Here is a 102567-nt window from a genome sequence, read left to right on the forward strand (position 1 = left end):
CCAAATAAGCCTCTTACATCTTCGAGGAAAAACACGGGACTTAACACATCGGACGCATCCACTTCGGCACTTTCTTCACTTCATTTTATCTTGAAACAAGGTGAAATTTTATCACTTACTTACTGGAGATTTTCAGATCCAGAGGCGCAAAGAAGATTTGCAATTTCTTTCGTAATTTTGAACCTCTAAATTTCAGTCGCAATAAACTAATTATGCATCAGGAACTCAAAAAGCAATAGAGGATCTGGAACTCGCATCCCCTAGCTGGCAAACGTTCTGCAATTGTTCGCTGCAGGAGAAAGACAGCCGAAGTATGCTCTTTTGCAGTTTTGGAGCTCATTATTTCCATAGCTACTATAGAGTTACTTCAAACCTAGGGCGTCTAGAATCAGTTCCGATGAGGACAAATAACAGCCTACGTGTTCCTGGAAGCTACGAAAACTTCTCCGCCGTTTCTAGATTTTGAAGTCGCATAGGTAGGCAACAACGAACTGAGGGTTTCCCTCTCGGAAAACACCCAAACAAAAACTCTGCTCATCTCGGTCTCTTCCACGCATTTCTGTATCAGGCAGCTTCTTTGGGGTTCGCAGTGAAAAGTGCCCAAACAGGCTTGCCACTCGCTAAACATTACGAGAGATAAGCGTGACAACGGAAGTGCAGCTGTTTAATTTGCAAAAGAAGGAAGAGCTGGAGTTCCACCGACGTTGGCCCAACGCGATCTAATCTCTAATTTTCCCCTTGTTAGTTGCACTTCGGTGTGTTCGAGAAGTAGAGCGAGTAAAAACTGCCCAAGTTTGGGAACAACTCAAAGCCCATTAGTAGAAAATGGCACAAGTCAAGCTCGGCCTTGAGAAATTTTCAGTTCTGCGTTCCAGACTTCATAAAAGACACAAATAGTCGACTAATAAGCAGTTACTAAATTTGCTACTCATTAGCGACTCCCTCCGACAACTACAGAATGTGACTGAATGATGTACAATACGGTTACCAACATCTGCCCCGAAATCCGCTTCGTTGCAAACAGTCGGAATCCTTGGGTGTGGGCAAAATTAGATCATAAAAATAGAAAAGGTAGAAAGTAAATGAGCCACTAATTCCAATTATACTTCCAGAATTTAGTTTGGACAAATATGTGGCCTGAAAGCAACAGAACATTCGCCAATCTTCGTTAATTACTTCCACACCTCCGTAATCCTGCCATCTGCATGTCCCACGTACACATCTACGTGGAACAAAAGGACATTTGTAGGGTTCGCGCTTGTTTCCAAGAATTGGACAAGATTATCGAGGTTTCCAGGGCAAGAGCGAACTGATCTATAGTCGGGTCAAAACGACATGAAGCACGGGCATTTGCGCAAGCGGCTGCGCTCGAAGCGGAGCGGTGGAGCGTAGCGGTTGGGATCGTGTAAGGATCCTCGCTGCCGCCAACCACCTCTGCAGTTCGCCATAGTCCCATCTCGATTTCAACCACAGTCTTCACCGCGCCCCTTCAGGACGCGGCCGCTTACGCAACGGTCCGTGCTTCATGTCGTTTTGACCCAACTATACAAAGTTGTCGGTTGCGTCGGATACGGCAAATGGAAGCTGCTTAAGGATGAGCTTTACCCTCTAGTGTCACTAGTACTGGCATGAAATGCGAGAGCAATAGATTGGAGACAGTGGACCACAGATCTTCCGCGTCTAAGCAACATGTGATTAGAGAATCTGTGATCACTTAGACTCTTCCCCGACTTGGCCAATCGCCTCTTGGTTGCAGTTTGTTGTAAATTTGTTAGCTATCCTCGCGATTTGATTAAAAGCATCACTCCACGAATCTGGGGTGGTAAGAGTTCCAGGCGGGTAATGGCTATACGGGGTCGTAGATTTTGGGGAGGAGAGTGATTCCGTTCATCTCTTTCTGTATCAGTGTAAACGGACGACTGTTTCTTACGACGGCTTCCGTTGCAATGCGCAACCATTGCGCCTCGCCCCCCGGGATTCGTCTGAATTTGTTTTCGACGAATCGCAGGCAGGAGGGCGCAGGCGAGCTGGAATAAAGGCCGTCGTAAGAAACAGCGTTCCGGGGTACGTCCGTTTATACCGATACAGGGAAGGATGAACGGACCACTCTCTTCCCCACAATCTACGACCCCGTATAACCATTACCCGTTTGGAACCTACCCCCACTGCGTTGCAAGTTTCCTGAATGGAAAATGCACCATGGTGGAAATAAATCTGTTTCCGTTAAAGGCATCACCCCACGAATCTGAGGTGGTGCAGATTTCAGGTGGAGTGTTCGTATACGGGATGGGAGACTACGGAGAGGGAGGTGATTCCGTCCATTTCTTGCTAATTGCCGTAAAAAACGGCCCGGAAGATGAGGCACCACACAAGACTGGCGCGCTCCAGTCGAACTTCTTGTACAAAATGGTGCACCAAAACGAGTGAAGCCGTATCTTCCGGGCCGTTTTTTACGGCAATTAAGAAGAAATGGACGGAATCACCTCCCTCTCCGTAGTCTCCCATCCTGTATACGAATACTCCACCTGAAATCTGCACCAACTCAGATTCACGGGGTGATGCCTTTAATACATTGATCAAGGGGCGTAATTATATCCGTGTGGATTTGGAGAGTAATAGCGGAACTGGATAGGTTCCAAATTCTTCATGATGATATGACCTACTGTGCAATAAATTTCCTGGCAGATAGAGCAAGTTGCGAACTGATGCTTATTATGCATATATAGTAAGGTCAAAACGACATGAAGCACGTACGCAATTGCGTACGCAGCCTCCTTCGACGCGCTTCGGTGGAGCGTAGCGGCTAGGAGCGTGGTGAAACCCTAGCTGGCACTACCCATCGCTGCAGTTTGCGACGGTCCCAACTCGGTCGCAACTGCTGCCTCCACCGCGTCCTTTCGAGCGCGTACGCAAATGCACCGCAGCTACACTCGTGATTCATGTCGTATTGACCCGACTATAGTTGGGTCAAGACGACATGAAGCACGGACCGTTGCGTAAGCGGCCGTTCTCGGGAGCGGTGCGGTGAAGACAGCGGTTGGAATCGAGGTGGGACTATGGCGATACTAATCTACCCCTTGTTGTGAAAGATAATGATTGTTGTTTGTGAGTTTTGTTTTAGTGTAAAAAGAATAAAGGATGAAGTGTCTGGCGTTAATCAATCCGTTTGGGATGCGTCCCCACGTTCACTTCAATTCAGAATCGTTTTGAGGTTTCCGAACGTGTAACTGGCCTAAATAATGGCTTGCGGTGGCTAGCCGATGTGTCAAGTCAGTGCTTTTATCCTCCTGATGAGCACTAGGGCGGATTCGAACCTCCGATCGATCGTGCAGGAAGCGGAACCTCTAACCGCTACATTAAACATGATGTTCGCCAGCCGTCGCAGCTGCTGGTGCCGAACTCTTGACCCTGTACCCATGTACCGTACGGAATGAAAACTAAGACTTCAGTAGCTCCAAAAGGAATTAAGTCCCAGACTTTTTTTAAATTTATTCCAGCCCCAGTCCGAAACAATTTGGTTTAAAAAAAATTTTTTTCAAAAAAAAATTTTTTTTTTTTCGGCGAGATTTTTTTTGTGGTTTTTTTGTGGGGGGGGAGTTTTTTTTTTTTTTTTTGGGGGAGGGGGGGGTTTTTATTTTCATCAAAAAAAAAAAACACCCAGCATGGAGGTTTTAAATTTTTTCCCCAATTTTTTTTCTTTTTTGCTGAAATTACACACAGCCAAATAAACCGTCTTCACAGGATGTTGTCATAATAAGTTAGGCGCACCAACGCCCTCTAAGGAATCAGTAATGCACTGACGCCCTTGGGTAGCTGAGATCTTTGGGCTAATCATAAATATCTGTTTATGCGAGTTGTTCCTGATTGTTTGCACCGTGATAGAAGAAATTCTATTGTCTCAACCCTGATCGGTCGGCACAATCATCGTGTCGATAGTGTCACTGTTCTTAAGGTCAAAATCCGAAGCTCATAAACTAATCATAAATATCTGTTTATGATTGTTTCAATATAGTGTTTCAAACTTCTTCAGGAACAGTATATTTTGTAAGATTATTTCATTATTACAAGGCGAAACAAAAGAAACCAATATCATAGGCTATGTAAGCACCACAAAAACAGGATCAGAATTGTGTTTAACAACTAGTCGTTTCAGAGTAACCATTAGTTCTTATTTTCAGTTTCATACTCCTTAAGGTAGACACGTTTCGGTGGAAGTTCAGTTATAAACTCTTCCGGTTTCCTTTTACCGGCTCCAAATGTAACAACCGCAATGTAACCCTGAAAACACAGCTTGCATAAGTTATAATCATATTCTTGACAAATAAGTAAAAGTACATAACCGTGATTACCTGATTTTCTGGTGCAGTCCTCACAAGATCAGGATTTGAAAGTAAACGATCGTTCACCTGGGACAACTTTCATGGAGGACTAATCCGAGATCTCCCCTTTAGCAGCAGAACAACTCACTTCAGCTAAAACACCTCGAACACCAGCTCTTACGATGATTTCCTTTCCATTTTCGCATCGTATCGTGCATAATCTCGTATTTTTCTGCAGATGTAGGCCTCCCTAGAATACGTTGTTCTGTCAGCATTTTATCTGATTTTTTTTTTGAACTTATTTATGGACGCTGAACTCTTCTTTCAAACGCCATTCTGTATAGGATGATCTAGGAACAAACGCCCAACAAAAATTCAGGAGACAATACTTTCAGGATCTGGTTGGCGGCATTCTAAACAGGAGATTCCGTTTCCTAATTCCAACTTAACAATTAACAGGACTGACGTACTTCGTGGTGTAGCCTAGAAATCGTTTTAAGAAAGTCACCTAGTTGTGCGTTCGAATGATTAGGTAACGATCTGGTCACTGTTCCTTACTCTTGAACACATACTTTTTTTCCTTTTCCAACGACTACATGGTCCGCTCGCGATAATCCTGATTTTTTAGTGTTCGCAAAATCTACTTCTGTGACTTCACTGTTTAGCTCCTGGAAGTAAAGGAACTGAAACTACTGAGAACCGTACAGGGTCAATGACAAGTAAATATGAGCACAACCCACTTGCCGCAGAACCACTACGCAGACTCCACTGGGATGATGTAAATAAGCAATATTATCGTATTCCTCACAAGCGTAGCGTTTGTACGCTCGATCAACACTAGAGAGGTACGAAATCGGCATCTGTGAGACGGCATTTTATGAACTATACAAGCAAAGGAACTCCTACCCGGTTCTATAAGTAAGCGACATTTCGTATTTGTGTCATAAGAACACAGAAACTAAACTAAATTTTATTAGTTTCTTTGCGAGAACAAGAGAATAGGCACTCTGATGATTCTAACATACTTCTGGGAAAGAACAACGTATGTCCTCAAACTGACTGAACAAACTGACCGTTCAAACAAATGAGAATAGATTTGAACATAGCCCTGTAGATTTTCTTTCCAAGACTAGACAATATAGCACAATGGAGCCGTAGTTATCACAGTGAGAATCTTCACATGAAACCACTGTATTCGCTGTATACAATAATATAATGTATCACATTATTGCGCATGAATTTGCAGCCGTAGAGATGTCTTCAACTTTCGGTAATCCGGTAGACTCATCAACAGACCAACCTATAACATTGTTACTTAGGTCTATATGCCTCGGAACTCGGAAATTTGAGTTGGTATGAAAACCAAGAAGAACTTACCTGCAGGAAGCTCCCCTGTCAACTCTTTTGGAGGATAACCATAAGTCTGTAGTTCTACTAAAAGTTTTCCGAGATTTTCGAAATTTGATATGTCGGCAGGTTCGCTGTTCTAAAAGAAGACCGGTATTTTTTTTTTGCAAATGTTACTTTAAATGAATGAACGCACAAAATTCGGCAAACCACCGTTTGTCGCCTGCGCGGCGTTAGCAGGCTCGTCTGGTTGGTTCTCAAATTCGTGGCAGATCTTACCAAGGACCTAGGTTAGAACCATCAGTTGCAAAAGTGGAGGAGTTGTTGCTGCATACCAAACAAGTTGAAAAAAAGAAAAAGTATGTTGTTATTGTGGTAAAACAAGTTAATAGGTTCTGAGAAACTCTATACGACAGCAAAAAAAGCATTGTTCTAAAACGGGGCCTTGCGGATGGAAACGCAAGTTCAAAAAAAAATTGAAATTTTTTTGAAGTTGCGGGAATTTTGGGGGAAAACAAATTCTAAGTTCAAAAAAGATTCAACTGAAAATTGGAGAAAAATAGGTCCAGCAATAGCAAAACCATTACCAAACGAATTCAAATATATTTAAAAGAAATATATTGCAAGATTTCATGCCAAGAAACTATTATTAAAATAACATGATCAATAGCTGTGAAGAGTCTTTATAAAAAGTACTTCAAGGTAGATAGAAATAGAAATGTTGAATAGGTCAAACAAAAAGAAGTGAGAAAAAGAAACTAAAAGGAGCAACGAACTTCATATTGTTTTTCATAACGTTTTCGAGTATCGTTATCCAACGATGCGCCATGTTCCTTGAAAAACGCTGGATAGTTGTCGTGAATTTCCTTCAGCGGAGGATACATGACAGTTTTTGATGCAAGCGTCTAAAACACTTCTAATGCAGAAGATGAACACCTTTTAAGAAAGGAAAATCCCGGTCCCCAGGAATCTTGGGATTCATGTCATTGCTTTCAAGGATATCATCGACAGCTAAGAATATAAAAGAATAATATAAATATATAATATAAAAGAATATACAAGAATAAAACAACAATAAATGCGAATAATACATATATTGAGACCTGCAAGATCATGGCCATAAAAGGTTCCATCGGTGATCCAGGAGCTTTCAACATGTCAAGGCCGGCGACAAAGTCTTCTTGAGAAGATGCACTCGCAATCTAGAAGTAGTAACTGAAGAAATATATTTTGTTGAAAATCACTAGAACGATAACGTTAGCGCCCTTATTCGTAACAGTAACAAGAACCACCACAAGTTAAAACATTGACGACCAAACGGTTTTTTGCCTGCCGTATATTTTTTGCGCGCCGAATGACCAACTGCATCGTCGGACAATGCTCCGAAAATGAACAACGAATACCACTAAATATCTGATAACTCCTCACAAAGTATTTTTTAAATGTTTTTATGCTAGCATCGTCGGACAATGCTCCGAAAATGAACAACGAATACCACTAAATATCTGATAACTCCTCACAAAGTATTTTTTAAATGTTTTTATGCTAGCATCGTCGGACGTTGTCCCACGCAAAAAAAAGTGACTGCATTAACCCTTTATCGACAACGTCCGATGCAGGACAATGGGTTAGTGCAGTCATGACATAATATCGTCAACAGTGCACTCTCCTTCTTTGGGTCATTTTAGCCTAACGGCTCCACCCTAGAAGGGTGATTCCATACAAGTTTCTTATCAGTGCGTGTTTACTGCCTGAAAACCCACAACTTTGGTGGTGACCTGTTCAATGCTATTTTCCACAGAATGAGATATGAGAACAAAATTCTCACAGAAACTACCGAACGATGTTGGATTTGCAGTAAGGACAACCTACCGAACACTCTCTTTGAAGCAGATTCAAGAAACAATGAGATATTGTAAAATATTGTTCCTCAGACATAGATACACTAGAGGTTGTAGAGGATTTTGAAAAGGCAATGTCATAACGATGTAAATGAAGATAAAAAGAATTAGTTTCATTACGTAATTTGCGAGATATAAATGGCTGGCTGAAGTACCCGATGAGAAGCTGTCCGCATATGATAATCATTCGCGATCAAGACACTGATTCGACAAAGGCGAAGTGTAGCAGCATATGCTAAACAGAGCCGCCACCTCATGAACGTCATAGCTACTACTTGAGAGTACACCATGCTTTACCCACCCCATTTCTTCGCAGCTGTTGTATCAGTCGCTATTATTATAAAAGAGATAAAGAGGAAACAAAACACTAATCTTAAAAACAGTTCCCAACCATAAATTTGGCAATGAATCTTCTACAACAACAATAAAGGCATACCTTCCCACTACTCTCCATCAATGCTTTCATGGCATCAATCATGTCCTTTGCTTCTTTTTCGCTTTCACCTGCTTGTTGACCTGAGACTTCCGCTTGTCGCAAAGCTTCCTAGGGTGATCTTGAGATGTTGAAAAAGGCTTCAGATCATAAAAGGGAAAGAACTGTCGAGAAGAGCCATGATTGAATACCTCTTGTACTTTCACCATTTGTTGTAACATAGCTTGGAAATCCCCTGCTGCTTTCTGTGCAGCAGCTTGGTCTTGCACAGCCATGATCTCATCAAGCTCATCATCGGTAGTTCGAGGACGTCTTAACAAAAACTTGCATACGTACTGCAAACGCTACTCTCGTTGGATTGTGCTTCCCAATTAGGATCAACTGGTGAAACAACATCAATCAAGAAAACATAAATAATTGGCTCAGATCAAAGACAGAAAATAGTAATTTTTGTTGAAATAAAGCAAAATTGATAAGCAACGCCATCACCTACTTGACGTCGGATGTTTTCAACCGGGCGACCGCAACGCGGCCCGCTTTAACACTGCCGTTTCTCTGTCTTACACGCACTTCCTCTCTCCTTGCTCCAACCGATGGCGCATCGCTGTTATTCAACTAGACACATCCGGCGCCTGTTACACCAGCTAAAACTCAAAACCCTGTTGAAATATCACCCACCGTGTGCTTTGTGTGTGTGTGGGAGTTTTTGCTTTGTTAAACGCATTAATCCTTCTATGCAACCGCATTGGCTTACCAAATCCCAACTACATAAACCACTTCTAAAACTACACATCAGCTAAAGTAAGGTCAAAACGACCTGAAGCACGGTGCGGTTGCGTATGCGGTGGATCTTAGCGATTAAAATTAAGGAAGAATCCTTGCTAACACTATTCTTCGCTTCAATTCCCACGGTTCCACCACGATCCCAACCGGTTTCTCCGCCCTGCCGCTACGAGCGCAGCCAGTTACGCAACTACACCGTGCTTCATCTCGTTATGACCTACTACATGTATTAAGAGATGAGTGACGATAAGACATCACTCCTAAACGTGCTTTCTCGCGAAATGCCGGGAGCGCCGGAGTGTGGAGGAGGTCGAACTACATTCGCATCGGCGGACACTCCGAAAGAACGGTCAGAAGTTCGCCGTCTTGGTGCTGCTTGTCTCCGACGGACCTATAGTGGGCAAGAATCACGAGATTCCCTTCACCCTCAACTATCAACTCCGACTTTGAGTTGGAAATCGGCGCGTCTAATCGTCGACTCCAAATTGCACTATAAATCAAGCCGGTTTGGTTGCAGTGTATCCACGAACTTTTTTTTTACGAAACCAGTAAAGGCTTATGTGATGTTAGTGTTAAGTGAGCGTATTGCATACATAGCGCATACTCCCCAACTTTTCGCAGGCAGTCGCCCTCCACTGAGCAAGCACAAATGTTAACACGCAATCAGAACACCACTTTATTTTGACCAGTAACAAAGAGAGATGCAGCACATACTCGGTGAATCCTTTAAGGGCATCGTCCAGCAGTTCACTCAAGCCTTCAGCGTCTTTAACATCTTTTTTAGAAGGTCCCTCATCTTTGTCAGCCATCTGGAGGTTCAAATATACATATTATAGAAAGCTGTATGTCTAAAACAAGATATCAGAGGGGTACTTAGGATCAAACTATGCTGGAAAGTAAGGCCATAATGTTTCTGCAGCGAGAAAATATCGAAGACAGCAAGAATCGCTGAGAAGAGACAAACGTCTGAACACTCTTTAAATCATAAAGTAATCATGAAGAAAAGTAATCATAGATGTTCACAATGCTAAGACGAAATTTTGATAGATCTAATGCACCCGATTCACACAAATTATGATAGTGCAAACAAACAAAGACAAATCTGCATAGTACATAATCTAATGTCCTTCAGATGCCGTTGATTAAAAGATCAAATATAGTCGAGCTCTCGATGTATACTAACCTCTAAAGAAGGGAAAATGAGGGAACAAATTCTGTACAAAGACCGCATCGGGAGACTTTTGCGGCGGAAGAAGGGCAGGTTTAACAGTTTCTTGCTTGAAAGGTCACATCCACGCAACGACCCACCAGTCAAAAGAAAAGAAGAGAAATTAGGCGGCGATCAATAAGTCCTCCCAACTTGTGGCCTCCGCCACTCTTGTTGATACGAGCGCGACATGAGCGGTGATAGCGCGAATGTCCTCTTCTTTCACTGACTCTTCCTCTCTGTGCAAACAAGACTAACTGCTACAAATAAGACTGCTAGGACAACTCTGCGACTACTCGAACTGTGGAGTAATTTATTCCACGTGGCAGCTCTGACTTGTCGCTTCTGCAAGATGTAACTCATAATTTACACCGAAAGGAAGATGCTCCGATAGTCTAATCGAATCAGCTCTCCACAATTAAACTGTTTTGAAAGACATTGGACGAAATCAATTCTTGTTGAGAAAATAAGGACTTCCTCTTTCTTTATGCCTATAGCCAATCCTGTTTATGGTCATATCAAAGCTCACTTCCAAGAACAACTTTTCTAACGAAAAGTGTTCTCATACGTGCAAGAAGATGTGTAGGATTATAGATCTCCTTTTCATCCGTTAATCTTTATTTGTTCCAGGGTAACATGAGCTATTATGAACAATGCGAAATGTACTTTTCCTTACCACACACGAGTAAAACCGTTTTCAGCCTTCTTTGATCGATCCCTTTTGAAGCAGTTAAGTTTTGAACCAGATGGTGAAGTCAATTAAGTGTACCGATAGATTCGCGCACTTCGACGAGGAGCAACAACGAGACACAGAACAAGGTTGAAAGTTGACTGAAAGGATGCAGATTTCTCGCGTGGGCGATGAGGGAATACAGTCGAGTACAAAAGTACAAGAAAACCCGTGCAGCTGCATGACCACCTAGAGTGCAGCGTTTAGGTTCGAGGAGGAAACTCTAGAAAGCAGAACTCATGGATCCAGCTCGCGATAGTCCCAGCACGATCAAAACCGCTGGCTCCAACACGCGGCTTGGAGCGCAGCTATACGCTTTCGCAATTGCACTAGAGTTTCAGGTATGGCCCAACTATATCTCTCATATTGCAGAAGATCATGTCGAAATCCTTCCGTCATTTCGACTACTTATCAATCTAATCCATCAGCCGGAATTATCTGTTGGAGCGCTACCGTAGATTATTGCGGCACTGCGTTACTCGTATTAATCGTTACTGCCCTTGCGCTTACCAATTTACGATTTAGATCATTCTATAAATAACAACTGATTTATCTCAAACAGTCATTGCGGCAATTATGCTCGGCTTATGAGGCGATTCAGGTAAGTTTTCAACTAATCCAATCTTAATCATAGCGAAGAAGTTTGACAAGAAAATTATTGATTTTTGATATCCATCAATGCATTCAAGACCGGAGATATGCAAAATAACTTTGTTCACATCGTATAGAAGCAAGAGAAATCTGAAACTTCAACAGGGCTCTCACCACTGTATAACAATTGCAAAATCAACAAAAAAAGAAAACAGTAACAAAAAGAAGTAATTTTGAAAAGGATGGCACTCACGAGGAAAACAAGCTTGAACATATAAAACAACAATCACACTATACCCCAGATTTCTTCTATACCACTTGTAACTTTCGCACACGTCAACGCAGCACTTAGTGGGTAATTACTTATTTTCACGTTTTGGTCGGTGTAATCAGTCACGATCTAAAATAAAGTTGGCAGTTCAGTTGGCATCATTGCTGGCAATACGTGAAATAAGTTAACTCAGCATATAGACATCTAAGGAGTAACGATAATAAGTTCTCTCAAACTAGAGGTGCATAGGCGTACCTTTCCCCTGGCAATTCCCCCTATCGCAACAACGAGGGGCGCTTCGTCCTCCGGCGATATGAGTTTGTTTGGCAAAATCAACTCCTCTGTATTGAATGACATCAGCAATTTCCTGCTTCCGACAGGTAGATAGTTTGAGACGGGATTTTTGATCACCTCAAGAAAAACAATATAATAAACAACAGGAAAAGAATCTATCCGGTGACCGTGATAGACTCAAGTGACAATTCATTGTTTATTCGGGGACTGGTTCAATGTTGAACTATCTAACATCTAACAAGTAAGAAATAGTTTCATTTCTCCGCCTGAACGACAAAACGAAATATGAGCAAGGTGAGATTTACTGTATAAGCAAACACTAATTTGCTCTAAAAAGGGAATAAAAGAAAAAAACAACATTTCAAGTGCCTGTATGAAATGAATGGCACTGATGTAGCAGCTGCTAAGAAGCTCGGCTGTGAGTGCAAAATGGTTCGAAACCAAATCTGGAGGCAACCTTGCCTTTCATCCCTTAGATGTCGATGAATTGTTACCACAATTATCTTGGAAGATAAAAACGCTGACTTGATACATATTCTAGCTCCCACAGGTGATTGTAAAATATACACGCTCAAAAACATCAAACGATTCCGAATTGAAGTCGAGCGCGTAGTTTCCATAAGAAATGATCAACACAGTGCACTTCATCTTTTGCCCAATTTACTTGGAATGAAAGGTAACCAACTGACAAATCTTCACAGTGAAGGTGCAAATGTAGGTATTTTTCGCCTACTTCAGTCTTATAAGTTCCAAATGTGGGAAGCACAGTGGACTCTACTCTTTCTGCATGTTGCCGCATTTCGCTTTAACAAAACAAATGTTCTTATTGTCGCCACCTTACGACATCTCGTTTGCTTTTACAGTCTATCTGGATTTGTGTCAAACCCGTCAATTAACATTGAAAGATAGCAGTTCTAGCACGAAAGACTTGAATTGCATGACACGTGACAATGGAAAAACTGCTACTGTTTTTTTCGTCGCTGAGATTCAGCCAGATTTCGCTGCAAACAGAAAAGTCCATGTACTCGTTTTCTCAGGAAAAGATAATGTTATTCGTTAGGTATACGCGTGACAATCAGATAAAAATGTTAGTATACACAGGGGTTACGTAAGGTTCTGTCGAATTACAGGGTAATATGACAGATTTTACAAGTATGGCGTCAACTTACCGTTAGTAATTTTTGAGAGCTGTCTGCAGCGCGTACGACCAATTTGTGTAGAAGTTGAACTGAATCGATAGATAAAAATGTTACTTTTCATGAAAAGGTCAGCAAAAGAAGAACGAGTACAACTGAAACTCACCCATAAGTCCACAAAATCGATCAAATGTCCTCGGAATGCGGCATTGCGGACTGACTTGCACAAGTACACTTTTGTTGGTGCGGAAAAAAACTTGCAGTTGACCAGCTCTATTCAATGGGCTATCTAGCAAATTCAGTAGGCACTAGAAACAAATAGATTCGGATAACACAATGAAAATAATAAAAAAAACTTTCACCTGGTGCAGAATGTCAGGACGGTATTCGGCGGGATCTTTCTTGTTCTTTCGCAAGAAGTTAGCGTGTTTGTCACTACATAGAATAACATAGTCCTTGCCAATCTAAGCCTCAAAGATTTGAGTTACATGAAAAATAAATAATAGAAGGTAACAAGAGAAAAGAGTAAGAATAAGAACAAACCTTGGCGGATTCGAGGCTACAACCTTCGAGAACGACATAAAGGACTCTTTTTTGTTCGATAAACTCATCCGTTTTCATTCTTTTTGCACCTGGAGGAGCAACAGTATCGTACTCTTCTGACATATCAGCAAAAGGAGTAGTTTTCTAAAAAAAAAAGGAATAGTAAAGAAAGCAAACGAAGAATTTAAAAAAAGCATGCAGACGAGCTCTGAAAACGATGTGAGTTTCGGTCTAAGACTCACATAAGAAACGACGAAATTAGAAATACGTTGGCTTCCTCATAATAAAAGTTTGACAAAAAGTGAATCTAACTACTTATCAAATTATATGACCCCATTATTATGCCTTTCTATTTTGATCTAAAACACTTTTTCGGTATCACAGAGAGGACACCAATTCCAGAAGCGCAGAATGTTTCGTTATTTCACCACAATGTCAAAAACGGCCCCAGAGACATAGAAAAACTAGTCAGAAATAGAGTGGCTACCTAAATTCTTCTTAACTTTATCTGATCTTCACTTAATGAAATACATCCCTCCCATCCGCTCAAGTAGTAAAAAAGGAGAAGAAAATGGAGCGCGAACAAATCTTCATAACTAACAAGCTCGCTCCAGGGTAAAGATAGAGCTCTACTGTCAAAACAGTATTAGGGCGCACTATTAAACTAATTTATTTCCTTCGTACAATCTCGCTCATTCTGTTTAGATGATAGCACAGCGAGGTCTTGAAAATAAAGATGCAAATCAATGTGGGGTCATACAGAAGGGCATCACGTTAACCAGATATAATTTCCTCAAGAAGATTCACTTCTATAGATCACTGTAGATCATACTTCTTACTTTGTCCAGATGTTGCCTTTCTTTCCAGCATTGGTCCTCGAAGATGGGCCTTCAGCAAAAGTATATAGTATGTACATATATATATATATATATATATATATATATATATATATATAGAACAAAAACCGAAGAAGATCGTGGTCCAAGCGCGATGAGCCGACACAGACGATCGACCGTCAAGCCGGATTACCAGCCGAGAAGGTTTTGCTGAGTGTTTGGTGGGATTGGAAGGGAATCGTCCATTAAGAGTTCCCATCGGGTCAATACTCATTTCGGACCTCTACTGTCAACATATACCAGATTGAAGCAGGCGATCGACCAGATGTGGCGAGAATTTCCCTGTAGGAAATGTGTTGTTTCGCATCAAGATAATACCAGGCCGCACACACTTTTTAACTATTTACGCGTCAGAAGCTCAAGGAGCTTGGAAGGGTGGTCTCCCGCACCGCGCTGTCCAGATCTTACAGCAAGGGACAGCAGCACATATTTGATATAAATCATTTAGTTCCAATTATCATGACATATAATAACGGGCTTATTCTGTCACGTGTGTGTGTGTGTTTGTTTGCTTGTTTGTGTCACGGAATTCGAAAAAGGGAGGCGACGGGTCCCACGGCATCGGGTTGGCGCTCCGGCGCCAGATAGCCATGATATGAGGTGGAACGGGTCCACCGGCGTTTTTTGTGCGCTGGCGCCAGATAGCTATAAAAGGGGGTATCATCGACCCCGATGATAGATAAGGGGCGTGGTATAAAGTACCGTTCGCTGTTATGGTTATTTTCGCAGATAACGACTTGTGCCGTCCAAGAGTGCGGCAGACAACGCTCTGTCCACCCTTTCATTTGGATCGCATTGCCGTCAACTGTTCTGCTCACCTGTATTCATACAATAAAGACATTTCACTGAACCACCGCTTTTGGTCTGTTCAATTAGGGTGGTAAAATCCCTAAGTCTCTAGTCACCCACTAACATAGTCTGGTGCATCGGCTAAAACAAGCCAACACTCCCGCGTCAAAGAGTAACATCTTTGAGGCTAGAAGAAGAGACTCGCTCATTAATAAAGAGCATACAGGTCCAACCAAAGATCTAGAATCAATTGATTCCGTTTTTGGGAACGCTCCCGTACAAAGTACCTAGAGCTAAATCTGAAATAAATCAGAGTAACTCACTGCAGTTCTGAGTAATTTCTCCCGTACGCAAAGTACTTGGAGCTAAATCTCTGAAATAAATCAGAGTGACTCACATCAATTGTGAGTAATCTCGCTCCCGTACACAGTATTTGGAGCTAAATCTCTGACTAACCACAGCGGAGTTAATTTTGGAAAGAACTTGCAAAAAAACTTCATTTCCATAAAACACCAATTGTGCTGAGCGCATCAACGCTCAAAAATTTAGTCTCCAGGTATAAGGAGTACACAACAAAGGCTAATTATCCTACAGTAGACGAAGAGAGCTACGAATAATGTAGGTAGGCAATTACGCTCTTAATGAGCGGTATCAGGCAGCTTAGAGAAGGCAGAGAAAATCTGCAAAAATTGAACAATAAAGTAAGGGACGAGTACAAAACTGTAAAAATAAATCGGAGAAAAAGATTTGATGCTCGAAATAAAGCAAATTGAAGATGAATCTCAACTGCAAATAGCTGTAGCAGAGGCTAATGACCTCATATTCATGTTAACTGCACGATTAAACGAAAACAGTTGCATTTTGGACAGAATGAGTGCAAAACTCGGGTACACCACCCGCAGTACAAGTGGTGAAAACCAAAATTCAGATGAGGTAGAAACCCAAAACACACAAAATGATTATGGAGAACGAAATAGCAACCATAATGAGAGTGAACCGAGCACTTCACAATCAGGATTGCCAAATTCAGTCGACTCGGTACAGAATCAAACGGAACAATTCCGTTATCGATCGATAAAACATCCCCAGGCATCTCTACCGAAATTTCACGAAGATGCCATAGAAGGCATAAAACTGATTCCAGAAAACTACGACTGGATCATAAAAACATTGCAGGAAACATCATGATATATAATAACGAGCTTATAGTCCGTGTGTGTGTGTGTGGGTGTGTGGGTGTATGTGTGTGTGTGTGTGTGTGTGTGTGTGTGTGTGTGTGTGTGTGTGTGTGTGTGTGGTGTGTGTGGTGTGTGGTGTGTGTGTGTGTGTGTGTGTGTGGGTGTGTGGGTGTGTGTGCGGTGTGTGCGGTGTGTGTGTGTGTGTGGGTGTGTGGGTGTATGTGTGTGTCACGCTCTTCTTATAAAGAGTGTACAATGTTCACGGGTGAAGGACTGGTCGTTTTCCAAATTTTTCGATGCAATCAACTCCTTAGTTCTGACGCAAGGATGATGGGAAAGTTGTATTCAAACTAATATTCGACCACTTAAAAATTGGAATCCTGAAAGCTTTGAATAAACCTGTTAGTTCTAGGCTAGAATTCTTTTTGAATGGAAGAGCGAATCCTACCAGCGAGGTGTTAAAAATCTATCTTTTTAGGATGTAGTTGCAATCTAGAAAAGAATAAAGGACTAATTTACACGGCACTTAGATGATATGTCATCAATAGCAAATGAAAGACTAGTGATCGAAATTATTGGCATTGGTTAACCCTTGAATCCTTGGATACATCAACCCTATCGGCTTCAGTCCCAAACGTTCATTAATGGATTGCGAGAAGATTTTTGACTTACTTAACTTAAAGGCAGCTTATCACATGATTGGCGTAGTGTGTAAACTTGATGACATACGTAGAGGTCTATACGTAGTACGAATATGAGTGTGGCCACGCCTTCCCTAATCATCCTGAAAAACGCGTTGGAAACGGATTCGTTCCTAAGAGGTAGATTAGAGCTCGCCGCGTTATAAGGTGCCAGTCTCTTCAGCCTATTTGTTGTTTTTACTTGAATGAGCTGCTGAGGAGATCTCACTGGTTTTCCACCGCTCGCACGAAGATGCGATGCGTGCAGAAGTGCGGCGCGTCTCAACTTGCTTTATAGGAGCGAACGCCATTTTTCACGTTGTTTTTTTTTTCGTAGTACGATGAGAGGAAATTGAGAGGGGCCACACCCGTACTCTTAATCTACACCCCGAACTCTACGTTTTCCATCAAGTGTCCACCTTACGTCAATTTCATGATACGCTGCCTTCAAAACCTCCTTAGGCCGGCCGAACCATTTATCCCTTCGATGTCGATAAACGTTGGTACATTGTGTCTACAATGACAAAAAATTGATCCGGTACATCGGCTGACCCCGCGGGACACCGTATTTGACACACACACGCGTCCATAAATCTGAGACAATTCTAAACTGAAGTCGCGGTTTTTCTTAACATTGGAAATCTTATCCTTTTTATTTAAAATTATTTTCTCAGAAAAAAATCGAACCAAAACTAAACCATTCATGGATTCATGGATTCTCCTGAAGCTCTCCTGTGCTTACGAGAATCCTCCAGCTGTCTGCAACGTGACCTGATCCAATAGGCGGGATGGTATTATCGTCTGATGCGGTTGCGCGCATCTTCACCGAAGTGTGTCGTAGCTGAACACAATTCTGTCCAAGCCTTCTCGATCTACCACGAGAGCTCGGACGGAATCCATCCATTCGCCACTGCTCCATATCCTGCGGGATTTGGCGTATCGCATGCGTGACTGTTGACACCGAATAACCAGAGTACCTCAACTCGACAATGTCCGCCACTACAACGAAACGACACGGAGAGTTTTTACCAAAGGTTCCACACACCCACGCTTTTGACATATTTGGGTTTGACTTTGGCGGCGTGCTGGACGACACCACCTTTTTTTAACTTCGTTATATAACTATGCAAGTACTGCAGTTCGTATTTGCCCAGGGCGTGTGCCCAAATGTCCAAAGCACAAGCTGGGCCACTGCGGGCAGGCAGCATTCACACTCGTTGACTCGCAGGCTCCAGTGGAATATAAATTATTGTTAATCAGTAATTCACGTAGTTTGTCCATAATACAGAACCACTTTGCGCCACTTATTATGTTGAGGTCTGGAAATTAGTAAGAAATTAAATGAAACAGTTTCTGGAATTTTTTGTTATGACAGAGAGCATTGTGTTAGTCTGCTGCTCGTAGCCTTCCAAATGGACATAAGCAAGCTCACCATGAAGATGAAAGGATAATTCTTAAGTTATAGTCACTTGTGGAAGGGTGTGCCTTCATTAAAAGCAATCACTACACCAAGTTTTTAGGTAGCATGAATACTTACATGTAAAAACCTTCGAATAAACTCTTGGATTTCCTTTCACGTGTGTCATTGAAGTTTAGTAATTAGCAACATGCTATAACCACAACTGGTGTCGGAACTTCGCCAATCGTAAAACAAAAATGACTACTTTCTAACTCACATACAGCTAACTACAGCATCGAAAGGGAGGATGGAGAACGTCATTCTACTAAATAGGCATAGATACAGTTTGATACTAGATACAGTATACTCAGATTTCTTCGACAGCCCGTCCACTTGCCTAATCACCATCTGAAGGAAGATGGACATGTCATTCCAGAGGTCCTACCTTCCGAAGTCCGACCGCACCTCAAATGACGTTCGTCAACGAGATCAAACTTAGAATGTACATAATGAAGATCCGATTCAAAGCCATTCTCTCGTGAGAATCGATTCTAACGACAATACTAAAAAAGACCAAGTAGTGCTCATGACTGCCGAAACAAATATGTGAAATAGTAAAACAGGCCAATATGGACGAGTTCTAATATCTTTGATACTGGTGCACAGAGAACTATAATAAAGGAACGTAGAGCAAAACGTGCTTCCAAGACAAAAACAGAAGTATGCATCATGTCTGGGATTGGTGGCCATACTGAGAAATTTAGAAAATTTAAAAATTTAGAAATTTCTCTGTTCCATTGAAAATCTCTACAGTTTTTGCAAAAGTGATTCATTTAACCTTTCAAACAAAACCCGTGTCAACTAACTGTTTCCGTTCAGCATATCTTTTAGAACAAAACAAAAAGTTCCTTCAATATAACGATATTTGTTTGTCCAATCCAGGATTGAGAGTTGAACACCAAAATCCACAAATTCTGATTGGATTAGATAGATATCACTACGAATTTGTAATGAACAAAACTAGAACAAGGTTGCCATCGGGATTGACTGTATGTTGCCAGAACATTAGTAGGTCCAACTCTTCACGGTCACAGTACAAGTGCAGTAAATTTAGCTAACGAAAGGATTACTCATAGTCCTACGCTCGTTCTGAAGCCAAGTGAAGCGAATATACTTAAGATGTTTTCCGAATTGGATGGATTAGGAGTTTCTATAATGAATTTTCGAATGACGAAAAGACATTTGAGCATACAACAGCACGGTATTGCTGGTTCTCCATTGCTTAGGAACCTTGCACTTCGACAGATAACGAGTGAAGAGCCTCGCCAGTGTGTTAATGAGAACTGGTAGCTTCTTCAAATGTTTAGACTTCATTCTGTTGGGACCGTGTTCGCGTGAGTTAGGACTGCTGACGATAAATGGGATTTTATACCCGAGAAAAGAAACGGTGGTTCAGTGGAAATTTCTATCAAATGAAGCAATGAAGACACAGAAAAACTGCCGTCCTGTTCCAGCTAATACAAAAGCAACATGACAGACAAGCGCCCTGTGTCCTTGCCATATAGTCGGCAAGGACAACAAACATTACAAATTATCAATTATCGTGTTCCGATATCGGAACAATGCTACGACACAATGATCAATAGAATTTAGATCTACAGACTACGTAACAAAGAGTGTCGTATTTGTTCGATTCTTCTTCCTATCCCGGAGAATCCCGGAGTGGAATCGAAAACTTGCTTTGAGTTGACGAGTGGAAGGAGAGCTTGCAGCTGGGTGTAGTAGGAGGTTGAGTAGGGCAGGACCATTAGTTCTGACGACGTTTGTAAGGAACGCCAGGTCGAACGTGGCTGCAGCACAAAAGCGTGTTATGCTCTAACCGGCAATGCAAGCAATTGACGTCGCAGTCGTCTCTGCCATGTTTCTCGATTCAACGCTCGCATAGAGCAAGTTTGGCTTACCTGCCGACTTCTGGCGACAGCGTCTGGGAATCTGCTGTGTATAGGGTGTGGAGACTCCTATGATCTTTGCGTGCATCGTTCCGATGAATAAATAGGTGGTTCAGTGAATTTTTATCACCACAACCAGACGACCAGTCGGGAGCAACCAAGGCGAAGTATAACTAACACACATCAATGAAGAGCTACCACGCCCCTAACTACTTGAGTAGCAGTGAGGTCACCATAAGTGACCTTCATCGGTATGATGATATGATACAGCTACAATAAGCGATAGCTGAAGCAAACGACCTAACATTCATGCTAACAGCGCGCCTTGATGAAACAAAAAATATGCGCGAAAATATAGAAATCAAAGTACGATACATGTCCTTAAAAGCCCAAAGTGACGATAACGTCAACAATGAAGAAAATGAAGAAGGGGATGGCGAAGTTGATAACACAAACGAAAACTGTGTGCGGGACATTATAATACCATTTTGCTTGCAGGACCCATAAAATTCAGCATCCACGTCAAATAGTGGCACAGCGAAAAGGACGCTGAGGTCAATAAAACTTCCACAAGCCACACTACCAAAATTTTACGGGAATTCTGACGACTTCCTAGAATACTCGACTATTTTTGAAGCCTTTGTCCATAACAGTGAAGAAATGAACGTTATTGAAAAGATACTCCTACTCAAAAAAAGTCTAAAAGGAAGAAGACAAACTGCCATTAAAGGCATAAAGCACATTCCTGAAAACTACAATTGGTTGATCAAGACTTTACAAGAGAATTACTACAATCACCAGTCCAACAGATCAAAAATAGTTTTGAAAAAAATTCGTCAGCATGAGAATGGCGAACGATTGCGCAGACAGCTGCTCTGCAACATTTGATCAAATCAGAATGCTGACCAACCAAATGATTTCTGCAAGATATGATGTAGGGAAGACCTACGACCCAATGTGATGCGAAACAATCTTATCCAAATTCCCTTAAGACATCATAAAATCTGTCAATCACAATACCGGCAAACACAGAGATCGGTACAGAAGGCTACGTCAAGAGCAGACTTGACCACAAACATATCAACAAGGTCATCCCATCAAAGAGCAATCATGACAATTCCCGGCCAATGCACCAAATGTGTAGGGTTTGCGGAGACTCTTGGGATCTTTGCCCGCATCGTTCTGAATAAATAGGTGGTACAGTGAATGTTTACTGCCACAGCCAGACGACTACTCGTGAACAACCAAGGCGAAGTATATCGAATATATATAATAAAAATATTATACAATTTATATATATATATATATATATATATATTCATATTAAGAGCTACTATAAGCGGACCACGCCCATAACTACTTGAGTAGTAGTGAGGTCACCATAAGTGACCATCATCGGTGTGATGATATGTTGCACCTAGCACCGTGCCGCGATTTTGTTCCAGTGTGCAAAAGACACATAGAGATCGTGGCTCCGAACGGCTGAGAAGTTCTAAGCAGGCGGATCCAACTGACGGAGAATATTGTCCTGACTACTCTCTAGGCGGTGAGCAAGCGCACGAATTGCAGCAGAAATGGAGGCGAAGGGAGGTGTTATGTCCACTTCGACGAGAAAGTCTTCCATATTGGCCATAGATAATGATCCCAAACCATCGTTGTTTTTATGGTTACTGCTGGGTAAGCACCCTGTTCCTATCTCGGAACATAATAACTTCCTATGTTTATGTCACCATACTGTCCCCTCCTTGTCGGACCATATGGCAAGGAGGTGGCCCGCTCGTACGTTATGATGCTTTTGTATAAGCCGGAGCAGGCCAGCAGTTTCTTGGGAGTCGAATGTGACTTTCGGCTAATCAACTGCATGACCTCGTTAGTGTCATTATGCCGCAAGAAAGCGCAACTTGGTATCGCAAAACTGCTTGCATCGCAAAATACCCACAAATCTGTTTTTGAGGTGTGAATGTTGCGCACTTCTGCATCTGAGGTGTGAAGATTTCGCACATTTGTGAGCTTTGTCCTCGGAATGCTGATACTCGCAAAATTGATCTCCTTACGGATGTAGTTCCATCGATAACAGTCATATCTGGACTAACATAGTCATTCCACTTATTTTGCCATAGATTCCACACTGCGAAAGATTTCTCGCATTAGCAATTTCAACTTGATAAACAATGGCGCAGTTGGACCTATAAGGTCGTAAACAGAATTTATTATACTAACCACATCTCGCTTAGTAAATGATTTTTTAACGGAAGATCTACCTTCACGTTAAACTCATCAGTTTATGTTATATTTAACACCTAAAAATTTGATATCACCAGAAAGTGACCTGTCTTTCTCATTAATTCCTTCATTTACTATCTCAGAATTTGATACGCATTCTCGTAGGTTCATAGCAATTTCTTTGGAATGATTTTTGAATTCTACATCTTTTCCAAAGCTTCCTGCTCACTTGCGGCTGCCAATAAAATATTCTCAATATGAATGTTTCATGCTATTTCATGCAAATGTGATGTATTCCTTGCATTTGAGTAAGCAAGAATTGCCATATTCAATATAATGGGAGATGCGGTAATGTCGAATGGTAAACGGTTAAATCTGTAAACAACTATGCATGCCTTTGCCGGCATACGACTGATGCCTTTAACCCAAAGGTCTTTGTACTCGTTTACGATTCTGATCTGAGCGAATGCAGCTTCGATATCGCATTTTAATATAAACTTGCTGATTCGACTGCGAATAAGGATATAGTGAAATTCATCAACGAAAGATTCACCGCTGTGGATTACATCATTTAATGAGAGTTTACATCTTTGTTTCGAGGATGCATCAAATACGATTCTGAAAGTTTTCGTTTTTGAAGGTGTCCACACGCCAGAGTGTGGGATATAATAGATGCTAGCCGTGTTTTTGAATGGTTCATGTACTTCTTCGATTATGGAAACTGAGATAATCATTCAATATTTTGCTGTAGCACGACCTTTGCTTTTTGTTGGTGGCCAGCTATCTCTGTAAGGACTTGAGCCTACGGTGTACCATCGCGTACTTATCGGATATATCGATTACGTTGTTCTTAAGAGAAAAGGCTGCAACCACAAAATCATCCTCAAATGATTTAGTTTTAGAGTATTTTTCAGAATATTCAAATGTCTTTTCGTCATTCGAAAATTCATTATAGAAACTCCCAATCCATCCAATTCGAAAAACATCTTAAGTATATTCGCTTCACTTGGCTTCAGAACGAGCGTAGGACTATGAGTAATCCTTTCGTTAGCTAGATTTACTGCACTTGTACTGTGACCGTGAAGAGTTGGACCTACTAATGTTCTGGCAACATGCAGTCAATCCCGATGGCAACCTTGTTCTAGTGTTGTTCATTACAAATTCGTAGTGGTATCTATCTAATCCAATCAGAATTTGTGGATTTTGGTGTTCAACTCTCAATCCTGGATTGGACAAACAAATATCGTTATATTGAAGGAACTTTTTGTCTTGTTCTAAAAGATATGCTGAACGGAAACAGTTAGTTGTCACGGGTTTTGTTTGAAAGGTTAAATGAATCACTTTTGCAAAAACTGTAGAGATTTTCAATGGAACAGAAACGTTCTAAATTTCTCAGTATGGCCACCAATCCCAGACATGATGCATACTTCTGCTTTTGTATTGGAAGCACGTTTTGCTCTACGTTCCTTTATCATAGTTTTCTGTGCACCAGTATCAAAAATATAAGAACTCGTCCATATTGGCCTGTTTTACTATTTCACATATTCGTTTTGGCAGTCATGAGCACTACTTGGTCTTTTTTAGTATTGTCGTTAGAATCGACTCTCACGAGAGAATGGCTTTGAATCGGATCTTCATTATGTACATTCTAAGTTTGATCTCGTTGACGAACGTCATTTGAGGTGCGGTCGGACTTCGGAAGGTAGGACCTCTGGAATGACATGTCCATCTTCCTTCAGATGGTGATAAGGCAAGTGGACGGGCTGTCGAAGAAATCTGAGTATACTGTGTCTAGTATCAGACTGTATCTATGCCTATTTAGTAGAATGACTTCTCCATCCTCCCTTTCGATGCTGTAGTTAGTTGTATCTGAGTTAGAAAGTAGTCATTTTTGTTTTACGATTGGCGAAGTTCCGACACCAGTTGTGGTTATAGCATGTTGCTAATTACTAAACTACAATGACACACGTGAAAGGAAATTCAAGAGTTTATTCGAAGGTTTTTACATGTAAGTATTCATGCTATCTAAAAACTTGGTGTAGTGATTGCTTTTAATGAAGGCACACCCTTCCACAAGTGACTATAACTTAAGAATTATCCTTTCACCTTCATGGTTAGCTTGCTTATGTCCATTTGGAAGGCTACGAGCAGCAGACTAACATAATGCTTTCTGTCATAACAAAAAATTCCAGAAACTGTTTCATTTAATTTCTTACTAATTTCCAGACCTCAACATAATAAGTGGCGCAAAGTGGTCCTGTATTATGGACAAACTACGTGAATTACTGACTAACAATAATTTATATTCCACTGGAGCCTGCGAGTCAACGAGTGTGAATGCTGCCTGCCCGCAGTGGCCCAGCTTGTGCTTTGGACATTTGGGCACACGCCCTGTGGCAAATACGAACTGCAAAACGACTGCAGTACTTGCATAGTTATATAACGAAGTTAAAAAAAGGTGGTGTCGTCCAGCACGCCGCCAAAGTCAAACCCAAATATGTCAAAAGCGTGGGTGTGTGGAACCTTTGGTAAAAACTCTCCGTGTCGTTTCGTTGTAGTGGCGGACATTGTCGAGTTGAGGTACTCTGGTTATTCGGTGTCAACAGTCACGCATGCGATACGCCAAATCCCGCAGGATGTGGAGCAGTGGCGAACGGATGGATTCCGTCCGAGCTCTCGTGGTAGATCGAGAAGGCTTGGACAGAATTGTGTTCAGCTACGACACACTTCGGTGAAGATGCGCGCAACCGCATCAGACGATAATACCATCCCGCCTATTGGATCAGGTCACGTTGCAGACAGCTGGAGGATTCTCGTAAGCACAGGAGAGCTTCAGGAGAATCCATGAATCCATGAATGGTTTAGTTTTGGTTCGATTTTTTTCTGAGAAAATAATTTTAAATAAAAAGGATAAGATTTCCAATGTTAAAAAAAACCGCGACTTCAGTTTAGAATTGTCTCAGATTTATGGACGCGTGTGTGTGTCAAATACGGGGTCCCGCGGGGTCAGCCGATGTACCGGATCAATTTTTTGTCATTGTAGACACAATGTACCAACGTTTATCGACTTCGAAGGGATAAATGGTTCGGCCGGCCTAAGGAGGTTTTGAAGGCAGCGTATCATGAAATTGACGTAAGGTGGACACTTGATGGAAAACGTAGAGTTCGGGGTGTAGATTAAGAGTACGGGTGTGGCCCCTCTCAATTTCCTCTCATCGTACTACGAAAAAAAAAACAACGTGAAAAATGGCGTTCGCTCCTATAAAGCAAGTTGAGACGCGCCGCACTTCTGCACGCATCGCATCTTCGTGCGAGCGGTGGAAAACCAGTGAGATCTCCTCAGCAGCTCATTCAAGTAAAAACAACAAATAGGCTGAAGAGACTGGCACCTTATAACGCGGCGAGCTCTAATCTACCTCTTAGGAACGAATCCGTTTCCAACGCGTTTTTCAGGATGATTAGGGAAGGCGTGGCCACACTCATATTCGTACTACGTATAGACCTCTACGTATGTCATCAAGTTTACACACTACGCCAATCATGTGATAAGCTGCCTTTAAGTTAAGTAAGTCAAAAATCTTCTCGCAATCCATTAATGAACGTTTGGGACTGAAGCCGATAGGGTTGATGTATCCAAGGATTCAAGGGTTAACCAATGCCAATAATTTCGATCACTAGTCTTTCATTTGCTATTGATGACATATCATCTAAGTGCCGTGTAAATTAGTCCTTTATTCTTTTCTAGATTGCAACTACATCCTAAAAAGATAGATTTTTAACACCTCGCTGGTAGGATTCGCTCTTCCATTCAAAAAGAATTCTAGCCTAGAACTAACAGGTTTATTCAAAGCTTTCAGGATTCCAATTTTTAAGTGGTCGAATATTAGTTTGAATACAACTTTCCCATCATCCTTGCGTCAGAACTAAGGAGTTGATTGCATCGAAAAATTTGGAAAACGACCAGTCCTTCACCCGTGAACATTGTACACTCCTTATAAGAAGAGTGTTGTATGGCCGATTTCTACATTTATTACTGCCAAAAAGGTGATACATTTATACGTTTCAGCTAATTCCACTTCCTCTCTTCTATAATGATTCACATCCCACTTTCAATTCCATTTATGGTCCGATCAAAACAATCTAAAGCCTGGTACCATTGCGTACGCAGTTTTACTCGGGGTGAGATCCTTACTCTTCTCTCTAGTCTGATTGCAGCAAACGAGCGTCCACCTACATCACGGCCTATCGTGCTACTCCCGGCACAGCCCGTTACGCAACGGCATCATGCTTCCGTTTTCACCTGACTATTTTTTATGAGATGTGGTAGACCTATTCTACTTAGGAGTTATCAGAGGCTTTTCTTTTTTCGCTCTTCAAGAAATATCAAGGGACAATAGTCAGAATGGAGAAAAAATCCATACTGTCTTTCAGCACATCTATTCTTGTTTCAGATTTTAAGGCTTAAGTGAGCCATTATTCGAAACTCAGCTTCTCCTAGACAATGTTGATTCAGCGGGACTACAGTAAATAATTAACGGCAATATAAGGACGCGTCAGAAATTATAAGTTCTTCATCAAAAACACAAACTATGACAATAGTAAATAATTACAAAATTACAAATAACAAAAATAAAACACAAACTTTCGATAACACGCATCCTTTACGGGAGAATTAAAGGTATACTGATGGTTTCAAAACTACTCATTACTTCTGAGTCATCCTAGTGCGTCACTGCCACTGACATAGTCACTAGAACAAAGTTTGTTGCATTAACAACCCGGAATGAAACAAGCAATGTAATTGGAACTGGAATTCCTTGAATTTTTCGTGTAAATCCTAGCAAACTCATTGGATTAGCTAAATGCCTTTTTCATAATTATCCAGTAGAGTAGCATACTCTCAACCTAAGCAATCACCCCAACACATCTTGTTCTCCACAAAAAAAAGCTGCACGCTCTCAAATGCAGGATCCCATCCGAATGAGGCGCCGTGCCACAATGAAAATAGCCTCGACTGGATCGATTCCATGCAGTGGACGCGAGTAGCCGTAGGTGATTTTTAGCCAGGCAACGGCTTTCTTTGCGCAAACTGGACAGCGCTTGTGTTCTCTTGATATAAACAACGAGTCCATCGACCGCAGCAAATGTATCATGCAGGCTTAAAGCTATGTGAACATAGCAGAAAAAGTACAACCTGCAAGAAGAAATGATTTATCACGTTTATTAATAGATCTTCAAAATGAGAAAAAAAAACTTGGAGCTATGAACAACACAAAACGGAAAATCCACAAATCATCATGCTAAGAAAGAAAGTGTCATAAATTATGCACTCAAGCAGATAACAGGGTGTCAGTGGTGGCACCTAACATCCCCGTATTGTGGGTCGAAATTCAAGTCAGAGAAAATGAGCTGCGCTTGCACTGTTTCAGAGACATGACAATGACTGGCGAGGGTGTGAGTCCAACATTCTAACACAATAGAATATTAACATTTAGAAGCACTTGCGGTGAACGATCGACGGTCCAGATTCGTCGTACTCCTGCTTAGAGATCCACATTTGTTGGAAGGTAGACAACGAAGCAAGAATAGATCCTCCGATCCAAACAGAATATTTGCGCTCGGGTGGTGCAATGATCTTGATTTTCATCGTGCTAAAATAATATTAATAAATTCACTCTTATAAGTTAACATATCATTACGGAAATAAGTATGTGTTAAAGATCAAGTAATCCCTAGCATAAGTTCTTTATTAACCTTGGAGCAAGAGCAGTGATTTCCTTTTGCATTCGATCAGCGATTCCAGGAAACATAGAAGTACCACCAGATAACACGGTGTTGGCATACAAGTCCTAAATAGGCATTTAACGTGGATGTGGAGTAAGTCTTTGACCTCCTACTGGTTATCACTTATGTCATATTGTGTGCATGATAGTTTTCCATTGCGATGTTGTTCTCACCCCACTTATCACAGAATAATATATCTTAGTGAGAAGATTTTTGCACCTGGTTCTCTCTAGAAAAACGATAAGATCACGCAGAGAAAGCTCGTACTAACCATGAGTTCACGGTATAATTCCCGCAGATATTAGTAATGAGATTTGTACTAATTAGCATATTTGAATTATCGCCATACTTATTTCAACGGTTCAACATTGAAGATAGTAGAATTAGTTAGTATATGTCAGTTATCCGTATATGCAGCAGAGGAAATCTTGCTAACTGAAGCTAGCGAATAGTGCTACGGTGTTACGACTGAGGTTTTCATCCACCTTTCGAATGTCCACGTCACATTTCATAATAGAGTTGTAAGTAGTCTCATGAATTCCAGTAGACTCCATTCCCAAGAACGACGGTTGGAAGAGCGCTTCAGGACAACGGAATCGCTCGTTGCCGATCGTGATTACCTGTAAAATAATACATTGAAGAAAAAGCCATATGAGAAGGAACGATCGTTACCTGTCCGTCAGGAAGTTCATAACTCTTCTCGAGAGACGAAGATGAAGCAGCAGTAGCCATTTCCTGCTCGAAGTCCAGTGCAACATAGCAGAGTTTCTCCTGTAAAAAAAAGATACTGACTTGGCGATTTCCCTGAACAGTGAAGTTTGGAAGCAATATCGGACCTTGATATCCCTAACGATTTCTCTCTCTGCGGTGGTTGTGAAAGAATATCCCCTCTCTGTGAGGATTTTCATCATGTAGTCAGTGAGATCACGACCAGCCAAATCCAAACGAAGGATAGCATGAGGCAAAGCATATCCCTTGAGTACAAACAATTGAAAAAAACTCATATTCGAATTCTCCCCAACAAGCAATAGATGGAAACTACGAGAATCACGGATTCTGATTATGGACAGACAATACCTCATAAATGGGAACAGTGTGAGTGACACCATCACCAGTATCCAGCACGATGCCAGTAGTACGTCCGGAAGCATACAAGGACAATACAGCTTGGATGGCTACATACATGGCTGGCGTATTGAAAGTCTCAAACATAATCTGGAAGAGAAGGGGTATGAGCAATAGTACTCTTTTAAAAGTACTAGATTTCGAAATCGAGGGAATTTATCGCAGAATTATTTACTGCTCATTGACGATGCTAGATCTCTGAGCGAACAGATAGAGGTAAGGGTGACCTTTAAATATGAAGGTGATGACGCCCAATTAACTCTAGGTTTGCAAAGCTGTTTCATATGCCTTTTTCTGGATTCTAGCGGAATCATGCTCGTCATCGTAAACTACACCTCTTCTATCTATTTGTGCAGATGCCCCAATGCAGGAGATGTGATGATCGATTTGGTGGTACGCTGCCTTTAAAGAAACTTTGCATATATTTTCCACAATCAGAGAAAGTCTAAGAGCAACCAGGTATTGTATATCTATTAATAGTCCTTCAATAGTATTGCATTATTTTTTCTCGTAATATTAAGAATTGATGGTTAGGTACAACCGTTCGCAAAAATGCCTGCAATAAAATCATGAACTGTGAAGCGTGAAGAAAAAAACGAAAACGAGATCGCGGAAACCACACTTTTTCATAGTAAAACAAAGCCAGCTTATTTAAAACAGAATCATTTAACACAGCAGAAAAAGCGCGGTTCTAACGAGCCCGAGAAGAAACTTCAAAATATATTGAATATCTTCAAACTACTTCTTGAATAGAATTCTGGAATTATTGCAGTCTGACTAAACATATACATTGCTTCAAGCTATAGCGGAGAATTATCACATCCAAAATGGCAACGCACTTTCGGAATGCAAACTTCTTCGACAGTATGCTCAGGACGGATTCTAGCAATAACTACTAGTCCTAAAAGAAATTTCCGTAAGTGCTCTTTATTTGATGCCGCATCAGGGCGCCGCTTAATTAACTCATGTAGTGATTGTTCTGAGCCATCTGTCTCTTAGAGTCGCATGGTATCGGAAAATTTTACCGTCTTTTTCTATGGATCTCTACTTACAAAACGTTAGCCGACAAAGACTTAAAGCAAGCAATTTTCTCCCTTACTTCTTATGCCAAAGTAAAGCAAAGTAATTAATCTTTCTTTAGCTTAAGTAAAAGTAAAGACAAAGTCTTACTTATTGGTATCTCAATCATTTGTTTGTCTACAGCACCGATACCAGATATCGGGCGATTCTAAATATAATTCAACTATTGTAGAGCATCTCTAGAAAACTCCTATTACAGAACTATCGCAGAACATCTCTAGAAAGCTGTATCTAGGGAGGTCTCTGAGGGTTTAAAGAAAGATGATTTTTCTAGAATTATGTGTCATCCGCATTATTCTACATCCAGGAACTATTGCTTTATATCTTATACTTGCTGCTTGATCGTTTTGATTTGCCTCGGTGATGTTATTTACATCACCGAGGCAAATCAAAACGATCATCAAGCAGCAAGCAAAGCATCTACCCATCCTAGAAATCTCCTTTCCTGTAAAAAAAGAATGCCAGAAACCAAAAACTGAATCCGACCACGAGATTAAGATATGGATCCTTTCTTCCTGAAGAGTTTATTCATTTCAGGGTGATCTAACTATTGATTAACTTTGGAAATGAACGAGATGAAACGATATCGTCTCCCTCAGTTTCGTTTGTCGCCTATGCCCTACATAGATATAATCGGATCATCGGCAGCCCCATTGATTGCTTCGCGACAGATCGACGCATAGCAGTTACGAGGTGGTCACACAATAGAATAGCGCAAACAGAAATATTTAACCTTAACTGAATACATGGTGATAGCTTTACGAAAGAAAAAGGCTGAAATTTTGAATGATTGCTTCCATGTCCGTTGTACAAGATAAGTTTGCATCTAATTACTTCAGTAAAACAACAACACTGATGATTTGTAAAACGGGCGTGATCTAAAACGCATTTCTCAACAACAGTACGGAATTCGAGCTAGGAAAAAAATTCTTCGAACTTTCGGTTCTTTTTATCACTTGAACACCGCAACAGTTTACGACGCTCTTTATTTTGCCGAGTGACGCTCTAAACCCATAAATAGTGCTAATCGCACTAGAAGATCTGATAAGAGTAGGCAAACAACCGAGCAATTTAAATGTTTTTGAAATCAAATGGAAAAACAAGGCTATAGTTCTATTGTTGTTTACAAATGTGTAGACTGTGGGTTGACTATACCAGTGTTTTAAAGGACAAGTCCCGAAAAATCCCGTCTAGTCAACCTCCACGCACCTTGTTTGAGTATAAAAAGGAATGTACCTGGGTCATTTTCTCCCTATTTGCTTTAGGATTGAGAGGAGCTTCAGTGAGAAGAACAGGATGTTCCTCAGGAGCAACACGCAACTCATTGTAGAATGTGTGGTGCCAGATCTTCTCCATGTCATCCCAGTTTGTGACTATACCGTGTTCGATCGGGTACTTTAGAGTCAAGATACCTGAAATAAAAACGATGATCACGGAGGTTGCCAAATTTTCTACTGGTACTCCACCTCGTTTCGACTGCGCTTCATCGCCAACATAAGAATCCTTCTGGCCCATACCAACCATGACACCTTGGTGTCGCGGACGGCCTACGATGGATGGGAACACTGCTCGAGGTGCATCGTCTCCCGCGAATCCGGCCTTGCACATACCGGAGCCGTTATCGACTACAAGTGCTGCCACGTCGTCATCACACATGTTTGCCAGAGATTACTAATCGGTTGACACCTGTAAGCTTCTGATAACAACTGTAATGTGCGAGAAAGTGGAAGAAAGAAGTAATTCCACGAATGGGAACGCTTGAGGCGATCTAATAAACAATAGAAATCTGGTTTATCTCATCACAAGATGTGGGAAGTCTTCAGTTACAGCTTAGTACCAGTGCTGAATGGAACACAATATGAGAAGAACAATTCTGAGATGTTCACCATTAATACGAACGCAAAATGATCGCTGATGCCATTTTGTTCTGACGTTTCGGACAAATCCCTACGGTAAACAGATAAGCACGAGAAGCCGGACAGTTCAGTCGCACGGTATCCTAGATGACTGGAAGAGAAAGCAAAGAAACTGTTGTCGCGCAGCGGAAACTAAAAAGTGGAAGCCTCGCGTTCCTGAAAGGCTGAAGAGAGGATTGGCGGTCCAAAAGCCAAATTTAGGAAAGAGTAAACTGATGTTAGAGGAGAAATGAAACAAGCAGAAACAATCATATACACGTTGCTTTGCTGTCAACGTAAGTAGTGGGAGACTTTGCGGAACACTCCTTTCGGGGAATTTGCGTGATTGAATGGAGGCATGAGAATGTCACAGAGGGTGGGAAGAAGGAAGAAACCAATCCATACTAATACCAATAACTTCATGTTTGTCACGAAATGGTGGAACACCTTGGGAAGTGGAGGATGTTCGCGTACCGAGCCTAGACTATCTGCCACTCACATGAGGATCTCTTCATAAATCGAATCAACGAGAAGAAACAATGAAAGCTGAACTACAATTAGTGTGTAAAATAGGTGATATGAGGGAACATCACTGAGTGCGAGCAGAAACGGCGAATGAGGTCTAATCGCGAGAGCGCGGAGCGATTTGACTACCAAATCAGCGGATTTGACTGGAATAGTGAGAGTAGGCGCCAGCACTCGGCTGGGACAACGTGGAAGAGGCAGCCGGGGTGGACACTAGGAGGTCACGACCGGCCAAGCGAGTCGGGCTCGCGCCGTGGACACAACGATCGCGAGCCGCTCGCTCCGCCCCGTGTCAGCTAAATTCGGCCAGTCCGTCCATGCGCGCGCGCGCTGATTGGCTCAATTCAAACGGCTGTCTCGGCGCGAACCGTCAGAGGCGGAGTCGTAGGGGCAAAACAGACGACGGCGACGTTGTGAAACTCCCGTCGACGCGTGCATGAGTCACCGATAAGGCGAACTCGTCTCGCACCATCACCGAGGGGCACGGGAGTCCACGGGGACGGTGAGCGCGGGTGCCACCAGGACGTGGGGACCGAGCGGCCTGCCGTGTGTGCGTTTTATGAAGAGGGCTGGGTGTTGCTACTCTGACAGGTTGGAACAGTCCGAACGTGTGCGGACGTGTGAGGGCAGTTGTCTCCCTCGGAATCCGTCAAGGCTATGCGCACAAACATGTTCGACGTGTCTGGTGGTTCCCCGGCGGAATTGATGCGCTCCTGTGCAGAGAGACGATTCGCACGTATCAATAGCGGCGTTGCATCCGTTCCTCTTCTCGTCATGCTGTCGGTTAGAACAGATGGTTGTTAGTTTTTCGCTGTTCAAACAAGGTTGCTTCGATGCATTTGTTCGCATCTCCGACTATGAAGCGCTGCGGATTCCGGACGTACCGTACGGTATTAATGATTATCGTCCTTATCTGCACTAATGAACATAAATGGGAAGAAAGTACCGAAGCAGACATACATCCACCTCACACGTAGGGGAAAATGCATACTTACATGGAGTCTTGGATGAGGGCATATACAAACGTGCTCAGAATTCTGTTTCATACTGTGCGAGGCGTACGCTTTCTGAGCTCTTATGTTTAGTTTCGCGCTATAGTTGTGTACTGTTGAATAGAAAGACTGATGGATATCAGGGTTTCCGCGTCGTCAATGTTTTCGTTAAATGTCAAGAAGCGAACACAACTGACAACTGTATGACCTAGCGATTATGTTGGCGCTAGCTTTTGAATGTCTGGGTTGTTCGGTATTTAGCCTTATTAGACCCCGCTTCGAACTTAAAGTACAAGAAGAGTGCGGAAACGACACTGACTCTGCGTACGTCCAGAGAAGCACTTATTCGTCACCGTGATATGTTGTCTTATGCATAGAGAAGAATCAATAAACTTCAGAAGCATAGGTTTCACAATTTTGTAGTTGCATTGGTAGTTTCATTGCTAAATCTAACTACTAGCTGATTATACGTCCCAGCATTTGACGTGCTCCTGCCTCATCACACGACAACTGGACACAATTTTCTTCCATTTTTCGAACAAGATGCATTGCGAATTGTACTAGTCATGGTCATATTTCTTTTCATGGCTGAACTGACGGATGATTTCGTAATAAGTCCAATTAGGAAACAGCTGTTGAAGAAATCGCTGAAGAGAGGCGGCTTGTGCGAAAACGGCAAGGATATGTCTTGAGGGACTCTTCCATTGCTCTTTTTTTCAGAAGAAATAATCTCTTTCTGAAGACTATCTAAGGCAATTATGGCCAAGATATTTGACATTGTTTTGTATATTCAGAAAGAATGACATCCAAGAACCTTCGCGTTGGCTTCCGCTACTAGTTGCGTAGTAAGGATACGGGACCACGTCGCATCGTATGTGACGGCTTACGCGATGCTGCACCATACACCACAATAGACGCAAAATGGATCCTATATGCGTAGAATATTAATCTTTCCCATTCACCTCAGCACCTAGGTAGGAAGTTTCTGTCTGCTCCTCTTTTCACTTTTTTTAGGCAGTTCCCACATTTACTCGAATTCACTTGTTTTCATATTTTTGAACAATTAGGGGGAAAAACAAAGATTCCAGGTTAGAGAAAATGCCTTCTCTGTAATAACAAATAAGTGACAGAATAAGTGTTACCAACAATAATATTTAGTTTACCATATTGAGTGTCCCGCGGATAGTCTAATCATTGACCAACGCGACGCGGCCTCGTCTATTACGTTTGGTGAGCGTTAGCGGTCTACGGACTCAGCCGAACGATCGATAAAAACGCTGAACGTTGCAAGCAATCTTTGTGGCTGTTTAGTTGGGTTTCAACAGGGTTGCAGCAGCCGCAATTTTGCGCACGTAATTGGCTATCGGGAACTAGTGATAACCAAGTTCCTGTTGTTTTTTTTTGTTTTCGTTATCTTTCCTAGTTTGCTATAGTATTCATATACCTTTAGTATCCAGGAAATCGAAGTCGAAGCGGCGATAAATCAACTCTGATTCATTCCGAGGCCAGCCACATAGTGCACATGGCTGCGTATTCTTCACCTCGTCTGGATTTATGAACTGTTTTTGGTGGCGGTCGAACTTCCAACAAGGCCAGACATCGCTATCTGCTTGGTCTTCTCAGTAGAGCTATACACCGAACATTAAAAAATTTTTTATTCCCTAACGTTTAGCAACTCTTCTGTTACCCCGTTCTACTTAGAAAGAATAGATAGATTATTTTCTGTGAGTACGCTTTCTCTCTCTTGTTAAAAAAAGAAAGTCGCTGAAGCAGTGAAAAAGTGTTAACCAGTTCAGCTCACTGGATCCGGTTTAGTAGTTGTTTTGGTTACTAAGCGGGACCGATAGATGTCCCCTTTTGTTAGCATCGGAAATAGTTTATATATTAATGATGTAATATATAGTCGGCTAAAAACGACATGAAGCACGGTCCACTTGCGTAAGCCGTTGCGCTCGAAGCTGCGCGGTGTGGAGGTAGCGATTGGAATCGAGAGTGGACCATCGCGGACTGCAGCAGTGAACGGTGGTGGCAGGGGTCCTCACCCGATCCTAACCGTTATGGTAGGGTCAAAAGGATATAAAGCAAGGTGCGACTGCGTACGCGTCTTCTCGCGGCACTGCAGTGGAGCGTAGCGGTTAGGAGCATACTGGGACCCTTGTTGGCACCACCGATCGCAGCAGTTTGCGATGGTCCCACCTCGATTCCAACTGCTGCCTCCAATTCGCCGTTTACGACCACGTACGCAAATTCACTATGCTTCATGTCGTTTTGACCCGACCATACCCTCCACCGCACCGATTCGAGCGCAACCGCCTACGCAACTGCTTGCTACTGTTAATGTATGTGCTTATTACTTATTGCCGTGTTACTGTATGTGGTATTCCAAAACCGTCGAATAGACGTGGCATATGTGTGCTAGTGTGCTTACCGCTCTCGAAATAAATAACATCCCATGTCGGCCCTAACATAAACAAATCTCAAACAGCACTGCAAATTCGCTCAAAAACTATAGTGAGAAAATATGTGACTTATATCACAAATATTCGATGCATAGCTTTCGTACATATCGCTTTCATCTTTGAGGCTATACTTTAGATCGATACGTCTGTTTGCACTCTGTGCAAAGCAAGTGCAACGCACTGTGAGGTATCACTGATTAGCTGCGTAGAAGGTATTCGATTTCATGGAACATACGAGCCTTTGCATGTGCTACTATTGCTTTAAGGATATAAAAAGTAGATTTGAACCTGTTGATACAGAGACTGCTGCTTCTGGGAAGAAAATTGGAACATAACCATATAAAAAAGTGTTTGCAGCAGAATAGTACTAATATACAAAAGGTTTCCTCAAATTTCTCCGTTTTCCTACAATGGGACATATTCAAAACTTCACGTAATATCTATGCTTAGGTTTGAAGGTTGAGGAAAATAAGAACAAGGTCATACGTTGGGACTCGAACAGTACATCTGGACTTGTCGATATGGCCAGTTGAGGACATTCTCGACTGGCAGTGGAATAAACAACGCGATACGGAGACCGACGGTGCGATATCTTTGTACCGTATCTGGATTCCCAAGGCGATGTCTCCATTCACAAAAAAAAAACCGGCGGAACTTGGCGAGATTATAATGAATATGGCAGCCGTATCGTAGTTTGATTGCCATATGAACGTATTCGTCATAATTCTGTCTCTTTCTCCCCTTACCTTGAATAACATTGGTTAGTTATGTACATTTCAGCTTCGTTTAGTTTCTCTCATAAAACAGGAACCTCTGAAGCACTTATTAGTAACCAGAAGGTCAAATATAGTGCTGAGTAATAAGAATTGAGAATATGAAGCCGATCTGATCAGTGGAGGAAGTAGGGAAGCTCTTGTGCTTCTCCTGAGGAATGGGGCATCTGCTTAAACCAGTGGGGCTACGTAAACCACACGGAAGTGAGGACTGCCGATAGAACGATTTGGTCCAGCGATATTTCTATTCCTATGAGCATCAACAAACAAAAGTACAAAGGCGATAACTTTTACAAGATAATTCTTACGAAATCATCTATTCTACTCGCTTTTCTTATGTACCAAAGTAAAGATGTATGTTAATCAAAATGTGTGAGTAATACCTTGTTTTGATTCGTAAGTGTGGATAGCGAACACGAAGGTGTTCTCAAGGGAAACTTATTCCACCACCAGTAACCGAATTATTTCCAATGAAATTATATAGGATTACACTGGTTCATTCAATAATCAGATAAGGGAATTGAAAACTAGGGCTCTTCGGTCTCTTCTCAAGAAAAGTGGAAGTTAAAAACAAGCGAAAAGAAGGATCCGGCTCCACATCGAACAGGTCTAACAGCTATCCAACATTCAAACGTATTTCTTGCTTTCTTTAGTGATGCGAATAGTCTCTTTGCAGAAGCACAACTTTCAAGTGGTAGCAAGCGGAGCGCCATTTTCGGCCGTATTGTTCTTGTTCTACATATGTCTGGGGAACAAATGGTGTTATGGCGTTACGCTTTGTGGTGTTGTAGTAAACGAATTCATAATATACTCAGTGGTGTTGTCATGAATTCGAAATTCGTTCCATAAAGCAGCTGGTGCTGGTTTTCACATCTTATTCTCGTGGGTGAAGAGGAGAATTTTCAACGTAAAAATTCTCCAAAGACAAGGTCATAGATATTTGTTCAGCTAGAAGTTGTTACATCTCGAATGTCACCTATAGTATGAGGATGCTAAAGTAAGAGGTACATACGAGGAAAAAAATTCACACTTTTATTTGCAGACATTTAATTGAGTAGTTTGTGAAACTAGTTCCTATCGGCGTTCCGCTCCAGATCGTTCGGCGGATTGATGAAAATGTGAGAGGGAGAAAGTGAAAGGAAATGACCTTGTTTCGAGGATTTTTTGTAAGTTCTTTAGCTGCATATTACTGGACACTCCGTAGTTGTTACCAACCCTTTTAGCTGATAGAAGATTCAGGAAGGTTTATTGCGATTCCAGAAACGTAGCTAATCCTGTACAGTGGTCATTAATTGTAATCGCCTTCCCTAAACATCTGCTAAAAAACTAGTTCAAGGAAAGTGATTATAACTAATAAAAATATCTGCGAGAAGCAACTACCGAGGAAAAAATGATGGAAGAGATGGAGTAAAAAGGAAAAAAATGAGTCAAGGGCTTTGTACTTTAGAGCTCTACGCCTACTTCCATTCATAATGGATTGTCTTCCATGGGTTAACTCAGATCCTGACATCCTAGTAAGCATTTCAGTAATAGCAGTCTACAGCACGATTTTTTCAAGTAGCTGAGAAAGTTGCGGCATATTCTGAATGAAGTTTTTCCCTTGAATGAAAGAGAATTTCAAAAAGAATCATTGTCACGAGCGAGGAGTTTTGAAAAAAAAAAACGGGCAACGAATAATTAGAATGCAAAGAAACAAGCCTACGGTATTTAACAAATTCTCTCTTACCGATAAATCAAGTGAAATTATATTTGTAGCGCGTCGAAATCGACTCGACCTTCTTTTCCGTACTTTTCTTCGAAAGACGTTCATCATCTATCACTCTTCGTCACCAGATAACTATCTACATTCCGGTTTGCTCGTCTTTCTCAGATAAGTTGTGTGTAGTTAGAGGTACAAAGACATAAACAAAACTTGCAGCAATAGACCATTTTGCAAACTCTTTCCACTTTTTAACACTACTGTGACATTTCTCACCGAACCTCCAAATTCCTAAGTACATGCACTTCTTCAAACGAGGAAAGTCTTCCTAGAGCCTCCATAGTTAGGTACGAAACTCTTACCGTCTGTTGCGAGAAACTTGCCAGATGCTACTCGAAGTCCTGGCTGTACAACAATTTGGCGAGGTCTGCGATTGTTTACCTAAAATGTCGATACGCATGAGTCATGCGTAGGCGACGTCGAAGACCACTGATCTGATTTCGTTATCATACGTTGACTCATCGAATTCCAACTGGTGTGGAGTTACACATCAAGATGGTGCTCGAACCGTGCTTATTGGCCGCCTTTCAATAGTACAACAGGGAGAAGGAGAAGAGGCAACTAAATGGTGCTACTATCAAGTTAACGTCGAGTTCAAAGACTCAATTTTAAAATACCTCTGGAGAAAGCCTTCTGAAAGGAAGCTCTTGAGGAAGGATTTTACTGAATCCAACCACCCACAAACCCACGGCGAACTTTTAGTTTCTAAATAAGAATGAAGTCGTTTCATACCAATGGTGCTAATTACTTTCTCTTTACTAGGGACGTCAGTGATCGGTGATCGTTCCCAACTGTCAAATGCAGCGGAAAATCCATTTCTCAGGACACTTTCGGTTCTTTTTTATCGTCGGAAGTACTACTTGTGACTTGACCACTCACTTCCAGCAAACCTGTCTGAACGGTTTGGTGAAATCAAAGCATTAGTAGTTCCAGCTTTATTTTTCTTTCTACTTATCCAGTGAAACCCAGAAAGGAATCGCCAGCGAAGCGGAAGGACGACGATTTTGAAACTAGTGGCGCAAAGAAAGATGAACAAAGCTTTTGAAGATAAATGAGGGCTCCGGGAAGAAAGCTGGTAGGACGCAATTAGTACCAATATTTAACCATTTGCACTCCAGTCCAGTCAGGCACACGGAACATCAGCAATTCCAGCACTTTTTCGCTACAAATGCTATCCTAATCCTAAGTCACATACTTTATAAAGCAGGAAATACGGTTATGGCAACGCTAATTATTTGTTGTAAACACCATTACTAGCTGATTTTAGTCTGCGAAATAATAACAAAATAAATAGTTCACATTTTGAAATTTCTCAAAGTATGATATTTTTGCAAGCATTCACCCATTCGATGTTTGCTAGGACAAATACTAGAAAACTCGCATCGTTTTCCATTTTCTTGTCTGTTTTTACATAGGACACAACTTCCTTTCTTTTCTTTTCGTAATATGTGAGGTAAAAAAAAGTAGAAAGTACAGACGCAATGCAGAAAACCACAGGAACGAACGAACTTTATTTCTTATCTGGAAGTTCTGAAATAAGCTAAACAGGCGTGCCGCCGCTACGGCGACAGTGGATCCAAAGTAGATATTTCCAATGTCGCACAACAGAGTGCAAAGGGTTAATCTCCAACTTTTCGCTTACCAGCACACAGCAGTGAATTGAGTAGCGAATGCTTGTCACCTGGCTCTCTTGGCATTCTGAACTGTTGAAATCATCAGTCGACACTTTCCGAACACACTATAGCCGTGTACGTCGACCATTATGAAACAGGAGAATTAGGTAGGTACACAACAGGGGTAGCACAGCACTGGGGAAATGCCCGAGAAAATGGTACCTCAGTAAGAGCTGTACATTTCTCACTGTCCGAACATTTTGTAGAACAGCAGCAACCTGGGACAGAGAAAAACAACACAACTTTGCAGTGCGGTCAACAAGTTTTGTTTATGGGGCAATTTCGCTCAAAAGATTACGTTCGGAGCTGCGCGCTCTCTAGCCGCTCACAGGGTATTGTGCGCGTATCATTGCATGTGCACGGATAACGAAAGCTGCGAGCGAGTGGCTGCGTAACCATTGGTCTAGTTGTAATTTATATCCGATCTTAACAGTGAGAAGTATTAGAGTACGGAAGGTATGATCGAAGATACAAGTCACTGGAGTTTGCAGAAATTTCCCCTGTGGGAAAAGGATGTGTGAGCCGTAAAACAAGCGCAGCATCGAGAAGGATATACTATACTATTCAATATACTATTCAATATACTATTCAAAGGTTGAACTAATTCGCCCCTTAAGTCAGGCCAAGTGAGTCTACCTATCCGCCATCCGCCCTATCATGATGAACGAATCGAAGACTTGTGTAGCACCGTCCACAGTTATGGCGAATATGGAGGAGCGGCTTAGACGGCTGCTTGTATACCTTTGGCCTAAGGTATGCCAAACGAATAACTTTACACGAAACTAAATATGGGGTACCAGCGGATGACAAACGGAAAACATCAGCATCTGGCACCGCTGTAGAAAGAGGCTACAAAAAATCGTCTTCGCTTCTTCGGTCACAATATAAGGAGGCCAGTTGACCCCCTTGTTCTACGGAGTCTCTCAGGTTCAAGCTGGAAAAGGCCATCTGACCGAAGACGCATGTTGTGCGCTGAGGTGGTGAAAGAGGACTTGAGGACATTCGGTGTATATAGACATTTTAGGCGAGACGTTAGGCTTTGCAGAATGCGAAGCGACGAATGGATTGACTCTGTGCAAGCCTTTGCCGAAGGTCGAGAATGTTGGGCAAAGCTACGCTCAAGGGCGACACACTCTAGAAAAATTTGAAGGATTTCTTGATGGTGAGCAGTGATTGGGGCGCTACACCAGCACATGATGTTATCGCAGACAAGAAAAGGATGGTTGGCGTACGGTTACGTGGGACCTAACGTAGTCGACAGCAAATGTGTTTAGCTGGCTAGGCGTAACGCGTCTCCTGTAACTCTCTGTCTGACACACACGCTCTTCCTTCTGCCATGTGCAACGAAAGGTGCACTATGTTCAGCCCATTGAGTACATTTGACTATAATGTGCTCAATGCTATAATGCTCAAAGCTATAATGTGTTCACGTGAACCTACAAAACTGTAGTACACATACACTATATATATGCTTTGTGTTGTACACATACACTTCGGTCAAAAATCTCTGATTGCCGCATCGTGTCGTTTTGTTGTGTGCTTATTTCCAACGAATCTATCCTCAAAAAAGGACATCCACTTAAATTTGCCAGCCCTAAGCCGGCCAATCGTTCCACAGCGAAACAGTTGGAGGGGTTTGTTCTAAATATCAGCATTCAGGATTCGATAATCCATCATACATCAGATTTCCCAGACAAGAATGTGTTCCATACATGGAAGTTCCCGATAATGTTCGAACTTTGAATTTGATTAAACTCTCAAATACTTCCCGAATTCAATTCCCCACAGAAGCCTGCTCTCGACGTTCGAATCTTCGAGTGACTCGAGCAGCGTCATTCTGAATTTTCTCAACATTCTTGCCTTAACTAATGTTCGGGTAGTGGTCCAAAGTTGAAGTTGAGTTCAAGGTTTCCGCCATACAGACATCCAGCGTCCAACAAAATAACACGAAGATTGCGAATTTTGAACTCTATATCTTAGATTTTTGTTACTTGGCAGGAAACACAAGAACGCCACGTTATATAATAACGGACTCAGTCTGTCACATGTATGTATATGGATGTGTGTATGTCTGTATGATACGTGCTGTGTATGTGCGTGAAACGAAATTCCAAAACGAGAAGGAATAGGGTCCCACGGCGTCGGAGTGGTACCAGAAGCTAAAGTCAGCAGAATTATTGTGCCCAACATTGCTGAACAATTCCAAACGATTGTGTGTGAAGTAAATGAGAGATTGCGAACGGTTTTATGGCCGTGAGCTGCATGCACGTAAATGCTTACGTGATCTGACGTAGAACGTTACCACTGCGATCATCATTTTATGCTAGTTGTTGAGGAAAAAGGAAAAAAATTCAGACTTCGAACAATTTTTCCGAATTCTGGCGGTATCAAATGAATGTAGATGTAAAATCACGTCCGAGTACTATTCAAATGTAATACAGTAGCATTAAGGAAGAAAACTATATTATCGTTAATTAATTTAATCAATGTTTAATTTTCCGAAAAAGAACAAAGAAAGCGTCGTTAGAAAATCCAAATTTAATTTGACTACTTTCCATTTGTGCTGATCAGTGAAGGCCAGCGAAAAGAGCACACAGTCCAGAGGTGAGGTTCCATAACAGAGAATAATTTAATCGAACACTAGTGCATTGCTTCCAACCGAATACGATTTCAGTGATATACACAAGTTACTTCAAGTTTTTATTTGCAGGTGCTCCCCATTTTCAGTGATTCCTAATTTCTTTCTAGGCTACAATGCAAGTATTCGCATCCTACAGTTTAACTTTCAAATGCAAAAAAGAAATTCAGAAGCACCCAAACAAAAGGGCCCCATATATTCACCTACATATATCACGTCAATTATTCCCCTGTCTTTCCTAATTGAACTGCCCTTTGCAGAGGGTCTTGGGGATGAAACGACGAGATGATAATTGCTCTCCACAGAATAACGATTTCCACAGGTTGTTTGGCGGTGGAAAATGGTTCATAAGGAATTCATAAGCATTTTCACCGCATTTGCATAGGTGGCCGCGCTCGTGGCGGTTTTGATTGAGATGGGACCCTCGCTTCCTTCACTCATTTTCGTAGTCCGATTCGCCAACTCACGCAACTGTTCCGAGTCTCAGGTCGTTCTGAATCGATTATGACCTGTCTGAGAGCGAAAATTCCTACGCTATTAGCGGTAACTTGCTAGAACTCTCAGATAGGAACGCACATAAAAAATTACTGGATTTTGTTGATTTTCCATAGTCTAACCTAAAGGAAGCAGGAAGGACGTTTATAAGTGAGGATGACGCAGCAAACTCTCTTGATGTTTTTCAGAAATATGAAGTGGAAACTGCGTTCTTTTTGCACGGGTTTATCTATTACGACCTAAGCTCGCATATGCTAGCGAAGAAAATCGTCCAGAGAAAAGGTGACACCTGTCATTTGTCAGACCGCCGTGGATCCAGCGAATTTGCTGAGTGCTCAAGATTTAGAGGAGCATCGATAGATTTCGACACTTCCAGGACCAGACAGGAGGTGCACATTTTGCTCTTTCGTGGTAAAAGTGTACTTTGAAACGAGTAAGAAAGGAAGCCGTACACACTTCTCAAGAGTTTGCCCGCAACGCAATATGATGTGGCGACTACCGTTTGTTGGAGAAAAACGTGCCGGTTAACATCCTTCTGAGATACTATTCACTTCTTTTGTATCATTTGATCATATGGAAAATTGAGCAGGGTTCAGATAAGAATTTATTTCGCTAGATAAATGCGAACCACACCAAGGATAGGTCTCCTGGATAACTGGCGCGCGCTACACAATAAAAATGCTCCGCCGAGAAGGGAAAAGGCGGGAACGGGAAGGTTTCAGTTTGCTTATCTGAGTTCATTTCATTGTACCATTCGTGGTGGTTAAGTTTTTGAAACATTCGTTTTCAAAAGGTCCCAGTTGTGATGTCGAATGCAGAGTTTTCTGCGGTGTGTTCCAAACATTGTTGTTACTTCCTGTTAAGTTTTGTGACGCTGCTACCAGTTTGATATCAGTGTTGTGATACTGCATATGCTTTCAGCTTTGTAGAGTCACTGTGAGCAGGTCCAGTTACATTGCGGTTTCCTCAGCGAGCATTTGTTCCAGTTCCTATCCTGTCTCGCTTACTCATGGACTCGTTCAAACTACTTTTGCAGTGGGTTTTGTTCTTCCTTGTACGCCAGTTCATAGTTAACTCTGTATTTGTATTCTTTGAAACAAGCACTTGGACATGAAAGAGATTCAAAGTGGGTGTGCCAGATGCTTCTGAAGTATAAGATGATCTGGGATATACAATGCATAGCGGTGAATCTCTTATAATCTATGATTTGTAGTTCAAACGGCGAATTTTGTTTTCACACTAAGTTAACTTCTGTTCGTACATGCGATAGTCGTCCAAACTGAAGGGGGTCGGTCCGGTGCTCCGACCCCCTTCAGTTTTCGACGGTTGGCGGAAGGGCACCCTTCACTTTTGGATGGTTGGCGAAGAGATGCTTATCACTTGAGCTGGACCTCATCAACTAGATCCCCACCTGGGGAGGGTCCGGTTCCTCCCTATCGCACCTGTGCTTCTGTTCTATGTACAGCGAGAAAAAAAAACGAAGAATTATCGCTTAATCTTCTGCTTTTATTTACTACAGTATATTTAAAGCGTATAGTTGTACCTGAAAGAAGAGTTTTAGACTATGACATAAGGATCAAAACGGCATGACGCACGTTGCATTTGCGTACGCGCTCGAAACGGCGCGGTGAACGCAGCAGTTGGAACTGAGGTAAGATCGCAAAATGCAGCAATGGGTGCTGCCAGCATAGGTTCCAGTACACTCCTAACCGCTACGCTCCACCGCACCACCTCGAGAGGTGGCCGCGTACGCAACTGCACCGTGCTTCATGTCGTTTTGACCATGCTATACTATATATGCTGCATGAGGTCGATCTGTCTTCACACCGAGTTGTTTTCGCCTTAATTACTCATATCTTATTTACTCATATTCACTTCTCCGTAGTTGTTACCGTTCTAATACTGTCGAAAGATATTCATTTCAATGCAGCGAGTAAAACACGTTAATGAAACTTGGTGCCAATTGTATCAATATTATATAGAGTTTATATAGTCACTCGCAAAATAAATCAAAGTAATCACACAAAGTTAGGTACAAATTGACCGATGTAGTAAAAGGATTAAAAGGATTAAAACCGTAGGACAAGTCGAGTATAGAGATGGGTCGTCCACTCCGGACTCTCGTAACTCACATGAAATCAGTAAATGTGCAACTCTTTTAGTTCCACATTTGCTGATTTTATGTGAGTGTCAATACATCCCACACTTGACAACATATAAGAATGACAGTTTTTCAAAACTGTAACCAAACCTGTCAATTAAAAGCCAAATTCAAAGGTAGATTTAATGCGATCTAATAACCAAAAAAGCTCAGACTCTGTTCACATTGTTAAGTCTGCGAAATCGCGAATAACTTTGTCATAAGAGAAACAAAAGAAAATCTTAAGGTAGTTTTTTTTCTGAAGAATAAGGTTTGCTCTAAAAACAATGTTATCGGTTTTTGGAATTTTGATGGAGGAGAGTGGTGGTGGATTTTTGAGTTGTTTGGGAGGATGAAAACACTGACTTGACACATCGGCTAGTCATTGCATAGGCCACTTACATGTTCGTAAACTTCAAGCGATTCTGAATTGAAAGGCACCATACCACGAATCTGAGGTGGTGCAGATTTCAGGTGGAGTATCCGTATACGGGGCTAGAACATTCTTTGAAACTGATTTACCTCGCGCTAATCTACTTTGAGTTATTAAGTTTTATTCAAAATTACACACTTTTCGGCGCGCGAGCGAAAATTGAGATTTTGGCGAGTTATCCCATTCCAGAAAAATGAGATGACGTTTTGAGAAGTCACCCATATATTCGGATAGGGGGACTGTGGAAAGCCTCATATGCAAAATTTTACTTTTCCGAACAGTCTGGTGCTCTCAAAACTTAGTTGGGACAAATCCAAAAAAAGTCGGAAAATTTTAAATTTTTTCCATCAGAATTCCAAAAAAAACTAAAGCATCTCATGAAACATCGATGTGTCTCTTTTGTAATGCAAACATTCCTTTATAAAAAAACTACAAGTATTCCTCTGAGTAATCTTATCACGAAGTTTTTCGCTATCTCCCGGACTTAACAATGTGCACAGAATCTGAGCTTTTTTGGTTATTTAATCCTATTAAATCTACATCTGAACTGCTGAACAGTACCTTTAATTGAACCCTTCATTAAATTAATTGATCAAATATTTGATTTGGTTCTCATTAAAGTGGTTTCAAGTTTGCAGTTCTTCTGGAAAATTTTGACTCAGCGGGGTGTCGAACCTACGTAGTCCCATTGTAATATTGTAGGAACAAAATGTTGATTTTTTTTCGACGTTCCAGTGTAATTCGACCCATCTGACTCTCTTTTTTTGTCGTATTATATCCTTTAATCTGTGTTTAGAAATATTTCATAGATTCGTACAAATGTCGAGTCCCATCACCACGCTTGACCCTGCTCTGGAGGGGTGAGAGACTTGGTAGGCACTATGGCGGTTTCGAATCATGGACCATGTGGGCACATCGGACCTCCTAATTGGGCTACATCCGCTCTTACACACGAGTGTTGTAGACTAAAATTGCAGACTCCTTAGAGCTGTTTCACACCCCTATGCGACTTTCTAGCGGAGAGTGAGATGAATTCTCCTCTTCCAAACAAAGCGAAGAATGGTGATATTCCATTTTCCTGTCCACTGAACAAATTTTTCATATTCTTTCAGTTGTTCGGTCAAATACTGAGAGATCATGAAAGTACTAGTGGATTTGTTGTACTACAATTTATTTGCAGGGAGGTGATGCAGAAGCCGAGCGTTGCAGGTCTACAAATGATTTGCTCGTACGTTCATTTTTAGACTCAAATTTTAGTTCTTATTCGTTTTCATCTTTGTCAGATGTCCTTTCTGAACGACAAAGAAAAAAACTTTCAGGCAAGTTGAAGCATGGGACAATTATATGCCTGGCAAAGTTAAAGAGATGGCACACAGAGCTATTACTACGTTTGTATCGGAGGGCACTTTAGCCGCTGAAGAGGATTTGCTCCGTTTGTACAGAATATTAGTACGTTGAAAAGACTAATTCTTTTATGGGGAGCTGATGATCAACAACTTTAGGGCAAATATAGCAAGAAAATGGGGGCGGCCATGGTCTTCGAAAAACTAGACGAAACTGGTCGATTTACGCACTCACTCAAGTTCCATCTTATTTGGGCCGAAAGCTATGCAAAAACGGGCGATTTGACCAATTTCTCCAGAGTTTTAAATCTTGCGAAGAACCGACTAACTCAACTATCTACATATGAACTGGAATCAGGATTCAGGTAGTACATTAATTTTCACAAGAAACTACTCCACTGTATTGGCAATGTCTGCTGGATCTGCTCGTTAACAACAAAGGTCAATTTTTAGGGATCTCGCCGACCAGTATCTGCAAGCGGGTGATATTTTTAATGACGAGGAAGAGACCATGGCATGTTTTAACATCAAAAAGTCTGATCTGAAAGCAAAAAGATGTACGATTGTAGCTGTCTTCCGATCTTTCTTCACTGTTGCAAATGTATACATTTAGCTCGACGCCGTTCTTCCCTTGCGGTTATTGAAGCACGTGCTAAAGACACGTTCATATCTGCTGATGCCCCAAAGACTGCATCTTTTGGCCCTAACAGTATATTTGAACTGTCTTTTGTTTTCATATTATTCAGAAAATATTTTTGCCGCATAGTCTTCGAACAACTTTTGCTGTCTTAATTCTCTCACTTTGAGCTCGCACCAAATTGCGTTTCGAGTTGATCGACCGTCCCAACGATTCGTACATTGCTCCGTCTCTGGAAGAATTCAGGGCAGCCATGGTGGCTGACGAGCAGATGGCCGATGGATGTGATATTGTTGATGATGTGCCTATGGATATTACCGTCACGCAACCTGTACGTTTTGATGCTATTCTGGACATATTAGCTCGCTTTCGTAATCGACATAATTCTCCTGCCAAGTCGAACAAATTTTGAAATATGCAATCTTCGTTTGATACTTTCAGGAAACAATGATAATTCGACCACATCCGCAGAGCATTCCTGAGTCGAAAGAGGTGGGGTTTCCTGTTTTAAAAGCGACATACCACGAATTTGACGAGGTGAGGGAATCTGCGGGAAAAGCTTGATATGGGGTTGTAGATTGCGGGACCCGGAGTTGTTCCGCTCATCACTCCCTAATCAGCGTTGAAAACGGCGTGAGAACTGCTTTATTTCCTGCTAGGTACGTTGGAACGCTCCTCTATGTATACGTTTCGGTCCCCTCAGCAGCTCATTTTTTTTACTTGTGCAGGCTGGTAGGAAGACACCGCTGATCGTTGACCGATCGCACTTGGATGCGGCGCATGCACAAGGTTGGCACATTGTAACTGAAATCGTAAAAAACGTTTTTCTCGGGAACGATGAGCGGAACTACCCCGTATCCGCAACGGATATCGGATATGATATTCGTAGCTATTTATACTACGCATAGTATTAGCTGTTTAATAGGATGAGATATCTCAACTGTCATTACGAGGAATATTTGTTTTCTTATATTATTTTTTTTCAAAACTGTTAAGAACTTCAAGAAACTTTTTCTTATGGAGTTGATTGTAATAAGGAAGGGCAAAGAGTAAAAAAATATATCTTTAAGAATGACAGTCAGTCAGCCTGTGAGCATAATTCTAGCTGTTTTTAACTTCTTTGATTTTCCCTTGTCTGTTCTTTTCTTATGATTACTTTGCATCTTTTAACTGGTTACTGAAGGATTGGAACATGTTTTTTCTTCAAACATTGTCATAGTTCTCCTTTAAAAGTTATCTGTGCGGCCCTTTTCAGCATGGTAAGCGTAATAGAATATTGGAAACAGTAGTGGAATGTGATTCGGACTTCTCGAATGACGACAAGCGTAGAAGAGTCCTTTCTCCGACCATCCCCACCCGTGAAAGTGTGTTCTCCTCGCGCATGCAGAAATGTTGGTGCTCATATCTTTCGTGTTTTTTCTTATTTGATAGTCGTCATGGCCGTGATGTTGTACTGCTCAGTTTATCTAGTTCTATTAAATTCATACACACGACACTTTCCTTCTCTAATGTTTCTTTCTCGAAATAACAGTTGCACTATGTTGGAGAACGCGATGCTAAGTTACAGCATTCTGGCTTGATCATGTTCAACCTAATCTTTAGCGTCTCCACCGCCCAAGGAATCCTCTGCGGCCACTCGACCTCCATCAACATCTGAATTCCTTAGTGGCTCTTCCTTCACCGAAAAGGCGTACAGTGATATGAAGGCAATGTTTTCTGACACAGTAGTTATTAGCAAAGGTATTTTGTTCTATTGGATTTCTTTTGTCTTCATATAAGGTCTTTTCTTATCTATAAGGAGGTCTACCTGGAATTACTGATGAAACTACACTTCCGGTTGCTGCTCCAGCTGTTGAAGCTTTCGAAGTTTACGTCGACGACGATTTGTCTCAGCGCACTGTGGTGAATTCGGAAAAGTAAGCTCTATTTGTTCAATTTTCAAGTATTCTCTTTATTTCCCAGTGATACATGTTTTGGAGCTTAATTGCTTTCGTGTTAGCATCCCTCGTGAAGTCAATTTTCCGCGTCAGTCAGAGGAACGGATTCCTCTTCAGCCTATTTCAGTTCGTGCTGATAGCAAAGCTATAGGAGATGCAAAGGTATTAGGCTTTTGATTAGCAGAGGTATACAGCAAACAAAAGCTATTCAATCTGTGAACTCTATTAAGGACAAAAACGAGGAGGCAGTGGATCGCTTTGATTTACCTATGGAAAGCATGCCGCTTAAATCGAAGAAGCAGTTGTTCATTGGTTGTTATACCTTTATTTCCTAGAACATATTGCCTATTTCTACCTCTGTTGCGTGCAATCTAGCAATGGATCCTTCGTCTGAATATGCGCGTCTTTTGCTACCACTACTTTCTACTCTAAAGAACGATGATGTTGTTGATCAGCGCAGCCACTTTGCTAAGATCGTGATTGGGAAAACTTGGCAATGTTCATCATTGTTTGCTCTAGCTTGCCTTAGTAACGTCCGCTATCTCTTAGTCTTGAGAAAGTTACCACCCAAGTGTGCAACATGAAATTAATACTGAAGATGAATATGACAACTGAAAAGGGCCATAATTGTCTAAAAGTGTGAGAAAGTGACATGTTAGCTCATGACATAATAGATAGCTTTCTGCCAACTTTGTAATTTTATCCTTGTGTAGATGTTAGCTATTATTATTATTATTATTATTATTATTATTATTATTATTATTATTATTATTATTATTATTATTATTATTATTATTATTGCTATTATTGTTATCATTATTATTTACTTCTCAACTTTTTGCAGAAGACGAAGAAACAATAGCAGGAGCGAAATTCACCATGTTGGGCATTGATAAGAAGCTTGAACGTGGCATTGTAACATCTACACCTGCTCATCCGCTGACTCATCCTCCTACACACGAAGGTATGCTCTCTCGAAATATTGATGGATTTTGTTAACGACTACATTCGATGTGCGTTTGTGTCAAGGAATGCCGAAAGTGCTTTTGTTGAAGAAGAAACTTGTTTGTTTGTTAATGCTGCTCAAGTCCTTCAACGTACCTTAGGTGCTGAGGTTGTTTTCGAATATCATGAGAGATAATGGATATATTTTACTCGTAGTTCGAAGTGTCCATGAACGAGCTGGCAAGCATCGATCATGCACCCTCACCAACCTATTCAAGTGAGACCAATGAATAGCCATTAGATGCGGTAGGGAGGAGACAGACCCTCCTCAGGTGAAGGGGTCTAGCTCATTGGCTGCGGCTCAATTGATCAGGATCCCTTTGCCAACCGTCCAAAGTGAAGAGGGTCTTTTCGTCAACTATCCAAAACTGAAGAGGGTAGGAGCACAGGCTCCGACTGTCGCATCTAAGGAATGTGCTGCTGAGGGGATCAGTGCGTGTTCAACGTGTTCCAACGTGCCTCGTAGGAACAGGCGCCACACCGTTTTTTGGGGACGATTAGAGATTAGACGATTGGATTAGGACGATTTAAGTTGAATGGAGCCATGCTGGTTTTCGTAATCTACAACCCGAGCTCTACGGGTTCACTAAGGTATCCGTACTACATCAATATGATACGCTTTTGAACAACTTTTTTAGCTCAGCAGCTTTTTAGCATCAACATTTCAAAGTGATTCCTTCGTCTCATATCTTAGTACCAGTCTGAACGTCCGACTAAAGGCGGACTTCAGACTTTTTGTAGTGTTCGCTTCGCTCGCTTTCATCGATCAATAAGAAATAACAGTAGTGACTTTTTTGTAAAATTATAATTTTTTCTACCAACCCTTTCTTCAGTTATTTCCCTCAAAAATTTAGGCATAAATGGGAGATTTCATGATTTCCTTTCTAAACGCGTCGCTACTATATTTGGAGAACAATCGAACTTAATTTTACATCCATGTTTCTCTGAAACCTCCACAATTTGAAAGTATTATTCGAAGTATGAGTTTCCTTCGTTTTATGATATTAGCACAGAATGATGTGCTAAGATGAAATGAGGTGAATATCTTCATCGTAGTGATGAATATAAAACTCTACGTCAGACCACGTGAACGTGTGTTTTCTTGTATTGTATCTAATCAGCCGTTTGTATGTGTGTTTCCACTTTCTGAAGAAAGGACATTAGCAGCCTCAGGGAAATATGCTTGGAAATAGATACGCGAATGAGTTATAGAAACCCATTCTACCGTTGGGGCTCCCGCGCTTCCGAGATAGTGGGATCCGCCTCACTCCACTCTACGGCTTTCTGGCTCCGGGCACTAATACGACGCCATGGTATCCGTCTCCCTCTCTTTTTGGAATTTCGTGACTGAGACACTTACAGACGTACACACGTGAAAGAATAAGCCCGTTATTATATAGCATGATAGTTTGCAAATTTGGAAGTGTACGTTCACATAAAAGTTTATTTACCCTCACTAACGCATGACAGAAACTAACTTAGCCTATCAAAGCCAACATAGATGTTCACATAACCTTAGGCACTGGTGAAGAGGTAGAGTGCTCGCCTATCAGGTGCATGGCAACGGTTCACCACACCACCGGTGCAGAGTTTTGAATCACTATATTTTCGTGACACACACACACACACACACACACACACACACACACACACACACACACACACACACACACACACACACACACACACACACACACACACACACACACACACACACACACACACACACACACACACACACACACACACACACACACACACACACACACACACACACACACACACACACACACACACACACACACACACACACACACACACACACACACACACACACACACACACACACACACACACACACACACACACACACACACACACACACACACACACACACACACACACACACACACACACACACACACACACACCAAACACAAAACAACACAACACACACACACACACATTTTTTTTTTAAACCACATAATAATTACACACACACACACACACACACACGCACGCACACACGCACACACGCACACATAGCGATTAAATTTTCTCAGAATATGGTGGAATCGATGACAATCTGTTACGTTAGTATTCACGGTGAAATATGTTAGTTTCACGAATCGCTTGTCGCGACATCAAAGGTGTTCATTATGACACGCTGGTGCGACCAGACGATATAATGCTTTCAAAGCACAAATAAGAATAGAGAAGTTCAAGAAAGAAAAACAAAACAGCATCACAGAAGAGATCCATGCTTTATTTTAAGAAGTCCGAAAAACTTAGAAATCCCTTGATTCCTGTGCTTTAAAAGGTTAACTGGCAAGTTGCACCGTGCATTAAAAATAAGTGATTATCAATAATAGCAGTTAGGGCATTCTCCTGAACGTGCGGATAAGATCCGCGACTAACGTTCTCAAACACGAGCATCTGCGAGCAAATCTTCCTAAACTAAATAAATTAGAGACGGAAGATTGTGGTAGCGGATCTCCACGAGCCAAGCATTCTTTCGTCGGTGCTGTTTGGTTTCGTTGGACGGTTGGCCTTCATCGTCGGAGCAATATTGAAATTCTCTATTTCTGTCAAACTCCATTTAATTGTGGACAAGTCAGAACCTCAAACTCCTGTCTCTCCCTCCTTGACTGCGGAAGTCGGTCGTGAACATGCTCGAGTTCCGGGGCGCTATTTTCTACAGCGAGCTCTTTTGGAGCGCATCACCCTTGTGACCGTGCTAATCACTAAAATAACATTTAAATAACACCTGTATGGGGTGAACAATGCTCTCAATACAATTAGAGAAAAAATTTTGATGAGATGTTCTTCTCGGTAATTTTTTTCGACTTTGCCAAAATCATGATTTCGGCGGGAATCGAACTATTCATCGTCTATAATCATTGTCAATGAAGAAATTAAAAACAAATTGTGTGCAGGAAGTAGAAAATAGTGCTAAAAAACTTTTAGAATCTGTTCTGCGTTGCTGTTAGTTAATGTTTTCTTTTTTGAAAAAATGGGAAAATTCCAGCGGAGATCGAACTCTCAACCCTTCGTTTTCATTTTCTATAAATAAAATTGTGAATAGATAGTAGGAAATAGTATGAAAATGGTTCCAAGTTCGACCTTTTTTGAATCTTGGCATCATAGAGTTTGATTGTGTACTACTTTTTAAGCAGAACCACGTGACATCTGCGCTCAGGGGAAGATCAAAATCTCGGTCAGTGATAAAGGAGGAGAATTTGTAGTGATTTCAAGTGAACTGGACAGGGCATAACGAAACTTCACCTAACGGACGGTAGTCTATACCACCCTTCATCGGCACATGAATTTGGCAGACAATATCGCCGCCTGAATAGGATATGGATAGAGACCCTTCGTGCCGAATTTAGTTCAAGCAACCCAGGGGATTTCAAGGTTAGGCCTATCATTAGCAATATTGGAGGTCCCACCGACAGAATATCCTGGTTCCTTAACACTATTCTCAGCCAGCTACTCCAATACGTTCCAGCTCATCTCTCAAACACAAAAGTGTTCATAGAGCACCTCCACAAAGCGCGCCTTGATGGAGATTGTGTCATCGAATCCTTCGATGTCACTTCGCTCTACACCAACGTCTCCACCGATGCTGCACTACAAGCAACATCAGAACTGCTTCTCGAACATCAGGGGGCTCTTAACATGTATGGGTTTGCGATACAGCAAATAATGATGCTGCCAAGCGAATGTTTGAGATGTTCCGTATTTCGCTGGTCTGGGCAGTACTATAGGCAGATTAGAGGCTTGGCCATGGGACAAAGACTTGCGCCTACATTAGCCGTTGTTTTCATGTCTAAGGTGGAAAAAATACTACTGGAACACAAACCTCTATTGTACTGCGGATACATAGATGATTGTTGCATTGTATGTGCAACACAAGCTGAAATGGACATTTGCTTCGATCTCTTAAATAAACAATCCCAGTACATAAAATTCACGACGGAAAAACCTACAGACAACTGGCTACCGTTTCTCAATGTCCAGGTCCATTTGTGTAGGGGAAATTGGAAAACAATGGTATCGAAAACCAAGTTGTGAAAACATTCTGATTCACTACCAATCGGTGCATCCCTGGAGAACCAAAAAGTCAGTCATTGAAAATATGTTTAAGACAGCGGCAACGGTTTCATCTGAGGCTCAAGGGCGCATTGCCTCCATAAACATGGCTAACCACATTGCTCAGTCCAATGGGTACCCAGCAAAGGTTTCTCACTCAAATCGGAGCCATGCAACTGAGCGACGGGGTAGGTGCCACAGGGTAGAACAAACAACAAAAATCCCTTCCTGTCTTCCTTTTATTTCGGATGACATGAGTAATGCAGTGCGAGCAAGCTTACGACACGCGGGTCTGCAAGACTCATTCAGAGTAGTGGACATACCACCTGTGAACCTGAAGCAGCAGCTAGTCCGCAATCGCGCCTATGACAGACTTTGCGAGACACCTAATTGCATCGTTTGTCCGAAGGGGAGGCAGGGTGATTGTGTGGTATCGGGAGTTATCTATTTAATCACCTGTCAGTTATGTGGGGCTGAGTACATTGACGAAAAATGGTTGTAGTTCAAGGCATGAAATTTGTAGAATAGTTCTACGTGTGCAGTAAAACAACATGAATTATTTGAAGAAGAAAGAAAGAGAAGAAAAAAACATTTACACACACGAAACACATTTAGTATTGCTTTTTCAAATGCCGCTGTGTTCGGATCCAGCTTCTATGGTAGGGTCAAAAGGAATTGAAGCACGGTGCAGTTGCGTAAGCGGTTGCGCCCGAAGCGGTGCGGCGGAGCGTAGCGTTTTTAGCGCAGCCGCCTACGCAACTGCGCCGTTCTATCGTTATGACCCGACTATATGTGATATGCGTACGTCCGGATGTTTGTTTTCGAGGCGTATTGTTTGGAAAACAAAAAATTCTTCCACCATTTTCCGATCCATGCCTAAAACAAACGAGTATACGAAATCCCTAAGAATATGATTTTTGAAGGCTTATAACGGAGGCAGTATTGTGCGCTTCTTTTTTCTCTAAAATTTATTCGTACAAGTGATCAGTTGTATCTGTTTGTTGCGTTTCCCTTATTTTATTTTAATTCCAGATTTTTTTGCACCACTTAATCATGTATTGGAAGAACAAATGAAGAAAGAGCAAGATGAAGAAGAGATTTATGCTCAGTCGACATTCGTGGTAAAGTTGCACTCTATCTGGTCTCTGTAGCAAACTTTGACTTTCTTGGCATACGAGTTCAAGTGATCCAATTAGATTACATGCCAAAAAGCTGATATAATTGGTATCTGATAAGTTTTCTTCTAAAAATTTGGGTTCTTATGGTGGATCTTATTTTGAAAATCCACATCGTCTAGACACGTAATGTAATCAACTCTCCAATTCTTTCAAGGTCTAAGATCAGTTTTTGGAAGACAAAGTCCTGAAAAAAACGATCATTATAACCTATTAGTTTTACTTCATTTACTTGAGCTCATACTGTCGAAGAAATACTATACTATACTATACTATACTATACTATACAAATTTTGAGGGCCTTCTCAAAATTGCAGTTTCTACCATATACATCAAAAAGTGCGATTTTCGCAGTTTCGTCCAAACTTCTATATTATAAACTGAGAAGGTCGTTGACCGTTATTTTTTTTAAATACATTTGCTCATACTGCTAACTGGATGAATCTTTTTTTAAAACCCAACTCTGAGTTTAGAAGAGACGTTCCATTGCACCTCCGAAAACGATTACCGTTGCGCCAAAACCTTCCGTTGCCAGGCCAAGAACGGTGCAGGCTGCTGAACGTTCGATGGAATTAGCACTCGACAAAATGAAGATAGGTGATTCTCAAGAAGTAGAGCCGAACTCGGAATGCGATGTCGATCTTGAAGACCACGACAAGACTGGAGTGGGACTTGTTGAGTGCGTTCGTTGATCGCTTTGCGTTTTGCTTCTTGGGTATTGGTCTTCAAGAAATAGAGTTCTAGCGAAGCAGTCACTAGTGTGATGAATCCATGGGATAGACAACTTCGATGTGAGATCTTGAAAAAGAGCCACAAACCCTGCTACCAGCATGAGTTTGATGTCAGTCTCATCTGCTAATATTAACTTATTTATTTAACTCGTCTGTTTCAAAGCATGTCGATTTTCAGACGACGTGTCCTCGAGTTGCGCCAGGAAAATCTGTCAATTTCGGAGGAGAAGTATTTAACATAGTTGAACTTGTGGGTCAGGGAGGTTTTGCAAAAGTTTACAAATGTACAAATGAGGAGAAGAGAACGCTGGCACTCAAAGTAAGCTGTACAATTTGCGTTACTGCTTGATGTAAACAAATTCATTGATTCTTCAGTACGAAATTCCTCCTTGTCCTTGGGAAGTGTACATTTGTTCTGAAGTGAAAATGCGTATCGATCGCTCAAAACAATTCATCCTTGATAGTGTTATGGAGGTTAGTGAAAAGTCCGCTTTGGGTGTTATTTAGATATCTTCAGCGGGGGTCCTGTTCTCCAGTGGGTATTGATGAAGGGGATATTTTTCAGGTCACAGAGGCTTACGTTTTCACCAATGCATCAGTCCTGTTCAATCAGTATCATCCTCATGGCACACTCTTGGTATGTGTTGTGTTATTCTTTTCTGATCACTTCTGAATGTTTGCTTATGTTCCGTCAACGGTCTACTTCCAGTGGACCTATAGTTCTATACCGTTCTATATCTGGATCGGAGACGGATATTTTTCACAAAATATTTTATGACACAAATTACCTGATTTCAAGTTGTTTATGCAAGAAGTTACACCTCACTTCTAAAACACATTGTTTCAGGATCTCTCGAACAAATGGACTGATCCCAGTTGGTATATTGTTGCATTGATCGCCATTCAGATCGCTAAGATACTTCGTGAACTACATGCTGTTAAGATTATCCATGCAGATATCAAACCTGACAACTTTATGATTCTTGGAAAGTAAGTCTTTCACCGGCGATAATCTGTTGCCTAGTGTTGTTTTGCTTTCATCTGATTCTCTCTATCGATTTTCAGGTTGAGTGACTCTCATGAGAATATCGAGAAAATTCTCTCGACGCCAATACTGAAGTTGATAGATTGGGGTCGCGCTATTGACATGCGAGTGTTAGCAGGTCATACTTTCACAGGAAGAGCGGGTACCGAGAAATTCGATTGTTCAGAAATGCTGGTGAGACATTTCTTTGTGCATTAGAAATTTCTAACGGAAAGCTGTTGCTTTTCTTGCACTGCTGTGCTTCTCATGAAAGCCACAATAATCAGGCTGACTGAGGAAAGTTCCAAACTGTGAACTGACTAAAATTCAGGACGGGCGCCCGTGGACCTATCAGACGGACTATTTTGGCTACGTAGGCACACTGCATGTATTTATACAGGGAAAGTATGCCGAGATTGTTAAGCAGAATGGCATCTTCAAAGTGAATGGTTCCATGAAAAGGTCAGGTTTGAAAAACTTTGTTTTGCTGAAAAATAGTTCTCCGCTTCCGACTGTTAATGAATTCCAAAAAAGTGGTATGAGTTTCTCTTTCACGGCAGAAGTTTTTAGACGCTTGGCTGTTCGTGAAGTGCTGGAAGCTACGTTCATCGAGTTTTTGAACATTCCCGATTGCGAACATATGCCTAGCTGGGATGTTGTCATTCATGTAATAGTTTATCAATCATTTGAATCTTATTTTTGAATTTTGAATACTTAACATCATATTGCAGAAGATGGAAAAAGAGTTTGGCGCTAGATTCTCGCCGATGGAATGGCGTCAGGCAGTTGCACGCTTCAACTCATTTATACCATAAGTTTGCGGCTCACCTGTTTTGGTTTAAGAATGCTATTGACATTGTTGTGTTACTCGTTGTTATTTTTAATCCTGATGTAAGTGGACATAACAAGTAGCTATTTAAAAGAGTTGTTAAGAGAACGAGTAGATCTGTCCTCTTTTAACGCACGCAGCGCCTATACTGCAGTGACAGTCCTAAAATATTCTGTTAGTAGTTGCGGTCGCGGTATGGTAGAAGGATGTCGTGTAAGTGTGCCGACGTTTCGTGGTGCTTCAAAATAGTGGCTTCTCTTTTCTTCTTCAGTCTTTGGGCCAGCTTAACATTAATCATATTTGCTCACCTTTTCCTTGATTCCGCTGGTTTGTTAGTTCAACACGATGGGAAAATTATCGACTGATTCATTCCAATTTTTTTTTGCACAGTTGCACTGTTTGGTTTCACAAAGTGCGAATTTCACACTTTCTTTCCCCAGATCTTTTCTGTGCTTGGATGTGTCTGTGGTTTTTTCCCAATATCATCAATTTCTTGTACTGTTGTCGATTCGGAATCCCACATAATAAAATATTTGATGGACTGAGTAACTGCGCACTATGTAGCCGAATAATGTTGAATGGTCTCGGTGTTTGCATGATTCTCAAAACTAGGAGGATTTAGATTCACGCGTGGTTTTTTTTCATTTGTTAGCTCTGCGCGTATAGCCAATACGTTGTCGTACAGAAAATTTCATACTTCGTTTCCTCATGTTGCTGCGTTTTGAGGTTGTGCACATAGATTGGGACATTGCCACTCGTCTTGTAGATCACCATAGCTTACGACCCATGGGAGCTACTGATGAGAACCACGAATGTGGAGGCTACGAGTGCATACATACATACATACATACATACATACATACATACATACATACATACATACATACATACATACATACATACATACATACATACATACATACATACATACATACATACATACATACATACATACATACATACATACATACATACATACATACATACATACATACATACATACATACATACATACAACATACATACATACATACATACATACATACATACATACATACATACATACATACATACATACATACATACATACATACATACATACATACATACATACATACATACATACATACATACATACATACATACATACATACATACATACATACATACATACATACATACATACATACATACATACATACATACATACATACATACATACATACATACATACATACATACATACATACATACATACATACATACATACATACATACATACATACATACATACATACATACATACATACATACATACATACATACATACATACATACATACATACATACATACATACATACATACATACATACATACATACATACATACAACATACATACATACATACATACATACATACATACTACATACATACATACATACATACATACATACATACATACATACATACATACATACATACATACATACATACATACATACATACATACATACATACATACATACATACATACATACATACATACATACATACATACATACATACATACATACATACATACATACATACATACATACATACATACATACATACATACATACATACATACATACATACATACATACATACATACATACATACATACATACATACATACATACATACAACATACATACATACATACATACATACATACATACATACATACATACATACATACATACATACATACACATACATACATACATACATACATACATACAACATACATACATACATACATACATACATACATACATACATACATACATACATACATACATACATACATACATACATACATACATACATACATACAACATACATACATACATACATACATACATACATACATACATACATACATACATACATACATACATACATACATACATACATACATACATACATACATACATACATACATACATACATACATACATACATACATACATACATACATACATACATACATACATACATACATACATACATACATACATACATACATACATACATACATACATACATACATACATACATACATACATACATACATACATACATACATACATACATACATACATACATACATACATACATACATACATACATACATACATACATACATACATACATACATACATACGTACGTACGTACGTACATTTGACATACATACATACGTACATACATACATACATACGTACGTACGTACATTTGACATACAGACTAAATGAGTATGACTTAGAGATTAGTCATAAGAATCCCTAAACAGTGTCCATTGCATTGTGGACTACTGCTGCGTTTCAGTCTGATGTTGACCTGCACTATAAATGCCCTTGTTCTTCAACGGTCGTTCGAGATCGATAATTAATTGAGACCGAGAGATTAAGGTTCAATAGAATGAACGGGGACTACGAACAGACAGAGGCGAAAGGGTGCGGTTCACGAATATGGGCGTGATTATGTCCAATTCCCCACAATAATTCAGAAAAAGGGGCGTGAAGCGACCTTGGTTCCCAACGATGCAAATACTTAAAGATAGCGCATCACGAAATTGACGTGGTGCGGAAGGCGGGGGGGAACGTTGAGTTCTGATTGCAGATTACAGAAACGAACGTGCCCCTCCCAAGTCCACCTGGTCGTCCTAAAGAACGGCGTGGGAACCGATCTAGCGCCTAAGAGGCAGGTTAGATCGCTCTCTTCCTCTTAGCAGTGTATTAATTGGTTTTATTTGAATAGGCATTGATTTTCGACCGCTCAATCGTGGACGCGGCGGGTACACAAGGGTGGCGCGTTGCAACTGACTTCGTAGGCAAGCACATCGTTCTTCGACAGTTAGGGAGAATGAGAGGAGCAACACACGTTTCCGCAATTTACAGCCCAAACTTTACGTCATTGCTGGGCTTCCGTACCACGTCGATTTCGTGATTTCGTTGCTTTTTATTATAGGTAGTAGAACGATGACAACGCGTCTGCGATTGTTCTGGAAGGGAAGATTCTGATGCTTATTTGAGTTTCATTAGTTGTGGACCTTCGATGACGATCGAATCGCTGGTGTTCTATCGCGTAACAAGTTGCATTACAGAGGACACCGATGCAACCAGTGCTGTTTCTCACATCTTTTCCTGGATTAGAGGGCAAATGAGCGTGACCATCATCATGAACTGCACTGCACCTCCGTCTATTTGTGGAAAGAACCAAACACAATCAATTTTCTGATGTGCTGCTTTTAACCTAACTTGGCTTATCTTGTACTTTTAAACTTAAGCAATAAAAATAGGACTGAATCACTAGGAATTCGGAGCAAATAGTAGGATTGCGATAGTAAACAGGGAAATGACTGGTGAATTGGGAGCAGAGGAGTTCTACGTGTCTGTCTTCCTCCGCAGATCGTCCTCATCTTAGTCAGATGATGCTGAGCTGTAGGTGAGTTTATTTTTAGTTGGTTATTCGCTATGTAGATTGCTCAGTACTTTTTCCTCACAGTTGACGATCTGATGCCCTGCTTTTTCCTCTTCTTTTCTTTTTTCCTCTTTTCTCCTCTCTTTTTTTGTTCTTTTTGCCACTGTGTTCAGTGCAATTTCTTGTCACATAGTTCACTAGCTTTCTTTCTTCCTTTTAGGACAAATATTTGACGAGGTTTGAGAGTGCGGACACGCCCCCTTTAGTATTTGATACTAAAGGCATCACCCCACGAATCTGAGGTGGTGCAGATTTCAGGTGGAGTATTCTTATAAGGGATAGTAGATTATGGAGAGGAGGGTGATTCCGTCCATTTCTTTCTAATTGTCGTGAAAAACGGCCCGGAAGATGCGGCGCCGCAAAAGGCTGGCGCGCTCCAATCGAACTCCTTGTGGAAAATAGTGCGCCAGAACGCCCGAAGCCGTATCTTCCGGACCGTTTTCACGGCAATTAGGAAGAAATGGACGGAATCACCCCACTCCCCATAATCTACTATCCCCTATACGAATACTCCACCTGAAATCCGTACCACCTCAGATTCGTGGAGTGATGCCTTTAACTGTGCACCCAGCTGCACATATGTGGTTAAACAGCTGATCGCGAGAACGTCTACGATTATGAATGTGTACTTTTTGCTTACCTCGCTGCACTTCAACGTGCTATGTTTTCATTATGCTTGCGTTTCTCTTCAACTGTTGGTTTTTATTTATATTTATTAATTTTTTGACGCAAGCTGGACTTCTTAGATGGCCGCTTCACAGTTCTTTCCAGGGAGAGTTCTCTGTACGGGCTGCCTTGCGCTATTTTGTGGCGGCTATTTACTTATAGACGATTTTTGGATAAATCCTCACGCTTTCGTGTTCATCCCTCTTTCGTTCCTTTTTTCTAATGAATTGAAAGTTCCCATTTTTATACCATCTCATCGTTTTTCTTAAGATTAAAGTGTTTGGTATATTGTTAATAATAGCGAAAAAATGATATCTTAATACTTTATCTACATTTTCCATATTTCTTGGTTTCAAAGAAAAAAATCTCAATGGGTGTACGAAGTGAGTTTAAGGTCTGTGTTTTCCGTACACAAAAAAGCAAAAGCGAATTCTGTGATTTATTGATTAATATGCTAGCTACGTATGTTTTGATCCTACTTTGGCTCCCGTTTATGTCGTGTCGTCAACTAGTAATCTCTACAGTAACCTATGATGAACAGTTTTAGGTACAAATTTCTAGAAATCTGCTATCGGAACGACTTCGACCGCTATGAATAAGTTTTTTTTCCTCACAAATATTCTTTAGGTATTTGATTATTACCACATATTTGTGGAGAACTGATAAACTTTGGTTTTTTTTTAGAAAGTTACATCTTATATGATGTCGGAGAAAATTGGAATATATCTCTAAAAACTGTTTTGTGATCACAAATGTTTGTTAAGCAATGATGATTTTATCATTATTTATCACTATTTTTGTTATTATTATTTGTCATAAAATAGGAGAATGGGGAACGATTGGAGACGTCATTGTTTCTCATTGTTCATCGCGGTACTTGTCTTTTCATAGATTTTGTAGCATTCCGGAGTCCTTCGTTTTGTGAACCTTGTAGCTCTCTCTCCTTTTGACGAGGAGCAACGCGTTTCGCGAGAATAAAAAAGTCTTACAGCTCAATGTGGGGATTTCGTCTTCTTTTTGCTTTTTTTCAAACTGAATTCTCATTATCTCGGCGATAATAATGCATCGAGAAGTTGTGCTATCGAATCATAGATAGTGAAGAATTACTGGTAAGAATTTGAAATTTGAAGTGAACTATCCGAGCGAATGAGGCTAACTGTACGTGTATTGCTCGCAAGTGAACTCGGCTGAGAGTTGAAACACTCCTCTAGAACTCAGATCTCAGTTTTTCCATTCAGTCGTTCGTCCCCTCTCCTCCCCAAATCTTCATCCTAACCAAGCTTTTCATCCTTCCGAGTCGAAAAATTAGTGGCAGACTTGCAAAAGAATAAAAACGGGATAAAAACACCGGCTTGGTTCTTGGAATGGCGCTTGCAAGTTATTGTGTAGACCAAATACGCGTTCATGAGCCGTCAAAGATTCTGGATTGATGCGAAACGGTTCATCTCAAAGAGATTGGTCAACGTTGGGCACTTCATCCTTTATTTTGCCTTATATTATGTATACATATACAAACAATGCAGTGATCGTCGGCGACAATTTGTGGAAAATCCAAAATTCGTCTCACATTGCGCAGAGAGGTTGAAAAAAAGAAAGAACCAACCCATCCATAAAAAAGTATCTCAGGTAGCAACGCTGCGAAGTGAGGCTACACAGGTGAGCATCTCCGCGAGCAGTCATCAAGGTATTCGGAACTGGAAAGAAATTTTCACAAAAAAAAGAGGATCAGTCTGGTACGCGATTCAATTGAGAAGAGGTCGTAGAATGCGGCCAATTGTTGCCGGCGTTTCGGCTCTGGAAAGTGGTTGTAAAATGTATCGCATGTCCCACTAAGCTCTTCCCACTTTTTTGACCTCTTTCTCTTCTGTTGAACAGCAGAGATTTTCCAGTCAACAAGGTATTGATCAACGTAATCAGTGACCACCGTCCAACGTTGATTCTTTTAGACAGGAACTCAGGCAATTTCAAGTTTAAAAAAGTTGACGACCGTGGAAAGGAACGCAATATATCCGTGGCAGGTATTATGAAAGGGTATGGAAGGGAGTCAGCTGTCGCCTCTTTCCAGCTTCGTGGAGATCACTGTAAATATCGTGTTTAGAACTTCCGAAAAATCAACAAGAAACACCAAGATTTTCTCTAGAGATCAGTCTTAGCTGCATTGCTGGAAGTTGGACTGAATAACGGCGATCCATCCACTTGATAGAAGACATGCAGAACTCTTGGATTATTGCATTTCAGTGTGGTCGATGGTAATTTACGAAAGGGCGATGAGGTACAACTTTGTATGCTTACGTGCAACCCCAGTCATTTGAAAAATCAGACAACTCTTCCTCGTCTTTTACTTTTTTTCCTGCCTGTACACATCGAACCCGAATTCGCAATCAATCTTATAGTCGTACCTACGTTCCATGTTTCCTTTGTCAAACGCATTGATTCCAAATTTGTAAATTTCAGAATGATCTTCATGAGATTAATTCAGCAACGAATCGAATTCGTGCTCCCAGCGCCTTTCCGTGAGAAGGACGTGTGATCGCTCTACGAACACGATTAAACATTCAGGTCCCGAATGCGGTGTTGCTGCCGTACGTGTTCGCGGAGCTGCTAATCATCGTATCTGGTTTGATTCGTTTCACAAAACACCCGGTTCGGCACCTAATCGCCATTTGATCCCTTTTTGAAACACTTTCCGGCCACGATCGATTGCTGACGTCTGGCTTGATTTGACCGCACGCAAAGAAGTGATCCACCGTTCGTTGCGAACAACACCACAGAATTCTATTTCATTCTGCTTTGTTTCAACCATTTTGTGCGTTCCGATTCTTTTTTTTAAACCGATTTGATTTATTGTTTAAATTAATGCAGTTGATATTTTCGACTCCTCTTCAACAAACATTTCTGCTTCATTGGAAAGAAACCCCCGGAAACTGAAGATAATTCGACTTTATGTAATGATAAACAAACAAGAACGATAGCAAAATATTCCACCAATGATTTAAACTCGGGTTTGAGTTTTTTCCCTCACGACATCATTTTTGACTTTTAATTCGCTCCATTTATCAAATTATCCATTTGAATCAGCGTCTCCTGGCGTGGTTCTCATCTTTGATTGATTGTTGGTTGATTTCTCATTTTCTTTTTGAGAAAGCGCTCATCTGTTTTAGAAAGGTTCTTTTTTTGCAACATTTAGTCTTCCAAACTCTCTCTTTTTATGCACTGGGACTGCAAGGCGCTTGTCAATGAGCTGTAGTTCAAAAAAATTATCTATCCATGTAGAGGAATGGAAGGGAGAAATGCATAAGTAGATGCACCGTCATAAGAGTTACACCGAGTACCATCTGCTCATCTTTATTGTCTGCTGTGTACTTTATGCTCATTTAACTTTGTTAACATTTTATATATTTCATTGCTTTGAATTGCTATTTATAGTTTTTTTTACCGGTAATCACAAAAAGAAACAACCTGTCGTAAGGGGAAAAAGTGTACACGTATTCGAGGGCATTGTAAGGCAGCCAGAAATTCTTCTTTTTGAACATAAGCAGTGCCCTTGTTACTGTAACTCTATGACGCTTACTTTCAGTCTGAATAAGGGTAATTTGCTGTTTTATTGGATGATTCCCTGATAATTTCCATCCATTTCCTTGCACTGCATGGATCAGTGCACATATGTGCTATGCTTTAAGAATCGTTTTCTTCCTTCTTTCTGAGAGGTAGAGGGAATCAATATTACGCTGTAATACATGATACCTTCGTTTTTAAGCGAGCTCGTCCTACTCTTGTGAGGAACAGAAGTTTACGAAGACACTTAGTGAGGAATGCGGGAGGGCATGAAAGTGAGGAGTACGATGGGACAGATGTAGACCACTAGTGCGCAGTTTTAATTCGTCTCAGTACCTCAAAGGCTGGAATTCAGTTCATCTCTTCTATTTTTTATCACACTTCGAACTCCGCAGTGGACGAAAATGTGAGAATTGTGTATTTAAACTGACAATCTCTTTCTGTTTAAAGGAACGCGGCAATCGTGACTGTATGCTTTTCTCTCCGTTCCGAATGATTGAGTCACAATGTTTTTTCAACGTCTCGGTGACAAATCGTCTGCCACTGCGAATCTCCGGAAAAAAACGAAATGCTTGCAGGAAAATGTGACAGCGTACGTTACCTGCGAATAGGTTCGCATTGCATTGCGTGATGCGTTCTTCTATGAGTATTACCCTGAATTTTATTAGTCATAAAGTGGCATCGTACCTACAGATTGTTTCAGTGATTTTCAATCCGCTAAATCCATAAATCTCAAGTGCTAGTATAAGTTTGAATTCGCTTTTTTCCTTGAACTGATGTCAGTTAAACACCGACTGTCGGGCCTTCACTTCTCAATTTGCCCAGACCAACAAACTATTGGGAAGGGAAATTATCCCACGTTGGCTCTTCTTCTTTCAAAGGTTCGAATTAAGTATGAGTTCCTTCCGGTCACTTCCTTGACCATAGCTTGAGAAGTTCATAATTGTGAATAACAATATAGTATTAATTAATAACACTGCCGTTATGACATCTATTCCGACGACTGGCGCATTTGCGTTTGGTATTGGTTCTTTGAAACGTGAAACGTGGCTTTGCTTTCCCACACATTGAAAGCAGATCACCTCCGCTAACAATCTGCTCACGAAGGGAACAGCAAATCCAGTGATCCGACAAGAAATTCTTGGCGCTGTTTTCAGTTGTGCTTCCGACAAGACATTTGGACAGTGGGACCTTCGCTTAACTCCGTGGTCGTGCTCGAGCTTAGCCTCTGTGGTTTGCTACGATCGCTGTTCTTTAACCGTGTCGCTTTGTACGTAATCGCTTATGCGATGTTGCACCACAAATTAAATTGTTTTGACCGGATTGTAATTTAAAAACGAAACTAGTTCGAGTGCTCAAATGAGTTGATAGATTTGCTTGAAGAGTGGGAGAGGTTCGGGACTACGCATATGGCAAATGTTGCCTGTTTACGGGTGAATCTAATATGACATCCAGTCTATGTAACTGCTATAGAATGTATGTAAAGTACAAGTACTTTTGAATGTAGAGCTGTTCACTTCCCATCGCAGGAACGAAAGATGCCCGGTTTCGTGTAGCATTCTCCGCAAATAACATTTCTGTTGCAATTATTTGATTGTTTATGCACTACCTCGTTTTTTTTCCTGGACATAGGTAGATAGCCTCACGATGGGACGGCTGAGACGTGCAGAAGGATTCACGGTCCGCTTTTTTGTTGGAAATGTGGGTTTTCAGTGAAAATAGAACCCTGACATATAATTTAGTTCAAAAAATGTGTGTAGAATACTGTAACTTCGACTTATTCCTCGAATGGCTTCACCATTTTGCTGTCTATCGCTACAACAATTTCAGCAAAAACTCGACAAAATAAGTTCTCTAGCCATCCAATTCCTACTTTGAGATAAATAAATTTGATTAATCTCCTTTTGTTTCGTACAGTCTTTTTTTGAATGAAGCTTATGGTGTCATCCTAAACGATCGTTTGTATTATTGATGAATCATCGATTAGTGGTTATAATTTCGTTGAAACTGGTTATACCTCAAAAACCAGGGATGGTTCAACAGTCCTTTTGAGATAACAGAATCGTTCACAGTGGAGACATTTTTATCGTGAACGTTCCTCACTTTCTCCGATCGCAATGTTGCTCGTCTGTTGCATTTTCTTTCGACATCTTTCTCAAAACTGTCGATAATATTAGAGTTTGAGCGGATTTGCTTTACATTCCACGTCCTAGACGAAGCTGTGCAGCTCGAAAAGTTAGCCGAATAAAATATTTCGTCAAGGTGGTTACTCCTCCGTAATCAATAGAACGATCTAAAAATCGAATCGATCATTCTATTCATCTGAGTTCACACTTCGATCCTGGGAAAGAGATGTGTTTAGATTCGTTAGAAGCGGCGATAAATGTCGATTCATGTTTAGTTACATTCTTATGTCGATATCAAAAATGCCATCGACACCGACGCTCTGTGCCGACGTCAACTGATTCAGAGTTTAGTCGAACAGTTCATCCTGTGTTTTCAGTTTCTTGGAGGTCTGGGAATTAATCGTTGCTTTTCATGAGTAATTCTTGCTGCACTTTTTCTTTTGGAATGTTAGTGCTGCTCACTGAACGTTTGTATCTGAGCACCACATTAATGCCGGTCGTGTTGTGGGCTTGCGAACTGCGCTGAATTACCAGGTCTCAACGAGGGAAGTTATTTATTTTCGCACACACAAATTGGGCCATAATAAAGGAAGGTCCCTACCCCGTGCCTCCACTTCTAAATTTGGAGTTCCTTCCTGCACTTCGGTTCTGTTCGGTAACGCATCTATAGGAGTGATTCTATCTATATCATGTGATTGTTTCGAGGACATGGACCTTTCGAGTACCGCTCTTCCCTCATCTCATGTTGCTTTTAGAGCATAGATGTTCCTGCGTCTTCTAAAAACCTCTACTTCCTCTTTTTATCTGCTTTAACTACATGTTTTATTGCTTTCTTCATATTTATTTGTCCAATGTTTATTTTCACTGAAGTTTTTTTTGCAAATTAAAAGAGGATTTTGAGCAGATAAATGAATAATAATTAACAATAACAATAACAATATTATGCGGATATCATGCAATTTTTTGTGTTGTAAAAAATCAAGCGACCAAAAATCACAGGCGACTTTCGCCAAGATGTTTGCTTTGTGCAAAAATTCTTCCTTCTTGAGTACCTGGACACACGTAGCTGTGTTGAACGCATAAAATTCGGAGCGCACCACCTCCGCCTCCGCCTCCATCTACATTCGTGTGATGTTTTCCTCGAATATGAGTCATATCGTATTTGCAACTCAATCAGTGTGAGTACACGAATTCAAACAGGATTTCAAATACTCGAATGCGAGTTTCAAGTCCGTTTCTACTGTCAGGAGAATGTTACTGGGTAGAAGTAAAGTTTCTGTCGGCTCTTCCGGGTTTTTCTGCCATATCTATGCTCTTCGTTTTATTTTCTCTTTTTTTCCATTTCCTTTGCTTTGGTTTTTTCAAAGAATCTTAGACGTTCATGCTGTGCCAGTCTTACATTTTGCGTATTACAACAACTCATAAAATTTAAAGTAATTTCTTCTATCGGGTGTAAAAAGTTGTCCTGTTGGGTGATTTCTTCTCTAATCCACTTTTCTTTTTTTTATTTCACCTTCTATCGGTTTGGAGAGTTTTCTTGTTAAGTGGAGTAAGTCCTCCGAGTACTCCTGAGCCCTTTGATTTCTGTATCATACAGTATTCATTGGTATTTTATTATAAATTATGGAGTAATGACGTGATCGAATTTCGTGTTTTTGGTGTCATTCTTTGGAATTGTGTGCGAACATATAGTCGGCTCAAAACGACCTGAAACTCGGTGCAACTGCGTAGGCGGCTGCATTCGAACCGGCGCGGTGGAGGCAGTGGTGGGATCAGCCTGGGACCATCGCTAGCTTCACTTGGACTGAGGCTAGGGAGTCCCCATACATGTAAACGCTTGCTCCTCGCGCCTTTCCGGACACACACTCCGAAACTCCGATTGCACCGCGCTCTAATTCGTTTTCGCCGGACTATATCCGTGGAAAGAACGTAACGAGGAAAATTTGCCTGAGCCCTACCTTTACGCTCTACCATAGTAGATAATTCCTTACGTCCTATTTCCTCATCAACAGCAGCAGAGGTTTATACTCCATGGTGTTTTGGTTTCTGTCGAAATCGATGTGAACAAGAAACGTATGGACAATACTTCTCAACAAGAAAAAAAACCGATATGTCCTTCATTCCTACTCTCCTCTAACAGCCATTCGTTTACTCATTTTCTCCATTAGATATGTGAAAGGCCAGTACTCCAAGGAAACCAGTGCTTCGGTGCTAGAAGTCGCCGAAAGCCTGGTTATTGTGAACGCAGCAAGCATGTTCAAGCGACTCTTTGCGATTGAGGCAACGTAGAAGGAAGAGGAGGTGTGCACGAGGCCGGTGCGTCGCGCTCACCCAGTTGAACACATTCGAGGTTGACAATAGCTATATGTCACTAAATGTGAAGATGTGAAGAGAAAACGGAAACATGTAGATGGTTTGCATTATCCTAGTACTCGATCTTGAAGTTCACTCTCTGCAAATTCTCCTTAATTGAGTAGTGGCGTTTTGAAACACTAAGGCCTTCGTCATTAGTGATCATTAGTCATCATCTGATCCTTCTTCGGTTTTATCGTGGTGGCACCCATCTCTTTGTTGAACTTCGTTCACTAAAGAAGCGTTCGCCCGCCAAATTTACTCAGAAGGACTGTCTTCTCACGATTGACCCTAGATGTGTTTGCTTACATTTCTCTAAGAAAAGAAGTCTGAGAAGTAAATCGAAAGGGGAAAGCTTTTCGAGACTTCTCTTTCGATTTTCCTCTCAGTTGTGCCCGATAGTACAGCCCTATCCATGGGAAACAGTGCTTCATTTTCTTTTTCAAGAGTATTTCGCTTTTCAATTAACTGAAAGCACTTGCTATCACTGTAACCTCACAAAACTGTATGTAATTAGTAAGTAGCTCATGCTCTTTCGGAGTTTCCCTTATTCGCACGCCCCTACAATGAATCATGCTTTTCACCCTCTGTATGGAATCAAATTCATTGCTTGGGGTGCAAGATTTACGCCCACGCGCTTTTAATTATTCCTGGCGGAATTTTTGGTTCACTGTTGTTTAAAAGCAACAGCACGTAGTTAACGTTACTGGGACTTCACTGTTCATTAATGGAAGATCTATGCACTACATGTTTATATCAAAGAGATTGCGGGGAGGTTTCTTTGACACTCCATCCAAATGCGAAACTACCACTAGGATATAAGCTTAAGGTCAATTTATTGGGATTTCACTACGAATAGATAGGGGAAGGGGTGTAATTCTCGAATACGAGCGTAATTACATTCAACTCCTCTAGCACTTGATAAGAAGGCGTATGATCCTGTCTCTGCAACAATTTGACTTAAAGCGTCTTTACGGACCGATCGCAATCTGCAGCGCTTCCACGGTATTGCGGGAGAGAAGTTTCTGCTGCTTGTTTAAGTCATGTTAGTTAAGATTAAAAACGGCTAGTATGCACGTCCTTTCTGGATTAACATTCAAAAATGACCTCTACCCCTATCTATTTGTAGGGAGATCCAAGCAAAATCAATTAAGCTGCCTTAAAAGCGGGAGAGGGAGGTGCAGCAACACGTTTGCCACTTTTTTTTTCGTTATCAAACCCATTCTGAGATTTTAATGTTCCCATAAATACACAATAAAATAGCTATGTTAGTTAGAAAAAGAAATTGAGATGCCTGCGTGCGGAGTCGATAACGCTTCTTTTGTTCGTTCCCCTCAGGATGCCGTACAGCTATTCGCTTCTGACAGTGGAAGGGAATTCCTATGAGTTGTAGAGGTCGTTATCTGCCCTGCTGTTTTTTCTCGGAGTCTAATCAGCTGATTCTTTCTTGGCACGACTTTTTTCTTCCGAGTTATGAAGCTTCCTAGAGACATTTGTACGAGAGAAAATAATCGCGATGATATGTTTCTCATTTGCACGCCTTTGTCTGAGACTTTGTGTTCCTTGCAGGTGCAGGTTCTTTGACTCATTCAATTCTCTTTCAGGGTGTAACCATGCCTATCAAGGATCGGTTGGCCAGTTTAAAGGTTGGTGGTTAGGAGCAAGGTTGCGCATTCAGCTTACTGTTTCCCATTTCGAAATGAGTGACTTTCGCTAAATGGGGTGCTTCATTGTGCATTCGTGCTCCTTAGGAAGAAATGCAGTGTTTCACTGCTTACGTAATTTCATCCTATCCAAAATAGTTGGCATATTACCATACAAAGGAGTCTACAGCGCAATTCACTAATTCCAGAGGAGCAATGCGACAAAAGGTGAAGCACAAGTGATGAGCGAATTGATCATTGCGACCGAGGAAGAGGAGACAACTGAGCAAGTGAGACCTTCGCATCCGCTCGCGAAGAAAAGTCTCTGAGAATTTTCATACTAGTGCGGGATCTTTGTTAGCCTGAAATTTCGGTTTGTAAAGCTTTTCGTTTTGAATAAGGAACTCAAGCTCTATCTATTTCTCTGATGGCGGCGAGAAAACCGAAACGTCATGCTAAAAAAGCCACCATTTAAAAACCTTGCAGACACACTATGGAAAAATTAGACAGAGGTATACCGAAAATCCAAGACACAAGGACGGAAGGACGTTTGAGTTCCCCTAAGAAATTCTCCTTGCGGGAACTTGAGGTCACTGCTTTCAGTTTCTTCGACGAATAACATCTGTCAGGGAGGCTATCACAGAAATGGAAGCTGTCGCGAATCTGATCCGTCAACTGCACAACTTGCTGAAAATTTCTAACCAAACTCGCGACGTTGACAGAGGTGAGTGTTGTTGTCCATTAAAATTCGATACGGGGATCGTAAGATCCTGAAGCTCTTTTCATTCACGTTGCCCTCCTTTCCCAACTCTACCTCCGCAATAAAGAAAAGAGAAAAGCTTTAGCGGTTGTGCCAGTCCGTGATTCTGGACATCTCACATTCAGAGCGCTGAAGCCTCCAAAAAATTAATTATTTCTCCCTCCGAGAACTTCTTGCTGTGGACATGTAAGCATCACTGTGACTCGTTCCGAAAAAAGTGAAATTGCGGACGGACTCTATTCTAATCCTGGTGCATATAAAATGAGAATTGTCTTGAATTTTGCGAGCGTAATCGTCATTGCAGCGAGACTCCGCCTCCTGTATGAGAAATTATCGCAGATTATCGAAAATTTCTCGAAGGACCTGGACAGAGTAGTAGAAACAGTCAATGGTAGGCTTTTTGTTACCTGACGTGGAACTTCTTATTTCACGGATGATGTTCTGTTTAGGGTTTTATGATGAGGTTCGGCAAACATCGGACAAAAAATCAGCGTACTACCGAATGCGGAAGGACCAGGTGCGTTCCTAGTTGAGTTCTGGTGCTTTCTCGTTAACTCGAAATTCGTTCACATCCATTTCTCCATGAAGTCAAGGAAGGCGTAAACAGGTCGATTCTAAGTCACTGGAAACATAAAACGGTATAGGAGCACGGCTTGGAGATGCGACGAGTAGGCAGTAGCGAAATTCTAGTTCAGTCAAGGAGAGAAATAATGCGTGTACTGCACTCCATCACATCCCAGCATTTTTCTACAAATGAGTTTGACTGTTCGGACAGTCTCCAGGCTGCGAATAGCTATTTATTTTGATACACCCTAAGATGCGTCGTAAGTCGCTTTACCTCACTTGCACTCCAGCCAGTGTTCGATTTGCTTGAGCGGGTGCCAGTAATATTAGGTTGTTCGGATATAAACGAGACTTTCGACTCAAACTTTCAAACATCACAAAATTTTTTATAGCAAGTCTTTATTCCAAACAATATTCTCCACAACTATCAACAACGCTTCGCCATCGATCATGCAGGTTGTGGATGCCGGCTGCGAATAGCTATTTATTTTGATACACCCTAAGATGCATCGTAAGTCGCTTTACCTCACTTGCACTCCAGCCAGTGTTCGATTTGCTTGAGCTCAAAGAATTTGGTTGGCTGTGAGTCGAAGTATGATGCGGTCCAAGATCGGACTTCCTCGATATTGTTGAACTTTTTCTCCGACAATCCGTGATGCATCGATCGAAATAGATGGTCGTCCGAAGGAGCCAAGTCCGGACTACACGGCGGATGCGGCAAAACTTCCCAGCCCAACTCTTCGATTTTTTTTCGATTTACGGACAACTTTATTTTCATCACTCAGCTTATGAGGAACCCATTTGCCGCACCGATTTGTCTTCCCGATTGTATAGAAATGGTCGCCAATTGTCGAATTCGAACATCCGAACTCTAGGGCAAGTTTTCTTGTAGTTTGTGTCGGACCAGACTCGATCGCCTTTTTCAGTAATTCGTCGTCTACCACTTGAGGACGACGTCGGTGTTCTTCGTCTTCTAAGCTCTCATTTCCATTTTCAAAGCGTTGAAACCATTTGTAGCATTGACTTCGCGAAATCACATCTTCAATAAAATAAAAATTAAAAAATAGATTAAAAAATAAATAAAAAATAAATAAAAAATTTTTATTTTTATGAAATAAAAAATTTTTATGAAATAAAAAATATTACAGAAATCAAAAATAAACAAGAATGGGAGTAAATTATACAGGAAAACGCCAGGAACAAAATGGAACCAAAACTGTCCAAATTGCTGTTCGAAATTCGTAAAGTTTCGAAAGTCTCGTTTTATCCGAACAACCTAATACTTCCACTTGTCCCGTTTACATGTGTGAGTTGCGTTTTTTCGGAGCTGAACATACCTTATAGTGAGTGAATAAATAAATGAATGAATGGATGAATGAATAGATGTATGAATGAATGGAAGATCAACAACAGACTGTGTTCACATTTCGATTCTCTTCCGCATTGAAATACTGGAAGCACTCTAAGTGGAAATCTGAAATCTTTGAGTTTTTCTGTTTCTGGGACCCAGTCGCTTTGGTTTCTGGTGCCTGTCGCTTAGTACCAATTGTCCGTCATGTGTTCGGGTCAGCTGAATTCATTCTCCTTGACAGATGCGGCAGCGAGCCTCATCTGCGATTGCTGACGTAGCGCAGAACGTCGAATCTCCTCGTTCCGAGAACGGGCTGTTCCTAGGACCATCTAGAACATTCACTGTTACATCTTCATGATAGATCACTTCCAATGAAGTGATCTATCACGAAGATGTAACAATTCCCTCCCTTTTCAGTAAGGCTTGCAGAGGTGAAAGAAGGAGGAACGGTGCTGTCAAAGAAGCCGTGATATTCCTGGATATTTTCACTACACCTTCGATACTCTATGTGCTCTTCAAGACATTCGTTTTCTCCTGCTCCAATTGTTTATGATGTGTTCATTTCTCCCCTGTATATTTACGGAGAGTAGACTATTCATTAAGTTGCTGTAGTTCTCCGTTCAAAAAATATTGGAAAAAATGAATTCCTCTCAACCCACGACATTTATTGGATCGGTGTTTAAGGCGCGGGGAAAGGCGACAGATAAATTTGGCACTGGGCTCTTCCCACACAGGCAACCGCATTAGTTTCAGCTGTCTCCTTCTCAAAAAAATTCGAAAACGAATGATATCGAACAGACATTTTTTTGTCCACCTGACAAGGCATTTCAAAGACCTAAGGAAGCAAGTTTCAGTAGAATTAGAAACTATTCTAGTACCATCTTATAGAGTGAGGAATTCGCTGTGAACCTGTTACATTCTGCTAACATTTCTCACTTCTAATTGCATTCTTGAAATTTGGAACGAAAATCACGATTCTTCCAGCTTGTTTATATGTCGTACGCGGCTTTCTTCTGTGCTATGCAAGTGCAGCAGTAGCATCTTCTGCTTCGCTGTTCTTGTGTGCGTTTTGAAACGATGTGTATCTAGCAAGTCGTGCTGAATCCTTCTCTAGACCCTTCTTTCCTGCATATCTGTCCTTCATCTAGCGTTCTTCGTATCGTATTCGTAAGATCACATAAAGACCGAAAAAGGATAGTCTCTACTTCCTTTTACAGTATGCTGAGTAGCGGTTGCTGTTACAGGTATTTATAATGAGTTCCTGGAAAGTCCTCCTGCAATGGGAGTCCCTTACGCGAGATTCTTCTCCTTGAATTTGCCAGTTTTTGGAGTGCCATATCAAGATTTTTTTAGCCGAGCGTGGTTGATTAAGGCAAAATTAGCGTTTGCTTTTTCTTCAAAAAAAAATTAGGAATAGAGAAAAATTCGGAACGCTTTGTTTCTGCAAGTTTGCAACTTCTCTGTGAAAATGGGTGACGTCTACCCAAATTCAAGAATTAGAGCTCTCAGGGACATGAAAGACATCAGTTTATCCAACTTCGCTGCTTTTCTACACTTTATCAGAGACGTAATGAAATGACGAGACGTGATCTGCATTTCACTACTTGTGTAAACCGCTTCACTGGTTAGCTTAGCTACTTACCCAATTTACACTATTTAATTTCGTTAGTTCTGTGGATGAGAAGAGTTGTGTCTTCAGCCAAACTAATGTCTTTGTGGACCTGAGACCTCTGGTTCTGGAGTTGTCGATAATTGGGAACTGCGCCCCGAGCACCATCTGCTGGTGCAGTGAACTCGACAACGATACGCTGAAATCTTCCTGAAAAGCTGCGTTGAACTCAGAGCGAACTAATTTGTTGAGGAAGGATCTTGAGAGTGGAAGAGTTAGAAGAGGAAGCGAGTTTAGGCTTTGTTGAGAAAGGCACTTTGATATGTCCTTCTTCCAACAACCTCTACCTTCGAGGTGATATGATGCGGAATCCATCTTTTCCAGACTGCAAGCCTTAAGGAGTCAGTGCACTCATTGATCCTCCGATTTCGTAATGAAGAAGTCCCTTTCGAGCAGGAAACTCGGCCGGCGACTGAAAAACATCTAAGTGCGTAAGCTGGTAATGCAGTTTTTGTATAATGACAGCGTTCCTAACGAGTAGTTCGGAATTCTATGTTTGCCTGAATTCGACAGGCTAAGTATTACTTTTAGATTCATGCAAGAAGTCTTTTCCAGGGGAGTTCAATATGAAGCCCAATGTAGGAGTTGGTTTGGAAACGTTGCAAGTGCCTCAAGGAGTATGTTTAAACGGTTATGTTACCCTTTGAAGGTGTTCTGCAGCTAGAGCTCTTATTCCGTACACCGATGATTTTTGGGATATTTTGCAATCGGTGACCAAGGTCAGCAAATTTTAGAACCTCGCCACACTTTTGTGATCAAATTTTCGCATTTATTTGATCGAATCTTAGTGGTAGAGTCGGGTGAAAACGATATGAACCTGGGTGCAGTTGTGTACGCAGCTGTGCTCAAAGCGGCGCGGCTGCGATCGATATGGGACCATCGCGAACTGCAGCGAAGAACGGCGGTAACAAGTGTTCCCTTCGATCTGTCTGTATTACTCACAGCTAGCAGCTGTCGCCGAACGCATTCAACCGAACTGACGCAACGCGTCCATTACAGATGTGGGGAGCCCTTGCTCCTTGCTTCACGTGCTAAACAATGATGCAGGTTCTGGCTGCGTTGAAAGGCTCCACGAAGCAAAAGTGGCTGCCTTTGCGGCGGTTGCATTGCGTCAGTCCGGTTGTCCGGTTGGGTCTCCGGTATTCCTTTTAGAGATATGCTTTAGGATGGAGTTGACAACGATCACGACCCTTCTAGTCGACGGCTCAGTCGTGGAGTGGAGATTAGCGACGTGGAGAAGGGCAATGGTGCCGAATTGATGACCGTTACGGTTTTGCAGTCTCTCATGTCCATGCTATCGTCCATTTAGCATGTTGTTCGGTGCAAATGAACGCTATTCCATTTCGAATGATTTCAGGCGAACGGAATTACGGCACCAACCTTAGAATGCACGGAAATCGATGAAGAAGTGAGATTTGGCGCGGTGGACTCTGAAATGTGCTAAGAACTCGAATTTCAGGATGACAAGAGTGCAGAAAAGGCGGCGTTGCTCGAAATCAAACAGAGGAACGAGGAGCTGCAGCTTCTTGAGGAGGCTGTGTCAAAGGTGAACGCAATGCACGAACATCTCAACTTCCTCGTGCACACCCAGGTCCGCTTTTTGAACGTCGCAAAAGTGAACCAGTATCTCCTCGTTCCTTTACAGAATCCAATTATGGATCGAATTGACACCAATATCAGCAGTGCGGTCGAGTACACCACGAAAGTGATGAACGACACTAAACAGGCTGTGGATCTCAGTGATGAGGCTAGACAGGTAAATTTAGTTGAATGTAGGAGCCGATATTGCTAGAATTCGTAAATGTCGGGAGAGAAGAGATGAAACAAAAAACAGCTAGTGGGCCTACCGCAATTGATTCCGAGAAAGAATGACTCTGTAAAGAGAAGAAAAAATAAAATAGTAAAAATAATTGATAAGTCTTTCCGTATTTCTATACAAGACCAAAAATTGTCGTTGAATATCTGCTAAAATGCATACGACAATATTCGATCTTACAAAATGAAGACATTTATCGTATTTGAGCCGTACAATCTCTTATTTCTCTTCACTTTGCCCAACGGTTGTGCTTGTAGGAATTTATGAGGGCTTCAAATAGTCATTTTTTCGAGAGCAGAATTCGTGCGAGCTAAAGATTTTGAGTGCTTCTGACGGCTGGAATTCCCTAACTTATGAGAAAAGTTTTCTCTGTGATACTTGCTTGCTAATTATGCGCAACTCTTAATACCTACCCCGGTAGAGAGATTTCAATCTCAAAATTCCCATGCCCCCTCCCCCCCCCAAAAAAAAAAAAAAAAAAAAGTTCCATTCACTAAACCAGTCTGAATGTCCGGCTAAAGCTGGACTTCAGACTTCTTGTGGTGTTCTCTTCGATCGCCTTCACTGATCAATTAATCAAAATTAATCAAAAACCAATGGTAGTGACATTTTCCGTAAAATCAGAATTTTTTCTAACAGCATTTTCTTCTTTCTTTTTTTTTTACTATGAATGAAGGCGAAAAATTTCGTTTTCTTTCTAAACGCGTCAGTTCTACATTTTGAGCATATTCATGCTTCAGCTTCAAACACTCCTTCGGTTCCTATATAATATAGACACAATCTTAAAGCATTACTCGAAGAATGGGTGTTCTCCCTGTTTTCCTCAACAGCTACCAAAAAATGATATTTAGCATAAGTTCACGTGAACGACATCATTGTACTGATAAAGATAACGTTCCTCATCAGGTTATGTGAACTGTTGGCTACTATTCAAGCAGCCGGTTTCATTCGTGCTTCCAGTTTCTGAGGAAGACATAATACCAAGCGGAGGTAAACGTGCGAGGAAACAGACGCACGGAGGAATCACTGAGGTGAAAACAACGCGCGCAGTAGCCACGGGTATGAAACGGTTACAAAGTCCCATTCACCTTTTGCGACATACACACGAAGTTACTGCGCGATAATACTGCATTATGGCACAATCCAACGCCGTTGGATCCGTCGTACCCCATTTTCGAATTTCGTTACACACACACACACACACACACACACACACACACACACACACACACACACACACACACACACACACACACACACACACACACACACACACACACACACACACACACACACACACACACACACACACACGTATGTCAGGATAAGCCCGTTATTATATACCACTCCCACCCCATTTTACAGCTATCTGGCTCCGGGGCACGAATTCGGCGCCGTAGGACCCTTCTCACCCAATTTCACCGCGTTGAAGCTCCAGCGCCATACCGACGCCATAGTATCCCTCTTCCTCTCTTTTTGGAATTTTTTGACTGAGACACACACATACAGAGACGCACACTCATGACAGAATAAGCCCGTTATTATACAGCATGATAGCTAACAAATTTGGAAGTATACATTCACATAAAAGTTTATTTACCCTCATTATGAACATATGAGAGAAACTAATTTGCCTTATCAAATCCAACATACATGTTTTCACAGCTTTGGACAGTGGTGGAAAGGTAGAGTGCTCCGCTATCAGGTGCATAGCGATGGATCGGCACCTCACCGGTGCAGAGTTTTGCACCATAATGGAGTATTTTCGTGACACACCGACAAACACACAAACAAACACGGATTAAGCTATTATATAGCATGATTATGATATTCCATATCCACTAATGAGATTGGATAACACAAATCTTCAAACATTTTCAGAAGCAATTCTTGGTGTTTTTCCTCATCGGAATTCTCATCTTCATGCTGGTGCTGATGATCATCACTCTCATCAAAGTTTGGGTCCCTGGATTACAGTGAACAAGGTGCCATCCGTCAACGTGTCTTCCTCCTGACGAGCTTTTCATTCCTACGGATTTCTATTGAAATTAGCACTTTCGTTGCAATGCATACGCGTAATATATTTTGCTAAATAAAATATTTTATGTTTGAGAGAAAAAAAAACCGAAGATTGGTGCGAGAACTACAAGTTTCGACTCGCCGTTGTCCTTCAACATGAATTATGAGCTGAGACGGCACTTTTGATAAGTTGGCCGAAGGAAAGAACTCTGCTCTAGGAAGAATTGACTAGTGGCGTTAGGAAGAGATGTTAGGCCAGTGAACAAAATTACGAGATTCGAAAACATCAAAAATATCGTGGAATTCAAAACAACAAGATGAATCAAATAAGTCCCTAAATCTCAGGAAATCCAGAATCTCTACTTCTGTTCTAAACAAAATTTTGTGTTTCAAAGTTGAAAATTATTTCTGACTTCGCTTCCGAGGAATTCAAAAACTCAGTTTGGTAACCTTCTACACCACGAATACATTTTATTAGGGATGATGTTTACAATCACTTACTTATCACTTCTGGGTGATTTTTCTAAAGTTTAATCTTTGATCCTTTATTCAGGGCATTGGGCTTCTATGGTCGGTTTTTCTCTGACTCGAACGTAGCAAGATTTCAGAAAATGCGACTGAAAAACTGAAGATTTTTTTGTATTTTATTATTTTTTTTATTTTCAATTTTTTCCTCGTCTTGTTGCACGACTAGAATGGAGGAGCAATCTGTGTATTTTTCAACAAATTATTATAATACATAAATATGAATGTAAATATAAAGACTACACTCTTTAAAAGACCTATTTTCGATTTTCGATCTGTGCGACTTTGCGTGAGGTGACGTGAGGCAATCAACACTCAGTCCGGGGTCCGTTAGTTACCGTACCCCTTTGTAGTTATCAGAGTTTACCTAAACTCAGCGTGGTTTTACCTCTTCTCAAGCCACCAGTCCGGTCTTCGTGGCCAGTCAAAAGAAGAGAAACAAATGGAGAAGCATGTTTCTTGAATACGTTCAATCGTTGCGGTCCCCTCTCAATCCCAGCGTCGTTAAATACCCCAAAAGTGTACGGTCGTACTTCTATTGTTTCGCTGGTTTTTTTTTTCGAAAACAACATGAACGGCGAAGTTCGTCTGAAAGCGGTGGGAAAATGCACTCAACTGAGTTCGACGACAAATTCCTTACGAACCGAGACGGCGCCGAATGTGACCGCTGCTGCACCACACATACAGATCGTCGCCATTTGGCAACATGTCCCTGGGGGACCGTAGTGCCAAGCGCCGCCATCGATTGTCCCCATAACTCTGCACGCCTTTTGACTCTATCTTAATCATATCTCTTCAGAGCCGTTCATTTTCCCTCATTAAGTGGCCTCTTTCCTCCTCCATTTTTTACCGGTCACACTCGATAACTACTCACGAGAAGTCTTCATTGAGCTTTGCGTATCGCTGAGAGGTAGCGGAACTTCGCACATTTTAATCCTCAAGATTAAAGTGTTCGATCAGATGGAGGATTCTTCAGAATTTCCAGCAACACAAAGCCATCAAAGGAAAGACTGTTACGGCTGTAAATTTCAATTTCAGGTGTTAGCGATGTTTTTTTGAAGCCATTTGCATGTCCAAAAAAAGGAACTAAAACTGTCCAAGCAACCTACCTAAGTCCTAACTTTTCTGTCTTAACTTACCTAACTACTTAATGAACTTTTAGCTCCTGCTTAAAACATTTATTTGGTTGTTTAAGCACTAAAATCGATTCCTATTTTTTGGAAGAATGGAAAGTTTTGCACGATCGATCGTATCATCACAGATACACGCAAATATCTGTGACAGATAACCTGCAAGGATAAATATATAAACATATGAACATATGTAAATATATATGCAAATAAATAAATATAGTATATTTTAAGAATAGTTGACCCATCCTTAATTTTAGTGTTGCGCACTTCGGATTAAATCAGCACGAGTTTGGAACATTCTAGAATTTCTTTATTAAATGCAAAAGAAGTAGTGATTTTGTTATCTTGTAGTTATTAAGAAATTCTGATAATTCCTTGCTGTTTTGCATTTCTTGTGTTGTATTTCAATCTACAGTTTAATTTAAGAAGTGGACCAAGTCATACATTTGAGACCCAAGTAACTACGGTGGCGTGTGCAGCGCAGTCGGTGAGAGGTTCCGCAGTCTGCACGATCGAACGGAAGTTCGAATCCGCCCTAGTGCTCACCAAGCCTTTCGTCCCTCCGGGTTCGATAAATTGGTACCAGACGTGTCTGGGAGGATAAGAAACACTGACTTGACACATCGGCTAGCCACCAAAAGCCATTGTTCAGGCCAGTTACACGTTCGTAAACCTTAAATGATTCCGATTGAAGTGAGCGTGGGGCGCATCCCAAGCGGATTGATTACGCCAGACACTTTGTCGTTTTATAGCTACGGTAATACTGTTGCGACTTGTGAATGAGGAGACTCCTTGAACGGGGTTGCACCAGGCTGCCGCGACACCTGAGGCGAGTCGAGCGTTCTTCAGGTTCGCAGATTCTAGTGGAAGCTTTGCTGAAGTTAACGCTCCGCTGAACTAGCATATCTTCCCTGCGTAAGAGAAACTTCCTCTCTGACCTATGACCTGCACCAGTCGATCACGAATCGCTGCGATTCAGGTGAGCATATGCATCGTCGCAAAATCCTAAATAACCAACGATGATGACATAAATATTCTAAGTGTATTGTGTTTATCCTAGGTATGAGGAGAAAACAATCACGTTCATCTAAATTCACCTTGATTGCTGCCACGACTACTTGTGTGTTCGGATGCGTATCCAGAAATTCAGCATCCGAATATGTGTGGTTTAATCGCAGCCACTACATGAGTCACATCACACATTGAAAAATTATTTCAAGTGATTATATTAATCCAAGTTATCCTGATGTAATTTTCGTAACGTACACCAAGTAAAAATTGGTCCGCATTTCGAAAGCTGTGTGTTTCAAAACAATCATACTTTTGACATTTTTCCGCTTAAAAAAGCGAAAAAAGCATGAACCATAAGTCTTGTAGGCGAACGATATATATATATATATATATATATATATATATATATATATATTGCTGGTGAGTGGTACTCATTAATACGTCAGTACGAGTATCGAATTAAGTGCACCAATGAAATGTGAGCTTTTATGGACTCTTACGACACGGAAAATTCACATAAACGTTGAGAATCAAGGACAAACGTTGGGAAAACATCGGTCCACATCTTCTTAAAAATTGTAAAATGAGGAATTTGCTATCTAAAGGTAGATCATTCTACGCACTTTCACGCTAAACATTACAACAGTGAGTTGTTGGCACCCTCGTCGCGGAGATTCCTCTAGATTTCTCGTGAGATATTTCTCTGGAATGCGAAGATCTTCTTACTGGAGGCTCCATTCCAGTAGGATAAATACAAAATACCTCTTACATTCCATCCACTTAAGAAGGACTTTGTAGGAACGTGGAAAAAAGTAAAGGAAGGAAAAAATGTAGTTGTGCTACACCTCATTTATTCGATGGACCTCCTGCACCTCATTTATTCGATGGACATTTTCCCTAGCTCGAAATCCTCAACCAGAAATGATGAATGGTTTTATAGGAAATAATAAGAAAACGAAAATTGCTACTGTGATTTTTTCAAGGTTGCAGGGTAGAGGTGCAAAGCTTACGCAGTACATCTCTTCCAAATGAGCGTTTCTATCCTTCGGAGTAATTTTTTCCCGCGTAATTTGTAAGAGGTGCATTTTCTGCCAACGCGATACGCTTTTCTTCACCCACTTTTTCGCCGATTTTCGGCGCTCCCTCAAAGTCACTTGCACTTTGGAGCGCCTTCGCCCAAAAACCTCTCAACAACACGTGTACAAGTGTAAACTAAGCAGAAGCGGTGATTTATGCATGCCGATGCGGCCGGCGCCCGCTGCGTTCTTTCCTGAATGTCGCCGCCGCTGCCGCCGCGGTGCCCGTCATCTCCCCTGGCCCCGCGTCTGCACCTGACCGCCTCGTCACCCCGCGGCGGTCTTCTGCCGTCATCGAGCGGCCACCAGAGGCCAGCTACATTCTAATTTCATTTGTAATCAAAGCCGGAGCGGCTCGTTATCGCTGGTAGACGTCCGTTCACGGGTCAAATTCGATCACTTTCTCAGACCAATCATCCATCAGGCTTCTTACATTCTAATTCCCTTCCAATACTCCTGCGTTGGACGCGGCGTGGTTTCCATCGGAAGTCTTGTCGAATACTTTCTAGTAGCTTATTAAAGGACTTGAGTAGTTCCTCTGTTAAAAACGTTTTTTCACATTTGAGAAAGTCGACTAGTAGTATGCGCTTCCTCGGCGAAAATTATCACAACTTCATTTGTTTCGCTAAGCTTGGTTCACGCGTTCTAAATATAAGCAGTAAAAAATTGCGCTGAGCTTAGATCCTTGCGGACCTGTCATTTTCCGATGTTTTCAGTAAAACTTCATCACTGAAACATAGCTATTTTCTCACTGTTTATGCAATCTATGAAATCGGTATCAAAACCCCATTGCTGGAGCGATTTACTGTTCAAATCGTGATACAAAATTCCAAGTTTTACTGCCTATGGGACTTTGGTTTTTTGATCTAACTCTATATGATCCGCACTAATTGTATATTTGAAATATCGAGATTTTCTGTTGATAGCTGTGATGGGGGGTCGCTTATCTTAGTAGTGATCATGAAAAATCCTAAAAAAGGTATATCTGCGCAGAAGGTCTGTAGAACCAAGTAAAATGGATTTAGCAGGCTTGGACAGTACTTTTGTTGGGCTTCGTTGGACACGAGGGGTCTTACAGAAACGGAGCTGTGCAGTTTGTGCAAAATCCTCCCGTTATAAACGAAGAGAACTGCGGGTAGGACAAGGAAACATTGTCCATTATCATCTTATTTATCCATGAAGGTTTGAATACAGTATGCTGCAACGTACGTAGAAGACTAGGTGCGATGAAACGACTTATGAATGACCGTAACTCGTTGGTGTAAAATGACTGTTTAGAGAAATAAATTTGTTACGAATCTGCACGTGAGCGATTGCAGTAATGTTTCAACACCTCAGCACCTCCTCGTAGTTCTCAGATGGTAAATGCATTTTGATAAAGGGGTTTTTTATTTGATAGGATAAGGCATTCATTTGCATGACATTTCTCCTCCATATAGTGAAGCATCCTTCAGAATCTTGATGAAGTTTATTTTTGTCAACTCTGTGATCCTTTTGACGCCGTGTCAATAGTAATTCCTGAGTGATTCAATCCGATCATTTTTCCAGTTTTTTACAGGTAATGAGGTAAATGCGCCTCTAATTATGTGAACTTACGTGAGATCATGTGAACTAAAGGAGTACTGTAGTGAACGGTTGTTCCGTGATTATGGGGCTGTCGCTGGACCCGTCACCGAGTCAAACCAGTTGACACTAGCTATTATCTCTATTAGAAGGTACGAGATCGTTCAGACGAGAAAAACGATTGAGTTGAGTTGAGATGAAGGCACTGCCTCAGGAGATATCTGTGCTGCCGCGACTGCTTTCATCATACCAAGCAAAACCGAAAAGAGAAAAATCATTGCTTGTTTTTTTTTTTGTTTTTGTACTTTTTGTACTTTTTTTCTGTACTAATAAAATATAAAATACGCGTACACTCAAATCACCAGGACTAATCTTATCTTCACGTTTTATTGAATCAAAAAACCGTAGGTTCAAAGAGTAACTACTGCTTAGAGGCTAACAAATTATCCCAGCAATAAAACATATCTTTTTGTCCCCTCCTCTTCCTAACCGTTTAAGTGGGAGGGTATGAAAGCCAATATGCGCTTGAAAGAGTATATTGATTTTTTTTTCTTATTGCTCACTTTTTTATACTATTGTGTATGATAAGTGTGATTTGTGTGTTGTTTTCACGATGGCTTTGTAAAGATATTGATCATTCATAATAGAAATCGGAACAAAAAAGTGTAAACCTACTTTTTTTTTTACTGCGTGTTTACTTTTGCATCTCTCTCTGCCTTCTCGCTGTTGATTACTACTTCAATAAGTTCGTTACAATACCACCATATTCTTCTTTTAGTGCTTTTTCAGATTTTTGTTTAATCTTTTCATTAATTTGACTCAATGCATATCGTTGATAACTCGTATTGGAAATGCTTAATAGAGTTCTTGTGTCACCCACACTGCCCCCTCCCTTTACTTTTTGCCGTTGTTTTATGTCGCCTGTACGCTGTGAAGAAATGCTTTTCATGGTTTTGTTGCTAGGAATTTTTGTGAATCAGCCACGTCGCCAAGAAACGCACATGAATCTCCCCTCGGTCACCGATCTCTCACAACCCTTTGCACGTGACAACTCTGTTCATCTTTGCAGGAAAAAATTCATAAAAAGGCAGCTCTCCATTCCAGTGCGGTGACGGCTTCTTCATATTTAATGAATAGCTGCCACTCGTCATAGTTTTTGGATGGGAATCGTCGTCACGTTTTTGCTGCACGTGGAAATGGGAGTAGGCGCGGCCTTAGCGTTGTCGACTGACGTAGAAACTGAGACTCCGGGTTTCTTCCTGACTAAACGTTGAGTTAGATAGATATACTTGACAGCCAACGTAAGTAAGCTGTAAGTTTGCGTTCTTGGTGCCAAATTTTTGCTGTGCCGTCTATCTTCTCTTTTTATCTTCATGACCTGCCAAAATAGATTCGTTTCAAGTTTTTATTTGTTTATTCTATTTTATTTTAAGTTTTATTTCTATAAAAAAGTAAACAAAACAAAACGAATCCTCTAGATGAATGGCCACGATATATCCGTATGTTTGCGTACTGTATACAACAGGAACTGTGAAAACCCCTATAAAAATTTTAATAAGAAAAAGTTACAATTAGTTTATTTTATTATTATTTGAAACTTTTTTTTACATGAGAAAACTGGCTTTCAAAATCTGTAACATTGCTGCGGATTAGAGTTACTCTTAAAGTCGCAGAGTGATTTCACCTAAAGAAAAGGACCAGGTGAATTTGTAGGTGGGATCCTAAAAACTCCTCGTTAGGATTCAGCCAGAATCTGCTGCGAATCTCCGGGATTTGTTTCTCGTGGTGATTAAGGGTGAGTCAAAATCTACAAAACTAAGATATGATCGAATCCTGAATCATACATATTCTTGCTCTGCTCTTGCTCCTAACAATTTATTGCATCGTTTTTAAATATTTTTCTTATCCATTCATAAATTGTCTGAAAAAAAGGATCAGAGAAGATGAAATTTGATTTTCTGTAGGTCATACTAGAAGAATGAAAAATTATTTCATTATTTGTGATTTAATAAAAAATACCGCAAATATCTTGAATTCATATAGAAGTCGTCGGGCGGAGAACGCATGCGTTGCTATAGGTTGAGATGTGCCACACAAAACCGATGTCCAAAATTAAAAAAAATTAAATTCGAAGGAAACCATCACCTTCACCTCGTTTCCCGAGTCCGAAGAAACACTTTCATTTAAACATTTCTACGCTCTAAACATGCGGATATATTCCGCAATGATGACGACAACCCTCAGGGAATTTATCGACGATTTTCTCTTTGAAAATCCTTTTCATCTTCCTCAACTTTCTTAAACTAATACGAATTAACTTCTCTATCACCACCTGCTAGGCCAAATATAGCGTTAATAATGGATGCATAAGGATTTCTTTCTCTCGAATAGTATGGTCGCATTTCGTGGATGCATCGTAGCGGTGGAATTCGTTCATACCTCGTTGCCATGACACACCAGTTCGTCTCGTGGTCGCTTACAGTACGATGTTAACAGGAGTGTTGATATGTAGACGAGTTGTCGTTAGTCTTACTGTAACATATTCCCTGATATCCAGTGAAATTCTGAAGAATCCAAGAAAATCTTATTCTGCATGCGGAAGTCGGTGTACAGATGTAGCGTGGGTTCTTTGAAGCGATTCTGGATTCTCCCTGGGTGTAGAGTTGAAATAATTTTGTATCAAAGGGGTGGTAATGCCAGTGAAACTATTATTAAAACGTGCACGAATTCATTTAAGCAAAACAAAGCAATGAATTTTTCGTGAATGGGCATCCAATTACGAAAATAAACTCGCTATGATTAAGAGCACGGGAAGTGGAAACACTGGAAAACTCATTCAAGACACTTTGAACAAACCAAAAAAAGGATATTTCCAGGAATAGAAACACTTAGGACTTCGACTAGGACCCACGTAAGAGGATGTAACGTTAAAATGTAATGTTAGAGTTCTATTTTCAAAGGCACGTTGAAAATGTAACTCTAGCATTACACTCTAATGTTAGAACTGACGTTTCTTCAACCAGAATCCACTTTATTGTGGTTTTTCCATCAATTTATATCTCAATTCTGTTCAGGACCTTTCACAGTGCAGCGCAGAATTGGATAAGAGAGAACTGGCCATTAAAATTGTGTGGGATTGTTTAATTAAGAATTCAAACACGTGCAATAAGAAAAAAATGGATGAGAAGCGGTTGACAAGTGCATGCGTAGCCATGCCATGCATATGCAGACACAATAGCAGGTGCCGAACAATTCCTCTTTTTCTTGTTCTTCGCTCAATTATTTATTCCTTCCATCTATTTGCTTTTGATCTCTTCACTGTTCATTCATTCGTTTATTTTTCGTTTTTCGTTTCCGTATTATGTTTTCAACATATAAGAAATACCAGGGGTTATCTTACGGAAAAAAAATGAAATTTTTGTCAGAAATAATTTTAAAGAAAACTTAGAGAGACCAATTCGAAATGACCCACTAACAGTGGTTTTTTTTTGGAAGGAAACGAGCTGAACAGTGCCTTTTCACAAAATTGGTGTTTTATGTGGCATGCAATTAATCTTATGTAGGATTACTGAAGAAAAAAGGATCCTTAACGGAAATGATCGGCAAGTGGTGGCTTCGGAAGGAGAGGACAGTAACCTTTCGAAAAAGTTAAAAAATTCAAGTGTTCTTAAGCAGTGGCTAGAATTTCTTGTGAAAATTGCAAATTCTTCAAAATTTTTACTTTCGGATGGAGTGTAAAATTTCAGAGGTGTGTGAGTCAAATGAGGGTTCTGAATGTTCGTGCTAACATTTGATGAGGTACCTACATCCAGCCATGATTTGCAATGAGATAATTTATCTTGAAAGGACAGCGCTCCTAGTCTAAGTCGCTCTTGAATTTCTTTACGGATAAGGTGTGCTCCTGGCTGTTCTCGAAATCACCCAACCAGTGCTCTCGAGAAAGTATTTTTCAACTGTATTTCCAGAGATTCAGATAATATTGGGTTAAGGAACAATCCAGAGGTATTTAAAAACGATTCTAAACTTCAAAAGTACGTTTAGAAAAACGCAACGTCTGGAAAAATATTCTGCCAGTGCTTTCAATTCCAATGTGGATTCTTCTGCTTGAAAAAAAGGCGCCCATGAATCATTTCTCATCCCACCAGGCTTTTTTGGGCTCGATATGCGAACTGAATAGAAACAAACCAATATAATCCACTAATAATGCTTTCTGCTGAAGAGGCGTAAACAAAAACATTCAGCTCTTCATTGTTGTATAACTGGATCTGCAATGGAGTACCCCTTGGATTTCCCCTATACATATTTTCCATGAGATGTTTGTGATTTTTCTAGGCACGTTGCACGACGTAGATATGTTGTTCGTCTGATTTTCTCTGTGTACCAAGAATGAAATGCTGGGATGTAGCGATTAGTGTTATTTACAACTGATTTCATTGCTCATTGTTTTTTGAATTTTTTCCTCAAAACCAAAACCTCCTTACTAGCTAATTCGAAACATTCTTTGAAAAACGTAAGACGTTCTTCTTTTCCCTTCTTTTCTTAGATTTTCCAGGAAACGAGGTTTTCCTGGAAAATGTAGCAGCTCTCTCATATACTCGCTGTTTCGTTCCTAACAGTTCATCCATCGAATTCAGGGTTTTTGTAATAATGACCACAGTGCTATCTGTTGAATCATAAATGCTTTCAAACGCTAACTAGAAATCTCTGAATGCTCCAAATTCTGGACGATAGTATATTGATCCAGAAACGAGTCGAAGAATTCATTGAAGCCAGACAATGTCATTCCAACATTTTTCCGACTGACTGATCACCAGCCCCGCACCTCTTTTCCCAACATTTTTTTTCAAAAGTTCCGGAATTTTTCAGTTAAAAATTTTCGAAAGATAAAAATTCGAACGAATAATTAAAAAATAAATATTTGGAGAGAAGACGTTTTAGGATTGAAAATAAACTTTATTTTAATGTAGTGTTGCTGCAGTTCATTCTTGCCTTCGATCGTCCACATTTGCTCGAGGTTCAAACAAATATTTTTCCGGCATTGCCTTAGAAGGACACTATAACCTACCATTGCTATTTACTACCATTGCTGAGATTTCTACTAGATTCGCAAAGTTCCTATTTGTAAAGTCTAGAATTTGTTCCAAGTGAGAAAAGTAAAGTTATCAATTTTCCCTTTCAAACACTTCAAATTTCAGACTTTTTTGTGAGAAAATGACCTTAACAAAACAAGTAATCAAAGTGCTTAAAGGCATCACCCCACGAATCTGACGTGATATGGATTTCCGAAAGTCAAAGACTATGCGGGATCCTAGATTGCAGAGACGGGTGGAATCCCGCTCATTTCTTCCTAATCGCCGTAAAAAACGGCCCGGAAAATGCGGCTTCGAGCGCCCGGGCACTATTTTCTACAACGATTTCGATTGGAGCGCCCCAGCTTTGTGCACGCGCCGCATTTTTCTTGCCATTTTTTTGCGGCAATTAGGAATAAGTGAACGGAATCACCCCTTTTCTCACAATTTACGACCCCATATGGGCATAACCCACAACCTGTGACTTTGAAACTGTGATTAAAAGAGAATGAAATGTGGGGAATTTGACTAGGTGCAAAGAAAGTCATTTGATCAGATCAACATCTCCTACCAACAACGCACTTTGCGCTATGAAACTGTAGAAAATGCACGACGTGTGGATTGAAGGCGTGGGCGCTGCTGATCCCATCGCAGTTCCTCTCTTACTATCGCAGCAAAAATTCACTTACAGCAGTTAATTTCAGCTAGAAGGGAAATTTTTTCGATTATTCATTTTCTTTCATGGGTTCGGCATCGATGGGCACGCATTGATCTTAATGTTACTATTATTGTTTACTACTACGGTATTTATTTACGTGTTTTATCTATTTGTGTTGTATTATATATTTTATTATTATTATGCATTTTGTATATAGCTGTTATTATTTTTTATTATTTATGTATTTTATTGTTTGCTACTTTACTTTATTATTATTATTATTTTATTTATTTATTGAACAATATTATAATGTGTCATTGTATGATTGTTATTATTTGTTCATTTATTAGTATTATATATTTCATGTTATGTTTATATTAATTAATATTTTATTATTATTTTTTATATTTTATTCATTTTATTTTATTTACTACTATTTATTTATCACTATTACTATTATCCGCATGCAAACAAGTACTTCGCTATTTCAAAATATCCTAGAATATTTGTTGTTCATGTAGCCTTCTGGATCATTCTTTCACAAGATTGAATTTTAAAAAATCCGGAGATTTTTAGCTCCTTCGTGAGGACTCGAAGAGTTGCCGCTTCGTTTGAAGGTCCAGGTTGTTGAAGTCTTTCTCTCCCTTTCTCTCTCCTTTCCCTTCAACCGCAGTCTCCAACATCTTCATTTCATCTCCGCAACCTTTTCCATCTGAATCTCCTTTCACAGTGCACGACGGGCCTTTCTGTCAAAATAAGGACCGTTCGGCTCATGAACTCATATTTTTAGTCCCTGTTATCATGCATGATCAGCAAGGGTTGTGTTCGACCGCGTCACCGCGACGCGTCCTCGGCAACTCGCGCCCTTCTGCCTCGCTCCCGTTCTTGACTTTACAGAAGACTCATAATCATAGGTGCGATAGGGAGGAGCCGAACGGTACTCTGCAATCGAAGGCGTAGCGCGCTCACCCGGTTGAACGTATGGCTTCCTCTGCGCATAGTCCTTGTGTGCCACTTTTACGATTTCGTTTTCAAGGTGGTATTGGACGGAGTTTGTCGCCCACCATCTCATCAGCTTCGATTAGTTGAGCTTTACATCTACTTTTACTGTTTCGGAAAAATCCACATTTATTTGGGCGCTGAGTTTAATTCATTCTTTTTTCTCTTATGTACAAATCGTCTTTGGCTTCTACCTTTCTTCAATTGATATTCTCTTTGAAAATTCAAAGGGCAAAAACTATTTGTTTAATGGTTGCCCCTTATGTATGTATTCAGGGAACAAAGATGCGCCGTTCAAAGCGCTGGATGCCTGGAAAGACATTCACAAATTTCCATTTCTGTGGTAAAGTTGCATTGAAAGTTAATGGTTCCTGTCGTTCTTCTTTCTCTGCAATGGACGCAACAGTTTTTATGCCTCTTCGCCCTGATCGACCTCATTTTCTTCGCTTCTTTCCTTTTTGTCTCTCATTTATCGTTCGTCACCCGCAACTCTTCGTCTAAGCACATGTGCGTATGCACATATACATATATATTCTGTGCCAGCGCGTTACCCTCACGTCCGTGCTGAATTAATTGTTTGACATACGTCTGTTCACATCGAATATTGCTTTAGAATTAGATCCTTGGAAATTTAAGTTTGATTCTGAAAGTCCTTCTCGCCACTACTCCCTCCTTCATTTTTAGTGGTACTCATTTTGTATTTTTGATTCCTTTAGCGTTCACGAGTTTTTTTCAAGTATTTGGCAAAAATTGTCCTCAGCTTTCTCGCTATTTGCACGCGCTTCTCCTTTTCACATGGGAACTTGTTGGTTCATTTCTATCTGTTACACTTTGTACACCTGCACATGTTGCCAGCAACGTTTGCCAGAGATACAGGCCAGTGATTGGCTTTGAAATGACATAACCAGGATGAGAACCACCCCAATCGGTTTCAGGTAAAGTAGTGGAGTGTATGCAACCTACAATGACCTGCGAAGACGAGCCTTTAGATCAAATCACGGTCAAATGTTCGAAACCGCATTGAAGCCGACCAGGCCTCTCATCCCTACGAGTTCGATAACTTGAAAACCGGTCTTGTTGGCTACTTTGTTATTCTTGAGGAGATCCTTTGTCGTAAAACACATATCCTCTCCTGTGTTGTTGCTATCTTGAACATCGTCCACGGTAATTTTGCAACAAGGACCCTAGAGCATGTTCTTTCTTCTTTCAAGTCTCGTTGATCGCTTTTTCGTCTTCGATTTATAGGAGTACCTTAAGTGCATGAACAAATAATGTCGGATGATCGAAAAGGTTAATCCATAGATCCACCAGAACCTTCGGAAGGTCCTCAAGACTCCTTTTGTCGTCAGTGATCTGTGGGGATGTTTTCGCAGAGAACTGGAGAAGGTCACCGAAAAACGTTGGCAAACCCACATACAGGCGGCCAGCAGCAAAAAGGGTGGCAGCAGAAAGTGGGTGGAGGGCCCTGGAGGAAGGAGGCAGCGGCGGTTCGACGAGCAACTGTTCCACTCAATGACCCCGTCGACAGCAGGCATCTGGTGTACGCTGCTCACATCCCCACGCAAAACTTCTCCTCCCAGAACTACCAAACACGCTCCGTACATTCCTAAGATCATCGATTTTTCTTGGCTATGTTTACCGATCACTACGTTTCCGAATGTTACTCAGGATTTTCTCACATTTCCTTAAATAATAACACCTCTTCTTTGACCTTTGATTCTAAATCCAACGTTTACTTTACTTTCTTGAATTTCATCCTATTTTACTCTTTGTTGATTTGCCAGCAATTTTTGCAGCCTATTAGTATAAGAAATATCTTTTAAAGAGCGCTTACTTCTCGCTCACAAGCGCAACCACTCGAGAGGCGGAAGAAAGAAACGTTTCGCGGAGTTTCCGCAAGTTTCTTCCCTGACTCAACAGCAACCCATCAACCACTCGTTAACCCGAAATGAACTAACGTTTGGCGGTTTGTGGTGGCAATCAGCTGACGTCCGCATTTGAAATCAGCCGAGTTGAGGTCATCTCGGTCGAGTTTGGACACCGTCTCGCACCCGTCTCTGGTCGCTCCGCCCACGGGTGCGGGTGCGTCCTTGCGGGGCGTGGCACAGATTTTTCGATCATTTTATCAGTGGGAATGAGAACCAGAAATACATGGGAAAATTCAATAAACACATCGTCCAAATGTTTTGCTTTAATTTAAAGTGACTTCCTATTTCCGAGGGGAAATCTACGGTAATTGCGGGAATTTCCATGATCCCGTTGCTCTGGATCTGTTCCAGTTGATAACCTTAGGTTTGCGAAACTTCCGTAAATGGGAACAGCACCTCAACAAACATGCTGGCAGTCTGCTACGTAGTCTTTTACGAGAAAAACTCCTATGAAGATCCTCATTGTTGTCGGGCTGAAGAAGAAAATTGCGTATCCTATGTTTCGTCTGCACCCAGAAAACCTGAGGTTTCCAAAGAATTGCAGAAGATTACTCAGCGATGACGGAACTCGTCACGAGAAAACTGTGACTACAAAAACTAGAATTCCAGAGAATTCGTATTTCCGCGGTTACATATACTCGTATTGCCTAGAACTAGGACATCCTTTTTATTTATTTGTTTCTTGTTTACTGTATAAACAAACAAACAAAAAACAATTGTGCAGACAGCGTACAAAATTATCGCCATTCAAATTGTCTCATTTTGAACTTATTTCGTCCATTTTTATTTATTTTTTTCTTTTCCAGGAACTCTTCAAATAATGTCTTTTAAAGTTCCTATCCTTTCTCCGTTTCCGTTCATTCCAGCCGGTTTATGCCTTCTCTAATGCTCCGCTTCGATTTGCGTAGTTTTTATAATCTGCAGATTTTTTCACCTTGAAACGGTGGATATCCATCATTGAATAGATTATTCCAAGCACATTTCACATCCATTAAAAACCCACAATCCTTGAAGTCCTTGGAGAAACATACGGATACGTCAAAAAATCTCACTGCAGCCTATAATGAAGCCTGGCGAGCTTGAACTCAGTGTATTTCCGTCGAAGTGCAATTAATCGCTAGTTCTGTCAATCCAGCGAGACGACCCTCCCTACACCCGCCTGCTGTTCTGCTGAACTTTCGAGGATCGATTTCAGGACTTCTCGTCCTACTATTCGGGTGTTTTCCGCTGAAGAGGACTTAGAATCGGTCACGTAACCCTTTCTTGGAAGATTTCCTGGAAGACTTCCTGTTCGGAAACGATCGCCACTTCACAACTCTCGTCGCTCTCTGTACACTCACTCCACATGTGGGAATTTGATCATTTGCGCGTCCGCTCCCTTTACGGTTGTTCTTATTGCGGTTCTGTTTCGCGCACCTATATTACCACTTTAACATTGATTTTCTCGAACATTCAGCATGGAATCGAATATGTGTTTTCGTGTTTTTCCCGGCGATTATCGTTTCTATGAGCATTGGAGGCAGTTTTTCATCATTCGTGTCCGAGTATTCAAAGTTCACGGATCGCGCGCTGTCTCTATATTGATAGGTACGGCATGTAATCGCTGTGGCACATGGTTGCGGCTCGCCATTTACAACAATCCAGCGAGTCTGAATCTCTCTGCCCGTTGAATCAGCGAACTTTCACTAAGTAATAACGAAAGTGCACGTTTTCCCCGGCCGGCACACGCCCCGAGGCCCCCTCGAATGGAAATGGCGACGTGATTTGCGATGGGCGGTTTCCGACTGCAATAAGTAATCGAGAGGGGATTGCGGTGGACAGGTAAGCTGACAGCCGCCAGCTGGTTCCTCCGCAACCAAGCACCGTTTCTGGAGAACGGCGCCTCCTGAGGATATGCGGAGCTCGTTGCGGTTACTCCCGGCTCTGCGCCCGCCCCCGCACTGAAGTTCTCCCATGCAGCAGCAGCAGTTCCTGAGTGCTTCGCCTCCTATTTATTCATGACACCTTTCTCGCGCTCTATCCACCACCCACTTCGGTCGGGTTTGGCGCGAGAACCCGCCTCGACAATCGCGTTCGTTAAGCAAACACTTGTAGAACTAATCGCGGTAACTTGTCCCGTTTTTTACGAGGTAATAGAATCGATTCAAAGGTTCCTACCGATCGATACGTTCAGTTTTGGAGCAGATCTGGCTCGCCGCTGTTTTGTTTATTTGACTCGAAATCCCCTCTGGACCTGCGCGACATGGATGTATGGATCGTTTTTCGAGAACTTATAAACTGAAAAGGTTTTTTTTTGTATAAATTGACTCATTTTTATCAAAGCCATAGTTTTTGTATATTGATTAACCGTTTCAATGAATCACGCAGCCATTAAAATCCCGATGAGAGTTCCCTCCAAAAACTGCGCCATCTGTACCCTCCAAATCGGGACTCGGTCGTCCTAGTTCCACACTAATGACCCCGCAGCAAAAATCTCGTCCAGGCCATATTTACGAGCACCGAGAGCGCTCCGAATTTTCATATTCTCCGGTGCTTCACGAAGAGGAATCCGAGTTGTTATGCCCTGTCGGCAGCTGGTTTCTCGTTCACAGCTCGATGGACTGTTATGTACGTATGTGTCGATCCGCAGGCTTCTTTTCCTTTTTTTCAATCTCATCTTCTCTTCCTCTCTTTCTGTACGCATATTCTCATTGTTTATGGCACTGCTGAACTTCCTGAGCTTTTTTGAACCTGGACTTTCAGGGACTTTTTGAGAACATCTTTTTAAGAACAGAAATTAAGGTTAGCAAATTAATTAGCTTCTTTTCCTGAATTAAGTTCGACTGTCCTAAATTTTTGCATTTGCAGAATTTAGAAACTGTCAAAATATTTCACGGCATTTTCACAAAGTTATTCCGACTATGACCACTACTATGGATATTCCTCAGGGGAATTTTCGGGAAAAACAACATAGATTATTCACGTATTAGCTATGCATCGCCTGTTCCGCATAGGAGTTTTCTTTCATTTCTCGTTGAAAGGTTGCAGAGAACACAGCAAAAAAGCATGATTTACATTTCAAGTCCACGACGATGCATTAGGAACGTGGACAAGAACACTTTGAAGAGGAACGAACGGAAAATGACAAGTTTTCAACGTACCAGCCATTTCTTTGTGGTTCCTACACAGAACTTTCACCTTGAACTGGTTCGTTCCGCATTCGTCATCGGTTAACGGTTTTAACGATGACAACCGAGCATTTTCGAACAGTTACGTTGTAATTCGAGATGATGACGAGAATTCGCTATTTTTAGTGTCCTTAGAAGAACGACCGGAACGAGTTGAGAGAAAACGAAAGTTCTTTAGGAACGTGCTCCCCATGTAGAGGTGGCTAGCGCGATTAGGGATTAGCAACAGTTCGGGATAACGGCTTTTTTGTGGTCGTGACCGTCTCGTCATAGCGCATTTTTTCAAACTTCTCGCTCCGGCTACGCAATGTGTGTTTGATGTCCACAAGAAGTGACAGCGACACAGTTATCCAAAACACTAGGATTTTTTCACAGAGTTGCTCTCCTTTTTTCTTTTTTTTCTTGCGTGAAACTCTTCTCAATTTACTTTTTGCCTAGTATGTTGGAAGTGGCACAGTATTTCGTCAACTATCGGACAGCATTGGACAACTTGCAAGGGTTCTGTTCTTGGTTGATCAAGCTGGGAAGCTTACCTTGTGGAACTCAGAGATGTTTTTTCAGAAGCGTAGAACACAAACAGTTCATGAGATCGAATTGCGGTTTTATTCTATTACAAACGTAGCTTTGGCCATAAACACTCAACACTTCCTCCTTTTTTGCGCTAACCATGAAACCACGCAAGAACTGAATTTCTGGATGAACTGAGCTGAAAAATCTAATGCTAGCCGCCTCAGGATAGTAATTCAACACTTTTTGATCTTTACTTAAGGACTATGTGGTGTATTTCATGAAATCGCATCATATCGAGCGGTTTTGTACTGTAATCCAAAGAAAGCGGGATAGCATGAGATCTAATTTTTTAAGGCCTATTTTCGGATCTCAAATTTTACTTCCTTTCTTAGGCTATTATTTACGAAAATTCCCGCCAGTAGATGGAATGTGCAAGATGTCTACGGATGACGCAATCTTTCCACAGATTGAGGCAGATCCACTAATTCCAATAATTTAAATTTTTCGCACTTTGTTGCTCCAAAAAAGGTTTATATATATACATATATATTTTTCTAGTTTTCAAAAACTGAGGAGGTGGGCGGGCTAGGGGATTTCAACTCGTTGTGCGCTGCTGTTTGTTCGATTCTCTTCTTTTTGTGCAGAAAAAGAGTATAAATGGGAAATGCGAGTTAATGAAGCAACATCGTATGGAGCACATTTACAGAATGTGATTTCACAGTACAAAGGGATCACTCATGACGTGTCCAACACTCCAGCACTTTGCGAATCCCAACACATTTTTCTGCACACCGAACCAGTTGAAGTCGAATGTAGCCTGTTATTAGTGGTGAATATTTAAAATACACGGATGACCCAAGGTACATATTACCTTTCATTCAGTTATTTGTTTATTAATATATTTTTCTATCTCTTTCTGTAGCGGGGGGATGTTAAAGGCCTCCCAATCGACCACAAAATAGAATGCCTGGAAGGGCCAAATTTTCTTTATTAAATTTGGAGGAAATTCTTGTATTTTCCTCCTTGTTTCTTTTGTTTTATGACACATTTATGGATGTTTACAATTAAATACTCAATTCACATTGAGAAATACTCCAACATTTGGCTAAATGACTAGCCTCCAATAGGGTTCTGATCATAAAGAAGGCCAAAAGCACTCGTTCGAGTCAAGTTCCTGGTAAAAATTGCCTCTGCTTAAAGTTTTTTTTCGGAAACGCATCGTCGTCGCCATTTTCGCTGTATGCGCATGCGTAAGTTTAATGCAATAGTGCGTACAGCTGCTGTAGCTACGTTCCATCATGAAATTAAAGTATGTTGCACCCAAGTGCGTAGCAGAAACCCCTCCATCAACTGAAGAAAGTGAAACTTTTGGCTTCCAAGCTTGCGTTTGGTTGTGACGAAACGTAGCGAGCTGGATCTGTGTTTTTCGCTACTTTAAACCTGACACCGATGTGTCGCTCTTCCGTTTCCCACGTACCAAGCTCAAAACAAGCCTGGAAACCGCCAAAAAACCCAACGGAAAAATGTATAGAGAAGATCATGTCGTAAAGAAAGGAATTGAGCTCGGTGGAGGTTTTTAGGGTCGGTGATTCACATTAGATGGTTAATTTCACGTAGCATATGTATGGGTTTATCGTTTGCCTAGCGTTGCTTGCCGTTTTCCAAAACACCTTCAGTTGTACTTCCGCTCTATCATAATTAAGGGAGATCTTCACCAAACAACTTTCAATTTTCCCGGAAATAGTTTTTTCCCACGGATTGCCGAGCCTCAGTGAAGACGGCAAAGTATTCACGCACTCATGAACTCGTTGGCTCATCTCAGCTCGCGGTTGAGCAACTCAGCTAATCAGCAGTGCAGAGCGATCGTCTCAGTGATACTTTTTCATACACGCACGGAAACCGGGCGTGACACATGGACTGTTCGAAAAATCGCAAAAATCTTTCCTTTCTATCAGTGAAATTCTGGATAAGTGTCCGTTCATCTTCATGTTTAAAGGCATCACCCCACGAATCTGAGGTGGTGCAAATTTCAGGTGGAGTATTCTTATAAGGGTATAGTAGATTATGGAGAGGGGGTGATTCTGCCCATTTCTTCCTAATAGCCTTAAAAAACGGCCCGAAAGATGCGGCGGGTGCACAAGACTGACGCGCTCCAATCGAACTCCGTGTAGAAAATAGCGTGTCGGAACGCCCAAAGCCGTATCTTCCGGGTCGTTTTTTACGGCAATTAGGAAGAAATGGGCGGAATCACCCTCTCTCCTTAATATACGACCCCGTATACGAATGCTCCACCTAAAATCCGTACCACCCCAGATTCGTGGGGTGGTGCCTTTAGTCGAAACGAGTAGGCGGAGTTCCGGTCAACTCGGCTGGTTAGCCCTCAGCTGAAGAGCGCGGGATCCCCGGAGTGCACAGACGGATCATGCTGAGGAAGCGACGACGAAACAGCTGCTGTGGTTTCCGAAGCAGAACTCGAGAGAATGGCCACTGCAGTGCCCGATTACTAGAGCACGTAACTGCACACTGGACAGATCCATGGTCACACATCCCTGGTCAGCTCGACTGACAATTACTGTCTGAACAGTTTGTGGATTGCGTTACATCCTCGATTAGTTCGATAATTGTTCCGTCGTCCATCAACTACATCTACATGGTAGTTGTCGCGCGCGCACCCGCATTCGCCGATCCGTCAGCATTTGCATGGCTAATTACTGCTGTAATCTATGCATTATAGACATGCATTTGGCTTCTTGGATCGAAACAAATGAGCGGACAACTGTCACTAGTCCTCTTATTTCTGAACGCTCACTTTTTCGCGAACACGGACAAAATTACAAGCGTGCATGAGAATTTTTTAAAAGATTTTATCATGCTGAAATAACTCCAAAATCAGCTTTACCCACTCGAGCACAAAGTCCTTAGCATCGTCCAGCTTTTTGCATAAGATCCGAAATTTGATGAAAGCTTTCCAGTCTAAGAAGTCCAGAAGTTCCTTCTACTTCTCTCCAGCTCCTTTTTGTCCCTTGAAGATGTTTAAAAATAATCGTTCGTTATGTTCTTATTAGTCATAACACTTTTTATGCTCTGAGACTCCTTTTCCTCTTGACACATGGTTTCCTCAGTCAGTGACGGTGCACGCAACGAGCAAAGCACCTCCCATTTTTTTTCGGCCGTGAATTATTTGAATTAGGAATGCACTAATCAATTAATTGGCACTAATTAAAATAGTGTCACAATTAATTTTTTCACTTGTAATCCGCGCAGAACAACGCTTGAATGATTCAAAAAGGAATTATCCCAATCACGAAGCTGCAAACTAGCGTTTAAGGTTCCACACACAAAAAACTCGTCATTTATTAAGTTCTTATTCATTTTACTGTGTAAGAAATAATGGAGCATAGGACTCTTTGTTTTCTAGTCGGCCATTTCGATATGCTATATTCTCAAACAAAAACGTATTCTTATCTCCTCAGCGTGAGCTTTTTTCAATGATTTGATGTATTTGAACAGCATTTTTTGATTATTCGGTTCTAGTGAGTTTACATGCGTGGAATTCCCCAATCCGCCAGGATGGGGAAAACGCTCCTGAACATGAGAGGATCAATGGTGTTCGGGAGGTGACATCGTATCACTTTCCGGACAACTGATCCTCGTATGTTGATATTT

The 102567-nt window shown here is 41.2% G+C and overlaps 9 protein-coding genes across 12 annotated transcripts in view; 4 read left to right on the forward strand and 5 right to left on the reverse strand.

The window, feature by feature from the left end:
* RB195_010691 (uncharacterized protein) overlaps positions 1-466 on the forward strand; it is a gene marked incomplete at both ends in the record, with an annotated part of 533 nt that extends 67 nt beyond the window's left edge. The window contains 3 exons of the mRNA XM_064191816.1: positions 27-100; positions 222-311; positions 378-466. Of these exons, the coding sequence (XP_064049399.1) occupies positions 27-100; positions 222-311; positions 378-466 (253 nt within the window). The remainder of the gene's footprint in view (positions 1-26; positions 101-221; positions 312-377) is intronic.
* Positions 467-4161: 3695 nt separating this feature from the next.
* On the reverse strand, positions 4162-5179 carry RB195_010692 (uncharacterized protein; the record flags this gene model as incomplete). Its single annotated transcript, XM_064191817.1, has 5 exons — positions 4162-4278; positions 4350-4406; positions 4468-4569; positions 4892-4987; positions 5060-5179. The coding sequence occupies 5 exons, from the start codon at positions 5177-5179 to the stop codon at positions 4162-4164; spliced, it is 492 nt and encodes a 163-aa protein (XP_064049400.1).
* A 360-nt stretch (positions 5180-5539) lies between these two features.
* Positions 5540-10014, reverse strand: RB195_010693 (uncharacterized protein; the record flags this gene model as incomplete). The annotated part of the gene is made up of 9 exons (XM_064191818.1): positions 5540-5619; positions 5697-5805; positions 5863-5952; positions 6443-6571; positions 6770-6868; positions 8004-8111; positions 8192-8312; positions 9498-9592; positions 9967-10014. The coding sequence occupies 9 exons, from the start codon at positions 10012-10014 to the stop codon at positions 5540-5542; spliced, it is 879 nt and encodes a 292-aa protein (XP_064049401.1).
* A 1583-nt stretch (positions 10015-11597) lies between these two features.
* On the reverse strand, positions 11598-20630 carry RB195_010694 (uncharacterized protein; the record flags this gene model as incomplete). Of its 2 annotated transcripts, XM_064191820.1 has the most annotated exons (8): positions 11598-11711; positions 11838-11993; positions 13046-13104; positions 13179-13320; positions 13375-13476; positions 13556-13699; positions 20459-20515; positions 20577-20630. In XM_064191820.1, 8 exons carry the CDS (start codon positions 20628-20630, stop codon positions 11598-11600), a joined length of 828 nt encoding a protein of 275 aa, XP_064049402.1. The 2 variants fall into 2 exon arrangements, with proteins under 2 accessions (XP_064049402.1, XP_064049403.1); XM_064191819.1 differs by lacking the exons at positions 20459-20515; positions 20577-20630 and adding an exon at positions 17148-17201.
* RB195_010695 (uncharacterized protein) lies at positions 17808-18158 on the reverse strand (the record flags this gene model as incomplete). Its single annotated transcript, XM_064191821.1, has 1 exon — positions 17808-18158. One exon carries the CDS (start codon positions 18156-18158, stop codon positions 17808-17810), a length of 351 nt encoding a protein of 116 aa, XP_064049404.1.
* A 4536-nt stretch (positions 20631-25166) lies between the features above and the next one.
* Positions 25167-25517, forward strand: RB195_010696 (uncharacterized protein; the record flags this gene model as incomplete). The annotated part of the gene is made up of 1 exon (XM_064191822.1): positions 25167-25517. The coding sequence occupies one exon, from the start codon at positions 25167-25169 to the stop codon at positions 25515-25517; it is 351 nt and encodes a 116-aa protein (XP_064049405.1).
* Positions 25518-27834: 2317 nt separating this feature from the next.
* Positions 27835-32314, reverse strand: RB195_010697 (uncharacterized protein; the record flags this gene model as incomplete). Of its 2 annotated transcripts, XM_064191824.1 has the most annotated exons (9): positions 27835-27863; positions 28175-28320; positions 28424-28518; positions 28939-29073; positions 29126-29224; positions 29290-29427; positions 29531-29668; positions 31895-32070; positions 32125-32314. In XM_064191824.1, 9 exons carry the CDS (start codon positions 32312-32314, stop codon positions 27835-27837), a joined length of 1146 nt encoding a protein of 381 aa, XP_064049406.1. The 2 variants fall into 2 exon arrangements, with proteins under 2 accessions (XP_064049406.1, XP_064049407.1); XM_064191823.1 differs by lacking the exon at positions 27835-27863 and having other exon boundaries at positions 28161-28320.
* A 12562-nt stretch (positions 32315-44876) lies between these two features.
* On the forward strand, positions 44877-59199 carry RB195_010698 (uncharacterized protein; the record flags this gene model as incomplete). Of its 2 annotated transcripts, none has more annotated exons than XM_064191825.1 (25): positions 44877-44902; positions 47621-47668; positions 47760-47889; positions 47943-48148; positions 48237-48340; positions 48397-48492; positions 48591-48751; positions 48862-48957; positions 49676-49811; positions 50023-50160; positions 50219-50336; positions 50420-50519; positions 50588-50669; positions 51202-51321; positions 56487-56575; positions 57103-57308; positions 57374-57470; positions 57539-57679; positions 57736-57834; positions 57926-57997; positions 58208-58350; positions 58426-58579; positions 58716-58846; positions 58955-59051; positions 59116-59199. In XM_064191825.1, 25 exons carry the CDS (start codon positions 44877-44879, stop codon positions 59197-59199), a joined length of 2874 nt encoding a protein of 957 aa, XP_064049408.1. The 2 variants fall into 2 exon arrangements, with proteins under 2 accessions (XP_064049408.1, XP_064049409.1); XM_064191826.1 differs by having other exon boundaries at positions 48862-48912.
* Positions 59200-73053: 13854 nt separating this feature from the next.
* RB195_010699 (uncharacterized protein) lies at positions 73054-81223 on the forward strand (the record flags this gene model as incomplete). Its single annotated transcript, XM_064191827.1, has 12 exons — positions 73054-73086; positions 73293-73373; positions 73687-73807; positions 74148-74234; positions 74293-74360; positions 77752-77854; positions 77983-78044; positions 78593-78691; positions 78785-78835; positions 78887-79018; positions 79073-79183; positions 81125-81223. The coding sequence occupies 12 exons, from the start codon at positions 73054-73056 to the stop codon at positions 81221-81223; spliced, it is 1047 nt and encodes a 348-aa protein (XP_064049410.1).
* Positions 81224-102567: the final 21344 nt, after the last annotated feature.

Source organism: Necator americanus, chromosome III (genome assembly GCF_031761385.1).
Source record: "Necator americanus strain Aroian chromosome III, whole genome shotgun sequence".
NCBI lineage: Eukaryota > Metazoa > Nematoda > Chromadorea > Rhabditida > Ancylostomatidae > Necator > Necator americanus.